Source organism: Vulpes vulpes, chromosome 12 (genome assembly GCF_048418805.1).
Source record: "Vulpes vulpes isolate BD-2025 chromosome 12, VulVul3, whole genome shotgun sequence".
Lineage (NCBI taxonomy): Eukaryota > Metazoa > Chordata > Mammalia > Carnivora > Canidae > Vulpes > Vulpes vulpes.
In genome coordinates this window covers 53,404,922-53,549,100 of record NC_132791.1, presented here as the reverse complement: position 1 = coordinate 53,549,100, position 144,179 = coordinate 53,404,922, and the positions used below count along the sequence as shown (strand labels likewise).

The window sequence follows — 144,179 nt, the reverse complement described above, 5'->3', positions numbered from 1 at the left end:
AAGCTGGTCAAGCAGATGCCAGTGGTCATTCAGTAGTTCATAGTAGGATCCTGTAGCTGCAATTTCAATGGAACTAAAACTTTAAAGTCTTAATGAAAACTGCCTTTAGAATCAGTTCTTTTAGAGTTTTTCCATTTGATTTGAACTCTTCAATTCCTTTATATCCCAACTGCCTTTGGAAAGTACATTGAAGAATTTGCCTAGAGGGTGTTTTCCTGTATAAGGCCATATACTCAAAACAGAGGCAGTTTAATTTCTAGGCTCCAAGCCAAAGTTTTATAAAAGTCTCATGAGATTTTGATGAAAAAATAAGCAAAGGGGCTCTTGTCTTTTTGGTGTTCCCGAACCACATTGTTCTCTCTCCAGCAGCACAGGTATGCACCTACCTGTGCACGTACAGCTTAGTGTCTGCCTTCCCCCTTAGCTTCCCCACCTCTGCTCACTTACTAAGCCTCCAAAGATATGGAGATTTATGGGAGGTTTCTTGACTCTCACAGTCCAGAGATGCTTGCGTGTTTCTCTTTAATTTCCAAGTACAATCAGAACCCAGGAGGGCTCTTGGCAAGTTCACTAAATACATGTCCTTCCAAAGTCCTCGCCAATGGTCCATCAAGGCCCACAGGGTAAAGGGGAAGCTTGTGCAGGCTAGGATCCTGGGTCAGGATCCTACTTCAGTCTGGGTCTAGATCTTCCTGGAAAAACCCTAAAATATAAAATGCACTTCTAGAATTTTGCCTAAAGATATAAGAGATGAACACAAAGATTTACACAGATGACTCACTGCCACTTTATTTTACAGAAGCAAAAAACTGCAATGATAGAATACTAACCAATTGTGGCTCAAATATGTCTTGGGCTCCCATGTAGCTCTCAATACCATGTTTTGTTTTGTTTTGTTAAGATTTTATTTATTTATTCACGAGAGACACAGGGAGAGAGAGGCAGAGACACAGGCAGAGGGAGAAGCAGGCTCCCTACGGGGAGCCCAATGTGGGATTCGATCCTGGGACTCCAGGATCACGCCCTGGGCCAAAGGCAGATGCTCAACCACTGAGCCACCCAGGCATCCCATCCCATGTTCTTATATACTACTGAATGACTTAATGCTTGAACTATCTATTGTGTGAAAAGCCTACAGAACGGTATCAACAGTTGGTCCTCGTTTTTAAAAAAATATTTTTAAAAATGGGAAGATATTTATCAAAGTATCAATAGTTATCTCTGGCTGGTGGGATAATGAGTGAATTCATTTTTGATGACTATATATTACCTTTACAGTAAACATATATTTCCTTAATAATCAGAAAAAAAATGCAGTTAACCCCGCCTCACCCCCCACCCCCCACCCCCAGGGTACTTCTCATATAAATCCCCAGGTGATCTTGTTCATGTACATTGTGATTCAGGCGGCTAGGGGGCAGGCTGGAGGTTCTGCATTTCTAATGAGCTCCCAGGTGATGACCATGCTGCTGCTTCCTGGCCCACACTTTGCGGAGCAAGAAACTAAAGTATGTCCTTGTAGAGGCTAGAGATAGCTTTATAGGAGCTGAATCAGGCTCAAGCTAGACCACTCCCCACATTCCGTGTTTTTGTTCTTCAGCGGAAAGCAACAGGACACACCAGGCCTGATTTAGACTAAGTCACAATGCCTCTGCCAGGTTCCCAAAAAAAAGTGTTTTCCCACCTGTACATTCCCTCTTCTAAGGCCCAGACATCTCCAGAAATAGCCATGTGACCAGACATACATCTGGGCTGCCAGTATTTCACAGTGTTTCTGATGCTATACCTCCTAGGCCAAAGGCCTTTTCCAGAGTTGTGCCCATGGCCCAGCTCAACTGCACCCTCTTCCAGAAGCTTCCTCTGATCTCACACCTAGCCCTGATCTTGGCATGCCTCGCCAGCTGTTTGGGCAGATGTCTCACCTCCTCACATAGACCCCAGGCTTTGCAGACACTTGCCACCTCCCATGGAGGGGGGTGGGGGAGCTAACTGGAGAGTGCTGCCCAAAGCACCAATATCCAGGCCAAAGGATGGACAATCATTTATTTGACGACCATGTAGGATTTCTAGGACACTTGGATTTTATTTAATACCTTACAGCAATGAGACAGAGCAATGTGACTACAAGCTCACATAGGCTTGCATGGTAGAGAGAAATAGACATCATGGGCAGACATATGGTTCTACATTCAAATCCCTGCTCTGTCATTTACTTAGCTGAGCACCTTTACTCGGGCAGCCTTTTAGCAAAACCGTCCAAGGGAAACGAGAAGGTTGCTGCATTTGTAGGTAATCAGGAGAGGTCATTTACTGTCATTTCACTCACATGAAAGAATTATCTCAATACCTGATCCACAGTTGAGCAAACTCACATTTCTCCACTTGTCTTCCTGGAAAAAAGCAATCACAAGAAAAACTCTCTCCCATGTTCAAAACAGGGCTAGCACATGGCTAACTGCAATATTTATCTTTCTAGAACACAAGCGATAAGGAAATCTTCTGCAGAGCTGCTACTGTACTGCGGCAGATCTATACACACAACTGCTCCAACAGATATCTCAGAGGACTCTACAGGAACCTCAGCAGCATGGCAAACAAGGTAATCTGAATCATACCTACAGTTTGGCTCCTGACTTTTAAACATTCCTCCTTAAGAGTCATAATACCCTTGGTTAATCAACCCATTCATTCACTCAGCAAATATTTATTGAGGGTCTGTGAGTGCAAGGTGCTATTCTAGGCACTCAGGATACAGTGCCTGGTCTCACAGAATGTTCTAGTGGGAGAGTTAGAAAAGCAAACAAACATGTAATATTATGTCCAGGAGAGATAAATGCTCTGAAGAAAAATACAGGAATGAAGAATATAGGGGTCATGAGGGAGAGGGATGATTTAACAGTTGGTGACATCATCTGAGCAAACATTTGAATTAAGTGAAGGAGCAGGCTAAATGACTAGCTGGGGAAATAACATTCCAGGCAGAGGAAATGGCTGTCCAAAGGCCCTGAGGTAGAAATGAGGTTCACATGTTCAAAGATCAGGAGGAAAGACTGGGTGGCTGGATCAGATTGAGCAAGGGGGATTTTGGCAGATTACACATGGTCTTTGGTTTCCACCCCAAGTTTGGCAGGACGCACCCACAGAGCTGGGAGCTGAAGAGACTACAGTCTGATTTACATGATTTAAAATAATCATTCTGGCTTCTGTGTGGTAAATAAACTGAAAAGAGCTAAGCACAGAAGCAAGATGTTCTACTGGGAGGCCATCACAGTAACCCAGGTTGGAGATAATAGTAGTTTCAACAGACTGGGAGCAAAAGAGGTTGTTATGGGCAGCCCAGATGGCTCAGCGGTTTAGTGCTGCCTTCAGCCCAGGGTGTGATCCTGAAGACCCGAGAATGAGTCCCATGTCGGGCTCTCTGCATGGAGCCTACTTCTTCCTCCGCCTGTGTCTCTGTCTCTGCCTCTCTCTCTGTTTCTCATGAATAGATAAAGTCTTAAAAAAAGAGGTTGTTAGATTTGGGATATAACTAAAAATAGAGCTAAGGGGCACCTGGGTGGCTTGGTCAAGCATCTGCCTTCGGCTCCAGGTCATGATCCTTGGGTCCTGGGATCAAGTTCCACATCAGGCTCCCTGCTTCTCCCTCTCCCTTTGCCTGCTCCTCCACCTACTTGTGTTCTCTATATCAAATAAATAAATAAAATCTTAAAAAAAAAAACAATAAAAATAGAGCCAGAAGACCCATTGTGAGGGATGAGGGAATGAGTAAAAGGGGGCCTCTTGGTTCCTAGCCTGAGCCTTTTGGGAGAGGGCTGGTGCCCAGAAAACTGGACGCAGAGCAGTGCTGGAGGTTGAGCAGAAGATCAGGAGTTCAATTTATCAATACTAAGTTTGAGGTACCTCTTGGATAGTCAAGTGGAGATGCTGAGATTATTGGAAAAGACTGAGGCTTTGGGGAGAGGTCAGAACTTGTTCTATAAAAGAAAGAGTCCTCAGAAGATGTTATTCAAAAGTCCTAGACCTGCATGACATAGAAAAGAGATCTAAGGACTGAGCCCAGAAGCATTCTAACATAAAGAGGTCAGGAAGAGATCCAGCAAAAAAGACTGAGAAGTAGCTGGTGAAGGAAGGGGGAAACTGAAGAGTGTATGGTGCCCCAGACAGAAGGGAAGAAACTCTTAATAAGAAGAGATCCAATGTGCCAAGTGTACCAAAAGGTCAAGTCAGATGAAGATGAGAATGGCCACTGGATCTGGAATAATAGCCTGACTGGAGCAGGTTCCACAGAGAATGCTGGTAAGGAGGAGTGAAAAGAAAGGGGCAGTGAGTTCAGAAAACCCTTCTGAGGTGTTTTGCTATAAGATTGCAGAGAAACAGAACAAGAGCTGAAGGGCAGCAGTAAGGGAAGCTCTTTTGAGGTGGGGCATATGTCCAGCATGTTAATACACCAGTGGGAATGATCCAGCAGAGAGGGGAGAAATGATGGTGTAGGAAAGAGGAACAGCTCAGAGTTGATGTTACCTAGTGCCAAATGGAGGAATTGGGGGCATTCATCCCCTTGCTGGGCCTGTCACCTGATTCTTAAGGCAAAGAAAAGGAAGAGGGAGGTGACACTACACTCATTCTCTCTTTTAATCCATTTAATTATCATTTAAGTAGGCACAATTGTCCCCATTTACTGAGGGAGGAAATTGAAGCTTTTATAAATGAAGTGGTTTGTCCTAAACAATGTAATTAATAGAGCTGAGGTTCAAACTGAAGCAGTGGGGTAGGTACCTGGAATCCTTTCTACCTGAGATGCTGTCAAGCTGGAGTGTTGCTGTTTATGGGCAGGAGGGCAAAGGGAATGAATCTCTGTCTCAGCAGTCCAGGCAGCCATGCAAAAGGCCCTACACCTCATGTTACAGCCCTGAACAGTACCTAGCTGTGACATACCTTTCCAGAGTCTGCGGCACCCCCTAACGGTACATGGTTAGTGACGGTACAGTGACCAATTCTAGGAGCACAGAATTAGAATATTAGAATGTACAGAAGACCAGGAAACCATGCTGGCCTACTGGCAGAGACAGATTCTCATGCAAACTAGACTTGAAGGCCTTGGTTGGAAAGAATTGTTCAGGTGACAAGTGCCAGAGGAGACCTGACTCAGTGATCTAGCAATGCAAGCTAATGAAATGTTTTGGGTTTTTTTTGCAGACCTGTTCTATGAATGAAGTCAAGAAGAGTACACTGAAAGACTTCTTGGAAAGGCTAAAAGTGATCATGCAGAAGAAATACTACAGGCTCTGAAGCTGAATATTTTAATTTATGAGTTTTTAAATAGCTTTATTTTAAAAAATATTTATATATTTATAACATAATAAAATAAAATATATATAGACTCTAACAGCACAGTGTCACTTCAATGGCATTGGCTATATTTACTTGACAACTTTTGAGGAAACCAATTTATTTACTAAGAGACTAAAACTGGTATAGAAGTAAAAGAAGAAAAATCGTTCCCCTCTCAAGGAGTTCCCTTTCCAGAGCAGGACATAATGTACAAAATGATTAAAGACTACAAGGTCATGCAAGATGTACATGATAGGAGAGCTTGCAGAGTGGGTCCATGAGTACTACTACCTACCAACTAATGTTGAATAAAAAAAGGCATTGGAGCACTTTGAGAGGCTCAGTTGGTTAAGCATCTGCCTTCAGCTCAGGTCATGACCCCAGGGTACTGGGATTGATCCCTGCATCAGACTCCCTGGTCAGCACAGAGGCTGCTTCTCCCTCTCCCTCTGCCTGCTGCTCCCTCTGCTCGAGCTGTCAAATAAATAAATAAAATATTTAAAAATTAAATGAATTCAAAATTTAATTTAATATAAAATTTAATATAAAATTTAATATAAAAAGGTGTTAACTGAATGCTGAAAACATTCCTCTCCCACTGGCACACGGTTGTCACACTGAGTCTAAGATGGGAAAATGGAGCTCCAGCACACTACATGGCTCTGCACTGAACAACATTTAAAGTCCAGATAAACAATGAGAGACTCCTAAGTCTGGAAAACGAACAAAGGGTTGCAGAAGGGGAGGCGGGAAGGGAAATGGGGTAACTGGGTGATGGGCACTAAGGAGGGCACTTGATGGATGAGCACTAGGTGTTATACTGTATGTTGGCAAATCGAACGTCAATAAAAACAACAACAAAAAAATAAAGTCCTGATAGTATAAATTCCCTTGATTTTTAAGTCTTAGGACCAACCACCAGACAAAGCACAATTTAACTGTAATTATAGAACAGACTAAATGCTATCAACCTAATGACACAAAAGATACAACTGGAAATGGTTGATAGGTAAAAGCAGAAGGAAAGAAAGGTATCTCACTTGGGGAAGGGATTAGTTGAACAATACTGTCTAAGGATGATGGAATAAGAACAAGAGATTTAAGTATTCAAATTTGCACAGGTAATACAAGATCTGAAAATAAATTTACTATAAAAAATTTGGAAGGGGTAGTATAAATGAAGTGAACCCTCACTTTTCAATACAGAAATTAACACACAATATCCAAGGTTGGAAAATCAAAAACCAGTTGGCAGGGCTGGTCACTAGATGATGACTGTTGCAGCTGGGGATGGGGTACGTTGGAACTAATTATACTACTGTACTTTTATACACGTTTATAAGTTTTCATAACAAACAGTGGGGAAAAAATCCCATAGTGGAACTATGCTAGTAGTAGAGTAGCAAACTATAGCTAGTAGCAAAACCATAAATATTACAAACTAAAGGGAGGGTGGTTTGTTGGGAATGGGTCTTGGAATAAGGATCAGTAAAAGCAAGACAGAAGACTGTTAGCTTTCCATGTTAAGTATCTACCCAAGAAAACTGAAAACTTACGTCCACACAAAAATCTCTCCACCAATGTTCATCACATTATCCATAATAGCTAAAAGGTAGAAACAACCGAAATGTCAATCAACTGATGAAAGAAAGTGTGGTATTCCCATGCAACAAAATACTACTTGGCAATAAAAACAAATGAAGTACCAATACATGCTACAATATGGATGAACCTTAGAAACACTAGGGTAAGTGAAAGAAGCCAGATACAAAAGGCTACATGATTCCATTTATATGAAATATCCAGAAGTGGCAAATCAAAAGCAGATCAACAACAGCCAAACTACAGGAAGAGCCCAAGTGTCTGTTGACTGAAGAGTGGGTAAAGAAGACACACACACTGGAATCCCATTCAGCCATCAAAAAGATGAAATCTTGTCATTTGCAATGATATGGTTGGAGCTACCAAAATAAGTCAGTCTGAGAAAGAAAAATACCAAATGATCTCACTCATATGTGGAATTTAGAAAGCATAACAGATGAACATAAGGGAAGGGGAAAAAAAGAGGGAAGCAAATGCTAAAAGACTCTTAACTGTAGAGAACAAATTGAGGGTTGATGGAGGGAGGGAAGCAGGAGGTAGGCTAGAGGGGTGATAGGTATTGACAGCACTTGTGATAAGTACTGGGTGCTATAAGTGATGAATCACTAAAATTGTACTCCTGGAACCGGTATTATGCTATATATTAACTAGAATTTAAATAAAAATTTGGAGGAAAAAAATTGAGGTAAAAAGTAGAATGCCAGTTGCCAGGGGCTGAGGGGATAGAAGACTAGGGAGTGACTCCTAATGGACACAGGGCTTCTTTTAGGAGAGAGGAAAATGTTCTCATATTAGATAGAGATGACAGCTGTGTAACTCTGTGAATATACTAAAAACCACTGAATTGTATACTTTAGAAAGACAGATTTGATAGTATATTAGTATAGTTTCGATATATATCTTAATAAAGCTATTATTTTAAGTAGAAGAGTAAACAAAAACAGTGGCAAGTTGTTGAAACTTGCCCTTTGAAGCCAAGTTTTCTGCAAGACTATGGATGTAGTAACAGTGAATGAGCACTCGCGTTTCATCCTCGCTTACACATATGTGACAAAAATTAATACTAGTACTAAAATTATACCAAAACATGTAACATCTTTTTAACCCTCTCAAAATAAGGGAACAAATCAAAAGCTTAAAGTCTCACCCTGACCACAGCCAGTTTCACCCTGCCCACATAAAATACCAGCATGCCAAGGGCAGCAAGTAACTAAGAGAGTCATGGAGCCTTCTAAGGCCACGCTGAAAACTTTAGTTTCCTTTCTTCTTTGATTGAGACTCATTTGCATTCAATGGCTAATGTGAGCTGTAGTCTGCCACAGGATATGAGTTGTGGGTTATATTTGTGTACGGGGCCAGGATGGTAAAAGGAAAGATTGTTGGGAAGAAAGGGTTATAAGGGGCCATCGGAAGGACATGCGGGCTCCAGGCAGGTCTGTCATAGGCTTAGTTTCGATGGTTAAGATGCAACTAACAGGTCTATTTACTTCCGGACGGGTGGTTCTGGGCTCTGCATGGAAACACCAAATAATAAGCCCTTGAGTTTACCGAGAGAGAGCGTGACCACATGAACTGAGGACACACATTAAAAGAGTAAGAAATGGGGATTAAGTGAAAGGTGAGACAGCTGCCATTTAAGCACATTCACTTAGGAAACTTAGCCACAGCCCGTGCTTCAGGGGACGCGCCTCTGTGGACCAAGTGACATAATGAAGTCTGAACCACTCCCCCCCTGCCATCAGCTGTCGCCACCTCTTGCCTCCAAATGTATTGTATCTCTGGCATTAGTAGCTAAGAAATACTTATTGAATAAATGAACAAAATATGTTTCACTCAAATCTATGGTTGAATGTCTTTCATGAAAGCACTGGGCCCCAGTTAGGGATGCACCAGGGGTGCTCTTGTTGCTGTAGGTTGGTCCATGCCAGTTATCCTGCCCTGTCTTTTCCCACTCTCTCCCACATATCATCTTGGTGGGCCTCTTGGAGTGCCCAAATCATCTGAGAATGGGGAATTTCAGCACAGAGGGCAGCGCACACCTTCCTCATGTAGCACAGTACATCCTGCCTATCAGCATTCAAGTTAGCCTCTCCGTTCCTACCAGCTTCCACTGAGAGCAAGACATGCACTTTCTCTGCTCCCAGGGCTGATTCCCTGGTCCAAGTTATCAGCTTGTTGGAGTTCCATCCCCAGGTAGAGAATTAAAATCTAATTTACTGCCATGCCCAGCGTTTCCCAAACTGAGTTCGTCCTGAGCACTCAGATATTTTCTCCTCAGCTCTCCACAGTACAGCTCTTCTGATCCATCCTTCCCATAACTCCTTTTAGCTGTACTCCAGGCTCTCAGCCGTCTGCTCTTTATTTCCTATTAGCCAGTGTTTAACCAAACACCATTATGTTCTGATGTTTGGTGCACTGGCCGCACACCTGGGTACCTGATAGGCAACATGAGTAAAGAGAACAAGGGAGCTAGCTAGCTAAGCCAGGGCTCTTGGCTCCTTTGGCTTGGGACCACTTGAGCTTCCAGGATCCAGGTGTGCACACCATCTGCTCTCCCAGCTCCCAACTAGCTACTCCTTCACCTTTCTGTATGTTGTTTCTCTAAAACACAAATGATGTGAGGGACCCACTTTAAATCCCACTGTGGCTTCCCATTCCTTACAGGACACAATTTCACAATAGGGTCCTGGCCTATCGCTTCCCTTTTCAGGCTCATCTGTCCCAATGCCTTCTGCCCTTCGTCCCATATCCTACCAGTGCACACTGCATCCAGATTCATGTTACTCCTGCTACCCAAGACACTTTATCCGACTTGCTGCAACATTTCCAACAGCACTTTCCCTGGGAAGAAGCCTCTTCTGACCTTGTGGTCAGGTAGACAAGTGCTATGTACCATCTTAGCTGCTGGGGAAGAACACCGGGCCTGGCAGCTCACCATTCACACTCCTGAATTACAGCCTTCAACATGCTGCGCTGGCATTCTCATTTCCACGGTCACTTCTCCCTCCTGAGGGAGGCTGTGAGCATCACAAAGACCTTCTACTCAGTAGGGTGTAGGCACACAGTCAATACAGAAGGCACCAGTGAAGGAGTGGCACAATTCATGATGGAGTTAGAAATCAAGTTCAACATAATATTTCTGTAATGACTCTGGTACTTTTAGGTCGAGTTAGGCAATATCCTCTCACTAAGATTACTATCAACTCTGAGAAATATTTTATGCAGTTGTAAAGTCCCAGTTAAATTCCTTTGTACCGCTGGAGAAATAAAGCCTTTGATTAAAAACTAAAATTTCCCCAGCCCTCTGACAAGGGGTGGGGGAGGGGAGCAGGTGTGGAAGAATGTGTGATCTGTCATATTCTTTAGTCAGAGCCATAAACGTGTTTGGGTAAGACAAAGTGATGTTCTGATAATGTTGATAAAAGTAACTTGAAGATTGGGTCACAGGAAGCCCAGATAAATGCTGAGAGGAAACAGGTTCTTTTTGAAGTAGCCTCTTCATAATCATTTTCCCACACATTTGTTCAACTTCCGAAGGAGGACTGAAGACCTGATTTGCTTTGCAAATGAAACAGCCTAAGAATGAGACATTTAGCTACAGTTGTAACAAATGTGTTTAGAGGCTCCTCTAGCTCCCTTGAAGTTTAGGCTGTGGCTTCAGAAATGTATTAACTGCTCCCGCAGGCACCGGCTAGCTGTGGTTCCCTAGGCTGGTCTTTGGCTGTATTTTTTGCTTTGTTTTTGTACTTGATTGTAAGAGAGCCTCTCAAGGGTCTTCATAAGGACAATGTCCTCAGCAGCATCCTGATAACACAGGCTGTAGTGTTTCCTGAGGGCAAGCCTTAGTGCCAGGGCTTGGTGAAAGTGTCAGAGCTCCAAAACTCAACTGGGAGGATGGGGAGAGGATGCGAAGGCGGAACTATTTATTATCTTGCTTAGGCCATGGCAGGCTTTTCATCTTGTTTTCATGTTCTACACAATGTAGGAGTGTGACCTAAGTTAGCAGTGGGGAAAAAGAAGACAGCAAGTCCTGAAAGGGCCAGAGGAGTCTCTTATCCTATGCAGAAAGCACATTTAAGTCCTCTGAGACCTGCTGACAAATCAAAACTTCTCAGTGCTGGCTGCGAGTTTCTTAAGGCCAGGCCCCTCAGCACGGCGCCCAGCACGGTGCCTGCTAATCAATAAATGTTTGTTATAGGAATATATGATTAACAATAATCCAAGCAATGTTTTGTTTTGCAGATACATTAAACTCATTAAAAGTTTTTGAAAGAGATCACAGTACTTTTGCACTAAGAAATGTCTCCTTTCACCTTCTAGTCAGATACATTTCACATACACGGCTCTTTAAGTTTCTGTTCTCAAACACCTAGTAAAAAAAGGATAGTAAAATTTGGATAAAAATATTTTTGGTGAGGGACGCCTGGGTTGCTCAGTGGTTGAGTGTCTTGCCTTTCGCTCAGGGCGTGATCCCAGGGTCCTGGGATCAAGTCTCACATCAGGCTCCCCATAGGGAACCTGCTTCTAAACTCTGCCTGTGTCTCTGCCTGTATTTGTCTCTGCCTGTATTTGTCTCTCACGAATAAATGAGTATAAGCTTAAAAAATTTTTGGTGAAAATAATTTTAAGAGAGAAAGACAGCACATGGGGTGGTGAGGGGTGGGGGCAGAAGGAGAGGGAAAGAGAATCTCAAGCAAGCTCCATGCCCAGCACAGAGCCCAACAAAGGGCTCAATCCCAGGACCCTGAGATCATGACCTGAGCCGAAATCAAGAGCAGAATGCTTAACCAAGTGAGCCACCCAGGGGCCCCGAAAATACATGTTATCAATTAGAAGAAGCACATTTTAAAACCTTTCTCCCAGGTTTGTTTCATAATGATTTGTTTAAAGATGCACTGGGTTCTTTAAACCATACAAAATTACGATGCCAAGCATAAAGATCATGCCCATTAGTATCAAGATGCACATAAACTCAAGATAGTTCAGGAAAGAAGCAGACCACCACTATAGGTATTAGATAAAGATTTTTATTTCTAACTCAACCATGCTGCATGTATACATACGATATCAATATATACATTTGAACAAATATAATTTATACATGAAATACAATGAAGGTGTGGCTTTTGAAATTAATGCAACAAACTCATTGTAAGATTTGCAATTTTGGCCAGTATACAGTCTGTAGTAATCCTACTGAAGTTATTAATGATTTAAATTAATCAAACTGCAGTATTGGTTCAAAGGCACTAGGAAGATCTAGGTTTTCTTCTAGCATTTTAAGAACAAAGAATAAGTGAAAAGAAAAACAAATGTATACATTAAGAAATCGGGCAGACACTGGCGTGCTTAAATGTAAACTCTACCCATTCCTTAATTCACAGCCCTGTAGGAAAGAGAGGGATTTCCCTTAATTTAAGAGTTAAGGGGAAAGATATTTTTAAAAGACTGAAAACAAAAACCACTCAAAATCCATAACCATAATTTTAGAAACATGTTACAGATGAAGTAGCGATGCCCTCTCCCCTAAAGTACCCTTAAATTTCTTGCTGCAAAAAAAGGTCCTGTTTCCCCAGAAAAAAAGAAGACATACTTTGTCAAATGGACTCTACTTGCCAGACAAACACACAGATGCAGGCCACCCCCATACCTTGATTAGGCTTATATTTTACAAGAATCTAAATGAAAATGGGGGGGCTGCTAGTATATTTTAATATCCTAATTATTAGTATAGATAATTGAGGTTTTAAAACAGGGTTTATTAAAGAACCTACCACAAACAATTAACATACTACCAATGCTCCTTTTAATAAATAAACATTACTTTTTTAAATTAAAGAGAAAATATCTACTCAACAACCTATTTATATGTGACACTCATTTTAATTTTGCCTATTTATATTTCAAATAATGAGCAGGTTTCTTCATCTATATTCTTTAATGAAATTAACACTGAAGTCACATAACATTTCATTTCTTGGACAAAGACATAGTACGTGTGAAGAAACCACAGAATTGCTATGATTAAAGCTAAATGAATAGCTCTAAAGTCAGTATCCCACATTTTCATATGGATATTCAAGCCTGGCTCGAATATAGGATTTTGGTATTTCATAAAATGAGTATCTAATGTACATCTGGTATAATCAGTTCTAGTGTAAATCCTTTAAAAAAAAAACTGCTAAAGTGGTCTGTTTTGTAAATTCTTCAATGTTTTGCGTTTTTACAGATTTCTTTTTGTTATTGCAGCGGAAGTGGAATAGAAAAATAAATCTAACATACTGGCTTAAATGTCCTATGTTTTAAAGCTTAATGCAAAAGTTATTCCTTTCCCACAGCAAAGGGAATATAGTCAATAATATCTGTAAGAGCGCTGTTACGGTGACACATGGTAGCCACCCTTGTGGTGAGCACAGCATAACAGAGCAGTTCAATCACTATGTTGTACACCTGAAACTAATGTGACACCATGTCAACTATGCTCAAGTATAAAAATAAAATAAAATAAATAAAAAATAAAGTTATTCCTTTCCTATTAACTGGGTGGTTAGAGGCTAGACATAAGGACTTTTAAAAAGAAATATGCATCTTTTGTTTCCACTGGTAAAATTAAGATTTCTCTAGAGCAATTACTAACAGTTAAATGTGCAACTGCAATTGCCAAGATATTCTGTACACACAAAGCTTTCACAAGACACAAATTCACCTCTAGTCTTCACAGTACCTAAACAATGCCCCATAGAAGTCATAAACCTCTATCTTACACATTAGGAAAAAAAAATGCTGCTAGTTAAATGCAATTCTTATTACCTAGAAAATATTCACTATACACAGGACATTTAGTACACCACCTCCGGAATGTACTTTAAATTTATGGACACATTTTTACCACCAACTTACAAGTATGCCACCTTTGCTCACCCCCATTCTACACACAGCTTTGTAACTACAAACCAATATTTAACCAAACTTATTAAAATACTGTTCACTTAGTAAATACTTATTTATGAAGTCTCAAACTTGCAACCAATGGACTTCAGGGCTGATTATACAATTGTAAAACTCACAGAAGATATATTAAGTGGTTTAGGAGTAGCATAACTTACAAAAAATTTAAAATTTTGTAAGCAGCCAACATAAGAACAATTCTAACTACTACAATTTATTTTACCATATTTTTTTTAGTTTTAGAGGAATATGATCTGAAAGTTGTAAATAAAAGAAATTGAGGGAAGAATTTTTTTATAAAATATGAATAAAAACAAAACAGTGTTTTCTGCTTTGGTTGCATTTTGTGGAAAATGGAGACCTTTCTCATTTGGGAAATACAGAGCAATTTCCAACACAATTTAGAACTCAGACACAGAAAAGTATCCACTAGTTATACTTCAAAGTGAATTTTAGAAAATATATATATATAGGCAAAGATCAGAGACCAGTATTAGCTTCTTAATTTTCTGCAACTGTGACTCCTTTATATCTATGTACAAATTCAATGCTTCAAAAGAACACTAAACCATAACAAAAAAAAGTGCATTTGACTTGAAGTGGCAAAAAAAGGTCATGAGAAGTCTAGAAGAAACATATTTCCAACTTTTGTATTTTAAACATGTATACTTCTAAGGGTTGACGGTTGAATTATAAAATTCTCAAAAGATCAGTAAGATGAGTCATTTTATACTTAAAATGCAATGAATGTTAGTGTAAAAATTAGATTATTTTTAAACAGACCAGGCAGGTGTTAAGATCAAATAATTTCTTATATATGTAGCCCATACATTCATATATGACAGCACAATAACAAGACAAGGAGATCTGCTACTTTCTGTGTGCAAAAGAGGACATACATTGTTTGTTTTCTATTTTGACTACCTAGTTACCTAATCTTACAGTAGCTGAATAAATCACTAGCAGATTTATGTATACATTTAAACTGCAACTCTTTATAGTAAGAGCTGCTCCCCCAACTTCCCTGCACAATTATAAACTGGAGCATAATACAACAATTTGAAGGATTATCAGTTGTACAATTTCAATATGACATTAATATATATATATTGGCTAAGACTTATTAGGCAAGTCATTAGTTCCAGTCTTACTCCATGAATTACAGCTTCCATCATTTGAAATTACAGAATAGTCTTCAGTGTTTTAATTAAAGACTTTGTCCAGACATGAGAATATCACTAATTTTTATTGTGACTTTAAATCTGTAACATTTACTGAAGTAAAGAGTCAATTACAGTTTCAGGCTTTGTAGAACGCTTTCTGTTTGGAGAAGAGAAAAAAGACAACATGAATGCTTTTCTAGAAGACTGAATGCAAACACTTTACATTATGTAGCAGGTAAAACAGGGTGGTCATAGGTCTAGAAACAGGCCAACGTTTGACACGTTTGACTATGTTAGGAGATCAATTAAAGCCCACCTTTTTAGGCCAGGGGAAGTCATCTAAAGTACATGCAAGAGCATGGCACTCCATCCCACCACCAGAATGTAAGGGATTGAGTGGATGAAAACTTTGAAATTGGACTAGACAGGCCACATGGGCTTCAGACCTGAACCCCTTGATTATCTGCTCTGGGGCATACTGAAGGTATAGGTTTGTTCAGTGAAAAAAAAAGAGACACAAATCATCTGAAGCAACAACTTACAATGTGTAGGAACCGATGGAAATGCTACATGAATATACTATGTTCACTGGAACTTTGCTTGGCACACCTAACTATGAATTTTTTTTTTCAGATTTATTTATTTGTGATAGACATAGAGAGAGAGAGAGAGGCAGAGACACAGGAGGAGGGAGAAGCAGGCTCCATGCTGGGAGCCTGACGTGGGACTCGATCCCGGGACTCCAGGATTACACCCTGGGCCAAAGGCAGGCGCTAAACCGCTGAGCCACCCAGGGATACCCTGAACTATGAATTTTTAATGAGGATATCACATTAACCATTATCAGGTAATGTAATGCATTATCAATAAACTTTATATTGTATATATTTAGCTATGTTTATGGCCATCTATTGTTTGGAAGGCTAATGGTAAGAGTTTGGCTCATCTAAAAAAAAAAGCTTGGCTCATCTAATGTAGGCTCAAATGAATTTTTTTTTTAAAGATTTTATTTTTATTTATTCATAGACAGAGAGAGACAGAGAAAGAGAGGCAGAGGGAGAAGCAGGTTCCACGCAGGGAGCCCGACGTGGGACTCGATCCTTGGTCTCTAGGATCATACCCCGGGCTGCAGGCAGCGCCAAACTGCTGCGCCACCGGGGCTGCCCATGAATTTTTTTTTTTTATGTTAAACTAAAAAAGAAGTATTTTTTAAGTGAGCATTCTGAAAACTCTATTCACATACCTTATCAAATTGTTTCTTTTAAGTCCTAATGGTTAAAAAAAAAGAAAGTGACTAAAAACTATGAGATGTCATTTAAATAACCTGGATTTCTGGCTCCTCCTCTGAAATGAGAAGATCCAGAAACAACAGGCCCTTTATTCCCAAAACTAACTAGGAACAGGGTAGTTGCCACTTAATCCAGACAGACCACTCTTCACTTTGTCCCAGTCCCAACCACTGTCTATTTTTCTTAGGCTAAGTCCAACTGCCTTACTACTTATCATCACCTTTCATTGTAGTTTTTCTTATTAACTGCAGAGTTAAAAGGAAAATATCTTTATTAAAAATGGGAAAACGAAAGATCTAACAAGATTTGTATTTCTTTGATTTCTTCATTCACTAAGTATTATACACATGGGTTCTGTTGACATATGAAAAGTTTTTAACAACCGGCACCTAAATGCGATTAAAAAAAAAGGTAAAAACTTGTACACTTTTAAAATGCTACTGATTCCTCCTGAGTTCAACTATACCAAATTTATAAATGTTAGGTTACCATCTATGTTATGTAACACAAAGATAGTAAAACCATACAACTTCATCTTACAAGTAACTGAGAAGTCTACATACTCAAAGTAGGGGGAAAATCAAGCTTATTATTTCCTATCATTTCAGGAGCCCCATGTATTACAATCAGCTTAAATAAGCAGGATAGTAATGTAAGGAAAGAAGAAAAAAATAAGCTTCAGCCCTGATTTCCCTGGGCTTATTATATATGATATATATGGACTACTCAACAGTCAAAACCAGCACTCAAAGGAGAGGGAAAGAATGGTGACTGAGGTCAAGGTTATTGGGGCAATGTTTATGATAGAAAAGGCAGCAAATACAAGACTTTGGGAGTCGAGTAGGCAAATTAATAACCATTTCAATAGAAGAATTACTGTTAAGAATTAAGGAATTAAAATAATAGATGACTTCTAATACATTTGGATAGAACAAAGTAAATTAAACTCTATTAGGGGGGGCTAAAGAAGTTGGAAGACTTAATTCTTTAGTTTTTACTTACTCAAATCATAACTACATAAGGACTCTGATATTTATTTAAATACATCTAAAATGCAGCTTTTTAATAGAACTAAAATATTTATTATGTCAACTAAATTTCCTCTCAATGTGTCTAATTAGAATATCTTACTGCCTTTTATTTCCTAGTGCTAAAAGGCAGTCCTTACCTTCGCCCTGTCTTTGGCCTTGCTTTCCCCTTAGAAGTCCGTGGCCTCTCTAATTTCATCAAGGACTGCCGAAGACTCTCCTCAGTGTAGGCAAGATACACGTGGGAAAGGTCCACTTCAAAGGGCTAAGTAAAGGGAACAAACAAAAGATACTCTTATAGGAAGCATTTAAACCAGATTTGAGGAGAAGATTTTAAATACTGAATAAACTCCTAGAAAACAACTGCAGGACACAAGACCAAATAAATGTCTAAGGATATCTTCTTCTAATGCCATTTATCTCAAATGTATTCACCAAAGGGTGGTAAATAAGAAGCCCTGACATACTATAAATTCCTTTCTAGGAAAGGAACACTGTTGTTTTTTTCCCTACACCTGACTCTGCTCTGCTGACTTATGTCTAGGATTAGCTTTGAGAAGTACAGACCCATTCTGGTCTCTATCAACCCACGGCCTAGAGAGGTGGTGAAGAGTGCTCTGAAGAAGCGCCATGCCCCTCCTGTGGTGCAAAGCCTAAGCCTGCTCTCATGACTTTTTTTTTTTTTTTTTTTTTTTTGCTCTCATGACTGAGTAGAAATGTTCTCTATTACCCCTCCAAAGGCTTCTCTTCTCGGAGATTGGCCTATTTTTCAGCAGAGCTGATTAACTTATATCATAGTGATAACACAACTTAGTGACCCACATTACTATAAAGAACTGTAGTTCAAAAAAAAAAAAAAAAAGCACTCACATCTTTCTCTTTTTTATCAGGAGCTGGAGTCTGCTTCCTCATGTTATTTCCTGTGTAGGCAACACATTTCTCAAAAAAGGAAAATAAAGAAGAGGGAGGAAAAATGTCTTAATTAGCAACTAATATTGTAAACAAGGCAAATTACTATGAGATTTACTGATGTTACACTCATAAAACATTCTGAAAATTTGAATGTTGGAAAAGAAAAGGATCTTTAGGTCATACAGTCCTAAGAAGCCCTAAACTACACCATTTCCAAGGTAATGGAACTATAGTAAGTATAATATAATTAATTAGTATATTAGTAGTAACTAATATAGTAACTACAATATAGTTAATTAGAAAAATATCTTATCCACCCTAGTGGCTTCTCATCTGATTCATTGTCTGGACCATCCTTCTCTCCCCAAAGCCAGCACAGACCCAGTCTATAGGAAACACTCTATAAGTATTTCATGAAAGGATGAAGGTAATACTCACTAGCTGCCATTCTCCTATGTCTTCGTTCCAATGGACATAGTTTTCAATCATTTCCTTTAAAGAGTCAAACATGGTCTAGTGTTAATATTTAGTAACATTTGAAATACTGGAAAATATTCACAAAACTACAATCTTATTAAGTAAAAGAAGTTGCCTCAAAACATCACATATTGCATTATAACTTTTTTATACATTTAAAAAGAATACACTTTAAAAGAATACTTGTAAATGCAAGTAAACTATATTCTTATATAAAAAGCAAGTGAAGAACATGGGATTTGGGATGATGGTTACCTTGGGTTGGAAGAGGCAAAGGGATGGAAGAGGGAAGAGGGAAACCATTTGGTTAGAAGTAGGTTACTGTGGTGATACTAGCTTTTGCTATTCATGACAAGCTCATTACAAAATAACCCAAACAAACCAAAAACTAACCAACTAAATAAAAGCAGGTCATCCAAGGACCAATAAGGAAAATGTACCATAAACCAATAATTAATTCTGAGCACCTGAGGTCCAGAGAAAAAAAATATTAAAGCGATTTTCAAAGAAAAATCTTCAAGCTATATAGACTCAAAAATTTTTGAAAAATCAGTATGTTAAGGGGCGCCTGAGTGGGTCAGTCAGTTAAGTGTCTGTCTTCAGCTCTGGTCATGATCCCAAGGTCCTGGGATTGAGTCCTTCCCTGTTCAGCAGGGAGCCTGCTTTTCCCTCTCTCTCTGCTGTGTCTCCCTGCTTGTGTGTGCTCTTTCTGTCAAAGAAATAAAATCAATTAGTCAATCAACAAATTAAAAAAAAATTTTTTTTAAAGATTTTATTTATTTATTCATGAGAGACACATAGAAAGAGAGAGGCAGAGACACAGGCAGAAGGAGAAGCAAGCTCCATGCTGGGAGCCTGACGTGGGACTCGATCCCGGGACTCCAGGATCACGCCCTGGGCCGAAGGCAGGCGCTAAACCGCTGAGCCACCTAGGGATCCCCAACAAATTAAAATTTTTAAATCAAATAAAATGTACTAGAAAAATGGAAATACTGAGTAAAGAAACAGAAAGGCTGACTTTAAAGTTATACTAGAATTGAAAATCAGCAGCCACCTGGAGATGGATGGCAGTGATGATTGCAAAACACTGTGAATGTACTTAATGTCACTGAACTGTATTCTTTTTCTTCTGCCAAAATTAATTAATTTATTTTGGAGAGGGAAAAAGAAAGGGGGTAGGGAAAGAGGGGGAGAGGGAGAGAGAGAGAGAGCAGGAAAGGGGAGAGGGAGAAAGAGAGTATCAAGCAGACTCCCTGCTGAGCACAGAGCCAGATGCAGGGCTTGACCTCACAACTCTGAGATCATGACCTGAGGTGAAATCAAGGGTCGGACGCTTAACTGACTGAGCCACCTAGGCACCCCTGAACTATATTCTTAAAAACTGTTTAAAAAGGTAAATTTTGGGAGACAAACAATAAGAAACACTCAACTATAGGAAACAAACAGGGCTGCTATAGAGGAGGAGGGTAGGGGATGCGATAACTGGGTGATGGGCATTAAGGAGGGCACATGATATAATGACCACTGTGTGTTATACGCAACTGATGAATCACTGAACTTTACCTCTAAAACTAATAATACACCATATGTTAATTAACTGAATTTAAATAAGATAAAATAAAAAGAAACTTTTAAGCATACATTACAATATTGTTAACTATATGCACTATGGTATATGGATTTCTAAAGCTTATTCACCTTAAGTAAAACTATAAAATCTTTAACCAACATCTCCCTGATTCTTTTTGCCCCCTGCCCTTGGTAACCACCATTCTACCCTTTGCCTCTATGAGTTTCACTGTTTTTTATTTTTAAGACAGTAGCTTATATGTTCTTCTGTGTCTGATTTATTTCCTTCAGCATGTCTTTAAAGTTCATCCATGTAGTAGCAAATAGTAGAATTTCCCTTTTTTAAATAAAATGAGTATATTCTGGGATGCCTGGGTGGCTCAGTAGTTGAGAGTCTGCCCTCGGAATGATCCTGGGGTCCCGGATCAAGTCCTGCATTGGGCTCCCTGCATGAAGCCTGCTTCTCTTTTTGCCTATGTTTCTGCTTCTCTGTCTCTCAGGAATAAATAAAAAAATCTTTAAAAAATTTTTAAAAAACAAAACAGAATATTCTACTACATGTATGCACATTTTCTCTTTCTATTGTCTACATTTAGGTTGTTTCCATGTCTTTGTTATTATAAATAATGTTGCAGTAAGTGGTATCTCCAGAAAAAAAAGGTAAATTACATGTGATGTATATTTTACCATATTTACCACACTACACCACATGAAAGCACACATGCACACGCACGCAACTGGTATCCATAAGCAGGTAGGAAAAATTAGCAAAAGAGTACTGTTTATTCTACTTATAGGATTAATTATACTGAATGAATAAATAAGACCTATACCTTGATTCTGAATGCAATTACATAAATTTGGGTTCCTGCAAAAGGCTGAGAAATTCTTATATAGATACTTATATACTCAAACAGAGAATTTAGTATTAAGAAAAGTTAATAGCTGAAGTGAAATGTGATGGCATTAGTTCAAGAAAGTTTTACAGTCAACAACTTAAATGTAAATATTTACCACGAATTAAATTAGAATTTATAATCCTTATTTCTTCACTCCAGCCACTGATGTACTATCTAGAGCAGAAAACTCCTCTCTTACCTGATAATCTTGAGGTATAAAGTTATCAATGATAAGCATCTGAAGTCGGAGCTCCCGGCTAAGTTGTCGAATATTCTCCAGTAGGCCTTCAATTTCCCTCTGATGCTCCTGTTGGAGATCAGCCATCTACCAGAAAAATCAATAAAAATACTAAGGGAAAATAAGATTTTAAATATAACACAGTCCCATCCGATATAGGCACTGGTTTAAGAAACCCTGTAAGAGCTTACTCAGTTCTTTCATAAACAATGAACAGAATGACACTGCCCTTCACTGTCTATGTCCATGTTATTAAGGTTGGAAATATACAATATAACTTAACAGCTAAAATTTGAAATTGCACACAAAGGAGAAAATGTTCTTTCTTTAAAATTGTAAGCATACACTGTGATCTCTTTAAGATTCATAGTCATACTTACTCAAAATTGTTTTTTTTAATTCAGAGCTATATTTGTAGGTAATTTCTAGGAGACCAACCTCTGATTTTGCAGCCATTAGCATAGTCCAAACTTTCTTTAATTTCTTGGTTTTTCCCTGTGCTTCCTCTTGCAAGCTGGTATATTTTTCTTCAATATCCAAGCGTTCTTGCTGTGACAAAAATTTATAAACTTCAGAATTATTTTCTTCATTAAATCATAAGTTATTTAACAGATGATAAAAATGTTTAGCAACTAATTATCTTTTTTTTTTAAGATTTTATTTATTCATGAGAGACACAGAAAGAGAGGCAGAGACATAATCAGAGGGAGAAGCAAGCTCCATGCAGGGAGCTCAATGTGGGACCTGACCCTAGGACTCCCGGATCATGCCTTGAACCGAGAGCAGATGCTCAACCACTGAGCCACTCATGCGTCTCACAACTATTATCTTTCAAAGCAATTCACAGATCTGCTTTAAAATTTTATTAAGACTATAGATATAAAAAAAAAAAAGACTATAGATATAAGACAAATACCATATGATTTCACTTATATGAACAATCTAAAACACAGAATAATGTACAAAAGTAAACAAAAAGCAGAAACTCATCACTACAGAGAACAGATGGCTGGGTTCAGGGTGAGACAGGCAAAATGGGTGAAGGGGAATGGGAGGTACAGGCCTTCAATTATGGAGTAACTCATGGGTATGAAAGGTACGGCATAGTGAGTGAACACAGTCAATGGTACTGTCATAGGATCATAGGTGACAGATGGCAGCTACATGTATGGTGGGCATAGCATAACAAAGAGAGACATTTAATCATGACATGTTGTACATCTGAAACTAGTGTAACACCGTGTGCCTGCTATACTTAAAGATAGTGGATATAAAGCTTTTCATTAGAGAAGTTAATACCTAATGCAAAGTGTCAACCAAAACCAGAAACTCACCTCTTTTTCCTCAAGTTCTTTGCGAAGTTGCTCTGCTCTTTTCCTCCGTTCTTCCAGTTCCATATTAGATTCTTCAAGAAGTTTCTCTTGTTCCTCAGCTTTTGCCAACAAATCAACACCACCAACAATTACCTTCTTCTCCAGGGCAGATAATTTCTCTAGCAAAGACTGATGTTCTTGTCTGTTGATTAAAAATGAGAATACTTAATATCCATCAATTATCTACTATCTACCAATATTAGTTTCCAAAACTTTACAAGTATTTCAATGCAAAATTTCAAAAGAGGGATATAATCATGTATCATTTCTATCAAATTATATCACAGTGTAGTATTATGCTTTAATCTCTAACATCCAAATTCACTGATAATTTTTCCTCCTAGAGACAAAGTAATAAAAACAAATTTTTAGAAGTAGAACAAATACCACAAAACCTTCTATCCAAAAAAGCTATCCTGAAGACAAAAATCAAGCCAATTACGATTCAATTTTCTTGCTTATACATCTTAAGAAAAATACCAGAAATCTAAATCACAAATCCCTCTCAATTAAGTATTACTCACTGGGCCTTAAGAAGATCTTTCTCCCGTTTCTCTAATTCAGCTCTAGCCTTGTTTCTTTCTTCTTCTTCCATATCAAGCTTTGTTTCAAGTGCTTTTCTCTCCTCATCAATTTTTGCTTGCATTTCAACCATCTTATCTGGGGACACTTTCTTTTTACCTATATGAGTTATTTAGTTCCAATAATCACTTTAGAGCACATTTTTCAGATTTGTAGAAAATATCTTCAATTATAAGAGATACATTCCTCAGTAATACAAAATCAAATATCAACATTATAAGGAAATCAAATGAATATTTTATTTCTATTTATTATGTTCCTGGAATATCTTTTTCACTAATTGCTAAACAAACTTGTGTAATTGTGCGATAACTACAAACAAAAATATGTGAAAGAGAAGCAAAACAGGTATGTAGGGGGAAAAAAAGAGAAAGAAAGATTAATAAAAGAAAGCCAAATTAAAAAAAAAGCCAAGTAAATAAAAAACCAAAGACCTATGGGTCCCCAAATAATACATATGTTCAAAAACACAGTATGATTATTTACTTTTTTCTGATAACTAGGTACAAAATCAAGTGGTTTCCCAAAATACCTTCCTAAAATTTGTTAAAATAAATTAATGAAAAGAAGTCACAAGTAGGCATAAAATGCACAGATGAAAGTGTCAGGCAAAATTTATAACAGGAAGATATATGTTAAAATCATATAACATATATCTTCACACTTTTTCTAAAATTTATGTCTAATAAAATTACTTGGAAGTATTTCATCTCATAGTATACTTTAAAGGATGAAGTTCTACACTAATTATAAAATGGTTATTTTATAACCAGGCATTTTACAGTTGCTGATCTACCATGAACTATCATCATGTCTTAAATGAACAACTAAAATAGCTCGTTATTATGTCAAGTGCAGGATCTTAAACCTAAGTCATTTTAAATATGTCAAATATCAAATATTAAGTAGAAATACTACCAAATAATAGAGCTGGAAATACAGCTTCCAAAGGATTATCTTGGCTATAATGCCTCATAGAGGGCTTCATATACACACAACAGATGTTCTATAAAAGATTATTGGATAAACTTCAAAATCATGAAATTAAAATGAAAAATCAGAAAATCAAAAAACTAGGTTATTAAACTGGTTATGAAATGAATCAAATATATTCATTTCTGGTAATACAACTTCTTTGAAACATACTTTTCTGTAGAAAAACAATCAAACTTTTCGTAGAATTGGTGAGAGGCTCTCCTGAAAGCTTCTGTCATTCTTAACTTCCTTCCCAAAGGACCACAGAAGAACATAAACCAGAAGAGTTTATAAATTGTTAATGTCTCCACCCAAAAGCTAGCCTTTCCTGTTAACAAGGGAAGAGAACTGAAAGATAATGATGGTGCAGATATATATCTGAATATGTACTTTCAGGAACCATGAGATGAAGAATCATTCATAGAGTTTAAATCTTTAGGATACAATTATAAAAAAAAAAAAAAAAACCCAAAACATCAAGGGTGCAAAATACATCTTTCATTTCTCCAGAAATAAAAGTCCAAAGAGAACTTAAGCCACAAAACAAGTAAGTTAAAATAAAAGAGTAAATAAGAGCACTGATCCAAATTCATGCTTTGGTGTGGTGTGATTCATTGCATTCCAAAAGTCAGGATGTAGACCTGAATATATGTTGGCTTCTTCGGCACAGTTGCCTATATTGAATGTTCTGATTTATGCTGTTAAAAAATTAATTTTAAAAAGTAATCTAATTCCTGCTCCCAGTGAACTCCTAGAAAGGATTTCTAATCAGTAGTACTACTTCTTAGAAATCTGAGGGGGGAAAAGAATAAGTTCAGGTATTAAGTGCATGCAGAGGGTGCCTGGCTGGCATAGCTGGTAGAGAATTCAACTCGTGATCTTGGGGTTATGAGATCGAGCCCCACGTTGGGTATAGAGGTTACATAAAAAATAAAATCTTTAAAAATAAGTAAATAAAATGCATGCATTAAAAAATTTTAAGTTACTTTCCACCTCAGAATTATAAATAAAGAAAAATGGCAAGTATGTTATGGCCAAAAAAAAAACCCCTCTATGTGAAGGCATGGATACTAATAATATAGTGGAAATGATCTGATAAACATATGCACATTAATTTTTAGGCTGGTAGGGTTCTAAATGTTTGGTTAACAACAGTTAAAAACATACAGTTTCCAACCCCATTAAGAGGCAGTAAAATAAAAAAATATTATATGTAGAAATACAAAAGCACAACCTGTTGATGAATTACTATTAGGACTGAATTATATTAGTTATTCAAAACCATTCAGGTAGTATTTTCAAACTGATGCTTTAGCAGCAAATATCTAATTGTGCTCTTATTCTTGTAAATGGCTTCATGCATTTACAGCTAGGTTCAGTTTCAAAAGTTTAATATTTAAGTAACATAATTTCTAGCCAGTATTATTCACATAAATCATTGTACTTATCTCCAAATAGTATTTTAGGCTAAATATGAATATGTCCCAACTCTCCTAACCAGGCACTTAAAATCATGACATCACTAAAAGTCACTTTTAAATTGATTTTTTTTAAACATTTTCTAAAAATCTTAACCCAACCAACCAAAACCCCTTCTTCTAATATGGCAGGACAGTATTCAGCAAAAAAAATTTCAGGTAAATAAATCTTAGGAAAATGGTGATGTCATAAAGTATTTAATTAAGACAAACAGGATTAGTAATATTTTTAGTTGCCCTTTGCCATGTGTTCCAACCAAAATTATCAAAATGAACTTTGGCAAGATAAAGGGGAAGAATTTTAGGAAGAGTTAACTGAATTAATTTTATTTTTATTACATGAGCACCCATGGGCATTGGGTATTGAGTATTTGACTCCTTGCTTCTAAAAAAATGCTTGACAGTGAAAATAATTTATATTTGTATTACCAAAATTTGGCTTAAAAGTCTTTAAAAATTTAGGAAAAAGAAACATCTGGTTCTGGTGTAGTATTTATTCTTGTCTATTTTGTTAATTAGGTCTAGAGAATCCAGTGTGGTTGTCACTGTTAATCTGATACTTATGAATTGTTCTTCAAAAAAGATCATTTGGAAATAAGAATGTTCTTAATATCTTCCTGAACAAAAATTGAAATAAAATTTTTAAGAGAAAAAAATTTTTTTTAAAAGCTAATGTTGCTTTTTTAAATACAAAAGACAGATACTTACCTTGTAAAAAAAAATTATTAAATTTTAAAAATGTAATGTAGTTAAATAACAAAGTTCTTTATAGTTTAAATAATTGTACCATGTGGAGTGCAAATCAATCACACCAACCTGCTTGATCTTTCAGTAAGAGTAGTAAGCAAATCGTAGACAGGAAGCATATGCACAGAGATGAAGAGGAAAAAAAGAAAAACATTATTTCCTTTGTAAAACAAAGAAAAATGTATAATAGCATTTATTTATAGTATATAGAAATAAATCAAATCATTATCAAAACTGAAACAGAGCTTTATGTAAAAAGAAAAGCATATTTAACACAGAGATGTAATTTAAGCAAATAAGATTAATTTAGACTAAGATTACAATTCAAATAGATCCAAGAGCTCACAAGGACTCTCAAACTCCTGCAAATATAACAGTTCAGCACCAAGTCGTTATATTAATGGTACACATGGAATTGGGAACCTGCTAAGATCAGGAAGTGATCTAAAAGGACAAAACAGAAAATCATGCCAATTTAAAAAATTAGTAAAAGAGCAAAATTTGCATTGTTGATTTCAAAATTTCCCAATTCAATGTTCTAATATAAAGATTCCATACAGGTGTGGCTCCCCTTTAAGAAAAATCCAACACAAAAACCTGTATCAACTAAAGAGATGAACTGATTATAGTAATTTGCAGTGATAATTTGATTAATAAAAGGATTTAATGAAGAAATATTAAGGACAGCAAGTTCTCCCAATAGATTTGATTTTCCAATTTGATTTATAGGCAATTTTTTCAGGGGAAAAAAAAACATTAACTGCATAAAGTGAAGTACACCTGTATAATAACAAACTTGCATTCAATTTATTCATAGCTTGTTAAGGGTAATTATGATTCCATAGAGGTAAATGATCAACTGATGACTCAAGCAAAGAACACCTTAAAAAAAGCCATTCGTATTTTTAAAAGGGAAGGTACATACGAGTTACACACAGCAACCACATGCTGGGAAAACCATTTTTCCATTTCACCAACACACCCACATCACAACAGAAGAACTTAATGTGCTAGATATACAAACAGTAACTAAAACTACATGAACTGAACCAAGTACAACTCATTTCATAACATACTTTCATGTAACTATTTTTTAAAAAATTAAGGTAAGTTTTAAAATAGAAAATTAAATTATAATGCCTCCACTCAGGTATTTCCTCATATCTGACAGTTTATAATACAAAATAATACCTCTATACGGTTTCTAAAGCAATTTCTTATATTTCAGAAATTGTCCTATGAAATTAATTGTTTTGGTAAAATGTAAGAGTTAAGAGAGAAAACAATTCTAATATTCTTGGAATTCTTCTTCTAGAAAGCTAAATCTGTAAGAATAACTGTTAAAAGTATTAGAAAAATAACTACAAAGATAATGCTTTAAAAGGCAGTAAGCTGCAATCTAGTAGAAGAAAACATCAATTCCCTTTTCTTCTAAAAATATACACAAAATTAATAATATTTTTAAACTGATTTAAGGTTTAAGAAAACGCTTTTAGGACTGAAATACATCTAGACAGATCCTGCATAAACAACTTCTTGTGGATCTGAATTCTCCAATCATACCTTAGAAAGTTTCTTAAAATCAATCAGGTAGTTGAGAAATAGAGAAAAGTGGCCATCTGAAATAAAATACTATCCAATATATTTTTACTTGCTTCAAACTTTGCATTTTTCTTTATTTGGGAGCTTTCAAGCTTAAGCTACACCTAAGAATAGGACACCAAAGCATAAAATCTTATAACTTAAGACATGTTATAATGGGCACTGGTGTATTGCCAAACATTTGTACTTTTAGAAATTCAGGATTTGCTATTGCATATCTCTTATATTGACTAGGATTAGTTTATTCCAAAACATAAAAAGGAACCATAAGAATTATTCTTTTATACAGCTTACTAGCTCTCTTTACATTATCTCAATGGCAAAAGCATGAATCTCTCTTCCATTGTCTCAAAGATAAGCTAAAGCACACATTTTAACAATTATGGTTAACTGGAAGCGATGAAGAAGGGAGGAAATAACCACATGCTTTGTTCTACTGAGAAGTCCAACATGTATTCTTTAAGTAATGACGGGGAGCAGTGCAGCATTTCTCAAATGAAGCCCATGGGTTATGGAAAAGCCAAAGCTCTGTGAGAGAATTTAAGAGCTACCACTCACTAGGCAAGGACTTATCCAGAGGTTTCTCTATGACAGAACATGTGGAGTCTGAACTACTGCTGCTGCTACTGCCTGGAAGACAAAGAAATGAGCCCAACGGGAAACAAAGAAAGAGGAAACAAGTAAATGAACACATACACAGAGGAAAATTCAGTTCCAGCGAGAGAATTTTAAAGAACAATCAAGCTTTGCATTAAAAAATCAAAACTTACTTTCCCTTAATACCAGTCTTGGTAGACTACCCAATATTCTCTAGTTACAAAGCCAGACAGGGCAATTAGAAACTGGATTCCTTTAAGCATCTACTGTGGGAAAATTGCATCACCCACTTAAAACATAGTAATTCAGAGGGTTGGAATGACGTGAATAAAAAACTAAGTCATTTGTTGATATTTAAAATTTAAATTATTTACACTACTTAGTTGGTAAGTTACAGGAAGTGAGTTTTAAAATTTAAAGTCATGCACAATTGAAACTACAGTAATGATGAATTACCCTTCATTATAGATAGCTTGGTTTGTCTCCAATTTTACTCTCTGCCAAAACATCAAGCAAGTGGATATAATTATGTAAGCTCATGGTTTCATAGCAAAACTATGAAAGGCTCAATGAAAATTTAAAAAATTTTAAGCCTAAAAGGATACCTTACTAAAAAATATTTTAACATATTAAGCAACAGCATTTTTTTCTATTTTAAATTTTATTTTTAACAAATCTATTATCTGCTTTAGCTATGAATAGTCTGTGAGAAAATAGGGATGAAGACAAAACGATTTATCTAAACAAGGGGGTCAGCAAGCATTTTCTGTTAAGGGACAGATAATAAGTGCTTGAGGCTTTGTGGGCCATATAGTCTCATGTGAAAGCAGCTGTACACCAAATGTAAACAAATGCTCATGGATCTTTAATAAAATTTTATTTACAAAAACAGGTGGTGGGCAGGATTTGGCCAGTAGACTATAGTTGGTCAGCTCTTTCTCTAAATCATCATCTTCCTGTCCTTTGAAGTTACAGAACCCTTTGTTTTAAAATTTGGGACTCCTGGGTTTATTTCAGAGCAAAATCATTTTAGTAAGACAAGCAAAATATGCACCAGCTTGAAAACAATGATCCACACATTAATGATCCACACTAATGGAAGAGAGTTCTGAAACAAATGAACATTAAGAGCAAAAATGTTTGAAAAGTGGGCCATTATAATATGTCTCTCTCTTTTGCCTGTTAACTATATCTTTATCACAATAAATACAAACTTCACACTTGGCAACAAATGCCCCATAAAAGGGATAAGAATGAAAGTACATTTTATAAAGCAAAGTATTAAATTAAAAAATGGAATCCTCATAGAAATTCACCATTTAAAAATACAGTGACTTCTAAAGCCTAAGCATGCTTGAGAAAAACTCCACATTAACCTGATTTCCTAAAAAACATTTTAGGTTCCCAACACAAATCAAAGGCCCCACATAAAATTTTTTTTTCTTTTTTTTTTCCCACATAAAATTAAAACCCTGAATGAAATCTTTACATGGTATAAGCACCATCACAGATTTTTACAATTCTAAACTGTAAAGGACAGACATATGGTATTATGATTCAACTGTAAGTAGGAGATCAGCATAGGAGGAAAAAATAAGGCAAAGTTAACTATGTATATGGATATTTCCTGTGTGAATTGCTACCATAACTAAAAATGGCAAAAGAAAAGGCATGCACTCAGTTGAATGTTAAACCATATTTAGGGAGCAATCCCAGTTAATTTCTAGAACACTAAAAAGAACTTACCTCTTCTTTTTTTCCTTTTCTCTCCATCTTCTCCGACCTCACCCTCTTCATCATCCTCTTCCTCCGATCCACTGATATCAGAACCTGATATTTCTTCCCCTTGAATAGAAATTTTACAAAACAATTTATATTCTATACCAGGTCATGGCTTATATCAATTTTCTTCATTAGGTTTGTTGCCCTGGGATGCCTGGGTGGGTCAGTGGTTAAGCATCTGCCTTTAGTTCAGGGCATGATCCTGTGGTCCTGGAATTGAATCCATCATTGGGCTCCCTGTTCTACAGGGAGCCTGCTTCTCCTTCTACTTATATCTCTGGCCTTTCTGTCTCTCATGAATAAATAAAATCTAAATCAATCAATCAAGTTTGTTGCCCTAAAAAAAACTGTATTTTAATGTTCCTAAACAGTGTATCACATATGCTAACCTCAGGAAAACATATAATGTACACAGAGGCTTTATTTCAAAGTTCCTAAAAAGTTAAATTCTAATCTACTTAAAATTTCAAATGATAAGTTTAATAAAGTTCTATGTATACATAAAAATTTCACGTTAGAAGTCATTATTTCAGCTTTTTAAAAAAGTAATCACTTTGGAGGAGCATTTTCTTCTCAGTTTTTGCATAAGATTTTATTTTTAGGGGCACGTGGATGGCTCAATGGTTGAGCAATTGCCTTTAGCTCAGGTCATGATCCCGGGATCCTGGGATCAAGTCCCACATCAGGCTCCCTGCAGGGAGCCTGCCTCTCCCTCTGCCTATGTCTCTGCCTCTGTGTCTCTCATGAATAAGTAAATAATCCTAAAAAAATTTTTTTTTTAATTTTTAAGTAATCTTTATACCCAACCTGGGGCTCAAACTCACAACCCAGAGATCAAGAGTCACATGTTCCACCAATTAAGCCAGCCAGGCGCCCCCTCTTTTCAAGATTTTTTTATTTTTTAAATTTTTAAAAAGATTTTATTCATTTATTCATGAGAGACACGAGAGAGAGAGAGAGGCAGGCAGAGACACAGGCAGAGGGAGAAGTAGGCTCCACGCAAGAGGCCCGACGTGGAACTCGATCCTGGGACTCCAGGGTCATGCCCTGGGCCAAAGGCAGGTGCCAAACTTCTAAGCCACCCAGGGATCCCCTCTGTTCAAGATTTTAAAAAAATTCATTCACCCTACATATTTTTTAAGAACAATAAAACTTATCTAACACAGTGATCCCACTTTTAGGACTGTATCATAAGAAAAGAAGGACTATATCATAAGAAGAGCTTATTAGTACAAAAATAGCTTAAAAAAAACAAAAAATCAAATAAAAGGGTGTAATTAAACTAATATCAATAACTTCCATAGTAGTTATTTAAAAATAACACTGTCCATGTATGAAATGTCTAAAAAAACAAACGTAATTGGTGAAAAAAATACATATACACTAATCATAAACGATAATATCTAAACATTAAATAATGGATAGGAAGAGATCAGCATATTGGGAGAAAAATTCATTTAAAATATTTTCATTGGGGATCCCTGGGTGGCTCAGTGGTTTGGCGCCTGCCTTTGGCCCAGGGCACGATCCTGGAGTCCCGGGATTGAGTCCTGTGTCAGGCTCCCGGCATGGAGCTTGCTTGTCCCTCTGCCTGTGTCTCTGCGCCTCTCTCTCTCTCTCTCTGTGTCTATCATAAATAAATTAAAAAAAAATCTTAAAAAAAAATATTTTTATTGGGGCGCCTGGGTGGCTCAGTCAGTTAAATGTCTGCCTTTGGCTCAGGTCATGATCTCAGGTCCTGGAATAGAGCCCCACATCATGCTCTCTGCTCAGAAGGGAGCCTGCTTCTCCCTCTGCCTTTCCCTCTGCTCATGTTCTCTGTCTCTCAAGTAGATAAATAAAATCTTTAAAAATATATATATTTTCTTTAGGCCTAGTACAATGACATCCTGGTAGCAACAAATGCACCTAATGTCCAAGTCTTGGGTTTCTATATACCATTCTCCACTGAAAGGAACCAGGGAGAAATAGATGGATTTAAGGCCAGGATAGGGAACATATAAAATGAATCTAAAACATCTGTGGTATCAGAAATAAAGAAGCACTTAAAACCAAAAATCAAAAAACTGATGGAAGCATGCTGAAAGGATACAACAGCTACCCTGGAGGAGCTCCTATGGTCAAATCTCGGGACAATCTGAGCAACAAGACAAATAATGATATTATTGTATTACAATGTACAGACTAAAATAAATATGCATGAATTGATACTGACATCAATAAATAACTGAATAAACAAGTGGGGGAGAAGGGACTATTCCCCCTTACAATAGAATTCTTAACATTAAACATTAAAAGGAATAATGAGAAGACAAAGTCACCCAATGAACAGATGCCAAAGAATTAGTGTTGCTGGCAAGAACCCCTAAAGGATGCTACAATTAGTGGGGGAAAGTATGATGAGAACAGGACCTTTTCATAGTTTCAAAGTATCTCCCCACAAGACACACCTTAAGTTTAAAGGAAAATGTAAAATTATAGAATTCGTAGTGAAGAGACCTTGCAGAATAGTTATGAGAACTACAGAAGACCAAAATTGAGGAACATTTTTCAAATATATGACTTTTACAGTGCCAAGACCATGAAAGACAAAGAAAGATGAGGAACTGGAGATTGAAGACCAACAGGTCCTGACAACTAAATGCAACATGTGATCTTAGACTGTATCCTGGACTAGAGGGCAAACTCAACACCTGAATAAAATTGATAGGTTAGTTAATAAATTTGTATCAATGTAAATTTCCTGGTTCCAATAACTGTAAGATGTTCACTCTAAGATGTTCCAGTCATATAAGATGCTAACATTAGGACAAGCCGGGTGATGGGTATACAGAAACTCATCATACTTCCAAGTTTTCTAGAAGTCTATAAAAAGTTTTAAAAATTACTCTTTTAAATGTTTCCCACCTACTTTTTTATTGTTTATATGATCAACTGTACTAATCATAACACTGTTAACTGGATCATAAAAACAAATATCATAAACATCTATGAAATTAAGTGTTTAAAAATAAAGTCAGCATTACCACATGATCTATCAAATTCCACTTTTGGATATATATACTCAAAAGAATTGAAAACAAGAACTCAAACATGTATTATCTATATACCCACATTCATAGCCAGATTATTTTTTGTAGTCAAAAGGCAGAAGCAACCTACGTGTCCATCAAAAGATGAATGGATAAATAAAATGTGGTATAGACAAAAAAAGAGATATTATTTAGCCTCAAAAAGGAAGGAAATTAAAAAATTTTTTTTAAATTTAAAAAAAAGGAAGGAAATTCTGATACATGCTATGACATGGATGAACCCTGAGGGCATTATGCTAACTAAAATAAGCCAGACACAAAAGTACACATATTATACGATTCTACTTATATGAGTTGTGTAGAATAGTCAAATTCAGATATAGCATAGTGTTATCACGAGCTGAGGCAGAGAGGAGGATAGGAGGGGATGGAGAGTTAATGTTTACTGGGTACAGAACCTCATTTGGGGATGATTAAAAAGTTTAAGGGATGGATGATAATCATGGTTACAGAACAATTTTAACATACTTAATACCACAGAATAAAAATAGTTGAAACAGTAAATTTTACATCATGTATATTTTTCCCCTATGAAAAAACGTGAAAAAAAAAAAGGGCAGGAAAATAAAGGTGTGAATTCAACATTAACAAATCTAAGAAATCTTAAATCTTTAAGACATATTGACTATAAATACCACCTAGTGGCCATATTTAAAATACCAAATTTCATTATCTGAGAGGGCAGCTCAGCTATTGAGATTATTCCTCAATAATCTTATTCAAGTTTACTAAACCAGTACCCTTTTCAAACATATGTGATGGTGGCATCTCTGCAGTTCATATCTGTTCTATCCAGCTTCCCTGTAAACTGTAAAAAGGCCACTCAAAAGCCCTTTTTTATCTGGTATGAAAAGGAGTCCTATACCTATCAGTTCTTAGCATGAAAGCGTAGCAAGTCACTGACCACTCAATGACAAGCAGTAAACTTCTCACCCTCATGAACAAGGTCTTCAAACCTTCTAACCTTTTAACATCGTTAGAAAAGAATTCTCCAAACAGAATCTCATGTTCAAATTTAAGCATGGGGATCCCTGGGTGGCACAGCGGTTTGGCGCCTGCCTTTGGCCCAGGGAGCGATCCTGGAGACCCAGGATCGAATCCCATGTCGGGCTCCTGGTGCATGGAGCCTGCTTCTCCCTCTGCCTGTGTCTCTGCCTCTCTCTCTCTCTCTGTGACTATCATAAATAAAAAATAAAAATAAAAAAATAAAAAAATTTAAGCATGAAAGCATATTTTCAAAGGCAATGAATTTTTACTTATTGTAAATTTGGTTTACTCATGACTCTAATAAGTTTCTTTACTTTGAATAACAGTGACTGGTATCTTTCACAAAGAACTCTGGGTCATTTTCACCCAAATACATATATGGTAAAATTTGTTCTTCGACACACACAAAAAAATTCATTATTTAGTAAATGGTCAAATGAAATCTATAAAAGGTCATGGAGACTGAGATGATTGAGATGGAGGTTTAAGTTAAAACAATTTTTTAAAATGACATAAATAAATATTAAATAATTAAACTTAATATGAAAATGCTGAAGTGTGTATCAAGCACCTTGCAGAAATATTCCTTTAAATATCAAAGTTAGGGCAGCCCAGGTGGCTCAGCAGTTTAGCACCACCTTCAGCCCAGGGCCTGATCCTGGAGACCCGGGATCAAGTCCCACGTCAGGCTCCCTGCATGGAGCCTGCTTCTCTCTCTTCTTGTATCTCTGCCTCTTTCTCTGTGTGTCTCTCATGAATAAATAAATAAAATCTTTAAAAATAAATAAATAAATATCAAAGTTAGATAGAACCAGAAAAGATCCCAAATAGCCAGAGGAATGTTGAAAAAGAAAACCAAAGCTGGGGACATCACAAAGCCTGACTTCAAGCTGTATTACAAAGCTGCGATCATCAAGACAGCATGGTATCGGCACAAAAACAAACAAACAGATCAATGGACCCTCAACTCTATGGTCAACTCATCTTCAACAAAGCAGGAAAGAATATCCACTGGAGAAAAGACTGTCTCTTCAATAAATGGTGTTGGGAAAATTGGACATCCACATGCAGAAGAATGAAACTAGACCATTCTCTCACACCATACACAGAGATAAACTCAAAATGGTTGAAAGATCTAAATATGAGACAAGAATCCACCAAAATCTTAAGGGAGAACACAGGCAACAACCTTTTTGAACATGGCCACAGCAACTTCTTGCAAGATACATCGATGAAGGCAAGAGAAACAAAAGCAATAATGAACTAACTCTTGGGACTTCATCAAGATAAAAAGCTTCTGCACAGCAAAGGAAACAGTCAACAAAACTAAAAGACAACCTACAGAATGGGAGAGGATATTTGCAAATGACATATCAGATAAAGGGCTAGTATCCAAGGTCTAGAGAGAACTTACCAAACTCAACACCCAAGAAACAAACAATCCAATCAAAAAATGGGCAGAAGACATTAACAGGCATTTCTCCAAAGAAGATCTACCCATGGCCAACAAGCACATGAAGAAACCTCTACATCATTTGCCATGAGGGAAATACAAATAGATACCACTTTATACTGGTGAGAACAAAAATTAACAAGACAGGAAACAGCAAATGTTGGCGAAGACGTGGAGAAAGCAGAACCCTCTTGCACTGTTGGTGGGAATGCAAGCTGGTACAGCCACTCTGGAAAACAGTGTGGAGGTTCCTTAAGAAGTTAAAAATAGGGATCCCTGGGTGGCGCAGCTGTTTGGCGCCTGCCTTTGGCCCAGGGCGCGATCCTGGAGACCCGGGATCGAATCCCACATCGGGCTCCCGGTGCATGGAGCCTGCTTCTCCCTCTGCCTGTGTCTCTGCCTGTCTCTCTCTCTCTGTGTGTGACTATCATAAATCAATCAATCAATCAATCAAACAAAAAAAGAAGTTAAAAATAGAGCTACCCTATGACCTAGTAATTGCACTATTGCACTACCAGGTATTTACCCCAAAGATACAGATGTAGTGAAACGATGGGACACCTGCACCCCAATGTTCATAGCAGCAATGTCCACAACAGCCACACTGTGGAAGGAGCTATAATGTCCTTTGACAGATGAATGGATAAAGGAGATGGGGTATATAAACACGATGAAATATTATGCAGCCATCAGAAAGGATGAATAGCTACCATTTATATAGACGTGGATGGAACTGGAGGATATTATGCTGAGTGAAAAAAGTCAATCAGAGAAAGACAATTATCATATGGTCTCACTCATATGTGGAATATAAGAAATAGTAAAAGGGACTATAAGGGAAGGGGGGGGAAACTGAGTGGGGAAAAATTAAAGAGGAAGACAAACCATGAGAGTCTCCTAACTCTGGGAAACAAACAAAGGATTGCAGAAAGGGAGGTAGGTGGAGGGACAGGGTAACTGGGTAACAGGCAATAAGAAGGCCACATGATGAGATGAGCACTGGGGGTTATATGTTGGCAAACTGAATTTAAATAAATTTTTTAAAAAAATCAAAGTTAGGTGCTCAGAGAATTTTAGTAAGTGGTTTTTAGTAGAACACTTAGTGGTTAAGCAACATATTTTTAGCCAACAATATTCTGAGAAAAAGTTACCTTCTTCAAGCTTCTTTTTCAGTTCTTCTATTTCTTTCTGAAACTGGCGAAGCAAAGCATCTTTTGGATCTTCATTAATTCTAGCTTTATTTTTAATATTCTTAGCACGGTTAGCATACCGCAATGTACTGATAGTTTCATCATAATTGTAATCTGCTGGCCCAATATTTGCACACTGTTGAATTAGGAATACAAAATATTTTACACTTGACACAGTTAAAATTAAAACTACCATAATAAATTTATCAAAAAGAATTTGTGAAACCTGGTTCTCCTCTAAGCTTTCTTGAACAAGAAAGCAACAACTACATGGATTTCCAAACACCATTACATGGGTTAGCACACACAATGTACTTATTAAAAAGAATAACCACAAATCACTACAAGTGAAATAATCAAGTTTTTAAAATGCTATGCATATCAATTATTGGCATAAACAGGAATCTGACATTTTCCTGATGATAACTATTCTACAATGAAGTCTTACCATCATGGTTTTTGAATTTCCTCCTAAGGAATCCTGAAGAAGACGAGTCAGTTTTGAGTTGCGATATGGAACATGAGTGCTTTTTCCATCAACCAAGGCAGAAATTACATTACCAAGGGTGGAAAGCGAAAGATTGATTTTTGTGGCTTCTTTTAGGCGCTGTCCAGTTGCTCCAGTTTTTGCTTGTCTTTCTGAACCCTAGCAATAAACAAAGACAGAAATAATGCTAAAATTAAAAATACAGAATATTCCTCTGAAAGTTTAAAACAAAATTTGACACTAAAAATCTGATATTTATCTGGAATTTGCTTCAAATAATATAGGAAGGGAAAAAAGGGAAAATGTGGCTGATGGCAGAGATGGAACAGGACTGGCCATGAAGTGATAACTGCTGAAGCAGAGTCATGGGTATATGGAGAGACAGTACTACTCTCATTATTTTTATAAATAAGTATTCCATAATACAAAAGAAGTTAAACACATACACAAGTCAACAACTTAAAAACTGTATGTAAGTCACATTTTCACTGGAATTTTTATTCACTTATAATATGTAAAATATCACAAGAGTTATTCCTTAAGGAGTATCCTGTTACTTACAGCAAGATCTACAAGATGGAGCTTCCCCATTCTGACATGCATATTACCATCAACGCCTTTTTCACTGCATTCTATAGTAATTGTAAAGATGGCATGGGAACGGGAACTATGTTCATTCATATTAGTTGCACCAACAGAACCTTGAAGGAAGGAAGGAAATTCTTGAAAAGCATAACAAGAGGCAGCATTTTTTAAAATAATCAAATATCCAGACTGGTTTAAAATACTTAATTTCATCACAGTGAAGAGCTAGAAAAGCACAGGTTTACTTAACATTAGAAATGTCTCTGACAATTTATATGTTGATAACAAAAGAATTTGTAATGTTTCTCATATTACAGAGGTAATTTTAGGACAAAAAGCTTAATTTCAATCCCAAGTATTACTGGCTTAAAAAAAAAAAAAACTAATTTAGGTAAAAAAAAAAAAAAGTTAAATACTTTTGAATTTTTTGCCATTTCAGCTGTCTCTAAAAAGTACTATGCTCTGAGAATCTAAATCACAGAAATACTTGCATATATGCATTAGATGATACAGGATAACACTCTTTGCAATATTAAGAGATCAGAAACAACCAAAAGGAAAGTGGTTAATCTATTGCAGAATAGTGATGGGGCGCCTGGGTGGCTTTGTAGGTTAAATGTCTGACTCTTGATTTTGGCTCAGGTCATGAGATCCAGCCCCATGTCAGGCTCAGAGCTGAGCACGAAGTCAGCTTGAGATTCTCCCTCTCCTCCTCCCCCTCCCCCTGCTTGCATGCTCTAAATAAATAAATAAAATCTTAAAAAAAAAATAGTCCTACTATGGACTACTCAAGAGCCCTTTAAAAACACAAAACAGATCTGTATGTATAACATGGGAAGATACCCATAACATATGAAAAAAAAAGATATATAGTACAATCTTCTTTCTTCTATTAAACAAAAGCATCCAGTCAAAATATACTAAGTATTTGTGCAACTATAAATATTTTACATATTGTGTAAAGAAAAGGGTTTTTTGGGCAGCCCAGGTGGCACAGTGGTTTAGCACCGCCTGCAGCCCGGAGTGTGATCCTGGAGGCCCAGGATCGAGTCCCACGTCAGGCTCCCTGCATGGAGCCTGCTTCTCCCTCTGCCTGTGTCTCTGCCTCTCTCTCTCTTTCTCTCTGAATAAACAAATAAATAATAATATTTTTTAAGTGTTTTTCAATAGGCATATATTAGTTTTTTTCTTAAATTGCCAGGTATTTGGAAAGCATTTTGCTAATTTTAGCCAACATCAAAATTATTCTACTATATATTTATGCAGAACTTCTCCATGCAAGCTTTGATTTTAGAATTTGAAAATTAGGGCAGCCTGGGTGGCTCAGCGGTTTGGCACTGCCTTCGGCCCAGGGTGTAATCCTGAAGACCCAGGATCTAGTCCCACATCGAGATCCCTGCATGGAGCCAGCTTCTCCCTCTGCCTGTGTCTCTGTGCCTCTCTCTCTCTCTGTAATGAATAAATTAAATCTTTTTTTTAAAAAAAAGAATAGCAGCTTTTACTGTCACATTTCCTTCTTCTATTTTCCCTGAATAGTTATTTTACTCAATTGCAATTGCAGTATGATAAAATTACTATTTTTATGTTAGAACTTTTCGACATGGATGTTTGTACTAAATATCTAATTCTTAGACTCAATCTATTAATTAGGAGTATTTTCCTCTGCTATCTTAGGTCCTCAAAATCTTTGGTCTTCATTTCATTTTACTCCTCTTATTAGAATTGTTTAGTTTTCCCTGAATGAAGCTCACATACCAAATTAAATTAATTCTCAGTTGTTAATGGGAGGTTTTTTGTGGAGGCTTTTTGTTGTTCTATTTTCAATGAAAGGTTTTGATCACTACTGTGAAAGGAATCGAGTCAAAATTCTTTCTTACTGAGTAAGCAATACATGAACATATTCCTGGTATAAAAAAATATGAAAATACAGACATTCAAAAACATGAAGTAAAAGCTCCACATACCCCTTTTCTCCTACCTTACTTCCCCTTACCGAAAGGTAATCACTATCAAATGTCCTTTCATTACATATTTAACACACACACACACACACACACACACACACAGCCCAAATACATAGTTTAACAATTTGGACTTTTTCCACATCTCTAAACGGGGTGATGCAGTACATACTATTCTGTAATTTGTTTTCCTTTCACTTAACAATGTATCTTGAAAATCTTTCAGGTATCTATATGTATATTTAACTTTTTTTTTTATAGTTTCATTACAGTCCAAAGTACTTCTGTACCACAATTCATAAAACCAATGTTTTACTGACACTTATTTAGACTGCATCAAACCTTTTGCTATCATCAATAATGTTCCAATAAGGCATCTTTTTATGTCTAAAGATATTTTTCTAGATATTTCTCAATATAGATACATCCATACATATCTAGAAATATATATATGTGTATATATATATATATATATATATATATATATATAAATTATATATATATAGAAATTAGAAACACTGGGTGAAAAGAAATGCATTTAAAAAATTTCAACAGATACTGTTACAATGCCCCTGAACAAGGCTGGAGCACTTTCCACTCCCATCACCAGTGCCCATTTCTTCAGAGCTGCACAAACCTGGATATCCCTCCATCCTAAATAATGGGTAAAATATCTCCTACTATTGTTTTAATACTCATTTCCCCAATTACTTGTCAAGGTGAACATGCTCTGTATTCCTGCTGCTATGTATTCATGTATATCTTTTGCTCATTTTTCTGTTAGAATTTAGTCTTTCTCTACTTGATTTATAAAAATGCAACTGATTTTTTAAATTTTTTAATTTCCTTGACTTTCCTAGATTTACAGGCTAATCAAAAAAGCTTTTTAAAAAATGTTTACTTTCTACATTCTTATTTTTTTACCTCTGACCTCTAATTGCTGCTAGCGACATCATTAGTACTAAGTCTGGGGCATCTTGGGTATTAAATAGTGCTGCAACTTTCTATTCTTTAGACAAAACTTCAAACTATTATTAAAGAGAATGTCACTTAATTTTGGTTTGCTTTTCTTGTCAACAAAAGGGAGGCAGTAAAGCACTCAGTTAATGATGTCTAATGGCTTAGGCTCAAACACTCACTCTACCACCTACTAAGTAGTAAGTACATAACCTTGCACAAGTTATTTAGACTAAGTCTTGGTTTCCTCAATCAAAACAGGAATTTAGTACATTCACAGTTCAGTTTGAGGATTTAAAAAAGATCATTCTTATAAAGAAAGGACTTAGCATAAGCACTTACCACACAGTTAGTGTTTGACAAACTTATTATTATAGCTAAAAAGAGACAGCTAGGGCAGCCCGGGTGGCTCAGCGGTTTGGCACTGCCTTCGGCCCGGGGTGTGATCCTGGGGACCCGGGATCGAGTCCTGCATCGAGTTCCCTGCATGGAGCCTGCGTCTCCCTCTGCCTGTGTCTCTGCCTCTCTTTGTCTCTCATGAATAAATAAAATCTTTTAAAAAATAAACTAATTAATTAAAAGAGACAGCTAACAATAGAAGAGTTTCATATATATAGCGCCATAACCAAGAAACAAAATTCTGGTCAGCACAGAAGGCAATCTGTGATCTCTTTCATTCATATATGTTCTCTACACAGTAAATAATCAAAGAGAAAGGGCTATCAAGAAACTTAAAAATCCAGTCTCTGTGGGGCCAGTTTTGCTTCTAAAAGCCTACTCGACACATATATGTTCAATCACAATTATTTACTACACTTACGATTTTTGTGGCCTAGTGTCATAATTCTATCCATATCATCAGCATTATTTACCACGTAAGCCGATAAATCTTTGATATAAACTCCCACATCAGGTCTTTCTTTAACCTAAAAAAGAAAAAAGATAAAAACTGACCCAAAGATCTTATACACATACCACAATTCCTCCAGCTACTTATCAAACATCTACTGTGTGTTGAACACCCTGCTAAGAAATGAGGATACAGTGATGGACAAAGTAGACATAGTCTCTACACTTGCACAGGTGACAATCTATGGCGAGAACATAGAAATGAATACAAGTTATTTCAATTGGGATAATGTCATGAAGAAAAAAACTACAGGACAGTATGAGAACACAGTATAGAGGAACTAAGCTAGTAAAGCAGGAACATACAGTTTCCCCAAGATGATGTTTAAGCTAAGACCTCTTGCTGAAATAAGAGGTAGCCAAACTGGATTGGGGTAGCAGGAAAAGAGCAGGTGTGAGGATCCTGAAATGGGCCAACACTAGGCACTTAGAAAAAGTAAAAAAAAAAAACAAAAAAAAAAAAAAAACAAAAGCCAGGTTGGCTGGAAACAGTGGGAAGTATGAAGTATGGGAGAAACAGGTGGGATATCTGGCTACAGAGGCAGTCAGAGATAAGACTAAGCATAGTTATTGGTCTTTATCTTAACAGCAACTTGAAGACACTGGAGGATTTCAAACAAATGAGTGAAATAATCAGATCTATATAACATCTATGTAAAACCGTTACCTTTCTGTGAGTAAAACTTATTTACCAAATATGAAGGATATATTTAGGATAGGTTTACCTAAAATACAGTGTTAGAAATGTTAAAATCACTTTGTAAGACCCTAGAAATCACCTCCAAAATCAACAAAATACAGGTATACTCAGAGCTACTGCAGGTTGAGTTGTAGATCACCATAATAAGGCAAATACTCAAATACACCAAGTCAAATAAATTTCTTGGTTTCCCAATGTATATAAAATTATTTACATTATACTATAATCTTTTAAGTGTGTAATAGCATTGTCTAAAAAACAATAACATATACCTTAATCAAGAAATATTTTATTGCTAAAATGCTAACCATCATCTGAGCTTTCAGCCAGTCGATATCTTTTTGCTGGTAGAGGGTCCTGTCTCAAAGCTGATGGCTGCTGACTGGTCAGGGTTGGGGGATGCTGAAGGCTGGGGTGGCTGTGGCAGTTTCCTAAAATAAGACAACAAAGTTTGCTGCAGTGATTGACTCTTCCTTTCAAGAATGATTTCTCCGTAGAACAGCGATGCTGTTTGATAGTATTTTGCCCACAGCTGAACTCTTTTTCAAAATTGGAGCCAATCCTCTCAAAACCCTGCCACTGCTCTATCAACAAAGTTTATGAGCTATTCTAAATCCTTTGTTGCCATTTCAACAGTCTTCACAGCATCTTCACTAGGTGTAGATTCTGTCTCAAAAATATATTTTGTGCATCCACAAGGAATAACTCCTCATCCATTGGTTTTTGGTTTTTGTTTTTTTTTTTTTTTTTAGTTTTGTTTGTTTTTATCCATTGGGTTTTATCATGAGATTGTAGCAGTTCAGCCACATCCTTAAGATCCACCTTCTAATACTAGTTCTCTTGCTGTTTCCACCACATCTGCAGCGGCTTCCTCCACTCAAGTCTTGAGCCCCTCCAAGTCATTCATGAGGGTTGGAATTAACTTCTTCCAAGCTGTTGTTAATGCTGATATTTTGATCTCTTCTCATGAACCATGAATGTTCTTAATGGCATCTAGAAGCATGAATCCTTTCCAGAAGATTTTCAATTGACTTTGCCCAGATCCTTTAGAGGAATAACTCTCTATGGCAGCTTAGGAAATATAATTCTTCAATAACAAGACCTGATCCAGGGACTGCAGAATGGCTGTTGTGTTAGCAGGCATGAAAAAAACACTCACCTCATTGTACAACTTCATCAGTGCTTTGAGGTGACCAGAGGCACTGTCAACAAGCAGTATTGTTTTGAAAGAATTTTTTTTTCCTGAGGAGGTCTCAAGAGTAGACTTAAAATATTCAGTGAACCATGCTGTGCACAGATGTGCTGTCACCCAGGCCTTGCTGGGCATTTATAGATGAAAGACGAAATATATTTAGCATAATTCTTAAGGACCTAGGAGTTTTAAGAGTACTAAATGAGCACTGGTTTCAACTTAGAGTCACCAGCTGCATTATTCCGTACCAAGAGAGTCAGTGTGTCCTTTGAAGCTTTGAAGCCAATGACTTCACTTCTCTAGCTATGAAAGTTCTAGACAGCATCTTCCTCCAACAGAAAGCTGTGTCATCAACATTGAAAATCTGTTTAAAGTAGCCTCCTTCATGAATTATCTTAGCTAGATCTCCTGGATAACTTGCTACAGCTCCTACATAAGCACATGCTACTTCATATTGTACTTTCATGTTATAGAGATGGGTTCCTTAAACTTCATGAATCAACCTCTGCTAGCTTCAGACTTTTCTTCCACAGACTCCTCATTTCTCTTGGCCTTCAGTGAATTGAAGAGGGTTAGGGCCTCACCCTGGATTAGGCTTTAGCTTAAAAGAAAGTTGTGGCTACTATGATCTTTTGTCCAAACCACTAAAACTTTCTCTACATCAGCAATAAGTCTGTTTGCTTCCTTATCATTTGTATGTTCACTAGAATAGCACTTTTTATCTCCTTTAGGAACTTTTCTTTTACAGTCAAAAGTTGCTATTTGGTGCAGGAGACCTAACTTTCAGCCTATCTTCGCTTTCAACATGCCTTCCTCAATAAAGCTTAATCATTTCTAGAAGCTTAATCATTTTTGATTTAAAGAGACATGCAACTCTACCTTTCACTTGAACACTTAAAAGCCACACTATAGGGTTACGTGGCCTAATTTCAGTATTGCTGTCTGTCAAGGAATAGAGTCCCAAAAAGAGGAAGAGAAATGGGGAAAGGCCAATCGGTGGAGCAGTCAGAACACACGTAACATTTATTAAGTTTGCTGTTTTATCTGAGGATGGTTTGTGGCACACCAAAAACAATTAAAATGGTAACATCAAAGATCACTGATCAGAGATCACCATAACCAATATTTTTTTTTAAATTTTTATTTATTTACGATAGGCACACAGTGAGAGAGAGAGAGAGGCAGAGACACAGGCAGAGGGAGAAGCAGGCTCCATGCACCGGGAGCCTGACGTGGGATTCGATCCCGGGTCTCCAGGATCACGCCCCGGGCCAAAGGCAGGCGCTAAACCGCTGCACCACCCAGGGATCCCCACCATAACCAATATTAATAGTAGTGAAAAAGTCTGAAATATTCCAATAATTACCAAAATACAACACAGAGACATGAAATGAGCAACTGCTGTTTGAAAAATGGTGCCAAGTTGTTTGACACAGGGTAAAAAACACAGTTACTGGAAAGCATTATAAAGGGATGGCCCCATTAAGCAAGGTATGCTTGTAAAGTGAAGCTGAGGCCAAGGTCTGTAGCAGCCAGTGGGGAGAACCATTCCACAAATAGTAGGACCTCATAGAGAAAGACGACAAACACTAGTTTATTTTTTTTTTTTAATTTTTATTTATTTATTTATGATAGTCACAGAGAGAGAGAAACAGGCAGAGACACAGGCAGAGGGAGAAGCAGGCTCCATGCACCGGGAGCCTGATGTGGGATTCGATCCCGGGTCTCCAGGATCACGCCCTGGGCCAAAGGCAGGCGCCAAACCGCTGCGCCACCCAGGGATCCCAACACTAGTTTAAAAAACAATCCCAGACACAAACATCACAAGAGCAGACACTCCAAGTTTCATGTGCCGACATCTAGTTGGAGGTTTGGGAATTTTTTGGTCGCTTTTTTATAACAATCTTTAAGGTATATTTATACATAAGGAAAAACTTCTCTTCTTCTGTCATGGGATATAAATATGCCCTAATTTATTAGTAGTAAAGGAGTATGCTGGTCTCTATAAACCAGGGGGTGTCAAAATGTGCTCTGAGAGCCCCAGAGAGTTCATGGGGGCCTGGAGGGGGCTACTGTAGAGTTGGGGTTCCTAGGGCCCAGACAAATTCTGAAGAGAGCTTTACTTTTGTGTGTTTTGCACACTGTGCTCCCATGTAAGGTCTGGTTTGATGAATATATTTAAATGCTTTAAACATTTTAAATGTGTGAAAATTACTGGTGTATATCAATGTCTCTCATTAAACGTATAGTAAAAAAACAATGTGTGTATTTCTAATCTGCCAAACCCATATTTCTGAAAAATATAAAAATCATGCACCTGATGTTATAGCAATGTCAAATTGCTATAAGTTTTTAAACATTTACTCTCACTTTCTGCACTCAAGTCACTGCAGACCAGAAACATACTTCCAACTGACATTAGTTTGCAAAATCTAAGGTCATTTCCAATCAAATATGACATTAATTCAAAATTCAATTAGTAAGTATAAATAAACTGTTTAGATATGAAAGGTGAAGAAATTGGGATGCCTGGGTGGCTCAGCAGTTGAGCGTCTGCCTACAACTCAGGGCATGATCCCAGAGTCCGGGATCAAGTCCAACATCAGGCTCCCCACAGGCAGCCTTCTTCTCCCTCTGCCTATGTCTCTGCCTCTCTGTGTGTGTCTCTCATGAATGAATGAATGAATGAAAGAAAGAAAGAAAGAAAGAAAGAAAGAAAGAAAGAAAAGAATCAAATGTGATTCTAAATTTATGAAAGTTTTTTTAATTGGGTAATGCTATAGAATAATTATCATAAAAGCATAGAAATTTAACTTCTATAACAAATACAGTTTGTAACAGAATAACAGATCTCAAAGGAGCAGTTACTCCCAACCTAGGATGTTTCAGAAATTTGTAGGGGGAGTTTCTGGTTCATTTGAGGACACCATTAGCATTCATAGGCAGGAGCAATGGATACTAAACATCCTGAAATAGATAGGATGGTCTATCAATGAAGAATTGTCTCACACAATGTCGAATGTCCTAGCATATATGCATATGGGTGAAAAAAATCATTTATGATTACCTGAGTCTAAACTCTGATTTTATTTTATATATAAAGACATGGGCAGCCCCAGTGTCTCAGTGGTTAGCGCTGCCTTCAGTCCAGGGCAGGATCCTGGAGACCCAGGATCAAGTCCCACATCGGGCTCCCTGCATGGAGCCTGCTTTTCCCTCTGCCTGTGGTCTCTGCCTCTCTCTCTCTCTCTCTCTATCTCTCATGAATGAATAAATAAATATCTTAAAAAAAAAAAAAAGACAAAGTGCTTTTCCACGCTAATATAGGAATAGGAATACAGAAAACTAGGAAAGAACTACTACTTAATTTTGTTGAGAACTCTATCAAGAGCTTGTCACTATTTTAAAAGACCATTTAATTGACAAGAACACCACTCAAGGGATCCCTGGGTGGCGCAGCGGTTTAGCGCCTGCCTTTGGCCCAGGGCGTGATCCTGGAGACCCGGGATCGAATCCCACGTCGGGCTCCCAGTGCATGGAGCCTGCTTCTCCCTCTGCCTATGTCTCTGCCTCTCTCTCTCTGTGTGTGACTATCATAAATAAATAAAAATTAAAAAAAAAAGAACACCATTCAAGAGATTTAGATCACCAATATAACAGATCTATAACCGTCTGCATATATAGCTGTTGCATTCATAATGATTACTTATGCCTCTGACTACTTGGTTATGTCACTGAGTGTGGTTACATCCAAGCACTTATATAATGAAATAATAGCATTTTATTTTTTCACTACTTTATTCTTGTTTATAGTTCAACTGGTCAGTATACTGATAACCTAAAAATTATTTGTGTAGGTAGATTTTATTTTCTATGAATTTTGTTTCAGGATAGTCAAAGGGACATTACAAAATATGTTATAAAAAAGGGGGACTGGGTTTAATAGAGTTGAGAATCACTGACAAAAATGTTCCTGAGAATAAATCTAATCTGTAATTACTGGTACAAGGGAAAATGTTCTTTCTAAATGATTTTTATTCTAATAATTTCTGTAATGAGAAACTTAAAAGGTATCCATCAAAAATGACGTCAAAGATGACAACTAGCAAAAAAGAAACATGATATTTCCTATGTATGCATCATCATTACAGAATAAACCTTAAGGTCCAACAAACAATACTTAAGCCTATAATACTATGTTCCAAAAGCCCAGTTTATATAGTAAACTTAAAAAGAAAAAGGCTAGGGGCACCTGGATACCTCAGTCAGTTAAGCATTCGACTCTTGATTTTGGCTCAGGTCATGATCTCAGGGTCTTGAGATTGAGCCCTGTGTTGGGCTCTGCCCTGGGCATGGAGCATGCTTGAGATTCTCTTTCCCTCTCTCACCCTCTCCCCTTTTTTTCTTTCCTCTGGGGGGGGCTCGGGAGGGAAGGCTAACATTTATTTAATACTTTTTTATGTATCAAGCCTTGATTTAAACACTTTGTATTAATTTGTTAATGTTGGCAAATAATCCTACGAAGTAGATACTGTTATCAGTTCCATTTGCATGTGGCAAAACTAAGGCTCATATAGGTTAGGTAACTTGCTCAATATATCACAGCCAGAATGGTAAGACTCCAAAACCACCCTTGTAATTCTAGGTGAATCTGTTATATGACTGTGAGCAAATCAGAAACCTCTCTGTGCTTTGGTTTTCACATCAACAAAACTGAACTGCTAGGAAGAGTAAATGAAATTAACTATGTACTACTATCACAATTTACTGTACTGAATGCCTACTCCTGCATTGTAAGAGCTTAATAATAGTAATCACTGTTATTCTACATGTATTCTACACCACTCTATGATGATGGTTACTGCTATTCTATATTCTATTCAACTACCATATGCACATTATTCTTTAATTATTTTACTTACAATGGAATTCTAAACAAAATTCCAGTATTAATATTTTAAATGCTCTTTTTGTCTGTCTCATATCCTAAAATATTTGGCAATAATTACCAATTCTTTATCACCTGACCCAGCAATCTAGCTTCAGGAACTTAAACTCAGATATGCCTGCACATGTATGAAATCACACACGTACAACACTACTTACTACAGAATTGTCTGTAAAAACGAAAGATCAGAAACACCCCAAGTGTTCATCAAGAGAGAACTGGCCAAATACATTTTAATTACATCCATACAATGGATAGTATATGGATATCATTTTCAAAAGGAAAACAGAGGGGCACCTGGGTGACTCAGTCCGTTAAGCATCTGCCATGGGCTCAGGTCATGATCTCAGGGTTCTGGGGTCAAGCCCCACATGAGGCCCCCGGCTTGGCAGGGAGTCTGCTTCTTTCTCTGTCCCTCTCCCCCACTCATGCTTGCTGTCATGCATGCACCTGCACGCTTGCTCTCTGAAATAAATAGAACCTTTTAAAAAGAATAAATAAAAGGACAATAGAAAAAACAAGAATGAGGAGGCTTTCTCTCTGTACTGATATGCAAAGATTGCCACAATCCACATTCAGTCAAAAAAGCAACACGAATTGGGGGGAAAAAAAAACAGTCTTTTCAAAATGGTGCTGTGACAACTGAATATCCACATGAGCAATAATGAAATTGGTCCTCTACCTCAACCACATTAAGAAAAAAAAGAAAAAAGAAAAACTCAGAATGGATCAAAGATCTAAATGTAAAAGCTACAAGTATAAAACTCTTAGAATAAAACAAAAGCATAAATCCTCATGACCTTGGATGAAACAATGGTTTCTTAGATACAACACCAAGCGCACAAGCAACAAAACTAAATACAGATAAATCGGACATGATCAAAATTTAAACATTTTGTGTTTCAAAGAAAACAATCAAAAAAGTGAAAAAGACAATCCGTAAATGCAGAAAAAAGTGTGTAAATCATATACTTGCTAAGAGACTTCCATCTAGAATATATAAAGAAGTATTAACAACTCAGTAACAAAAAGACAACCCAATTAAAAACAGGCAATGGATCTGAACAGATATTTCTCTAAAGAAGGTATTCAAATGGCTAACAAGCATGGGAAAAGATGTTCAACATCATTAGCCACCACAGAAATGGAAATCAAACTCACAAATACCACTTGACACCCACTAAAATGGCTAACTAGAAGAGGAAGAATAACAAGCACTGACAAGTATGTGGAGAAACTGGAAACCTCATTCACTAGTGACAAGAATGTAAAATGGTATAACTGCTATGGAAAACAGTCTGGCAGTTCCTCAGATGCTTAAGTATACAGTTACCAAAGGATCCAGCAATTACATTCAGTAGGGTGTACTCACTAGAACCGAAAACATATTCACACAAAAACTTGTAAAAGTCTAAGTCCATAACAGTCTTATTCATAACAGATAAAAGGATGAAACTATCCAAATGGTCAACTGATGGAATCAATAAAATGCATTATATCCACACAATGGACTGCTATTCAGCAATAACAAAAAAATTAAGTACTAACACATGCTACAACATGGATGAGCCATGAAAAATTATTCTAAATGAAAGAAGCTAGTCATCAAAGACCACATATTATTCCTTTATATTATGTATCCAAAATAGGCAAATCTATAGAGACAAAAAGCTAGTAGTTCCCTGGGACTGGGTTGGGAGCGATATCCAAGGAGCACCGTGTTTTTTTCTAGGGTAAGAAAAATGTTCCAAAATTGATTGTGGTGATAGATGTACAATTCTGTGAATATATCAAAAACCACTGAATAGTACATTTTAAGTGAGTAAATTGTATGGAATGTGAATTATATTTCAATAAAACTGTTTTTATTTTTTTTTAAGATTTATTTATTCATGAGACAGAGAGAGAGAGAGAGAGAGAGAGGCACAGGCAGAGGGGAGAAGCAGGCTCCCTGCAGGAGCCCAATGTCGGACTTGATCCCAGAACTCCAGGAACATGCCCTGAGCCAAATGCAGGCACTCAACCTCTGAGTCACCCAGGTGTCCCAATAAAGTTATTTCTTAAATAAAGAAATGAAGTCCATCAATGAATCTTGAGAACATTGTAGTAAATGGAACAAGACACAGAAGATCACATTTTATATGATTCCATTTATGTGAAATATCTAGAATAGCCAAATCCATCGGGACAGAAATTAAGTTCTGATTACCAGGAGGTGGGGAGAAGCAGGAATGGGGAGTGACTCCTAATGGACATAGGACCTCTTCTGGGGGTAAGGACAATGTTCCAGAATTAGATAATGATGGCTGTATCATTTTGTGAATATATTAAGAGCTGCTAAATTGTATACTGTAAAAGGGTGAATATTATTAGCCTCTGTGGATTACATTTCTATTTTAAAAAACAATATAAATCAGCTAAGTTTGTAAGTAAACATAATGTGTTTTGTAATTTTGTAATTCTCTAATATTTATTACGCATGTAATTTCACATTTCCCTTTTCTGAAATGCAGGATAAAAGTAGTCTTTCCTGCCAATCTATTACCCCAAAGTGTACAAACTAAAATTTCTCAATCAGAAATTTTAGTTTTTCCTTTAGGTAAAAGAAAGATTGAAAACTGCTAGTGTTTTTTTACTACATTCATGATTGGTCTTAGTATCTTTAACACCTTAAAAATTTCTGACTTAAAATAAATTCTGGAGTACTCTTGGCCTTCAAACCAGGAAATGAAAACATGCATTCACATAAAAAAATCTGTGTGCAAATGTTCATAGATGCTTTATTCATAATAGCCAAAAACTATAAACTGCCTAGATGTCCTTCAACAGGTGAACGGTTAAACTTTACACGTATACACCATGCAATGCCACTCAGCAATAAAAAGTAATGAACTCTCAATACATGCAACAACTTGGATAAATCTCAGGAGGGTTATGCCAAATGAAAAAGGCCAATCCCGAAGGTTACATACTGTATAGTTCTAGTTACATAACATTTTTGAGAACAAATAAAACAAAAATTAAGAATTGGAAAGCAAATTAGAGGTTGTCAGGAGTTAGGGATGGCTACAGAGGAATGTAGTCAGGAGAGAGGTGGATATGGTCATAAAAGGGCAATAGGAGGCATCTCTGTGATTCAACTGTTTAGTACCTTGATGTAGTAGCGGATATATCAACCTAAACACAACGAGTACAAGAAAAACCAGGGCACTGTGAGTAAAATCTGTAGATTGTATCAACAACAGTATCATGATCGTGATACTCTACTACAGCTCTGTGAAGTGTTAACCACTGGGCAAAGCTGCGTAAAAGGTACATCTATGTAAAGGGTAATCTCTCCATATTCTTTCATACAGTCACATGTGACTCTACACTTACCTGGATAAGAATTTTAATTAAAAAAAAAAAGTGCAGATCATTGTACATGTATACCTACTTATGGAGTAGAAGTAAAATTATATTTGTTAATATATACATAGAGGAACAGTGAGGGATACTGAAAATGGTTATCTTAGGGTGGGGAGAAATGGGGCACAGGATTAGGAACAACTTTTCAATGCATTAATTTTCATACTATTTTATATTTTGAATCATGATCATATACTACACAAGGTCAAAAGATAAGTAAAATATTAAAAATAACTTTTGTAGAAAAAGAATCTTAATATAGTAACAGTCTACTACTTTGGAAAATACTTCAATTTCAGTTATCCTTACCTCTAACCTCTGTGTCTGATCCTTGCCCAAAAGGTCACGGACTTCCTCATTATATATTTCCAAATATGACACTCGAACCAAAAATCTATAAATAAAACATCATTTTAAAAAGCAGAGAAATATTTATGAGAGCTATTTTCAAATGTGTTTAAAAGTTTTATACATATATGCCTTCCTTGTGCTTGTACTTCTCAATCTATTAGAAAATAATTCTTTTTTACCTTGTATCACCCTCTGCTTTAGCAATGTGACCAAATATGTGAGCAAATGAATTTGGAATAATTCCTCTAAGTTCAGGAACTGCTCGAACACCTTCCATGGTAAAAGTTTTGCCTGTTCCAGTTTGTCCATATGCAAAAATAGTCCCTGAAAATTAAGAGAATCAGTTACTTTTTAGAGTCTAATGCTACAGAACAATAGCTCTTAAAAGTTATTCCTTTGAGACACTGTGATGTGATTTCTTCCCTGGATTTAAAATTTATTCAAGTACAAATTTCACTTTTATTATCGACAATGACAATACATACTCTTTGCCAAATGAGCCAAGCACTGTTATAGTTCTAGAGTCAATGAGATATTGACCATTAATTAAAAGCATCCCGCAAGCCCTAAATGCAAAATTTTACACTATGGCTAATTTGATAAGAAATTGACTGTAATGCATATGTTAATTACTGAATGTGGACATTAAATTAGAGAAGGTAGTATAATTGCAGCAAGGAAAAAAAAATTGCAGCAAGGAAATAATACAGGTTCTAGAACGGAAAGACCTCAGTGTGAATCCACACATCTGCTACTTTTCAGTCACCTGAGCTTAGACAAGAATCGACCCAGAGATTGTCTCCTCAGTGGTAAAATGAGGACAAGAATAACTCCCTGACATAAACAGTAAGAACAAATAAAACAATTTACCCCACTTGATCAGCATGATGCCTAGTCATGTACAAGTAAACGGCAGGGTTTTTTCTTCTTAATCCTGAAATAAGTTCCTTTTAAAAATATGTATTTTTTTAAAGATTTTATTTATTTATTCATGAGAGACACAGAGAGAGAGAGGCAGAGACATAGGCAGAGGGAGAAGTGGGCTCCATGCAGGGAGCCCACAGTGGGACTCGATCCCGGCACTCAGAGCTCCAAAGGTAGACACTCAACCACTGAGCCACCCAGGCATCCCTAAAAATATGTATTTTTTAAGTAAAAGTTGTAAGAAATGGAGGAGTTTGAAAATGTGACAATTATTACTGGTAATTGTAGATACAACTTAAACTTTCCAAATACCTAAATTCATTCAACAACTATGTAGCACACACCTGAGTATGGCATTATGCTAGGCACTGGGGACAGAGTGACAAATAAGACCAACATAATCCTTAATCTTCTGGTATGCATAACCTTGAAGAGGAGATACTCATCAAATACTTTTTTTTTTTTAAGATTTTATTTATTTATTCATGAGAGACACACAGAGAGAGGGAGAGACATAGGCAGGCTCCGCACAGGGAGCCTGATGTGGGACTCAATCCTGGGACCCTGGGATCATGGCCTGAGCCGAAGGCAGACACTCAACCACTGAGCCACCCAGGCGCCCCGATACTGATCAAATACTTAAACAAGATGAATGTTGGAAATGAGAAATGGAGTTCTAGCTGAGAGTAAAGGGATGTAGTCCAGGCAGAAGAAATAATATAAGAGGGAAGTGGAGGGAGGTCAGGAAAGGTAAGGTTTAAGATAAAATCTGAAATATGAGTAAGAGTTACACAGCAACAGAGGGGACAGCAAGAAGCAAGAAAGAGAAGAGAGGTTTTGAGGACTTGAAATGAGATCAGAATGGAAGAAACAGATGGAAAATGAAGGTGGATGGAAACAGAGAATAAAGATATCAGCAGGGGCCTCAATGCACACCTCCATGAAGGCCATACTAAGATTTTAAGAACTTATCCTAAAAGCAAAGTGAAACCACAGAATATTTTTGCAGGTAGAAGTGACACCAGGATCACTAAGGCTACCCTGTATACAAGGAACCAGAAGAAAAGCAAGGGGAGATGTGAAGAGCTGGAGTAGTTAGCCACGTGAGAGCTAATGCTGACAACAGAAGGCAATATGAAAGGTGGAAGGATTTCAGAGACATGCAACCGTTAGAAGCAACAGCATCTGGGAAATAACTAACCAGGAGACCAGGGAAAAGGAGGAATCCAGGATGACTTTCAAATTTCTGTCCTGAACAAGGAGATGTATGGCTATGCCGTATACTGAGATGGTGACCACCACCAGAAGAAATGATGGTTTGAAAGGAAAGATAGTGAATTCAGCTGAGGGCCTACTGAGCTTTAAGTGTCCATGACACATTCAAATGCATGCGTTAAGCAGGCAGGTGAAGGAATGAGATGTATTTGGCCAGTAAAGCCCTGGGAGCAGGCACAATTTCTGCAGGAGACAGCACAGTGTGAGAATACAACACAAACAACATTTTTTAACTACTTCCACTCCATGCAGGTAACCTCTTACATCACCATCACTTTCAGGACTTTCTGTGACAACCATCACAACACTTAATCACAACAGAAGCCATTTTTTTACACATGGAATAAAAAAAGTCTTATTTTTTCCTAATTCACTAAGTGTTTCAAACTGTGTCATTAAGAATGTAATGTACTAATCTTCAAAAGAGCTGAAAATATTATGAGTGCACAGACCACATGTGAGAGCTGACACATGGCTGTCATTTCCTGATCATATGTTATGAGGTAGGCCATGTATTTTACACACATCCTCACTGAATTTTCTCCCCAATCCTAAGAGTGAGGCACTATTTATACTCCCATGCTTTAGCTAAGGAAACAAAGGCTTACCTTGTTCAATGTCTTAGTAAGTGGTACAAACAACCTGTGAATACAGTCCATTTGGCTCTAGAGCCCTTATTTTTTAGAAGTATGTAATGGCCAAATTTTTTTAATTAATTCCTAATGTAATTTCTATGAATTCATTAAATATATGAAGATTACTGACTTTAAAAGAATAGTAATCTATAATTCTAGAGCCAAGAATCCCCTAGAATAAAAGAATCTCATCTCATTTTCAGAGATGAGATTCTATATTTCTAGTTTTTGTAATGTCCAACTTAACAAATCTAATGCTAATATTTCCTTCAATATGGACATCTCTTAAAACTTTACTTTTTATTTTTTTATTTTTTTTAAACTTTACTTTTTAAAAACTAGAGATGACCTGAAATTTTATCCAACCTCCCCATTTTTTACTATATTTTAAAAATGGTAGAAGGTCTACCAAAAATCTGCATATAGATGTTTACAGCAGCGCATATTCTTAACTACCAAAACTTGGAAGCAACCAAGATATCCTTCAGGAGGTAAGTGAATTGATAAACTATGGTACATCCAGACAACAGAATATAATCAGCACAAAAAAAGATACAAGCTATCGGGATCCCTGGGTGGCGCAGTGGTTTGGCGCTTGCCTTTGGCCCAGGGCGCGATCCTGGAGACCCGGGATCGAATCCCACATCAGGCTCCCGGTGCATGGAGCCTGCTTCTCCCTCTGCCTGTGTCTCTGCCTCTCTCTCTCTCTCTCTGTGACTATCATAAATAAATTAAAAAATTAAAAAAAAAAAGTAAAAAAAAAAAAAAAAAGATACAAGCTATCAAGCCATGAAAATACATGGAGAACACTTCAGTGCATATTACTAAGTGAAAGAAGCTAAACTGAAAGGTGATATATATATATATATATATACACACATGATTCTAACTATATGACATTCTAGAAAAGGTGAAACTATGTAAATGAGTGTTGGAAATGATGAACATTTATATACATTTATATACAGCTGATGAATCATTAAATTCTACCTCTGAAATTAACAGGAAAAAAAAAGAACTGAAAGAATCAAACCATTTTCAAGTAACTGCAACTCGGGAAAAAGCTCAAGAATATTTATAGGAATAAAAAAATAAAAAAAAACAAGAGCCAAGGTAAAATTCACAGTATATGGCAACTAACCAAAATTTGCCAAGCTTGCAAAAAAGCATAAAGATACAATTCATAATGAAGAACTCCATCAATCATACCAATTTAGAACTGATACAAATGTTAGAATTATCACACAAGGACATTAAATGAGTTATTAAAATACAGTTATTAAAACTGTATTCTACATGTTAAAAAGTTAAGTGGAAACTTTGGACGGAAGTCAGGAAGAACTTGGATGGAAGATACAACAAAGACCCAAATCAAACTTCTAGGGACGAAAACTACAATGTTTGAGATGAGAAATATAATAGATAAGATTAATGGTAGATTAGACACTGCAGAATAAAAGATCATTAAACGAACATATATCAACAGAAACATAAAAAAGGTAATACAGAGAAAAGAAACAAACAGCATCAATGAGCTGTAGAACAATTTCAAGCAGCCTAACATACACGTCATTGCAGTCCCCCAAGAAGGGAGCAGGGAAAGGAAAAACATTTGAAGAAAAAATGGCTGAAATTTTTTCAAATTTGATGAAAACTACAAACTCACGGATCCAAAAAAGCTTAAATGAACCGTAAGCACAGAAACAAAGAAAAATACACCAAGGCATATCATAATCAGAATGCTCAAAACCAGGGATGTAGAAGAAAATCTTAAAAACACCTGGAGAAAGACACTTATGTAAAGAAGAACCAAGATAAAGAAAAGAGAATTCCAGTAGGAGAAAAAGCAAATGAGAAGACAGTAGAGGAATATCCTTCAAGTAGTAAAAGAAGAAACTATCAACCTAAAATCCTATATCCAGTGAAAATTCTTTCAAAAGCAATAGCAAAATAAATACCTTTTAGACTACAAAAGCTGAAAGAATTCATCACCAGTCATTCTAAGAAACATTTAAGGAAGTTTTCCAATGCAGAAAGAATGATACTAGATGGAAATATGGATCTACATGAAGGAATAAAGAATACCAAAAATGGTTAACTGTATAAGAAAATATATGTTTTTACCTATTATTCAAATCTCTTTAAAAGATAACTAATGCATTAAACAAAAATAACAATGATGTGGTTTGGAGTTTATAACGTGTTGAAGTAAATGTAGGACAACAAGAGCACAAAACTTGGAAGGAGACAAGTAGTTAAACCTTTTTTTAGGAATGCCTGGGTGGCTCAGCAGTTGAGCATCTGCCTTCAACTCAGGGCATGATCCTGGGATCCAGGATCGAGTCCTCCAATGGGCTCCTTGCAGGGAGCCTGCTTCTCCCTCTGCCTGTGTCTCTGCCTCTGTCTCTCTCTCTTTAAAAAAAAAAAAAAAGCAGAGACAGCAAGACTAGGTAAAACAAAACAAAACCACTACCAACTGTACAATGCTATGCTGTGCAGAAGGGAGCTAACAACAGATCTGGGGCTGCTATTCTTTGAGAGGCCTGCTTTCAAGTTTGGCCTTTGACTACCATCTGGGAATTTGGATTTGGGGAGGGTTCTTACCAATCCCTAACAGGTAAGAGTAGCTCATCATGCCAAAACTGTTTCTATAAACAAGGTGGTTTATGCTAAACCCCTGCTTTCCTTCTAAGAGTCTGGGATCTTGGCAAGTGGTAGGTTGAGGGTGCCCACATGAGCAGGTTCCAACAAAAACCTGGGACACTGTGCTGCCTACAGAGCTTCTCTGACAGATATGATTTCCCAAGTACTGTCACATTAAATGGTAGAAGAATTAAGCACAACCTGTGTGCCCACTAGGAGAGGACTCTTAGGAGTCTGAACTTGGTTTCCTCCACACTTTACCTCATGCACCTCTTCCATTTTCCCCGTGCTGTTTTTTGTTTTCTTCATTTTTTTTGTATCTTTTTTATTGTAATAAACCAAAGCTGTAAGTACAATTATATCCTGAGTCCCCTGACTTCTACCAACCTCTGAACTTGGGGTAATCTTAGTGATCTCCAGTATAACTAGGTACTAGAAATGCACTTGCATTACAAAAATACAAATATATTAAAAGTAAAAAGATGAACAATGATATACCACGTTAACATTAAATCAAAAGAAAGTTAGAATATCTATCTAAATTCATATTGAAGTAGGTTTCAGAGTAAAGAACATTACTAAAGACAAAGAGTAATTTCACAAGGAAAATGAGGTTAATGCATGAAGAAGACTTGAAACTCTTAAGCATTTATGCACCTACTCACAGGGTTTCAAAATACATCAAATAAAAAGTGATAGAACTGAAAGGAAAAGGCAAATAGAAAAACATAGTAAGATAACTGAATATCCCTCTCTCAGGAACCAATAGATCAAGCAGAAAATAATTAAGTAGAGAGAAAATTTGAATGACACTACCAAGTAAATTGATGTAAAGAATATTTATAGAATGCTCCATCCAACACAGTCTTTTCATGAATATACATACATTTAACAAAAAACTTCATTCTGGGTCATATAACAAGTCTCTAAATTCAAAAGATTCGAGTTTTACATACTATGTTCTCTGACTAAAATGGGATTAAACTAGACATCAGTAACAACAGAAAGATCTCTGGAAAATCTCAAATTATCTGGAAACTAACACATTTCTAAACAACCCAAGGATCAAAGAAAAAATCAAGAGGGAAGGGAGAAAGTACCCTGCACTGCATGAAAATGAAAACACAGTATGTCAAAATATGTACAATGCCACTGAAGCAGTACTTAGGGAGTAATTCATAGCATTCAATCTCTACATTAGAAAGTTAGGGCAGACTGGGTGGCTCAGCGGTTTAGTGCCGCCTTCAGCTCAAGGTGTGATCCTGGAGACCCAGAATCAAGTCCCACATCAGGCTCCCTGCAGGGAGCCTGCTTCTCCCTCTGCCTGTGTCTCTGCCTCTCTCTCTCTGTGTTTCTCATGAATAAATAAATAAAATATTAAAAAAAGAAAGAAAGTTAGAAATGTCTCAAAATAATGACCTCAGCTTCCACCATAAGTAGAAAAAGAGGAATAAAGTAGGAGGAAAAAAATAAAGATCAAAGAAGAATATAAAGTGTAAAAAAAAATAATAAAGGAAAATTAATAAAACCAAGTCAATTCTTTGACAAGATCAACAAAATTGATAAACCTCCTACCATACTAATCACAAGAAAAACAGATGACACAAACTCCATCTATCATATACCATAAATCAATATCCAATTACATCACCACATTCTAACACAAGAATAATAGAGGATTGATATAAACAACTATCTGCCAATGAGTTCAACAACTTGGATGAAAGAGACAAATTCTATGAAAGATAAACTTTCAGAGCTCACTAAAAGAAAAATAAGTAACTCAAAAAGCTCTGGGTTATTGAAGACAGTGAATCTTAAGTTAAAAACCCACCCTTCTCACAAAAAAAAAAAAAAAAAAATGCTCCAGGCCTATCTGGCTTCACTGGTAAATTCTACCAAACATTTAGGGAAGCTGTAACACTAATTCTAGACAAATTTTTCCACATGACTTAAAAAGAGGGAATACTTTCCAACTCATTCTTTTTTTTTTTTTTTTTAATTTATTTATGATAGTCACACAGAGAGAGAGAGAGAGGCAGAGACACAGACAGAGGGAGAAGCAGGCTCCATGCACCGGGAGCCCGACGTGGGATTCGATCCCGGGTCTCCAGGATCGCGCCCTGGGCCAAAGGCAGGCGCCAAACCGCTGCGCCACCCAGGGATCCCTTTCCAACTCATTCTATGAAATTGGCATTATTATCCTGATACCAAAACCAGATAAAGACATTACAAGAAAACTCCTATATCCCTCCTGAACACAGACACACACACACAAATTAAAATTTTAGCGTATCAAATCTAACAACATACAAAATGATAATATGCCATGACCAAGTGGCATGGCCGGTTTCAATTTAAAAATCAGTGTAACTAAACATAATAACAAACAAAAAGATGATTTCAATAGGTGCAGGAAAAAAATGCATTTGATAAGATCCAAAATCCATTCCTTAAAAAAAAAAAAAAAAAAAGAATAAGAGGGGAACTTTTTTTTAAGGGGAACTTAGGTAAAAATCTACAGATAACATCATACTTACTGGTAAAACAGTGAATGCTAAAATCAGGAACAAAACAAAAATGTTCACTCTCATCACTTGTATTCAACACTGTACTAGAGATTCTAGCCAAGGCAATTCGGGTAACAAAAAGATGGGAAACAAAGAAACTGTACTATCTTTATTTGCAGATAAAATACTTGCATATAGAAAACACTCTTGCATATAGAAAATCCTAGGGAGCTTACCAATAAATGAGTAAAAGCCTACCAGAAATAATAAGCGAGGGTACAAGGTCAATATATAAAAATCAATTGCAAAATACAATGCGCTATCATTTCATATCCACTATGGTGGCTGTAACCAAAAAGACAACAAGTTTTGGCAAAGATGTGAAGAAATTGGAAACCTCATACATTGCTGGTGGGAATGTAAAAATGGTGCAGCCAGCCACTATGGAAAACAATCTGGCAGTTACCCTTTTGACCCAGCAATTGCACTCGTAGATATTTACCTAAGCAAAGGGAATACATACATTTATACAAAAACATGTACAAGAATATTCATAGCAACACTTCTTAATAGTCAAAAAATGGCAACAACCCAAATGTTTATCAACGGATGAATGGATAAATAAAACAGAGCATATCCATAAGATGGACTATTAACTGATCATTAAAAAAATGCAGTCCTAATACATACTATAAGGTAGAAGAACAATTAAAACATGTACCAAGTAAAAGAAGAGATACACAAAAGACTATATGATTCTATTTATATGAAATGTCCAGAACAGGAAAACTTATACACATTAGAAAGTAAATACATAGGTGCAAGTATAAGAGGAAGCAAAACTGGGAGTAACTGCTAATAGATACAGAGTTTCTTCTGGGGGTGATGGAAATGTTCTGGAAACAGGTAACAGTGATATTACACAACACTATGAATATACTGGGCAGCCCAGGTGGCTCAGTGGTTTAGCGCCGCCTTCAGCCCAGGGTGTGATCCTGGAGACAGGGGATCAAGTCCCACGTCGGGCTCCCTGCATGGGCCCTGCTTCTCCCTCTGCCTATGTCTCTGCCTCTCTCTGTGTGTGTCTCTCTCATGAATAAATTAATAAAATTTAAAAAAAAGTACTATGAATATACTAAAGCCCCTGACTTGTATATAGTAAAATGGTTTAAAAAGTGAACTCTATGTTACCTGAATTTTATCTTGATTTAAAAAAAAAAACCCTAAAATAATCAATTGCATTTCTAGTATCAAAATGTACAATTCTAAGAATGAAATTATAAAAACAATTCTATATACAAAAGCATCAAAAATAGTAATACACTGTATGTTAACTAGAATTTAAATTTAAAAAAGAAACAGGTAGGGCACTGGGGGGGCTCAGTCAGTTAACTGTGTCTGCCTTTGGCTCAGGTCATGATCCTGTGGTCCTGGAATCAAGCCCGGCATCAAGCCCACATCAGTCTCCACTGCTCAGCAGAGACATCTGCTTCTTCCTCTCTTTCTGCCTCCCCCATTATGCATGCATACACATCCTCTCTCTCTCTCTCTCTCACTCATTCTATCTCTGTCAAATAAATAAATAAAAATCTTAAAAGAAAAAAAGGAAACAGGTAAAAAAAACCCACTTAGGAATAAATTTATGAAAAGCAGCACAAGATCTGTACATCAAAAACTACAACAAAATACAGAGAGAAATTAAACAATAAATAAATAAATGGAGAGAAATACCATGTTCTGGATTAGAAGACTCAGTATGGTCAGAATACAATTCAACACAATCTCTACCAAAATCCCAGTAGGTTTTCTTTTTTGTGGAAATTTACAAGGTAATTCTAAAATTTATATGAAAATACAAAGAATCCAGAAAAGCCAAACAATTTTAAAAGGGAAAGTAAAGCTAGAGAACATATACTACCTAATTTCAAAACATAAACCCAGTAATAAAAACAGGACAGACCTGGAACAGAATAATCAATCCAGAAATAAACCCACACACTGTAATCTGTTGATTTTTGACAAAAGCACCACGTTAATTCAATAGGCTAAAGATAGTCTTATTTTTTTTTAAATTTTTATTTATTTATGATAGTCACAGAGAGAGAGAGAGAGGCAGAGGGAGAAGCAGGCTCCATGCACCAGGAGCCCGATGTGGGATCCGATCCCGGGTCTCCTGGATCGCGCCCTGGGCCAAAGGCAGGCGCCAAACCGCTGCGCCACCCAGGGATCCCGCTAAGGATAGTCTTAAATAATGGTGCTGCAACAACTGGGTATTCGTAAGTAAGAAGGGGGGCGGGGAAGGAAAAGAACTTACACCCTTACCTCACTCCATATGTAAAAATTAACTCAAAATGAATCATAGACCTAAATGTAAGACCTACAATGTTTACAACTTCCAGATAAAAACATAAGGGAAAATTTTTTTGGTTTTGGGTTCAGCAAATACTTATTAGCTGTATCAATGAAAACATGATAAAAGAAAAAAATGATAAACTGGACTTAATCAAAACTCAAAATCTTTTCTCTTCAAAAGACCATTAAAAAATGAAAATACAAGCCACATACTGGAAGAAAATATTTCCGAATATTTTCACTTACCCAATCAAAAGATTTGAATACAGAACATATAATGAGCATGACTCAATAGTAACATAGCCAATGAAACTGAAAAATGTGTAAGATATTTTTTAAAAATACAAAAATATAGAAGTATGGGATTAAAAAAAATAAGTACGGGATTAGATGTTCGACATTGTTTGTAATAGAGAAATACAAGTTAAAACAATGAGATACCACTACAGATCCTCTAGAACAGCTGTAGTTAAAAAGACTGACAATCTAAATGTTGGTGAAAAATGTAAAGAAACTAAAGGAACTCTCATAGCACACTGGTGGGGGGGGGGGAATTAACAGTCACCACTTTGGAAAATAGTCTGACAATTTCTTCAAAAGATAAACATACATTAACCATATAACTCACCAACTCTACTTCTAGATATCTAGCCAAGAAAAACTTTAAAACTTATCTGCACAAAGAACATTCTATAAAACAATGTTCATAGCAGAACTATATACAATCACCAAAAAAGTGGGACAATCCAGATTTCCTTCGAAGATATAAAAGGTGGTATAGTATATTCAAACAATGCAATACAATTCAGCATTAAAAAGCAACAAAGTAAAAAAAAAAGCAACAAAGTACTGATACATACAACAACATGGATGACCCTCAACAACATTATGCAACTGAAAGAAAATAGGTAAGAAAGATGAGATAGGGTGTAATTTGATTTATATGAAATTTCAAACAAAGATAGAACTATAGACAAAAGCAGGTCAATGGATGCCTGGAGGTGGGACTGCAAAAGGACATTAAAAAAAAAAAAAACTGGAAGGTCATCAAACTGGGTTGTGGTGGTTTCACAAGTGTATGTATTTACTACAACTCACCAAACTATGCAACTACAATAGATGAATTTATAGGGTATTAATACCTTGGTAAAGTAGTTTTAAAGAGTGAACAATATACTCACCATTGTAGCCTTCAAGAACAGAATCAATAATAGGTCTTGCAGTTAAGTTATAAACATCAAGTTGTTTACTCTCTGGTCCAAAAACAGTATCAAAAGTAAATGTCTTTGGAGGTTCATTGGAAGAATCAGTCTTATGTACAGTAATAGTTCCCCTCATCTCATCGACACTGACAGCCTGTTTATAGCACATTGATTTCTCTCTCTCGTTGAGGGGCCGGCACCTAACAACGACCTTCACATTATCACAGCTCTCAGGCTTCTCAGATTTATTGATCTGGTGGAGAAAATATTCACAAATAATAAAAAAGCACATTTACTTTTACCTTCAGCAAATTAAATTTCAAATCTGAAAAAGGCTACTGTGCCATCCCAGTGCCTTGTATATATTAAGCACTCCACAAGTTTCTGTTAAATGCAATTAAAGATCTTACGGATATATAAAAAAGGTTAAAGATATGAAAAGGTAAATAGGTTTTTTTTTTTTACAGCACAAATGATGGGAAATAAAACCTAATTTACATTTATAGTAAATAAATGCTGTTCAAGCAGAAAATTAATCAGTATATTACAGACTGTCCTCCTGCATAAAAATCCCTGAGTTTCCTACCTGACGGAAAACACATTTGAACATGGTTAACAACTTCAATCAAGGCTAAAGTAGTAGGTCTTGTGTTCCCCTGAGACTTTTTATTTTTCTACAAGGCATCAGTAAAATGTTGTTTTTTTTACCATGTAACTATATATAGTCTATCTTCTCCATAGAAGATAACATGAAACACAGAAAACAAAGTCCAACCGCAGAGAGAAATGTTTTAGTATCTCTCTAACCTTATGAACATTTGTATACGTAAAGTTTCAACTTCTGGAATTTTGTGATTAAGAATCTATGCTAAAATATAACCCCAAACAAGGACACATGCACTACGATTTCACTTACATGTGGAATCTAAAAAACAAGAGATAAACAAAACAAAATTCTGCCTAGAACAGACTGGTGGTTGCCTGAGGGCAGTGAGGTACAGAGGTGGACAAAATGGGTGAAAGGGATCAAAATGTACAAATTCCCAGTTATAAAATAAATCATGTATAAACAATAAATAGCACTTTAATTAAAGTCAACAGTACACCACTGCATATTTGAAAGTCACTAAAATAGTGTATACTGAAATTGCTCATCGTAAGAAAAAAAATTTTGTGACTATATGGTGATGGATGGGGATTATTAGACTATGGGGATTATTTCACAAGATACACAAATATCAAATCATGTTGCACAGGTGAAATTATTGTGTTTATGTCAATCACACTTCAATTAAAAAAATACAATCCTGTTACTGAAGTTCAATAGTTTAGCTGAACAGTATCGATACAACACACTTCTCCCCATCTTTACTTTCACCACCTAAGTCTAGGTCACCATTATCCCACCGTAAACTATAAACCTGCATCTAGTTAGGTTCTCCTATAGTCTCTTCTCTACAGGGCAGTTAGCTTCAACACAAATTTAATCATATTGCTCCCTTACTTAAAACTTCTCCATGGTTTTCCACAGGTCTCAGGATAAAAATCAGTCCTTAAGTTGGTTTGTAAGACCTGGCTCTGGCCCATGTCTACTTGTCCAGTTTTATTTCACAAGTTACCCTGCTTGGCTTTCTTAGCCACAGCCACACCGGCTTTTTAAAAGCCTTTACTTGTAAACATGCTCTTTCTTACCACAGGCCTTTTCATGTGCTGTTCTTCTGCCTAGAACATTCCTCACTCTCACCTTCACTTATTCTCAGATCTCAGCAAAACAGCCACTTCACTCAGGAAGACCCTGACTAGTTCAAATCCTGGTACAGGCCCTGAGAGCACCCTTCTCCCTCTGCCTTCTACAACTGTTTTTTTTTTTTTTTTTTTTAAGATTTTTAAAAATTTATTTATTCATTCATGAAAGACAGAGAGAGAGACAGGGACACAGGCAGAGGGAGCAGGCTCCATGCTGGGAGCCCGATGTGGGACTCGATCCCCAGGCTCCAGGATCATGCCCTGGGCCAAAAGCAGGTGCTAAACTGCTGAGCCACCCGGGGATCCCCTACAACTGGTTTCAAATCAACTTTTGTTTGCTTCTTATTGTATTAATGTCTGTCCTTTCTATCTTCACCAGAGGTTGCAAACTGGTAGTCAAGAAGCTGAATTCAGCTTCACATATATCTTCTGTTTAGCTCATTGCATTTAACAACATTTTTGAATTAGTTGCTAGAATTTAAAAATGGAGAAATTCCACAAAATGTCAGTTTCCAGATTCCCTTGGAGGGCGGAGGGGAAAGATGATCTGACATCTGCAAGCCAGCATTCCTATATGGGAACACTTTACCCTTCACCAGAATCCACTTTGTTTTATACCACCCATTCCCTTCCTTAATGGTAAGCATCTTGTCTCTATCAACATGCGTTCCACTTCTGCCCATTGAAGGCAAGTTTCTGTCTTCCCAAGTTCAAGAATCTGGCTGGCTTTGCTCAAAATTTTACCTCCAGGGCCCAACATGTGGTTGATGCCAAGCATCTGCTGAATGAACTGAAAAATAACTTGAAAGCAACGACACGGAACAAATACTGGGCATTTCACGCTAAATGTCAAGCACCGTCCTTCAACGCCGCGGTGCGTTACTTTATCTCATCCTGGTAAAATCCCATGAGGAACAGTTTAATTATGTGGGAACCAAAGACCCAGAAAGACGAAATAAGCGTCCCAGGCCTCACAACCAGGAGGAAACCGACCCAAGCTCAGGTGTTCTCCGTGGCCCGACGGTGGACTTAGGACGCCCCCTATTAAGGTACGGTAACACCCTGCGAAATCCTACAAGACAAACATACTACCCACCCCCTCACACACAAAGACACCTCCGGGTTACATTCCGCACCGTAAGCTCGGGCACCACCGCCGGGACGACAGTGGAGCAGAAGCAAGCAGCCCCCGGCTCCGCGGGTACCGACCCAGCAGGTGCCGCGCGCGGGCCCACCGGGCGCGGCCGCTCCCAGTCGCCCGACTCCGCTAGCAGGGCTGGGAGCGAGAGCGCATCCCCTGGCGCCGCGCCTTTATGTCAGGCAGCGCAGGCCCTGCGGGATGCAGCACCGCGAAGGCGCCGGGGCCCGCCCGGGGCCGCTCCCAGGACCCGCGGGAACCGTGCGGGCCCCGAGCCCACCCGCCAGGTTCCCCAACCGCTCCCGCCCGCCGAGCCCGACCCTCCCCGCCCCGCCCCGCCCCGGCCGCCGGCCCGATCCGCGCCTCCATGGCAACGGCCGCGCCCCCGAGCCAGGCCGCCGGGATGAGGAACCCCAGCGGTTGAGCCACTCTCCTCACCGGCATGGTGGCTCCCTCCGGTGCCCGGCGGAGGTCCCCGCCCTGGGAGTGCCCGACGGCGCCGGGTTCGCGGGAGACGTTTGTCAGAGATCGCCGAAACACCGCCCGGGCGCTCTCGAGACTGCGGCTCCTCGGGCGAGAGCAGGCAGTGCGCAAGCGCACTCCGCGCTCGCCCCGCCCCATCCCCGGGCCTCTCGCTTCCTCGGCCTCCGGAGTTGCGCCTGCGCGGAGGCTTTCCGAGTCCGTCTCCTAGGACGCCAGGCTGAGGCCGCGCCTGCGCAGTGCTGCCGGTCGGCCGCTTTATCAATCTGGCCCGCAGTGGGGCGGAGACACCTGGCTACCTACCACCGGTGGACGGAGGGAGGCGCACCTGGATCGCTCGGCCAATCTTCTGTCTCTTGCAATACTCCAGATATTGAAAACAACCATAGCAAAAAATTAAAAATTAAGAAAAAGCAGTCGTACATTGTGTCCATCTGGAGAGCTAGAGACTTCGCACACATGAATGCGCTTGGTTGCTGATTTGTTTATAAAATCCTTGACTCTATTACAGATGAAGTCAGGAGGAGCTTTGTCTGTATTCTCACAAATATCTCCAGAGCCTAGAATAGGACCTAGCGCAGGACGGGTTTTCAATGAATATTTGTGAAAGAACGAATGATCTATCCTCTTTCCTGTCTGAACCTCTGCTCTGAACATCAGCTACTGCGCCTGGATGTGCAATAGACATTTCAAGATGATCAAGTCCAAAACTGAAAGGTTGATTCTCGCCCCCCCGCCCATACACACACTCTTACCTGCCCCATTCCCATCCCAACCCCCTCCAAACATAAAAACAAACAACAGAAAACGCCCTCTCATACTTCCCTCCGCATCATAAATCTAATCTGAATTCTGACAATTGCTCAGATCAAAATCGTCTTTCTCTCATACCCAATACCTAATCTTTCAGCAGGGCTTGTTTCTATCTTCAAAGCCGAACCAAAATTTGACCACTTATCACCACCACCACCACTTCTCATCTGTGTTACCACAATAGCTCAAAACCGGTTTCCTTGAGTGCATCCTTGTCTTTCAGTATGTTTTCAACACAGGAGCCAGAGTGATGATGTAAAAACATGAGTCAGGGCAGCCCGAGTGGCTCAGCGGTTTAGCGCCGCCTCCAGCCCCAGGTGTGATCCTGGAGACCCGGGATAGAGTCCCACCTCGAGCTCGCTGCATGGAGCCTGCTTCTCCCTCTGCCTGTCTCTCTCTCTCTCTCTCTCTCTCTCTCTCACACACACACACACACACACACACATAAATAAATAAAATCTTTAAAAAAAATGAGTCAGATAGTGTCTTTTCTCTATTCAAAGCCTACCAATGATTACCTATGTCACAGACTAAAACTCACAGGCCCCATTTTCTATCATCTTCCCTCTTGTTCTTTATTCTGCACCAGCTACACTTGGCCTCCTTGAGTCAATGGACATTCTGGGTATGATTCCATCTTAGAATGCAAGAGCTTTTGCACTTGCAGTAGGCACTAATAAAAACAACTATAGGGATCCCTGGGTGGCGCAGCGGTTTAGCGCCTGCCTTTGGCCCGGGGCGCGATCCTGGAGACCCGGGATTGAATCCCACGTTGGGCTCCCGGTGCATGGAGCCTGCTTCTCCCTCTGCCTGTGTCTCTGCCTCTCTCTCTCTCTCTCTCTCTCTCTCTGTGACTATCATAAATAAATAAAATTTTTTAAAAATGTTTAAAAAAAAACAACTATAAAGCATTTGACTTAGTGCCCAGTGTACTATTCTAAGTGCTTTACTTTCTTTTTTTATTATAATTTAATCTATATAATAACCATTTGAAATAGGTACTGTCATTTTGCTAGAAAATAGGAACAACTATTTTACAGATTAAAGAAACTCTGGCACAGAGCTATTAGTTGTCCAAGGTCAGATATATGGGCAGTGACAAAACCCAGATGATCCAAACCGAGGCCTTGGAAAGCTCTCCCCCTAGATATCCACCTGACTCCCGCACTGCTTTGTTTACAAATCATCTTCTCAATGAGCCCTATCATAATCTCTCTACTTAAAATTTCAACTTTTAGCCCCAGTCTTATCTCTTCTCCATTTTTCTATATTTCTCCAGAGTATTCATCTCCATCTGATATACTGTATATATGATACATATTATGTATATACATATACACAACCTTAATGGTTTTTATTATTGGGACTCCTGGATGGCTCAATGGTTGAGCATCTGCCTTTGGCTCAGAGCATGATCCTGGGGTCCTGAGATTGAGTCCTGCATCAGGCTCCCTGCATGGAGTCTGCTTCTCCTCCCTCTGCCTATGTCTCTGCCTCTCTCTGTGTGTGTCTCTTGTGAATAAATAAATGAAATCATTTAAAAAATGGTTTTAATTATATACGCAGACCATAACCACAATCAACTTTAAACATTTTCATCACCCCAAGAAGGAATTCTAAATTCATAGCAGTCACTTCCACTCATCCTCTACGCTCCCCTCGCCAACATCCCAGCCCTAGGCAATCACCAATCAACTGTCTCTCTCGCATCTTTGGAATATTTCATATAAATTGAATTATGTAATATGTGGCCTTCTGTGAATGACTTCTATCACTTAGAGTAATGTTTTTAAGCTTCAGCTCTATTGTGGCATATACCAGTAATTCTTTATTTTTATTCCATTGTGTGGATATACATTTTTATACCCTTGTCAGTTGACAGATATGTGATTTGTTTCTACTTTTTGACCATTATGAATATTGCTGCTACAAGCTTTTCAGTGAGCATGTTTCATTTCTTTTGGGTCTAATATGATTACAAGTGGAATTGCCAGGTCATTCAGTAACTCTAATGCTTAACATTTTGAGAAACTGCTGAGCTGTTTTCTATAGCAGCAATACCACCAGCAATTTGATATTTTCATCAGCAGTGTATGAGGTCTATGGTTCTTCCATATCCTCACTGACTCTTGCAGTTTTCTGGTCTTTTGATAACAGCCATCCTACTGGTAGTAAATAGCATGTCTTCTTTATGGTTTTGATTTAAACTTCCTTGATAACTAATGATGCACCTCTTCCCATGTGCTTATTACACATTTGAACATCTTCTTTGGAGAAATGCCTACTCAAATCCTTTGCCCATTTTACTTGCCTTTTCATTATTAAGTTGTGAGACTTCTTTCTATATCCTAAATACAAGTCTCTTTTCATATATACAATGCACAAATTTTTCTCCCATTCTGTAGGTCGTCTTTTTAATTTCTGGAGTGTGTTCTTTGAAGCTCAAAAGTTTTTAATTTATTTTTTTTAAGTTTTTAGTTTAGATCAAATACAGCTTATGTATTTTTTCTTTTTTGCTTCTTTCATTGTACTTCTGATACATAACTAACAAACCATTTCCTACTTCAAGGTCATGAAGATTTATGCTTGTAAGATTTTTGTAGTTTTAACTCTTACATTTACATCTATGATATATTTTGAATTATTTATGTATATGGTATGATACAGGGATCCAGCTTCATTTTTCTGCTTATAAATATCCTACTGTCTCATCACCATTTGCTGAAAATCCTATTCTTCCTTCCTCTGAACTACTGTGGCACCCTTGTCAATGATCAATTGATCATGAATGTGACTGCTGATTTCTAGATTCTCAATTCAGTTCCATTGATCTAAATGGCTAACCTAATGCCAGTACTATACTATCTTGATTGCTATAGGTTTGTAGTAAGATTTGAAGTCATATAGTTTGAGGCCTCCATCTTCGGTCTCTGTTTTCAAGATTGTTTTGGCTATTCTGACTCCCTTGCATTTCTATAGAAATTTTAGAAACATCTTGTGAATTTCCACAAAAAGGCAGCAGGAAACATAATAGGGATTATGTTGAACCTACAGATCAATTTGGGAAGTATTGCCATTTTAACAATGTAAGCCTTTTAATCTATGAACATAGAATCTCCATTTATTTAAGTCTTCTTTAATTTCTTTTTCTGAAAAGATTTTATTTATTTTTTCCTGGGAAACATAGAGAGAGAGGCAGAGACACAGGCAGATGGAGAAGCAAGATCCCTGTAGGGATTCCAGCGTGGGACTTGATCCCCAGATGCTCAACCTCTGAACCACCTAGGCATCCCTTCTTTAATTTCCTTCAGTAATGTTTTGTAGTTTTCAATGCATAAATGCTGCACTTTTTTTGGTTATGTTCTTAAATATTTTGTTCTTTTCTATGCTATCAAAATGGAATTATTTTCTTAATTTTATAGTCAGACTGTTCATTGGGATTGTATAGAAATAAAATTGTTTTCTAGTACATTAACCTGGTACTCTGAACTTTCATGAACTTTTTTACTTCTAGTAGTTTTTTACTGGATTCCTCGGGATCTTCTACTTATAAGATCCTTACTTCATCAATTTTGAAAGATAATTTTATTACATACAGAATTCGAGGTTGATAGCTTTTTTCTCTCAACACTTTAGACATTTCAGTCCATTTTTTTCCTGTTTGCAGATCTCTGAAGAGAAGTACAATGTAATTCTTAACCTTTGCTTTTTGTTGTTGTTGTTAAGATTTTATTTATTTGTTTATTTATTCATTTATTTATTTATTTGACAGAAAGAGAGTACAAGCAGGGGAAGTAGCAGGCAGAGGGTGGGAAGAACTGAGCAGGGAGCCAGATGTGGAGCTTGATCCCAGGACCGTGGGATCAACGCCTGAGCCAAAGACAGACACCCAACCTACTAAGCCAACCAGGTGCCCCTTCTCTTCTCTTTATCTTTGATTTTCTGTAGTTTGAATATGATATGCTGAGGTATTTGGGCATTTATCCTGCTTGGTGTTCTCTGAGGTTCCTGGTTCCGTGGTTTGGTGTCTGATATTACCCGGGGAAATTCTGTCATTACCACTCCAAATTCCTTTTCCTCTTTCTTCTTCTTCTGACATACCCATATATTTATATAAGGGTAAACTTTTATGTTGGTTTAATGTAATGTAAAATTTTAATGAAATATATCTTATACAAAGAAAAGCGCACAAATGATAAGTGCACAGCTTGATCAATTTTCACAAAGTGAACACATCTTTGTAATCAGCATCTAAATCAAGAAGCAGAGCATTACCAGGCCCCAGAAACTCCTTGCGTTCCTCCCCAGTTACTATTCACTGCCCCCTAACGGTAACCACTACGTTAACTCTTAACATTATACTATTTTTTTTCTTGTTCTTATACTTTATAATAGAATCATCCGGTATGACGTCTTTTGTATCTGTCCCTGTACATTCATTATTATGTTTGTGAGATCCCTTCTTGTTGGGTATAGCATTAGTCCATTCTTTTTCAATGTGGTGTAGTATTCCATGTGTGAACAAAGAACAATTTATCCCATTCAATTGTTGATGGACATTTGGGACTATTACAAATACCACTGTTCTGAACATTATGTAGGTGTCTTTTTGGTGTACGTATATGAATTTCTGCGGAGCATACACTTAGAAGTGAAATCACTGGGACTCTACTCATGTTCGTTATCTGTCTTTCCTGGCTACAATGTAAATTCCATGTCTATTTTATTTACTGTCGTGTCCTAACACATTTGTAGGCCTTCGTGGAATAACTGCTGATCGGAAAAAATGTACCCGTGAAGGAACTATTTTGTAAGGAAGATACTGTGGCTTTTTAAGAGACGAAGTAACCGAGACAGTCACCTATAGGCGATCACACAGTCAGAATTCTGTATCTCAAGCTTGTCTGAGGGAGGAGCGCTCTAGACACCTCTCCAGCCGGTCTCGCGTGCCCCAAAGACGTGCTGTGGGTGAGAGGCAGGGTGTCCTTCTTCAGGGCCGCCGTGGTCACCAGCCGCCCCAGCCCGGGTTCGGCACCCTGGTCCGGGGCGCGGGTTGTGGGCGGGGATGCCTCACCCACCTGCGCGCTCCAGGTGCAGCGTCCCGGGAGCCAGGGCGGAACCCCGCGGGCGGGGCTCGCCGGGAGCAGCTGCGGGGGGCGGGGGCTGGGCCGAGACCCTGGGTGCCGGCTTATAAAAGGCCGGCTATGGCGGGTCTCAGACCTGGGACCCGGTGCTCGCAATGGCCTCGGGAGGGCGGCTCTCCCCGCGGTCCCCCAGAGGACCCAGGGCTGCTCCTCCCGCCCTCGGCGCCGCCCCGGGGCCGCAGTCCCCGCGGCAGCCCTTCGGGCCCGCACCCCGGCGGGTGCAATGCGACCGGGGAGGCCCCCTGGACAAGCGCCGGCTGGTCGCCCACCTGCAGCTGGCCCTGGGTCGCGAGGCGCGCCTGTGGCGGGGCGGCCACCCCCAGGTAGCGGGCCCCGCGGCGGGGGCCTCCCGGGAGCACGTTCACCCCCCTCCCCGCGCACGCGACGGGGTCGGGCTCCACCTGTGCCTGCGCGCAGGTGAGACGCACTCCGGGTGCCGGGACCTTCCCCAGGTGCCGGGCTGAGCACGAGGCCCGAGGCGGGAATCGTGGGCCCCTCTCGCAGAAGAGGAGTAAGTACCGTCTCAATCCGTGAGCCGCTGGGCATCAGAGAAGCACCGAGGGGCCCCACCCCCCACCCCCACCCCCCGCGATCCAAGATGCAGGGACTCCGCACAGCCCCTCCGGTCACCTTCAGCGGACCTGTGCCGCAGGCCAACCGGGACTGGCCACCGACGACTCCCCCACCCCACCCCGCTCTTCCCGGGCAGGTCGAGATCCGCCACAGGGTCCGGGAACTCGTGTTGTGGCTCCTGGAGGTTAAGAACATTTTTCACTTCTCCCAGACCACGTTTAATCTGGCTCTCGCTACCTTCAGCCGCCTCCTGGTTTCGCTAGAGGTAGGTGCCTGTGAGGATGTTAGCGGGGGTGGGAGAGGAAACTGACCTCCGTCATCCCAGATGCTCAGAGGCTCATCAGCTAGGGACCAGAGCTGCCAGAGCTGCAACTGGAATCTCTTTACATCCCACTCCTCTGCCTGCCTGGCTCAGGGTTGTGTGGCCTTCCGAGTGGACCTGGTTGGGAAAGGACTCCCTGGGTGAAGAGGTAGAGCGTGCTTGTCTGGACTAGACCAGTGCATCCTTGAGATGGTGCTGTATTTCCTACTGACATTCATTCCCCTAACAGAGGACTCCTGACTAGCCATTTGCTGTTCGGAAATCAGGAGCATATTCACTGGTCAATTCAATGGCACTAACTTGTGGAGGGATACAATCAATCTCTTTTTGAAAAAAAATGAAAAAACTTCATTTCCTAAGGAAGCCCACCAATGCTTTACTATTTGTTTCTGGCATTCGTATTCTGCTCAAATGTGTTCATTTTGTACTGCAGATGAGAGAGAAAATACTCCAATGTGTCATGATTACTTCCTTGAGACTCGCTGCCAAAGTTAATGAAGAAGAGGAGGTAGGCATCTGTGGGAGTCTGCTCTGGGCTGCTTTTGGGGTACAGGAGGGTAATGCTGCAGCACTCAGACTTCCTGAAAGGTCTGTGTCCTTAGGAATGTTGGGCATGTTGGAAAATTCATTGACTTCCCAGGATCTCTGCTGTCCCTTCTTCAGCTTCACTGGACCCCAGAACCCACAAATGAGCACTTAGAACAGCTGAATTCTCCTGGTCTGGCAAACCCAGAGGCTTGACCTCCTGGTATCTTGCCTCATTGGTTGCTGAGGCCACCTCCCACTAAACAGAAACATCTGCTGTTAAACTAGGAAAAAGGCCTCCCAAATAATGTGGCCTAATGGCCACCCCTAGGAACTACATCTGAGAAGTTTGTTTGAGACTTAAGGACTTGTCTGTGTCAACGAAGCTGGTCCTCAGGGACTCTGAGACCCTTCTCTAAGAGGCGATGCCCCTACAAGTGCTTTGGGCTTGCTTGGATTTAGCGGTTTCACTGTGGTTTCTGTTCAGATTCTCTCCCAATACCCTTCCCAGAACCCCCTCCTTCCCTCCCCACAACCTGTCCCCCTTTGGTAATAGTGAAGCCTCTGCCATTTCCACAGCGTTCCCCTTGGCTGAGCTCATGGTCTGAAGAGTCAGAAAAAAATTGATTGTCCAGTTCCAAGCCTTCAATAAAAATGCTTTTAACCTATTCATTAAAATATAATTGGTGCTCCCCCAGAGTTGCTTCTGTCTGTCCAACTAAAAATCATGTAAATGGCCCTTAAAAGAAGCATTTATGGAAGCTACAGGAATACTTTGTTTACCTAAAAAAGTAGAATGGTCTTCCAAGCACGTGTACTTGAATGTGTACTCATAGACAAGCCTTACTAGTCATTCTGGCGGGGAAAGCCATTATTTTTTCCAGAGATGAACCGCCTTAAATCAAGGTTGAAGGAAGTGTGGTTGCAGCAACGGTGTTGCCAAAACCTTGGGAGGTTTTGTGAGTAAGCCTGTCTGGTGTAGACCAGGAAGCTCAAAGGCATACTCTTTCTCTGGAGGACAAGCAATTACAGTAGGTGTCAAGAACAAGAATGATAGGAATGAAAACCGTGGGTGAGTTCGTGCAGCTGAATAGGGGAGACAGCAGAGCCCCGCCCTCGAAAACACCTTTGGGTATGAGCTGGAGTGCATTTAGGGATCAAGACCCTTTGGCATTAAATCACTGTACTGTACACCTGAAATTAATATAGCGCCGAATGTTAACTCCACTGGAATTAAAAGCCTGTTTGCAGAGGATGACCATGTGACACCCACTACACATTGTCATCATCCACCTGGGGACTTGCCACACTGCCAATATCTGATTTGGTTTTTCTTTCAGAAGCATTTTCTGTGACAGGTCACCAGAAGACAACTCTATTCGGGTCATGGATAAGAAAAACAGGTTCCCATGGATAAGAAAACAAGTTACGATGACATGATACAGGGCTTTGGCCTCTTTATTTTCTTTTTACAGTTAATTCCACGCGTAAAAGACTTCTTAAAGCACTATGGCTCTGGCTATAGCCCGAATGAGCTGCTGAGGATGGAGCTGGCTATTTTGGACAAACTGCACTGGGACCTCTATATTGGGACGCCGCTGGACTTCTTGACCATAGTATGTACGAGGGGTTGGCAGAGTCCACTCTAGACTCATTGGTACCTTTGGAACAGCTGTTCACAACATAGGACGGCCAAGCACAGGTGTGCACATGGCCTTGCACATGCACCACAGGAAGGTGACCCACAAGGCTCACGACATATGCAAGAGTGAAAATGTATCGCAAATCCAACACAGTTCCACCAGACTCCCACTTCTCAAAGACATTAAATTAACTTTATAAAGATTTTTAGACGGCACTATTGTGGTGAGTTTTTCTTTTAAATACACACTGCAAAAATATTTAGCTTTCCATTCTATGAATACTGTACATAAAAAGCTGTCTGCTTGTGCTACACTTTACACACATTCACTTAGCTGTCTTTATTCACCTACACACAATCCTTATTGAAGCTTTAGACCATATTGATCTGGCACTTAAAAAATGTCGTATTAGTTTTTTTGTTTTGTTTTTAGTTAGGGAATGATGGTCATCCTTAAGGATATGATTCTGTTAGTAAGGCAAAATTATGCAATGTGGAAATGTCACGGGGTTTGGTCTGTTATGAAGCATGAAGATCAAATCACTAAGGGCTATTTCATTATGAGACCTGGTCACTGTTGCCAAGTTGCAGTTTCTTCTCACATCAAACAGATACAAGTAACTTTTCTGCTGCCTTAATCTTGAATAGTATGCTTCTGTTTTTCATAATGGAAACATTGTCATCTAGGTACTTAAAGCTCCTAATGACCATGTCACTGAAGCAGATTGTCTTTTCTCTCCAAGGTTGAAGCTCAGCTTGGCCACAGAAGGAGTATTAAGTCTCAAGTCCCTTGGGGGAGGGGGGGGGGATGGATGGGAATGAAAGGGTGGGGCAACATTTGATGTTCCCTGATGGAAATTGAAATTGTTTGCATTTTTGGTCATTTATCTATGAAAGGTAGGGGGGTTTTGTGTTCTAACATTAAAAACCACGGTCTCTAGTTCCACGCCCTGCTGGTCCTGGGCTGGCCCCACGTGGTGGAGCTGCTGCCTCAGAGGAATCCTTCCCTCCACGTCGCGTCCCTGACCAGGCAGCTGCAGCACTGTATGGCGGGCCACCAGCTGCTGCAGTTCAAGGGCTCCACACTGGCCTTGGTCATCATCACCTTAGAGCTGGAGAGGCTCATGCCCGACTGGTGTACTCCTATATCTGATCTGCTAAAGAAAGCACAGGTAGACATCAACTTTGCTCCAGACCAGGCTCTCCACTTTGCCCCTTTAGCTGATGCACTCTGCCCCCCAAATGGTACACATCGCCCTTCTCAGCCCTTGTGGGCTCCAGAAGATGCTCTGGCCACAGCGACTCTGGGAAGAGTCTTCCTAAGGGTTAGGCTTTGCACATGTGGCATGCCCTCTAGACAAGTACAGAATATATGTTTCCTTTACTGGACCAAGTGGTGGGTTTCTCTGACCATAAGAAGAGCTTTATCTCAGTGGAAGCCCTTGTAGTCAAGAGGATGGGGTGAGGTCAGGGGGACGTGCCCAGCTCAGGAGGAGGCACCCCTGAGCTTAATATGAGAGAGGTTAAATTTCAGACCCTTCACCCTTTATATAACTATGTGGTATCAGGTCCCAGGGTACCAGGAGGCAGGCATGGAAGGGTCAGAATCCTTGAGGATGGACGGGGTAAGATGGAATGCATAGTTAGACTAATGACAGCTTTGCTGAGGTTGGAGGTGGAGGCCCCTGAAATGGTGGGTTAATACTCTTAAGTCGAGTGGTTAGACCTTCCTGAAACTGCTCTATGCTAACATTTTAGCACTCAAAATCTTACTTAGAATGTAAAATGGTCCTGCTTTAAGGATGACCACTCTGTTTTAATTACAGGTCAGTGCTGAGCAGTTGAGCCACTGCAAGGAGCTTGTAGAGCAGCATCTGAGAAGTTTGTAGTCCTCCTCCTGCTCAGAGACCTTTCTGTTTCACCTCCCACCCTCTGTGCTCCTACCCTCAGTATCCTTTGGAGCATAATGGCAACCCATCCTTGCTGGGATTGCTCTGAATTCTAGGCTTTCCGGCTCCTGTAACAAGAGGGGGAAAGGCACTGGAAAGCAATTGAGAATAAGTTCCTGTGTTTTTAGGAGGTAATAAGGAGGAAAAGGTAGGTCAGGGTCACTGGTGGGAAGGGTAGTCTGACAGATCAAGACCCTTCTCTCTTTTCTCCCATGGGTCTGAGACCAGTGTGAAGGGGCGAATAGTCACACTGCAGCTTGGTTTTCCTTCTCCAGCAAGGGCTGGTATGAGCCCCTTAGAGAGTTGGAGTCAAGCCAGCAGTGGGACCAAAGGGCCGGGCTGGGTCTGGCAGGCAGATCAGTTCTCATCACTCCTCTCGCCAGAGCTGCTCAGGCTCTTGTATCCAGCTCCCCAGGCTTACACCAAGCACACATGTAGCCCTTCAAGTCCCAGTGACCCTACCTGTCATTGCAGAAATGGGACCATCTTTCCAGGTGCATTTCTCCTGCCCTGGTCATGACTTAATGTCTTCTCTTACAAGAACTGGATCACCAAGTATGCTTTGTTTAATGTACAGTAATTTGATCAAGCTTAAAACAGGTTTTTCCTATGTTACTCTGAAAGTTGTCTATTAGCTTAATTAGAGAAATTTCATGCTAATGAATGATCTTAGCAGCTGACCCCCGGTAGGGAAACACAGCTCTGAGAGTTTTGGATTGAGATGAGCAGATTCTGAGGCTGAGCCTGCTGCAGCCACGGTGCTGCTAGAAGGAGCTTACCAGCGTGGCTGTGAGAGTGAAGCCAGCGGTCTCTGACACCGTGACACCATAGAGCCCTTCACTAGGCAGCCACCTCCGCCAGCTAAAGCTGTGTCAGTAGTGTTGCAGACAGGAATGACTGAGCTACATATATACCACTGATTTGTGAAGTCTTTCCACCGTGAGTTTTTTTTTTTTTTTTTTTGGAACTGTGCTAAGCCACAGGGACTGCTAGTAGGTACAGAATGGTCAGAGACCAGATAAGCGATACTAGTGTCTGTACAAATCTCTACCTTTTCTCCACACAAATGTGCTTGTTGGAGCTTCTGAAAAAATAAACCTGAATTCCTTTCAACCTTTTCAATGTATCAGATACCACGGCTTTAGACTTGATAGTCTAGTGTACTGGGAATATCATCTCCTAGAGCCCAACAACTATCTCCAGTCCAGCACAGATGGAGAGGTGGCATGCTGCTCACAGCCATTCCCACTGGGGGCCATCACTGCCCTCTGCCTCCTTCTTTGCCCTGGGAGTGGGCACTGTAGCGGGTGGGGTATGCGCTCACGCTGAGGGCCCACTTCAGCTCAAACTGTCTCTGACTCTGGAGAACTGCAGTGTCTCTTAACCAGGTAGCTCTGGGTGTAAACTGGGTCCTCAGAGCTAATCTCTCAATCAGAGAAAACCAGAGAAAGGAGAAGGTAGACCTGTGAGCCCTGTATTGGGATAAGGGATAGCCCTGTTGCTCCATCTTTCAGTAAACCATATTCCTCTTTGGGATAGCAAACTTCTGCATTGCCAAAGTGTACCACTTGGGCGTTTAAGTTTTATGATGTTCAAGCTTACCTTGGGTTTCCAGGTTCCATCCTACTTTTTTTTTTTTTTTTAAAGGAACTCCTATCCCACTTCAGATCAGAGATTGGGGATCGATGTGGTGAGAGAAATATGGACACAACTTGTTTTGCTCTTGTCCCCATCTACAGAGGGGCAGACACTGGTGAAGGACTATGGCTGCAGAACGTGGAAATGTGTGGAGACAGGCAGATGGGCTGAGAGCAGGGGAGATGAACAGGAGGGGCCTTTTTTAACACTTGTCCAAATACTACTTTCCCCACATGGGTGAATGGAGTTGTACAGTACTGTTCCCTCCACCAGTGAGGCCTTTCTCTCCCCCCGGTTTCCTGGAGAGTCTCTGTCTTTCCTTTACTTCCCTGCTGCCTACCTTCCTGCAGGTAGAGCAGAGGTGTATTTTCATTAGGGATGTCTGCATGTCTCCCTGCTGGGCTCTCAGTTCCCTGACCTCAGTCCCCCTCTCCTCTTTTTGGACTTCCCAGAGATTAACCTAGTGCCCAAAAGAGAAAGTTCAACAGGTGGGTCTACGAGCATGTCGTGGCTTCCTTCAACCACCAGTCTGCCCTTCCTCAGCCAAATGTTCACCCAACAGGGCATCCCACCTCTATAGAACTGTCTCAGGTCCACCAACTCACACTGTCAAACTGCACACTTGGATTTTGGCTACGTTTTCACTGTTCTTCCATCATCCCATTGGGTTGCGAAGGGGGAGCTATAGCTCTGGAATTGAGGGTACAGAGCACCAATATTCAAATCCCAATTCTCGTTACTAGACTGTGTGACCTTGGTAGTTACTTTACCTCCCTGTGCCTTACCTATGAAATGGGGAAAACAGTACCTAATCATAGGATCATGATGAAGATTAGATGAATTAATGTGCATAATGCAACTTAGAGGAATGCCTGACAAACTGTAAGAACCCAAATGTTAGTTGTCCTGTGTCAAGTCTACTCTACCACAATGTAAACTCTTAAAAGGCAGTGTTTGCCTTCTCCATGTCTGGCACCCAGCCACGCACCAAAAATTCATGGACCAGAGGCTATGTCTCCTCTTCCCTTTCCTAACTTTTTCCTCCATTCCACACCCATTCCAGAGCCTTTCTCAGTTGCCTAGAGCAGGAGTCACAATTAAAACATAACTCCTGTAGAAGCTGATCAACCCCACAAAGTTCACAGAAAAGACAAGCTGTATTTTACCATAATTGTAGCAGATTAATAGGCTAAGAAATGTGTTAAATCAGAAAAGCTATTGCCCAAAAAAGACACCACAAAAACTCAAAATAAATGCAAAATTTAATGGGGAAAAAAAAAAGAGTACAAAGTGAATGGAAAGGAACAAAAACAGCCAATGTATGAAGGAATAAATGAATTAACAAGTGAAGCAGTTTTAGAAAAGCTTGTTAACAGACGAGCAAGCCACACTTCCCTTGGGCCTCTTATCCAGTAATATGAGCCCCACTTAACAAGCACCCACATATAGACACACAGAAACATATATGCAGTCTGCACAATTACAAACCACCTAGACTCGGGTTACCCATAACCAGGGTGACCATACATCCCAGTTTGCCTGAGACAATTCCAGCTTACACCTGTTGATCTGACATAATTATTAACAGAACCTCTTTTCATTCTGTTAAAGTCTCAGTTCGGACAATAAATTATATGATTCTACCCAAGACCAACTTGGCTTATGAAAGACATGATAGTAAATGCCAATGTAACCCCACTGACAGCTCTAATAATGCCAAAAGAGGATTCTGAAAAGGAGCGGCAAATCATATCCCATCGTGGGATGGAGCGTTTATTAAATAATGGCATGTTTTAAGCTCACCTTGTTCACCAAGGATTAATTTGGTCTCAGCTAAAGATGATAAACTTTTAAACACAAGCAGTGCAGGGAGAGAAGTGCAGTGAGGCTCACTAAAGCCGATGGGACCTGTGGAGGCAGCTCAGACCCCAGAAAATTTAACAGTGACAGGTCTCCCCAGAGATGCTGGGAAGCCCTGCACCCGCAGGCAGGTAACCAGCCACAATTCTGGCATTCCAGTAAGCCTGCAGTACAGCCCACAGGCCGTGGTGGATGAGTGGCAGGGTCTGTCCACTCCAGAGTCCCCAGACTGGCCTGTGAGCCAGGAGTCTCCATTTATTATATGACCAATTAATCCACTGGGTCACTGAGCTTCATCTTCAGAAATATGTTAGCTAATGGAGGCTACCTTAACGGCTCTACACTTCAATCCAACTGAACACACAGAATCCCCCTAAAGCCAAGCCATTCTTAGCCCACATGTGCCTTAGGTATACACTGATTTGCCTTTTGAATGCCCACAGGGAAGCCCCTCAAAATCTTGATCCACCCCTGGTCTTAGCAGGACACTTGGAATAGTTTCACTCTGGGCATCCATAAAACCTCTGCTCCTGGTGAGGAGGAAAAGGCTGTCTTTTTCCTGACATGCCTCTCTGGACACACACAGCTCAGCCCTTGTCCCCACTCTCAAAGGAGCCCTGTCTCAGAAGCCAGGATGAAGCCAGGACTTGGTCCTGGAAATCACTAAAGCAGGCCAAGGCAGAAAGAGGGAAAACATTAATGAAAAGGAGGATGGAAGACAAGGAAAAACAAACAACCAATCCAACGATAAGTTAGCGCAGCTTCCCAAGGCTTCTGTCTAGGGAGTGCTCTAGACTGTGAATTCCTTGAGGGAAGGGCTGCGCATTATTCTGGGTAGCCTGTGCCCAGCACAGTGCTCCATCAACATTAAATGAAATCCTTCTTTTGAGCTACTTGTTTTTCATCTATTTTATCACGCCATATTCTCAGCCCTGACACTCCCACTGGCTCGCAAACCAACAGGAACACAGAAGAATCAATGCTGCTAGTGCTTTCTTAAAATGATCCCCTGAAGAATGCAGTGGAGAGGGGACAGCTCCTTTGCTGGTAGTGTTTTCTGAAATTGTCCACATTCATCTCTTTTCCTTGTGACTCAGCCAGGAAAACAGAAAACAAGGACCTTGAGATAAAAAACCTTTCCCCAACTGAGTACTCTGCATTTGGAATATGCAGGATTGGTTTGGGGGTCTTACTTGGAGTCAAACACTTAACACACACCTGGAGTTGGTCTCTGTTTACAAGTAGCACCTCTGAAACACACAGACAACGGTTTTGGGCTGCTGTTCCATTTACATTCACATTAAAAACACTGGACGTGGTCTTGTTCATGATCCACTTTCATCCGTAAAGAAATTCCAAACACTGTCATTACAGGATGTTTATTGCCCACTTCTCCCTAAATATTATAGGGATGCTTTATACATATGAAAGGTTTAGAGATACTTTTAGTTTTTAAAAATCAGGGAAACTGGGTTACTTATGAAAATAATGGGAGAGGATATTATCTGTCTTTATGCTTGTGCCAAAATAAAAATTTAGAAGTTTCTTAAAAGTTATTATTGAAATTAAGCTCTAGGTTAGAAAAATTAAAATGAAGGGGAATCGGGTGAATTTTGCAGCATGTATACCAGACCACGCGACCACACCTAGGGCACCGCGTGAGTTGCCATCTTGACGCTGAACAATTAGGTCAAGCATCGCCGGCTGGGGCCTTCGCTAGAGTGGCACATAACTGCTCCGTCAAGGAATAGTGACACTGTAAATGGAAGACCAGCCACTGGCTCTGAAAAAAATAAACTTTGTCAGTTTTGGATTCCAGCATTCATGGCTTTGATGTGTTTGCATAGAGAGGGGTAGCCCCCCAGGCCCAGGGCAGCCTGGGGTGGGGGCAGGGGATCAAGCAAGGCTGTAAACACTGGAGTCTGTACCGGCTCCCAGTCCGTCCTCACACCATGTTATGGGAGAAGAAGGGTCACAAGGTGTAACTCAAGGAACTTAACACATGAAAGTCTAAAGTCCGCTCTTTGTAAGTCTGTGCGTGCGTTAACTGAAAAATAAAAATAAAACAAACAAAACAAAAAACAGACACATTAAAAGGTACGCAGACGACCAAATCAAACAGAAACAAAAGACAAGTTGGACGCTGGGAAAGGGCAGTCAGTTTGGCATTTGTGATGAGCAAAGCAGAGAATTCGCTTCAGTTTGTGGCATCCCAGGCTGAGAGTCAAGATCTGATTGGGAAGTAATTTTGCAAAAATGGATTAAAATTTGAAGACCAAGTATAACCAATCAAAGCAATGCAACTAAATGGTCATGAAAAACAACCCCCACCACCACCACCACCACCACCTCCAATGCATTCCTCACTTAGCCCATTCCCCTGACAAGGGCTGGAGAAAGCAGTACTCCTAGCCACCTGACCTAGCCCACTCCTGGCCTCTGCAAAGCCAGCATGGGAGAATAGGGTCTCTCCCGAAGGCCAAACTGACTGAAGCTTTCTGGCATGTCCAGCAAGCAGAAGAGACCTGTCTCCCAGACCCAGGCCACATGGAAAAGCAGGGAGACCTGACACTGGGGGCCGTGCCAGTGCTCCTTGCAGTCAACCTGTGCTCCACCTCCTGGCCCCTACCCAGCCACAGGTCCTTGCCTTCAGTTTCTGAGTGGTTTTTCCATAACTTATTTCCTAGGAGACTCTGCCTTTTCTGAAACAACGTGGCCTGGGCCAAGTAGGTGGGGAGCAGGGCAAAGTCTCTTTAGGTGCCAACACCTGAGACATATACCCACATAACCACCCCTTTCCAGGAAAAACCAGATTTCTGAGCCACTAGCTTAAAACCCAAATGGATTCCAATTCACGGAGTCCCCGGGCTCACCAAGCCCAAAGCTGGAGACGGGGCCCGGGCTGGAAACAAATGCAAAGCAGAGAGCAAATTCATAGGGCTGAGGAGGAATGTGGGCACAGGCAGGGGATCATCTCTGCCAGCAGAGCCAGCAGATGGGGTGGGGGCACCAGTAAGCAGGATAAGGGAGATTAGAGAACAGAGGAGAGGGTCCCCCAAAGCAGAGGGAGGCCTCAGGCATAAGAACTAGCATTCAATTCCTAAACACCTGGCTTTGTACCCCTGGCCACCCCCAGGGAGCAGCTCATGAAGTTTCTTTTCCTTAGATGTCTCTCTGCCTCCGTGCTTGTGTATCTTGGGGGCGGTGTGTGTTGGGAGATGTGTGCCTGAGTCTGTGGATACAATGGGGCTAGAGTGACAGTAACACAGTGTACGAGTAGGTGTGGGTGCATGGGTGTGTCCATGTTAGGGAATGCAATACTGGGGGTGGGGAGCGTGCCAATGCCACGAGCAGCATCCCAGACCCAACAGCTTCCTATGTGCTTCATTGCATTAACCACAAGGCAAGGAAAGAAGGGCTGGATACACATATTCCCAAATGTTCCAAGAAGGATTGGGAATCCAAAGAGCCCAAAGATGAGGGCAACAATGGAATCACCTGCTTAGTTCCTCAGCTGACAAGAGAAAGAAGGTACCTAATAGAGGCCAGGGGCAGAGAGAAGCAGGGACAGACAAGGTCCCACAGTGTGATGTGGTATGGGGCACTGAATGAAGTGAGGTGAAGGAGGGAGATCCCTAGAAGCCAGGAGAGTGTGGAAAGAGGTTATGAAAAAAAGCAGGGAGAAATGACTCAGAGTTGCCCCCACCTGGCCAAGAAGATAACTGCACTCCTGGAGGCTGGAAAAAGCCTCCTTGCCCTCCCCAGTCCTTCTCTCTCTTCCAACTCTTAACTTGAAGGGCAGCCCCTCTATGGAGCAGGACCCCCAGAGCCCCTATGGGGAGCTGCTGTCCTTCCTTCCACCAGGCAGTGAGCATACTGCCCAAGGGGTCAGCGCTGCCTGGGCTCACGTGTCCCCTGCCCTCAGTCACCATCCGCCAGCCAACGTGGGTCCCACATCCACCGTCTCCAAGCCTGAGGGGCAGGCGCCACAGCTGCGCAAGCAGAAACCACAAGAGCTTCTGGAATCTGGAAATGCTGACATTCCCAGGCCCTGCCCCTCTCCCAGCCTGAAAGACCTTCCCTGGGACCTCTACACCCTTTCAGGGGCCACACCCTGCCTATTTGGCCCAGGCTTCACTACCCCAGCTCTGAAGGGGCTGCAGGAGAGGGTGGGGAGAGAAGGAGAGAAAGAACAAGAACAGAGAAGAGAGGAGAGAGAGAGAGAAGGAGAAGGGGGGGGGGGGGAGTACCAAGGAGCAAGGGATCACTTGTGCAAGATAGAGAGTGCACAAATACCTGGGATCCTGAGATATCACACCCACCAGTAAAAGGAAGAGAAAGGTGGGCAAAAAGGAGGTGGGAAAGCAGGTAAGAATGAGAGCACAATGGTGAACAGGTGAGCATAGACGAGAACCAAGCCCAAGTGAAGGAGCCAAGAGGAGGACAGAGTGAGTGCCCAGAGGGAACAACAGCCAGCGTGGACAGGGTGCCCACCACCTACTTCTTCTTGTCCTTGTCCTTCCTCAGAGGCTGCTGGGAGGTGGCATGCAAAGCCTGGGACTGCAGGGCCTCCACAGCGGCCTTCCTGCGGTTGAAGGCGTTCGTCTCCTCCTCCAGCTCCCGCCGCTTCTCCTCCACCTTGCGCTTCTCCTCCTGGTGGATCCGCTTAAGGTGCTCAAACTTCTCATGGAGCTGGGAGCACAGAGGGAGGAGCGCAGATGTCGTGGGTGCCCAGCCAGGCCCCCCACTCCCTCACGCGGCCTCTCCACAACCCAGAGCTCGCACACACCTCCCTCTCTTTCTCCTTCAGCTCCAGCTCTGTCTCCTTCACTTTGTTGACAAACATCTGCCTCATCTCCTCCTCCTTCCTCTGCAGCTCACTCAGGAACTCCTTGCGCTTGGCCTCGTAGGTCTCCTGCAGGCTGTGAGGACCCAGAGAGAATAGGCCAAGGGTGGGGTTGTGGTGGGAGGGGGTGGGGCAGAGCCAAAGAAAGGGACGGTTTGTTGGGGGTGGGGGGGAGCGTGGAGATGACGGCGCTACTGCGGTCCCCACAGCCTCTCTCACTGGTTCACAAAACCCCCAGGCACAGACACCAGTCTGGCCAGTCCGGCCACGGCTGTGGAGACAGGCTCACTCCCTGCACAGGCCGTCACCTGAAGGGCTGGCTGTCGCCATCGCTGTCCTGGAAGCCCATCTGCTCCAGCTTGCAGCGCCGGTAGAGCTCGTAGTGCCGACTGTGGGTCTGCTCTCGGAGGTCCTCCATGTTCACCCGGATCAGCATCTCCCGCAGCTTCACAAAGTCGCAGTGATTCTCGTTCTCCACTGAAAGCATGCACATGGGGCATCAGGCAGGCACACAGATGGGCCCCAGGGGGAAAGGACACAGAATGGCAGTCACAGTGCTACAAGCGCACTCCAGAGGCAGGACAGGCAATGGACGGCCACAGGAAGGACATGGGACAGAGACCGTGGGCAGCAAGGGGGCCAGGACACTAAATGTGGGCCCTCACCTGGGGATGGGCTCTCCCAGCACACTTACCCTGCACCACTCCCCAAGGGTACTGCCGTGCTCGAACCAGCTTGTTCCCCACCTTCACCTCCTCGGTGCTGCCCACCACAGCGAAGGGCAAGTGTGCCTGGAAAGGAGCCCAAGTATCGCTAAGTACCAGATGACACATGCTCATGAACAGACCCTGGCCTGGGCCCAGGGGAGGGGCTGCCAGACCTGAACGAGGCCTGGCCAGATGCTCACTTCCTGGCTTTTGAAGAAGCACCCTACAGCCTCCAAACAGGGGGGAGGCTGAACCCACGCCCCCCTCTTCCTCATGTTTAAGGAGTTCTTTCAGCCTTGGGGCTCCACAGGGACCATTAGAGGGTCCTTCATAGGACCTGCAAGCCTGGCTTTCTCCCAAGTTCCCAAGCCCTGGCACCTTGCCTGCTCACTCCTACAGGTTTCAGCTCCTGCCCAGAATCCTTATCTTGTGAAACTTAAACTCAGGGAAGGCCCAGCACCAACCCAATACCCAATTCCTCCCATCTCCTGGCCATAGGACATGGGGCCAGCTGGCTCCCAGATGCCCACCCTTCTTTCCTGGAGAAGCTAAGGCTAGAATCCTAGAAAACCAGAGTCTCTGGGGCTTTGTGTCACAGATCTGTGCTGGCACCGAGCCCTCTGGCCCTGAGGCTAGTGCCCAATGCTCACATTCATGACTGCGTTAATCTCAGCAACAGCCTCGTCATCAGTGGGAAACTGGTAGATCTGAACCCCATTGCTGACCAGCTCGCCCATGATCTTGATCTTGAACTTGTGGAGCTCACTCTTGGAGATGGTGTCAGCCTTGGCAATGATGGGAATAATGTTCACCTGCCAGGATCAGGGGAGAGGAGCAGCAGGTTAGGTCCCCCTGAGTCCCCCTGATTGTGAACAGCCCCACCTAGGCCACATCCCCCGGCAGAAGGGCAGGAGGCCAGAGAGATGGAGCTGCTCCCATGGGTAGTCCCAGCCTGAACCCAGCCACTGGGACCTTTCTAATGGGTGGTAACAATCATCTGTGGTGCTTCTTATAGCCCTGGTTCCCCCAAACCACCATTCAGCCCCATAATGAGTCCTTTGGGCAAACCCAGCTTTAACCTGAGAATAAGAATCAATGTAGCTAAAAGGCAGGGGGTCAGGACCAGACCCAGGAGACAGAGCTCTAGAGGAAGAGCCCAGAGTGATGGGAGCCCACTGGCATAGTAGGGACTAAAGCAAGAAAAGATAGAGGACCAACCCAGGGCCTATCTGCAGGCCCCTAAGGACCACAATGGGCAGTTGCACCACAGCCCCCAACTCAGTGGAGGAAGCCCATGGAACAAGTCTGGTGCAGGAGGTACATGCCTTGCTGTCTAGTTTCTTCATGGTCACCAGATCCAGGGACTTGAGGGAATGCCCTGTGGGTGTGATAAAGTAGAGGCAGACGTGGATCCTTGTGTCATGGTAGTCAAAGAGTGAGCGGCGGATCTTCAGCTCCTCCTGTAGGTAGTTTTCAAACTGCGCATCGATGTAGTCGACGATAGGCCTGTAACTAGAGACAGCTCCATCACCCAGGAGGCAGGCACTATGGTGCTATCCACCAGCCTTCCCTCTGTGCAGATAAGTGGCTTCTGCCTGGGATGTCCCTGTCTGGGTACAGGTGGCCAGCCCTGTCTCCTAACCTCCCAAGGGGTCCTCAAGACCTCAGCTATTCCGCAGGAGGCCTGCCTCTGGCCCCCATGGGGTGTGATTTGTATGGGGGCAGCTTGGAATGAAGAGAGCTGGGACTGAGTGTTAGAACCAAGGCTGCCATGGAGGAAGGGAAAGAGGAAGGGCCGCCCCTTGCCGTTTTTTTTTTTTTTTTTAATTTTATTTATTTATTCATGAGAGACAGAGAGAGAGAGAGAGAGAGAGAGAGAGAGAGGCAGAGACACAGGCAGAGGGAGAAGCAGGCTCCGTGCAGGGAGCCCGATGCAGGACTCGATCCCAGGTCTCCAGGATCATGCCCTGGACCAAAGGCAGGAACTAAACCGCTGAGCCACCCAGGGATCCCCCGCCTCTTGCCTCTCATCCTTATTGATCTGATCCCCGAAGCCCACAGCGTCCACAATGGTCAGCTTGAGGTGCACATTGCTCTCTTGGAGGTCATAGGTCTGGGGCCGTAGGCGCACACACTCCTCATGGTGACTGGCTTCTTCTGTCTCGAAGGTTGTGTTGAAGAGTGTGTTCATCAGTGTGGACTTGCCAATGCCAGTCTCCCCTGGGAAGCAAGGAGTGGATGACACAGGATGTCAAAGACTGCTGGAACTGGGGCTGCCCCTGGCTGCCAGCTAGGATGGGTGGGTGGGACTCAAGCATCCTCAGCCTCCACACAGGAGGGAGGGGCAGGCCTCTAACTGCATTACTCAGTGTTCCCAATCCCAGGAACCATCCCTTCTCTGTGGCCTCAAACATAATGTGTGGAAGCAAGGGCCAGAGGGCTGACTTGGACAAAGCCATGGCTATGTGGGTAACTGTGAGCACTGGCCAGTAGTCTCTGCTGGCCTCAATGGGACCCAGTCACCTAGTCTGCACACCATCCTTCCTAGGCCCGGGCTGGTCATGGTTCCAGGAGGGCCAGGGTGTGAAGCCATCAGTGGCCTCCTGATCCATTCAGCTTTATCTGGCTCAGGATAGGCTGCTTCTGGAGGAGCCCTCGTAGCCTGGTAGAGGCCAGGGCGCAGGCACCTGTAGGGGGTCTGGCAGAGAGCTCTTTGTGCCCTCTGGGAGCCCTGGGCCTTTAGGCGCGTGAAACCTCCCAGAGCCTCCCTGTGTGGAGCTGTATTTGTTCAGATGCGTGCTGGAGCTTTTACTGCATGCCATCATAGGAGAGTCTTGTTTACCACAAGTGTCCTTGACACACAATACAAATGACAGTCAATGTTTTTAAAACAAACACATAAATCTGAACCTCTGTGATAAACTCTCAGTTTACAAAGCACTTTCACATGTTTAATTTTGTTCAATATTCAAGGCAACTGGAGTCAGGCCCCCCAGCAATGTCCCTGACCCTGGCAAAAACACCAATTAAAGCCTCGCTCTGACTCCCAAAGAGTGTCTCTGCCTGGGAGGTCCCTTATAACTCAACAGGTGGACAGGGCAGCAGCACCCCATCTCCTAGAAGGCTCCTGTTCACCTCCCGAGGCCACCCCACAAGGACCATGACACATACCCACACAGAGGATGTTAAAGCTGAAGCCCTGTGTGACTGACTTGCTGACAAGCTGATCCGGGAGGCTGTCGAAGCCCACATGACCACCAAGGGAGAGGTTCCGAGGCTCTGGCTCTGCATTCTGCCAAGAAAGAAATGGAGCAAGGCAGTGAGCTCACTGGGGAAGAGGGGCCACGTGGGGAGAGGCCCAACCCCAGTGATGTCTGCCCCCCAACTTGTCTGAATTCTCAGCAAATCTCAGGACACAGTGTGAGCGCACCAAAGTTCCAACTCCAGGAAGAGGTTCCACAGAGGAAGCCCAATGTACCCCAGGGCCTGTTTCCAGCCCAGAAAAGGGCCTTCACCCATGCCTCTTTTCTACCTGGGCTGGCAAGCAATGCCTGGGCCTGGGACATCTCCAGGCACAGATGGCCCAGGGAACCATCTACCCTACTTGCTACCTTGGAGGGTACACCTGTTCTCCTGCCCAAGAAGAGGCCCCAGATGGTCCCTGGATCTTAAATTAAGATTTCAAGAGGCCAAGACTGGATAGTGTGTATGTTTTGGCAGCTCTCTCCCAGACCTCACAGACACTCCTACTGAAGCAAGATTCAAACAGAGGCAGGTCTGGCCTGACCCCTTCACACCTATTCTCCATCAGAGGGCCCTCCCCCATTGGGCCAGGCTCACAGTTCCCCACATGCACCCCTTGCTCCCAAGGCACCCAACCATGGAGTACACAAATGGGCCCTGATAACAGGGCCAGTGCTCCCTCACACCTACCAACTGGGTCTCAGGGCTAGTCTCTGAGGCACTGTGATTGAGGCCTCACTCTCCTGCCTTGGTGGTGTTCTATAGGGACTCCCAGGCTCTGGCTCATGCCACCCTCCCACACCCACCCCAACCCTGGTTGTTTGGACAGAGGATTCTAGATGAAAAAATGGAGGCCTGGCCTCAGGAGAGAGGCAGGCAGCAGGTCCCGAGTGAGCTGGGGCTAGTGGAGCTGGCCCACAGCGCTATAAAAAGAAACCACCAAGACCCGAAGGAGAGGGTCAAAGTCAGACTCCAATTTGTGCAGATAATTTCTCTGCTTCCCTGGGAATGGGGATAAAATGCTGTCCTCCAAGGGAAGGTTCCCAGGCTCAGCCTTTCCAGCTTTGGCTGTCGTGAGGGCAGGCTTCTAACAACTCCATGTTGGGCAGAAACACATCCCCTCTATTCTTGAGGCCCTCTGCCTTAACTGCCCACTAGAAAGGACAAGGCCAGGGAAGGGCCAAGGGTGTGAGTCCCATCCTTCTGTCCTCCCCTCAGCTCCAGAGGGGAGGACAAAGGCCTAGATGAAGGCAGCCCTAGGAGCTACAGAGCAGGACAGCGTCAGCCCTCACACCAATGTGGATACCAGACAGTAGGCCCTGGCTGCCTGCCCTCCTACAGAGGCATCTGCTCAGCACCTGAGCCCTCTCTGACTTCTTAGTAGCCACAGGCTGTTGCCTCAGCCAGAACCCCTCCAACCATTCTTTCCTCTCAACCAGAGCCCCCAGACACACATACTTGACCTTAACCTCCTTGACCAATAATGCCTGTCTCTCTCCCCTCACCCCACACCCTGGCTCAGCCACTGCAGCATTTCATTGATGATGACGGCCAGGTTCATGTGCTGGCAGCCAAGACTCCACGTGGACCCCCTGGGCAGTTGTGCTACCCCCTCAAACAAGTCAGTATTACCCCAAAACCTGCTCTCTGATAACCCTCTCTCTACGGAGCCTCTGTTCCTACAGTTGACCCTTTCCCCATATCCCCTAGCCCCATGGGATCCTGTTACAACCTCCCCACTCAAGCCTAGGCTCCCCCCTGGGCTGCAAACATAGCCAGACAAAGAGGCCCCAAAGGCAGCTTCCTCTCACTGGGACCTACATCAAAAACAGTAAAGAAAGCATAGGATGTGCTGGGTCAAGTCCAAACCCACAGTGTGGCATTCTAGGCCCTTCATAGTCTGAGGCCTTCCTTACAGAGTCAGCCAGTTTACCTCTGAATTCATTCTTCCGACTGGTCCCTCTGTCTGGGCTCCACAGCTCATTCTCCCTTTTCCCTGGCACCTGCTCTGACCCGGCTCTACTATTATATTCCACACCCCTCCCTTGGCTGTGTCCCCATTTCCCTGCACTATTCGTTGTCCTTATTTTATGCATCCTGGTTTTCCAACTCTTCTAGAAGTTCCTTGAGGCTGACTGCAGGCTGGGGGAGGTCAGGCTTTCCGCTCTTCCCACCCTCCCACCAGTATGCCCAACGTGCCACACAACGCTGCCATTTATAAACCACTGAACGCTGTCTTCAACCGCTATGGCACCCAGGGGCATCTGCCCACCTCACACAGAGCTGCATTATGTAGTCTCGGCTCCACCTGCTCATCGCAGCTTAAGGATCAAATGGAGGACAGAACAGTTAGTCTAGAGCATGTTTCTTCTCAGGCGAGACTGCAAATCTCCAAAATATAAGGCGTGCTGTGCTTGCAGAGAAGGCTATGTGTTTATTCATCCTCTTCTTCCAAGGGTGACACAATCAGGATGCAATCCAACATCCTGTAGCCTGCCGCCAAAACCCACCCAGTCAGCTGCGTCTGGAAACCACACACGCGCGCGCACACTCAGCTGCAGAGTACTTGCACAGAAATAGAGGCCATCCTGTTTCTGAGTTTCCCCACTTTCTCACAGTTCCAGGCTCCAAAGGCTAAGCGCAGCAATGAGGTGCAGGTAGTGGCGGGGGGGTTCTCACAAAAGTCCACCTGTCCTGGCTCAGCTAGCCCTGGCTGCCTTCACCCACACAACTCAGCTCTCTCTCTCTGGAAAAGGGTGTGGAGTATAGGGAGGAGCTTGTTCCCAGACTCTTGCCCAGGCTGCACTCTGTCACTCCAGGGACCATAGACCTGGAGCAATCAATGCCTGCTCAGGAGCCTCAGGGACCATGGGAATGTCGATCTCTGGGGTGTGCATACACATACATGCACACACACAGAAGAATGGCTACTGGTCCTGATGAGGCCAGACTGTTGTTCCCTGGTCTTGGGAGACTGATCTGACTTCCTGGTCTACTGTGGTGTGACTGTCACTAAGGCCAACCTCTCTGATCCTATGTTTGGCATCAACAACATGTGATCCTGGGTATACTGCTCACTCCAAGGTCCCTGAACCGGTGTCTCTGCTGACCCAGCCTAGGAGGAGCTAGCAGTCCCCAAAGTATCACTGGCATGTCTCATTAACACAACTCAGAAAGAAACTTTAGATCTCCCAATGGCTACCTGGTGACTCTGAAAATGCCCTGCAATTTGCAGGTAAGACCTCAACTCCAACTCTAAGGGTAGGTCCTGAGAGCCCTGGGCCAATCAGCATGATCCCATGACTATCTCAGGTATAGGCAAGTGACCCAGGCTCAACCCATATGACCATATGACCATTGTACAACCAAGGAGCTAGCACAACATTGAAGCCCACTCAAGGACGGCAGTGCCAAGAAAATCACAGAAGAGAGAAAGCCAGTTTCTGCTCTATTTCTGGGCTTTTCCCTTTACCCCTGGCCATATTCCCCTCCTTTACTGCTTCAGCTAGTTGAGTGGGCCTATCCAGTACTTGCAACTGAGAACATCCTGACTGCTAGGGTTTGCAAAGTAAAAATCTAAACACAGAGGAACAGGGAGAAAGCAAAGAAAGTAAGGACAGGGAAGGAGAAAGTGTGCCAAGGAAACTGGCTCAGTATTTACAACCTTTGGAAGGAATAATGTCAAATGATGCCCCAACACCTCACTGAGGACCACTTGGTATGAACTAAGCCAAGTGGTTTACAGGCTCCAACAGAGTCCTTCCCCACCCTGTGTGGCAGACACCATTATCCCCATTTTATAGGCCAGTAAACTGAGGTGCACAGACGCTACATAACAAATTGGGGCAGAGCCAGGGTTTGAGAGTAACCAAGCGCTTGCCCCAAACCACTGTGCTATACCGTCTGCCCTGTCTGTACTTACAAGGCTCCCGACTCCTTCATTCAGTCACCCAGCACCCATGCACCGGGCCCATCTGCTGCATGAGCCAGGCACTGGGAGGGCTGCCAAGAAAAAAAATGAGGACACCAGATCCTAGACCTTGGGGGCTCCATCTAACGCAGCTTAAATTCAAAGGGCTAGAGAAGCCAAGCAGGTAATGTCAATGGGCAAAGAAGAAAAAGTAGAGAAATGACAAGGATAACCATACATAACGGTTACCAAGAGCTCACCACATGCGGCTCTGAGTGTCATTTTGTCCGTGCATCAGCCCTGTGAGGTAGTCTCACCACCTCCATCAAACAGATGAGACAACTGAGGCTCCGAAAGATTAAGTAATTTGCCCATGACCACACCGCTCAGGAGGGTAAAGCCAGGATCTGAATGGAGACAAGATGCCTGCAAAAGCCATGCTTCCAAGCACATCACTCCACGGCCCGCTGGCTGAGACCTGCTGACTTGGCTGAGTGCAGGGTCCCGCAGGGAGAGGTGGGAATGGCTGAGCCTGTGCTCGGGCTGCAGCGGCCGTGGTACTGCAACTCCAGCCAACTGTGGGAATAGAGGCCTAGGACGTCCAAATCTTACAATTTTTCACGAGAATCCACAGATCCTGATTTTTACATGCAACTTCTCATTTTTAAAGGTTGGCAACCAGTACAAATCGAGAAGACCATGGGGCCCAACACAAGCTATTGTAGGGGTTGTACCTGGTACATGGCCTGACAGTCTGCAACATGGCACCTGGGAGGAGAGTGAGCTGGAAGGACAACACACACAAGTCTTCACTCTTGGGGCATGGAGACTCGCAAGCAAGAGCTCCCCACTAAGAGTCTTCAGCTACATAACTCAGCTCAGACCCTGGGGAGGAGCGGGCCCACTTCTTGCCCCATGTGTACCCCCAGGTCCTGGGTGCTGGCTCAGGAGGGTCTAACTGTGTTCTCAAAGCTCCAGAACAGAGTTGGAAGCTTTGAGTTCTACAGGGGAAACTCCACAGGGCCATTATCCCCTCTCTAATCACTAACAAGCTTTTGGCTCCTGAGCCAGGCCCCAGGCTTCTGTGTCATCATTTCTTTGGCACATCAAAGACAACAACCAAAATAACAACTGCTCAGGCCCACCGAGTTCCTCCATGCCTGGCTATCCAGAACAAAGTAGAGAATGGCATTTTGTTTTGCAGCCCAGTGGATAACTAGGACGTCATTTTTCCTGACCAGGAAATGCTCTGTCTGAGCTCTCTGGAGCAGCCCTAACTGTCAGCCAAAAGGAGCTGCTCCTTTCACCAGGAAGAGAGGTGGGTTTTGGGAAGGAACCATGTCTGATGGCACGCCTACACAAGAATAGGATTTTATCCTGAAGAAATTAGAAATCTGCTGAATGTCTGAACCAACAGAGCCAAAGAAGGTATGGGTAAATAAAGAACCCTGAGGTCAAACTCCCAAAGCAGGTTGGTCGTTGGGATGGAAGCAGAAACGGTACCCTACTGTACAGGTACTTGGCTCCCGAATCCCGGACAAAGAGTAAATCCCCACCCTTAGGCCTTCCAAAGAGTTCTCTGGGGCTTCAGTCTTCAGATACCCTTTTTCCCCAGGCTCCCAGGCCTAGAATCCACTGGCCTGAGCACCAGGCAAAGAGGAAGCCCACTCCCCAAGAGAGACCCAGCCCTATTATTCCCAGCCCTAGGGAAGCCCTATTAATGTTGAGCATGAACTCAGGAGTCTTCGCTCTACTGGGGGCCTTCTCCACCCATGTTCCTGGCACAAACTACCCTACCCCCAGCTCTAGCTACTCTAAGCAGCCTGGGCCTTAAATAGCCAGAGCAGAGGCCGCTGGCCAGAACCCGTGGTCATAGCACAACTGTCCTTGAGTCTGAGAGGAATCCTAGGAATTTTCCCAGGAAAGGCTTAGGCTCACATCCCAGGATTCCACAGCAAGCCTCTAAGCCCAGGTCAAAGGTTACGGGAAATAACCAAGGGGATGTGGGGGGGCGGGGGATGTTGCTCTCCTAGGCCAGGAGGAAAGGACAGAGGCAGGATTCACCTATCCACGGTCAAGATGACACCTGTGAACAAAAGTGTTTCTCTCCTAATGCAGCAACAAAAACAACAACAACAACAACAACAAAACAAAACAAAAACCTGGGGAGAAGACAGGAACAACCTACATAGTGGCAACAATGGAAACATGGTAGCTAGGCCCCAGGAGGAGGCCACCATCACTCTTAAAAGGCCAGTCATCGCCTCCTCCTTCCTGGAAAATAAAGGGACTTTAGGAGCAAAACTACCCCCAGAAGCCTAAGGCCACCCCATGCCCTGACCCCTATACTCCATTCTCTCTGAGTCCCTGGCTCACTAGCGGGCACTTTCCTCCCATTCTGTGCACATAGAAAGCCAGGGCTGCCACTTAGCAATATAGGATAGCTTGTTTCACACTTCTCACATCAAAATAAAGGTTTCTAAGAAGCTAAATACACTTATTGGCTTCTGGGCCAAATCAGCTTGCCCCAAGTCTAGAACGCAACACCTTCTTGGGTTTTGTTGTGCTGAGAAGGAGTGGTCCATTCCACCATGGAGCACATGGGAAAGGCACTCTGGACCTCAGAAGGTACTGGAAACCCATGTATTCACACCTTCCCACTTGGCTCAGGACTCCAGTGACAGCCCCCACTGCTTTGTAGCAGGAAAAGCCATAAGTGGTCTGGACATCACTGATGGGAAGCAGACTGTGTTCCACAGTGAATGAGATCCTATCCTTGGAAGGGAGAATGTGGGCAATGAAGGTGACCGTCCCCTTCTCCAATCCCAGGATAATGCTGGTGCTGGGAAGGGGCGGAGAAATATAAGGATACCAACATGGGCCAGTGGAAGCTCAGGGCTGCAGTATGATCATTCTGCTGCCTGCCTCATTCACCCCAGTGCCATGCAATGTATCAGATTCAAACCCTGGAATTCACACCAAACCAGGTCTGGAAAGTGGATTTAGGTTCATGCCCAAAGCCTCTCTGGTACCCTGGGCTGCAGGTGGCCCAAGCCCAAGAGCCCCCACCTCCCCCCAAAGAGTAGCTGGCACCTACAATCTAAAATGGGTCCTTATTCCCTCCTCCCCTGGCACTATCCCTCTAACATGGCTTCCAGGATAGGGACCAAGAACTGCCTGGAAGCCATGTGTTCTGAGAAGAATACCTAATTTGCCTCAAGACCACCCAAGACAATTAAAGATACAACCAAGATGCTCCTTGCCCTGTCTTCCATCACCTCTTCCCAGTTATGGTTCCTCATGTAAGTCCTGAAGATACAGAAGGCTCCAGGAAAGAACACTCCGACTCTATCATGATGGCATGCTGCCCTTGGAAAACATCCCTTCCCCAGTCATATGTGTATCCCTCTTGCCTGTACAGCTCCATGTCTGGTTGTCTAGCAAAGCTTGTACCTTTGGGGCCATGCCTGGGGACCCCAAGACCCATGCTGGCAACACAGGCGCAGAAAGGTTAGAGAAGCTGCAGGGGACACAGAGGCCAGCCAGCCCTCAGGGCCTCTGCTCTGTCATCCTGCAGCTGCTTTCTTCTGGCAGCTGGACCCAAGCCACAGAGCCATTCACGGTAGTTAATGCCCCAAATACATACTTCCACCTAGCCCATCTTGGAGCCCAAAATTCAGAGGGCTTCACCATCTTTGTCATCTCAAGGGTTACTCAGGTGCTGGGGTTGGGTCTCAGACCTAAACTAACCAATGACCAGCACCTGCAGCGTCACCGGAGTGCAGGTTGCTGCCATCCACAACCCAGTGGCACAAAACATCCAGAGCCCTCCCTGCCACCCAAAGCTTTTGACAAAAGTCAGGCCTAGGTTCCCAGCCCTCATCCATTCTCCCATCTTGTTGACACTGTAATTGGGCTCCTTCTTGCCACCTTCTCTCTCCCTACCCTGGTCAGTCCCTTATTGTGTGTTCCCTTGGATCACTGGTCCCTTCCCACCAGCCTCCCTACTCTGACCCATTTCAAACAAGATCACAGGCAGACTTTCCTGAAGTTGGCTCCCAGAGCAAGGCATGATGCCCATGAGGGAGGTGGGGCAGAGCTACAGCCTTGCAGGTGGTGCTCACTTATGACCTCTCACCACCACCAGGCACTGAGAGCTTCACAGATGTCACTTGCTGAGCTCTCGTATCTCTCTCAGAATGGCTCAGCAAGGAGGTTCCTGGCCATTTTTCCAGGACAGGGAGATACCACTCCATGACAGAGCCCTGTTGCACGAGAGAGTTGCCTCCCACACCCCTTCCCACCAGTTTTTGCTTTAGGGACAGAATAGGCACTCCTTGGATAGCCTGCTTCTTGGGGAAGTGTCAAGATTACAGGGGTGACAACGGAAGTGACAGATGGTGCTGGGGATAAAGCGGAGATGGTGGTGGTGGGGGGGGTGACTGGCTGGGAGGAATGCCAGGCATGAGGCTGCCATGCTGCACGTTTCTTCCCTCTCCCCCTCACAGCTCCACTTCTCCTGACTCTATAGCCTCCCTTGCCTTGGAGTTTGAACCCTGCCCCATCAGATTCTGACTGAAGAAACACAGGAGATGGCCCTAGGGGCCGGAAACCCTGGGACCCAGCAAGAAGGAGGAGCATGGCAAAAGCACACAGGAGTCTGGCTGCTCAAGGAAGACAAGAGGCAACAGAAACTCCCCGGAGGGCTTCCCAGACACGCACAGCCAGGAGACATCAACCCTAAACACCCCTCAGCTGACCTAGGGTTGAGTAGAGCCTAGCCACAAGATGTAAAGGCTACTGAGCCTGTATATAGCATGCGGGGAATAGGAACCCAGCACATACTGACCTCGAAGTACAACTCCATATGCTCATCTAAGCTCCAGGACGGGACAGTTCCCAGGCCAGCTGGTGCCGGGTTGACCACTAAGCCAGCCTGAGGTGAGGGGTGGGGGGCGGGGCTCAATCAAATCATAGCCTCCTGGCCAGCACTTAATACCAAAGTCAACCCTGAGGCAGGAGAGACACCAAAGCGTATCTCTAAACATGTCCTTGACTGTAATTAACCTTCCACAAACTCTTTGAAGAATATTAGTATGGTTGGGCCCATTTTATAGCAAGATAGAAAAAGAAATTATTTTCCCAGGATGACAAGCCGGGAGAGGAGAATGGAGCCTAGACTCCTAAATTCGAGCCAAACCCCACCCCTGGTCTCCACCCAAATCAACCCTGTGCAAGTCCTCCCAGGAGGCTGACGGCTCAGAGTGCAGAGGGTGTGGAAGGCGTCCATTCAGCCAGCTTAACCTGGCAGTAACCAAGGCCCCTGAGCTCAGGCTGTACAGCCATACCTGAGTCAATCCCCTCTCTGTGCCTTGACCTACCAAGGACATAATACCTGAAATCCTCACAGAAACGCCAACACGGGGAATCTGAGGGAATCTTTCCACCCCACCTCCCAGGCAGTGCTATCAGGCTTCTCAGCTCAGGGACTGAGGACAATCTCTGGGCATACAGTGAACGGAGCCCGAGGGAGGGGACCGTGGCATGGAGCAAACCCATTTTCTGCTGCCTTCTTACAAAGAGGGTCAGTTTCCACATCCACTCAGGCACTAGGTATCATGTGTCATTTATGGAATCCTTACCATGTGCCAGACAGTGCTCTAAGTACCTCACCAGGATTCTCTTACCGAATCCACCCCATAACCCTAGGAGGAAGGTAATATTTTCATGCCATTATATAGATAAGAACACTGAGGGGTTAACTAATGTGCTCAAGGTCACATGGCCAATGAGTAGTAGCCTAGGATTCATATCAGGCAATCTGATTCCGGTTACCCTACATACTGCTCCCACCAGCAAGACCAACTGTTAGAGCAACCTCTGGCCACAGACAAGACTCAGACATAACTTTCTGGTCAGCTGGGCACAAAAAATGTACACAGACATGCATGCACAGATGCGCAAACATTCACAGATCTCTTGGCCTTCAGCTAATCAGCATGTCTCTTAGGATTCAGGGACTGCCCTCCTTGGGTACATAAATTCCAATTTATAGTGCCCGGGTGAGGTAAGCCTCTGATTCACCCAACCTCTGATTCCGCTCCTCCCCATATTTAAACTTACTTGACTGACACAGAGCCCCCTCCTCAATGGGAATAAAACACCTCAGTCTAGAAATTATGAAACCAACAGCTTCTGCTTCATTTATGCATATTTGCAAAGTAGACCAACAAATGTATTTTCAGATTAAAGGGGAAACGTACGTGCATAAATTCAGATGACAGTATTTATAGCATTAATTACATAAGTCCTACCTCCCGTATTTAGACTCAGAACCAATTCCTTATCAGTCACATATTCAACATTTCACCGTCCCCCCCCCCCCATCAACGGCCCGGGCCCTCCCTCCCTCCCCTCCCCCTTCTCGCAGACCAGGGCCTCACATGCTGGCAAGAGGACACGGCTTCCTTCACTGTCACAGCCCAGCCTCCCAGACACACCCAGATCCAGCCTTAGACACCCGGGGACGGGCGGACACGATCCCCCAAAGGCCCCCCCCCATCCCCAGGTGAATTATAAACATCTTCAGGAAGTTGCCTGTTGGTGGGGCTCAGCCCCGCCGAGACCCCTGCGGGGCCCACCCCAGCCGGCAGCCCCGCAGAAGGCACATCCAGACCGGGGCCCAGACGAACGTCCACTTGGCTGAATGCAGAATCGCTCCCCGTTCCTGGGGGAACGGCTGCCTCAGACGGGACCACCGAAGCCCGGGATCCGGGCGCTTAGGTGGGGGGTGGGGAGGGGAGACAAGTGGAGGGGGAAGGCAAAGCAGGCCCAAGGTCTCCAGGATCCAAGTCTGCAACTACCCCGGGCTGCTGCGAGGGGCCCCGCGGAGCCTCTGGCTCCATCCTTGCAGGCGGTGCCCATCCAACAGCACCTGCGCGCTGGCTGCCGGGGCCGCGGGGGTCCGGAGGATCCCGGACTGGCCCCGTCCCGCTCCTGGGGCCCCCGCCCGCCCTCGCACCTGGCTGGAACCAGGTAGGTGTTCGCTGGCTCCTTGCCGCCAAGGGGTCCGCGTCCCGCGCGCCCAGGGGGGCGCCCCCCGACGCCGCGGCGCCGCGCAGAGCCCGGGCCGCTCTGGGGGCCCCAGGCCGGCCCCGCGTCGAGGCCCGGCGGCGCGGAGCTGACAGCCCGCCTGGCGCCCCGGGAGCTGCAGGGCGGCCCCCTCCCCGCGCCGCCCTCCCCGCGCCGCGGCCCAGCAGGGCCCTCACCGGGAAGCGTTCCAGGTCAGTGGCCGCCATGGCGAGCTCCGCGCCGCGCGGGCGGGCCGGGGCGAGCACCCGGGCCGCGACGGGGACCAGCCGGCTGCGGGACGCGCTCCGCCCGGGCGGCTGCGGCTGAATGGATCCAATATGGCCACTTCCTGGAAACTCCCCTCGGCGGCGGCGGCGGCGGCGGCGGCGGCGGCGGCGGCGGGAGAAGTCGCGGAGCCGCCCCCGCCCCCGCCCGCGGGACCGGCCTCCCCGCCCGGCCCCGCCACGAGCGCAGCCGGACCGCGCGGGACGGCGGGGGTCTCCGCGGCGAGGCGGGAGGCGCGGGCTGCGGGGGCTGCTGGGACTTGTAGTCCGCGCGCTGGGGGTCGGGCGCGCAGGGGCTGGGGGCCGCGCGCGGGTACGGGGGCCTCTGCGGGGCTGCAGCCGAGCGCGGGGCGCTGGGAAGCAGGCTCGTGGCGAGGACCGTGGGGTGCCGCGAGCGCCCAGGGGTGTCCGCGCACCGAGCTGCCTGCACCCCGTCGGAGCCGGCCAGTGCCCTGGGACCACCGGCGCACTCGCCGCCGCTCGGGGCCGGGCCCGGGGCCCCACCTGATGCTCGGATCCGAGCCTGGGCGGGACCCCGGGCGGGACCTGCGAGTCCGGCCGGGCGGCCTTCCCGGGAAGAGACCAGCCTTCCATTCCTGCGGGTTGAGTCCTTGCGCAACGAACGCGCAGGATGCTCATTTCACCTCGACCGTCGAGGCGCTAGATTGCAAGTTTCATCACCCTGCTTGCCCCAGGGACTGGAGGCGACGTCGCAGTGGAATCTGGGCCCTGTGCAAAGAGAACCACACGTCTCAGGGCACGCACATTCTCTCTGCTAACCTTGCTACTCAAAATGTTCATAAATCTCAGAGAAACAACACTTCAAAGCAAGCCGATGGCTTCAGTGAGCTCTGGTCCTTTTCACTGACTAAACTAGCCTTACAAAATCTAGCTCCAAATCCTCTAAAACGCTTTTTTTTTCTTTCCCTTCTTTCTGCCTTTCCGCTCTCTCTTTGGGAATATGGCAAGATTTGCCTCCTGCTCCTCCATTGGCCTCCTCTCCGGTCATTCCACCTTCCATACTTCCCCCACATCACCCCCAATATCTTCTGAGAAACAACGTGGCCCGTTCTTCCTACTCAGAAACTTGTGCTGGGAGGAGGTGTCCAAAGACCATATCTGGATTTGGCACACCTGGATTTAAGATGAGCCCCCTTCCTGACCCTTCCACTGGCTTGCAGGCAGGTGGGTAAATTTCTTACCCTAAAATGGCTTTCTCTTCCTCTCCCACCCAATTTGTAGCTTGTCACTAAACTAAACTGATTCCAGTAGTCCTTTCCTACTCAATGTGTTCCCTTTGTTCCCCTCTACTGTGGTGGTTTTCACATGCTACATAGTAGTTATCCACAAGCAATAGAGCAGTGGGGAAATGAGTTGTACCAATGGCAAATCTCCTGGATTGGAATCCTGCTTCTAATCCCTTGCTAAGTTTTTAACCTTACACAATTAACTGTTCGTCTTCTTCCTCATCCTAAAAACAAGAATTAGAGTACCTATGTCATAGGATTAAATGAGACAAAATAAGTAAGGAGCTTTAAACTATATTTGAAATAAAATGCTTAATAAAATCTCTCTCTAGGCCATAAAGGCTTTGGGGCACATGGCTGGATCAGTTTGTGGAGCACACAGCAGACTCCTGATCTCCAGATTGTGTGTCCGAGCCTCACATTGCAGGTAGAGATGACTTGGAAATAAAATCTTAAAAAAAAAAAAAAAAAGACTATAAAGGCCTTAATGTCAGAGTAGAGAGAGACAGACAGACACACAGACACACACAAACAGACTACACATGCACACACAGAGATCAATGTTGAATTGACCATCCTAGACCATATCTACTCTTTCCTTTTTTTCCCTCCATAATTAGTAAGAAATCTGTCACAAATGCCATTTTCTGCATCACAACTCTCTGAAACCTGCCCTAAATTATTTTTTTTAAAGATTATTTATTTATTTATTTATTTGAGAGAGAGAGAATGAGCAGTGGAGAGAGGGGGGGAGGGAGAGAGAGAGAGAGAGAAAAAAAAAAAGAAGACTCCCTGCTGAGCAGGAACCCTCCCATGAGGGGCTGGACCCCAGGACCCTGGGATCATGACCTGAGCTGAAGGCAGCTGCTTAACCAATTGAGCCACCTAGGCACCCCCTAAATTATCTTTAAAATGATCCTTTTTTTCCTAGTTGGGCATGTTTCAAAATGTCTACTTGTAGTAATCCCAGCTGATGGCTATGAGAAGGAACAACCCAAATTACAGCTGACTTCCTTCTCTTGAGATATGTTCACTTCACTAGAGGAATTTACACCTACTCCCCAAACCCCAAATTTCTTTTTCTTTCTTCTTCCTCTTCCCCTTTCCCTTCTTCATCTTCTTCCTTTTCTCTCTTCTTCTCCTCCTCCACCTCTGTCTCCACCCTCTCCACTTCCTTCATCTCCCCTCCAATGCCACTACTGGCCAAAACTATGGGAGGAGTAAGAGTTACCTGTGGGCACACAAAGGTGAATGCCACAATCATTTCTCACATGAAGCAGAGGGTTACTTCTTATGGCAGCATTCCCATGTGTTCCTTTTTTCTAATATTTATTTTTATTTATTTATGATAGACATAGAGAGAGAGAGAGAGAGGCAGAGAGAGAAGTAGGCTCCATGCCGGGAGCCGGATGCGGGACTCGATCCCGGGACCCCAGGATCACGCCCTGGGCCAAAGGCAGGCGCGAAACCGCTGAGCCACCCAGGGATCCCCCTCCCATGTGTTCCTTAAACACCCAGGAGAAGTTCATAGATGTTACACACACACACACACACACACACACACACACAATGGTCCCACAGTTAGAAATAAAATAACTGTATGTATGAATGCTGAAAGAAGAAGAAAAAAAAAGATTTCTGTAGAAGTTATGAGATATTTTGATAAGCTAATATGCATTGCCACTATCTGAGAGGTAAAAAGGAATGGATATGCAGCTCTCTGCTTAGTTGACCACTCCTCTGCCCCCACCCCATATACACATCTGGCACCACAATGAACTTGAACATGACAGACTTCACTGTTGCTTGTCGTTTACATTTGTTATAGTTCCTTTTGTCATACTAAAGAGTAAAATGTTGGTGTTGTATAGTTTACCTATTGTTTCCTTTCTGATATTTACGATAAAACATCTTTTTAGAAAGTCCTTCCCTCTCTCACATTCATAAAGATATTCCCTTTGCATTTTCTTACAAAGCGTTTTTAAAATTGTTGTCACGTTTAGGTCCAAGGACGATTTGTGCATGTGCCAAGCCAGGTGTTTAGTCTTTCCCCACTGATTTACAATGCAAATAGTTATCAGAGTCTAAATTTCTCTATGCATACGTGTAGGTCTGTGGGTCAGTTAGGCTTCGGTTCCAATGCTCCCACAAGACAGAAGTTTCTTTCTTCCTCATGTTATCCACAAAGGCAGTCTAGGTGATGTGACATGCTATACACACCTTCTGTGTCCCTTTGCTTTGAAAGGTCTTGATCTCTTGGTCTCATATAGTGATATCTGCATTCCAGACAGCAGGAAGCAATGAAGGTGATAAAGAGAAAATGATCAAGTACTCAACAATGACCCACAAGCTGCCATATGGTACCTCTGCCTACATCCTATCGGCCGGAACCCCAGCTAGGAAATGGGGTCTGCATCCTGGCCATCATGTATATGCTAAAAATTCCATAAAATGTTTAGAGCAGACGCTGGGAAATAGCAGCCCTCTCTGCTGAGTCTGTTTTTGGACTATTCTGTTGCAGTGAGGTGTCTGAGAAAATTTTGTTTCTAATACTTAAAATTGTTTATTCGTAGATGTATCGGAAGATTAAAATATTACAAAGTAACATGCAAGAAAATAACCAGCTGTATACGACCTTTCAGAATCGACCACAGAAATGACCATTACATCACACATTCCAGAAAGCTTTTTGTGCATAGTTAAAGAAAGGAAGAGAGATCACAGAGGTACTTTACAAGAATTGGACCAAAATGCAGATGCTATTTTAATTTGAAGTATGACATTTAATTTTACTTGAAACTGAAGGAAGAGTTGACCTTCAAGTCATGTTTCTTGACCACAATTACCACCTTACTTGTTGAAAGGTACCTCTGAGAGTAAACAAAAATGGTGAAAAGCATTAAGATATTCAGTCATTTTTTAAAAATGATACATTTGAATTGTGTGTGTACCCACACGTGTATGATCCTTTCCACTTGCCAATCTCCCTTGCCCTGCCTCCTGACTTTTGTTACTTATATTAATATTGTTACATTGTCCAGGATTATGAGAAACATATTCTGTTCTGTAGAAATATAATTGCAGTTACTTGGTATACATTCTAGATTTAAATGCATTCCAAGACTTTTATCAAGGCTTCTCCATTGCAAGCTCTTCATTTCAATTCATCTCTTCATGGACTGAGTTTCATCATTAAGCTGTTTTATCAAGAAGAGTTTTGGATGTTTAAGAATGTCTGCCTGTTGCCTATACACTGGAACCAGATCTTGGCCAGGTATCATATTCTTGGGTCTCACCTTCTTTCCCATAGAGTATGGTAGATGTTGCACTTTCTTCTCTGGAAAAGATCTGAAACAAGTCTGAATTTTCCCCCTTTAGGTGACCTCTTTGTCCTACTTGTATGCCTAAAGAAGTCACTTTCCATCAGGTTTTGTAGTTCATTGATTTTAACCAAGACATGTCTTAGTATTAAACATTCTGAATCCAGCCTTTCTGAAACATAATGGGTCTTTCAATCTGCAGTTTACATTTTTTCTGCATTAGGCATTCTCTTTTGGCTCTATTTTTTATTTTCCTTCTTCAGGGATACCAGTTAATCCTTATGTTGGATCATCTTTGTATGTATTCCATTTCTAGTAATTCTAATTTCTTTTTGTTTGTTTGTTTTAAGATTTTATTTATTTATTCCTGAGAGAGGCAGAGACATAGGCAGAGGGAGAAGCAGGCTCCCTGAGGGGAGCTTGATGTGGGACTCGATCCCAGGACTCTGGGATCATAACCTGAGCCAAGGCAGATGCTCAACCACGGAACCACCCAGGTGCTCTGTAATTCTACTTTCTTAAATCTCCTTACTTTGTTTAGCTGCCCCAGTTCAGGAATGTGAGTTTCTGTGTGGTTAGTTGTCTTTCTTGTTAGTTCTAAGTTATTTCTTAGTTCTATCATAATGCTGTTTTTGTCCTCATTTTGTTTCCTTGCTATCAAGTCTCGTTTTATCATCCTATCTTTGAGCCTTCGATTATTGAACTCGTGTTCTTATTAAGTTGTTTTCAATGTGAAACAATTGAAAGCAATTTCCTTTGGCAGGAGATAGGAGTAGGGGTGAGAGGGGGAGGAGGCTTTGTTTTTTGCCAACTATTTTCCCCTGTTTATCATTAATTATGTGCTGCCATGTGTTGGCATCCGTTTCTTTTCATCTTGATTTGGTAGCTCTGTCCAGACCTACTTTATGCTTCTGTAACATGATGGCAGGAGAGAGGAGCTCATTGACTATCTCCCCACTATTTGAGATCAGTCTATTTTTCCCTCTGACCTAAGTGAGAGGCAGGGTATTTGGATTTTGTACACCTTTTGGAAGTTGGAGGGGAGGAAGGGAGAGAGGAGAGCTCAACTGAAGCACAGTGCAGTCTTCATTGGAATTCCTGCACGTGCTCCTGTCCTGAGGTTCTGATTAATGTCCTGCGCAAGGCTCAGGTCACCTGATTGGGGATGGAGAGGATACTAGATACCTTTTGCAAGGAAAGGGGAGAACCCAGGCTTTGCATCAATTTCCCAATTGGAGTGTTGTTCTAAGGGTTTTCTTTCCATCAACTGAGTCAGCTCCATGGGTCATACTCCCTGCTTCCCCTATTTCTCCCCAGCACCCTTTTAAATATGGTTCATTCAGAAGAGGAAGAATATAAGGGCATGACTCACATCTGTTTCCTTTCAGATTCAGGAGCACTTGGGAGAATGTTCAGGATTTTGCCCATTTCTGGGCATTCGGGACAGGAGAGAAAGCAGAGATGTGCTGCGCCACTCCATAGCATCCCAAAACCTTCTGTATCTTTCTTTGGATGCCAAATTTGAAGTTGATTGTATTGGTTGCTGACAGGAAATTTCCCTTGTAGTTTTATTTACTTTCTTTTGTTAGAAATTAAGAAAGAGAAATGCCTTGGGGAAGCTTTAATCCACTATCTATATCTAGAAGTGTCCCTACATGTTTTTAAAATAGTGTTTGCTGGGGCACCTGGATGGCTCAGTTGGTTAAGCATCTGACTTGATTTCAACTTAGGCCCTGATCTCACGGTTGTGACATTGAGCCCCACATTGGGCTCCATGCTCAGTGGGGAATGTGCTTGGGATTCTCTCTCTCCCTCCCCCTCTGCCCCCATCCCTTGCAAGCTTGCTCACTTGCTCGCTCACTCTCATAAATAAATAAATCTTTAAAATAAAACAAAAAAAATATTGTTAGCTATCACTGGCTTTCACATCTGACTTGTATCAATGGCTATGAAACAATGCAAAGCAAAGTGCAGATCCAAAAAAACCTACTGGGTCCTAGGCACTGAACTCACAAGTCCTGAGATGTCCCAGGCAGGCAAACTCTCCCATTATGTAATACGTGACTCTTAAAAGCTAGATTTAGGAATTGTAGTCAAGCACCAGTACTGCAAGGTTGAAGCCTAAACCAGGAGTCCCAGCCTGATAGAAAAGCCATTCTGGAGAGAAGGGACCACACTGAACCTTTTTTTCCAGAAAGTTTGCACTAAAGCTGGGTGTAGGAGCTGTGTGGCACAAGGAGAATAACCAGCAGAAAGTAGCCCTTCCCTACCTTCATGGGTTTCCAGTTGTCCTCTGCCTTAGGGTTCTACAGTGGGACTGGCATGCTGTGGACAGGACAAGAAGCACTTCAAAACTTAGGCATCCCGGGATCCCTGGGTGGCGCAGCGGCTTGGCGCCTGCCTTTGGCCCAGGACGCGATCCTGGAGACCCGGGATCGAGTCCCACGTCGGGCTCCCGGTGCATGGAGCCTGCTTCTCCCTCTGCCTGTGTCTCTGCCTCTCTCTGTGTGTGTGACTATCATAAATAAATAAAAATTAAAAAAAAAAAATTTAGGCATCCCTGCCTTCCATCAGAACATGGACATCCTGTACACAAAGTACTACAGATGTCTTGGAAAGCCTTGGAGATAAGAATCTTTGCCTCCCCTAGAAACCCCCCTAGAGCATGGGTCCCTGAGTCCACTGGGAGAGCCCCAAGACCATGGTTTGCAGGGACACATCCAGGTTTTAGAGGGCCTGAAGCCTATAGAGTTTGGAAGGCTTTCTTCGAGAAAGGATACACAATTATAAGTACAAGATTAGGTATGGAAATAATTATGTAGAATGAGAATAGAAAAAAAGAACAGAGCTTGGAAAAGACCCACATAATGTGTTCCAAGATGTCCAGGAAGCCCTCAGTAAGTGGGCCACAGAGACACCCACAAGTCCCCAGTCCCAGTTTGTCGGGACTCCCTGCCATCCAGAGCTGCCCACTGGGGAGGATAGCCCACTCCAAACCTGGCTTGAAGGGTCGGAGGACAAGGGTTGACGCCAACATTACAAGGGGCTCCATGTGGCTTGCCAGAAGATCCTGCGCACAGCTTGGCCTCCACACCCCTTTCCTCACAGGCTCATGGAACCCCTGCCTCCCTGAGTTGGAAGCATCTCTGCTCTTCCAAGGTGCTTGTGACCAAAGAAGATTCTCTGGGGAAAAAAATATGTCAATTGTTCAGTAACCAGAGAGCTATGGCCTAAGTGAAGGACTTCAAATGCTCACATGGTGGAGAGGCCAGGTCATGTGCAGCTGGCCAGCCAGCCTTTTCCAGCATGGCCTCCAGCCCTGAAGGCTGAACGGATGGGACACAAGCAGATGAGTGGAAGCCCCACCTGGGGACACACTAGAGAGATGAGAAGTTAAAGTGTGCTTGTTGGGGAAAATGTGACCTTCAAAGAGAATGAGGGAAATTCGAGAGAGGACACGTGCTTCATGCCTGCCAAGGCATTTAAGGAAGTAAGCCATCAGGACAGGAGACAGCTAACTAGGGAGAAGCAAATCCACATGCAGAGTGATGGTTTTATTTCTTTTTCTAAAGAGATTTTATTTATTCATGAGAGACACACAGAGAGAGGTAGAGACACAGGCAGAGGGAGAAACGGGCTCGCCAGAACCTAATATGGAACTCGATCCCAGGACCTCAGGATCATACCCTGAGCCAAAGTCAGATGCTCAACCACTGAGCCACCCAAGAGTCCCCAGAGTGATGGTTTTCAACTCGGGCCCAGAAGAGCCATGAAGAAGGGTGGAGAGGAGAATGGGTCCAGTTGGAGGGGCTGTACCCCCTCCCCACAGACAGCTCCATTCCATCTCCCATATATGATGGGCTTTCACTTCAGGGAAGGGTTCCTCTGCAACTAAAAATAAGCCTGGAAACCACACCTCTGGTGAGAATCCATTCAGAGGGACAAACTGGATCTGGAAGGGCTGCTGCTGAAAGGAATCCAGAGGAATCAGTGAGTCTGAGTCAAGATAGCTAAGAGGTAAGGTTTTACCTGCAACCAAGGGGTTGGCCAGGGAAAATAGAGGCATGAGTTCAAGGAAACTGAGAGAAATTACTCTAAGTTGAATTCAGAATAGAAATAAAAACAAATTAGCAATAAAGAACAGACACACACGAGAACGAGGCCATCTGACTGAAGAATGAAAATAGAACTAAGGATCTGGTTAATGTACAAAACCTAATCTAGGGACACCTGGGTGGCTCAGTGGTTGAACATCTGCCTTTGGTTCAGGTCATGATCCCAGGGTCTTTGGATGAGTCTCGCATCGGGCTCCCCACAGGGAGCCTGCTTCTCCCTCTGTCTCTGCCTCTGCCTCTCTGTCTCTCATGAATAAATAAATAAAATCTTAAAAAAAAAAAAAACAATCTAGATGAACTGATGGACAAGAGGCCAAAGCCCCATAACTCAGCCGTTTGGTTCATATTACTGCTCTACTGAGTATTCCTTCATGCTCGCACAAGATAGAAGCTCTTAGGAAAGCAGACAAAGCTTTGAGGGGACACTCCTCCATTCCTTGGTGTGTGACAGAGCTTCTGCTACAGGATGGGGGGCCCATTGGTCCAGGACCTGCATGGGCAGGATGGTGGAGTAATCAGAATAATGACCTCCCCAAAGATATCCCTCTCCTAATCCTAGAACCTGTAAATATATTCCCCTACAAGCCAAACGGGATTTTGCAAATGTGATTAAGTTAAGGATCTTGAGACAGAGAAATTATCTTGGATTATCCAGATGGGCCCAATGTAATCATGAGTCTTGCTAGAGGGAGTCAGGAATGTCAAAAAGAGATGTCACAATGGAAGCAGAGATCAGAATTAATGCAGCCACATACACAAAAAAAAAAATGCAGCCACAAGGCAAGGAATTCAGACAGCTTCTAGAACAGGCAGGGAGATGTGCTCAACCCTACACCCTGCAAAAGGACCACACTCAGCCCTGCCAACAGAAATTTTAACCCAGAAAGACTGCGTTGGGCTCTAGAACCGTATAACAGCAAATTTGCGTTGTGTAAAGCCACACTGTTGTAATTTTACAGCGGTAGGCCCACCACTTGTCAGGTGAGTAACCTCAGGTAATTTACCTTACATTCTGTGATTCTGTGTCTTCATGTGCAAAACAAAGATAATAATAATTTCCACCTTATGTGGTTAGTGTGAGGATTAAGTGTGAAATGCTTAGAACCATTTCTGACCTGGTAAACTTTCAATAAATGTAAGCTGCAGTTAATTTATTATTATTATTATTAAATGATCATCATCAGATTTGTTTTCACTATCCTGCTTCCATCTTCCCAACCCTAGATTTAGGAATGAAGCTTATCAGAAGACAAAGCATGATTTCAGAGTCACAGGTATTAAAGTTGGGCACTGGTGCCTTTTATTCACCCATTCAATGGTTTGTTGAGTGTATATTATGTGCCACTCATTATTTCATTGCCAAAGACACATGGAGATCAGAAAGAGGACAAAGGATTTCTTCTGTACACTGCTTTTGCCTTTTGTCAGGGAAGAAAATCTTTCCCAGATGCCCCCTAAAAATTCCCCCTAGGGACTCACTGACCAGAGATTTGCCACATGACCACTCAGAAGTTCTAGGATTGCCAAAGGTGTATATTACACTATGTACAATAATGTGTATTGGCTGTACTACTGAGAATATTTAAATCTGCTGTAGAAGACAAAAAAAATAAAAGACAGCAAAATTCATAAAATGTGTTAAGTATAGACAGTAGTTGGTAACTTGCAAGACGTGCTAGACATAGAATAAATGAAACATATGGATGTTGAACATAGATTAAAAAGATACAAGAACACAAGAGTGTTACTTGTACACAGAAAGGGATGGAAAAACCAAGTTGTAAGGTTAGGACCATGCTAATTCCAGATTGACAGCTGTCATCCCCAGCTGGGAATGACCCCCACCCCCACCCCCATGGTGGCCCTCATTATGATCCCATCCTGACCTCATGAGTGCTCTTCTCTAGCTTTCCATAGGGTCATCCGCATGCTATGGTTGTAGCCAAGGATACTTGCTCCCGTGTTTCTTTGATAGAGCATGTGTTGGCTCCTGGAAACTTCTGTTTGCCAAGCCCCTCGACTCTGGTTCTCATGACCATGCTCAGTGAGGAAGGATGATGGGAGGGAGGGAGGGATGGGTGGAGAATGTGAAGGCCAGGGAACACAGGATTCAGGCAGTGGGCTCCTTCCACCGTGCCTACACCTTACCCTAAGTGGGTTCCCCTGCTCCGTCTTTCCCTTGTTTTTCACTGCAAGCATTAATTTGAGTCCTTAAACTGGGTGATTCAACGATCTTAAATTGGTCTCTAAGTCCTTCTGCTCACGACCTCTGAACAGCCTGCCTGATGGAGTACTTAGACACTGCATCACATTGAGATAATTCTCCACATGACAAACAATAATGATTTGTCCCTTAGGGCTTAGAAGCATTGCTATCTGAACAGAATTTGAGTCCTGACAGAAAGAAGGGGAGAATGGCTAATGGGGAGGTGCCTGAAGTCATGAGAGTTCAGAAAATGATGGTTGCCAGAAGGGCGGGGGGATAGGGGGATGGATGAAACATGGGTGAAGGGTAGTAGGAGCCTGTACAGGTACAGGCTCCTACTACCCAGTTATGAAATGAAGTCACAAGGATGAAAGGTACAGCACAGGGAATATAGCCTGAAGTCTATTGAAATACCATCATATGGTGCCAGATGGTAGCTACACTTGTGGTGAGCACAGCATAACGCACAGAGTTGTCAGTTCACTATGTTATACACCTGAAACTAATGGCTTATTGTGTGTCAACTATACTTCACTTAAAAAATAAAATAAGTTTGTTCTTCTGACTCCAGGACAGACAAAGTCATTTGAGGTAAGAGTCCATTTTTCTGACAACTTGCAGATACAGGATGATTAGAATTTGTTCTCATCTGTGAAGTCCCTCCTGGAGTGGAGAGGAAGGACTGGCTGGCTTCTTGTTGGGATCATGCTGGCCCATGCTAGTATGATTGTAGAAGGTTTGGGACTGAATGAGGTCACTTACTCTTTCGCAAAACAAAGATTTACTGAGCACGGCCTGTGTGCCGGGGGCATGAGGATAAGGCATGGCTACTGCCTGCCAGAGTTCAGAGTTCAACAGGATGGCCAACATAAACATTATTAATTATAACAATATATGGCTGAACTTGGCCACCCCTTTAAGAATCTGCCTGCAGCAAAGCAAAATGTGTAGGAAGCCTAATAAAAAGGCACAAGAAGCAGCATTATTAAGCCCAAACCTGAGCCACCTCATGCCAGCAGCCTGCTGTGGTCTGTCTGCCAACTTCCACCTTGTCCCCTGATACCCATCTCCCTTTCCTAGCCTGTGTGCGTTCAGTTGGGCCTCCAGAATCTTGGGGTTCTAGGTCTCAGCTAATGTCCTGTTCCTTCTCTGTGTGGCTCAGCAATCCTGAGGAAAGCCTGCTGGTGAATCCCTGATGTCCCACCCTGGGTCTCACCCTCCCAGTGAGTGCTCCACCCTGGCTGACACTGCCCCCGACCCCCCACCCCAGCCCAGGCTTCCTAGGGTGGCTCATGGGACCCTTGCTGGGGACCCAGAGGAAGATAAGAGAAGGAGAGAGAAGGAGAAGGCTTCCCTGGGGGTGACATTTGGGCTGAGGCTTACACACTAATTTGCTCTGGTCACAGCAGCTACAAACACAAAGAATGAGCCCACCCAAGGCAGAAACCCTCTCTAGGAAGGAAGCCAGGGCCTCGGGAGTGACATTAACTCTTCTAGGCCTCCACTGAGAGGATGACAGCAGGTCAACTCACTTACAAAAAACCCATCTGCTTTCTCGGCATGCTCCTGCACTGCCCAGAGTTGCATGAGAGAGAAAAAAATGTATCACAGCCATGCTGCTTGACAGCACTACCTCCTGATGTTTCCATGCTCAGCAGACCTCCCAGAGTCGCTTAGAAATTCGAAGCTTGCTCCCGGCCACTGCCCTGGCCCATTCCCCAGCCACAGCTCCAAACATTAGTCACTCTCCCCCCGCCTCCAGCCCTCCCACTTGACCTCTTTTTAACAAGAATAATCCACTCCTTCGATCAACAGACATTAACTGAGGGCCTACTGTGTGCTGGAGCCACAGGGATACAGCAGGAGTACTTCTTGCCCTCACAGCAGAGTCAGAGAAATCCAGACAGGTGAGAGGCAGACAGACTGTTACAACTGAAGCTGCTAGGTATGGGCCAGCTTCCAGAGCCCTGAGCCCTACCCACGCTCTCCACCCAGCCCAAAACCCATATCTAGCGGTGCTGCCTGGACCACCAACCCTCGGGGCTCCAGGATGCCGCCTGGAAGAGCTCCTGGCTCTTCCTCGGGGTGTTCCCTGTTAGCAGGTCAGTTGTTCCTTCCTCTTCCCAGATCTTAAATCTCTCATTCCCCTCCTCCTTCCACCTTCTCATGGAGGCTCCTTGAAGACACCAAGTCTTGTCTTCCCTCCCTGTCCCCGCCCCATGGACCTTTCTGGTTTCTCTCCTTCCCTTTCCTATTCAACCTCTTGAAAGAGCAGTCTACTCGTCAACTCACGCATGTGTCTGTGTCTTTTGGCAGCCTATCCCTTGTCTCCACAAATCCAAGAAACTAACTGGTCTTGTTGAGGCCACCAATGACCTCTTATTGGCCAAACCCAGTGGCTTCTACTCTCCCACACTGCACCAGAATTCTGTTGCTTTCTGTGTTATGGTGTACATACTCATTGAGCCAAAGATCCAAATACACCCAAAGTTTAGAAAAGGGAAAGACTGGGAGACCCCTGCCTCAGCCTCCCACTCTACTCCCATGCGTGTCTTTCTAGATATTTGTCTGCTCATAAATAAAAGTAGAATTCATATACATTTAGAGTTTGGATGTAAAAGAAAGAAAACATGAAAAACTATACATCTCATTGCACAATCTCCACCCCAGCACCTGATTTTCGGCAATGGGTCTTGTGGGGAATGCATTTAGCCACTGGCACTTCTGGATATCTCCATTGCATCTTGATTGTGAGTCTATCGGGGGGGCTGTGCTTGAGTCCCTGGATTGATGATATATTTCTGGTCCACAGAAATGTTTATCTTGTTTGAGTACACCTCCAACTTTTGAACTTTCTCCTTCTATACTCTGCATATCATTGCCTTGGGGCTTCAAAGCATGAACTTTCAATCCCAGTCTCTTGCTAGTGAGCGATTCTGTTGAAGCACAACTTAGATTCTGTCACTACCATGCTCCTAAATCTGCAATGGCTCCCACCTCCCTCACAGTAAAGCCCTGGTCTCTATCATGGCTGGCAAGGTGGTACATGATATAAGCCCCCATTACTTCTCTGACCCCTTCTCTTGTTCTTTCCACTCTAGCCACACAACTCCGAGCTGTCCCTGGAGCACTCCCAATATAGTCCTTTCTCTACCCAGTATGTTCTTCCCAAGATATTCACACAGCTCACTCCCTCACTCTCTGAGTTCTTTCTCAAAAGTCACCATCCCTGGCCACCCTATGCGACTTCACAACACTCCCTACGTTTCCCATTTCTCTTCCCTGCTTTATTTTTGCCCCTTAGCACTTGACAATTATGCTTGCTATGCTAGCCTTTGCTTCTCACATACTGTGTATTTCAGTTTTCTTATTTGTCCTCTGTCTCCTCCACTATATTGTGAGCCCCACAAGGACAGGGATTTTTAGCTGTTTTGCTCACTCATGAATCCCCAGGACCTGGACATTCAGTAGGCCCTCAATAAATATGGTTGAATGAAATCACCGGGTTCATTTAGTAAAAATCATATTTGCACTTAATTCCTCATCACTATCTACGGCTCTTCTTTCTTCATCTTCCAAGGAGATGGTCATGCCACAATTCAGTCATTTCTCTCTGTCCTTATCTCTTGAAACTCTTTCCTCCTTTGGCTTTCGGGACTCTCCTCATAGCTCTCTGTCCATTCTTTCCTCTTCCCCTCCACAAACTGTTCCTTCACTCACTCCTATAGGACTGACATTCCCCAAGAGCCTACCTGCTTCTTCCTAGAAGGCCTCGCCCACACCCTCAAGTCATCCACCATCTAGGAGCTCATGACTCTTGTAGCTCCAGCCCAGATGTCTTTCTTGAGCTCCAGGTCCTCATTTGCAGCTACTTCCCAGGTGACCTACAAACACCCTTTAACATAAAAATTCAATTTGTCCAAACTCAACTTGCACCTTTTCCTTCTTTAATCTTTCCCATCTCAGGAAACAGCAACACCATTTTCTTCTTCTTGCAAGACAGAAACTGTGGAGTCATCTTTGAATGTTCACGTTTCCTCACCTCTGTAGGATGTGTCGCCAAATCCTGCATCCTCAGAAACTTCTGCACAGCTGGGCTCTCTTTTCCCTCCATCCTGCCTCTGCCCTAGTCCAGGGCTTTTCCAGCTCCCAATCTGTCTCCTCGACATGACTCTCTCGAGCTCATCACCCACACTACTACCTGATGGCTTCCTCAAAACCACGCTGGCCACATATTGGCTGCTGGCTGCCCAGAGAGAACGACTTTGAAGAGTATAATGATGTGCAAGGCAGATGAGATCCTGCCTTCAAGGGGCTCAGAGTCTGGAGACAGGCAGTGAGCAGGTAATGGGAGTGAATGGAGATGTGTGACACTGGGGAAAGCAAAGAATGTGAGGGGAGCACAAGTTGGGGGGGAAGATCTAGTGAAGGAGCAAGGGGATCACCTTGATGAAGGGCCATAGACTGGAAGATGATCAGGAGTCACCAGCCACAGAGTCTGTGTGGGGTGGAGATGGGGAAGGGGAAATATTTTGGGGTGAAGGAACAGAATTCAGAGAAAGCAAGTCCCCTTGCAAAAACTGAGAAGAGCCAGTGGTCAGGGAAGAGAGCTAGGGGAGGGCCAAGGCTCCCAGTTCATGTCCATCTCCACTCTTTCCAAGAGTCCATGATGAGACGATAAGTAAAAATTGCAAAGTATATTCTTTTCTTCCTCAATACAGAAGAGGATTTATCTGCAAGATTTCAGATAAAGGATTTTAACACATTTCTATAAAGCAGCAGCTGGAAGGATGAGTGCTTACGTATGAAGCAGAGTGCATGAAGACCAGAACCCTCACAGAGGGGACTACATCCACCTATTCACACACCCTCCCCGCCTCTGGACTCAGAGACCACCGATGCCACATAGAGCAAGCATCAGAAGAGGAGCTAAAAGCCAGAGGTTAACTAGCCACCTACATATTGAATACTTCTCCCTATCCATCTTTCCAAGCAAATGTGGATCAGGGTTAATTTTAAAAGATCCACACCTGGACATTTCATAGTGATATGTCAGAGCTATAAGGATAAAGAAAATATACTAAAAGCTCCCTTAAATGAAAAGAAAAAAGTCTCCATACAAGAAAATGTCAGAATGGCATTAGACTTCTCAATAGTAACATTGGTTGCTTGGAAGAAAATGGAGCATGTCTTCAAAGTTCTCATGGAAAACTATTTCAACCCAGAATTCTATACCAAGTTAACCTGTCAGTTCAGCATAAGGGAGAATAAAGAAATGTTCAGACATTTCAAAAGGTAAAAGGCTTACTTCATATTGGGTGTGGGGCAAAAAAAGATAAAAGATCCATGAAATTAAGTAAAAATCCTTAGTCTTGAATTTGATTCAGAAGTTTCAGTGTGAAGTCATTATGTATTCTCTCTTTCTAAAAATGCATTTCTAGGGTCACTTGAGTGGCTCAGACAGTTAAGTGACTGCCTTTGGCTCAGGTAATGATCCCAGGAGCCTGGGATGGAGCCTGGTCAGGCTTCCTGCTCAGTGGGAAGTCTGCTCATCTCTCTCCCTCTGCCACTGCCCCCACTGCCACTCATGCTTTCTCTCTCTCTCTCTCTCTCTCACTCACTCATTCAAATAAACAAAATATTTTTAAAAAATAATAAAAATGCATTTCTAGCTCTATCTACTAAAAAGACCTAGAAATACAAGACCAACCTAGTAACAATAAGAAATAGTTCATTCCATGTCTAGGACAGGAAATACATAAGATAAAACTGAAATATCTATCATTTCAGATACCAACAAAGAAAATAGGAAAGAGTCTCAGGAGCCAACTGAACAAAGCTTGCAGTAGCAAAAGAAGGGATGATGTGAGCATCAGTAATGACAATATCCATAATGAGTTGAAATACATCAAACACGCTTAAGTCCATGACTAAAATTTTAAAAGTTCACAGGTTGCCTTTGGAAGATGCTAGGGACTCATTATTTTGAAAAATGGTAAATAAAGGGAATATATCCAACCTTTCCCATAGGAGCCTCAGGGTAACTAAATAGTAAATGAGGGGAAGTTTCTCTCTAATATAGAAATCTTTTAGCCATTAATTGAAGGAGTGACAGGATATCACCATGTTGCAACCTACAATAAAATAATGCACCTACACAAGGATCACCCGTGGCCACTCACATCATGAAATGAGCCAAGTAGACAGGATGTGCATCCTTTTGGGAATGCACAATACCACCTATGAAAGTGCCCCCAAAATAATCAAACTTGAATCTGATCAACAACCTCGATTTAATTACTAATTCCAAGGAATTACGAGAGATAAAAGACCATGTCAAAAGTCAGGACGGGAATGCAATCAGCAAAATCCAGATTGTGGGAAATTTTACAAGAAAAACAAAACTAAAAAACAATTCTTTTTTCAACAAACAAACTGGAAGAGAAAAAAAGAGATGGTGGAACCATGGTGGACACTCAAGAGACACATCAAACAACTGCAATTGGATCCAATTCAAACAAGCAAACATTTATATATATCAAGGAAATCTGAATGCTGACTAGTAATGCTGACTAGTTATTTGATGATACTAAGAAATTATAGCTATTTTTTAGGTGTGTTAATAGTACAGTGATTATATTTTTTAAAAAGAGCCTGTACCAGAGCACCTGGGTGGCACCTGTCTTTTAAGCATCTGACTCTTGATTTCAGCTCAGGTCATGATCTCAGAGTAGTGAGATTGAGCCCCACGTCAGGCTCCATGCTGGGCATGGAGTCTGCTTAAGAGTCTCTCTCTTCTCTTTCTACCCTGCCTGCCCTACCCTCTCTCTCTCTCTCTCTCCCTCTCTAAAAAAACCCTAAAACAAAACAAACAAAAAAACCTGTACCTTTTCAAAATAAATTCTAAAATATTTACTGGTAATTGCTATCTGGGATTTGATTTGCTTGAAAATAATCTAGGGGTGGTGAGAAGCAGCTAGGAGTACACATGATACAGGATTGGCCATGGGTTGATAACTACTAGAGGTAGTTGATAGGGTATATAGGGTTCATTGTATTATTTTCTCTCCTTTTACATGTGTTTGAAGTTTCCCATAACAAAAATGTAAAAAAAAAAAAAAATCCCCTGAACATTCTTTCTAAGGGAGTTACTCACTAGCACTCAATCGCGTGCTCTAGCAGTTACCAAGAGAAAAATCCAACATTCAGAAACAGTACATCTAATGGAGGGAGCAGTGAAAGGAAGTCCCACGATGGGAGCCCAGAGCTGTGCGCAAGCAGGGACAGCCTGGGCTGGCTTGACCAGAGATGTGGGGGGTTGGGGAGGGACTGACTAGAATAGGGAGTATGATCGATGGCTCGGGAAATTCACAGAGCAGAAAGAAAAAAAAGACAATGACATTTCCAGAAAAACAAAAAGCAGACAAGAACGGCAGAGTCAAATATGAAGCAAACTGAGACATAGCATAGACATGAGCTGCACTGAACAGTTTTTTGTGGTTATTCTAAACAAACAACATTTTTTTTTTGTTTTTGTTTTCTTGCTTTTTTAGAATCAACTTGGAAAAAATTTATGGGAGATTTCACTATGATTAAATGGAAAATAAACATCATAAAAATGCATAAGGTACAGAATGGTTGGGGCAGAGAAGGTGGATGATAGGCTAGGAGCTCTAATGTTCCCATCTTACAAAGGGATAGGTTAATGGTAAACTTGTTCAAGATTGATAGGCAAGAAGTTAAGATTTAAGTATACTTTTTGAAGTTTCAAAACAAGCCTGAGGAGGAACTGCACATAGTCTGGTGATGGAGAAGAGAGACAAAGGTAATAGAAGTCAATGAAACCTTATATATGCCCTACTATACTAGGATATTCAAGATTGATAAATCAAGAAGCTTCAGTATAAGCATACTATTTGGGGATATAGAGACAACCACCGGAAGTACAAGACTCAGAACTGCTGAAAATGTCTGTAGGAAGGAAGCCCAGGATGGGGAAGACTATGTTGGAGCACTACTGCTTTCCATGATAAGCTTCTCTGGGTATGTATTGCTTTGATCAGTAGCTACATTAGAGGGGGTCTTGTGAGCCATTTAAAATAGTTTAGAGTTTTACACAGACAACCAGGTTATACGATTAGATCTGTGTTCTAATTGGACCCCTCTGGCTGCAGGCAGAGAATGGAATGGAGGCAAGCCAGAAGGTGGAGGTGTGAGGGGGTAGGGGCAGGGCAGGGCAGGAGGACAGCTGCAGATGTCCAGACTGATGATGGCCTGGCGTAGGAACAGAGAGAGCTGGATGGATGGATTCAAGAGGTACTAAAGAGGGTTTGGAAGAATCATGCCAGCTGCATGAGTGATGGTCCCTTTTATGAGCTGGAGAACCCTGGGGGTGGGGCAAGAGGGTTTGAGAAGAAGATAACCAGTTTAGTTTGGACACGTTCAGTTTGAGTCATCAAGGATGTGTGAGGCCTTTCATAGTCTGGCACCAACCACCCTCTCCAACCTGTTTCTGCACTCAGCAACCCTCTGCCATCCCTATCCCTGTTCTCTTATCACCCTGAGTTTCTTGCTGTTCCATAAACATACTATATATATATATATATATATATATATATATATATACTATATATATATATATATATATATATCTTTGCTCATGCCAATGCTTCTGGTGAGAATGCCTTCCTTCTCCCTTCTCAGTCTGCAGTTTCTGATTATTACTCAGCTCACATTTCTTGTCTTCTCAGAAAACCTTCAGATTCTCCCAAGAAGCGCTCCATCCTCTGGGTGCCCCAGCATGCTAACAGATTTTGTCTAGCTCTGACCACATCCTCCCATAGATCTCTTTTTCATATGTCTACTTTCCCTACCAGGCAATTGTTTCATAGGGGATAGGAACTGTCACCTATTATCCTTCAAGTTAGAAATATGAAGATATTTCACCTAGTTTGTCAACTCTCTCAGCTTGGTGATGACTACTTGGAATGCCATGTTGCAGATGATTTTGGACAAATGCAGGTGGTACAAGGTGTGGTGGGGTTCTGGGAAAGTAAAAGTCTGTCATGGGTGGAGAAGGAACAGGGAGGAACCAGGAGTTCATTGAATGAACTATCAAGAAACATCCCTCCCCAGGTGCCCGGGTGGCTCAATCTATAAAGTGTCTGACTCTTGAATTCAGCTCAGGTCATGATGTCAGGGTTGTGGGATAGAGCCCTGCATTGGGCTCTGTACTCAGCAGGGAGTCTGCTTGATACTCTCTCTGCCCCAATGTCCTCCCCCCATGCTCTCTCTCTGAATAAATAAAATCTTAAAAGATTTTGATAAAAAAAAAAAAAGAACACCCCTCCCAAATGAAGTAAAAAGAAACTTCTGGCCTGCCATCTCATCACTTAGAATGCCTCACAAACTGAGGGCCTACCTTGGGGTCTGGATACCTTTATACTATCTGGGAATTTTTTCCTCCCAACATTTGACCTGGACACTAAGACTTTCCAATATGCAGCCATACCATGGGATTTAGTTGAGACATGCCTGGACCAGATCCCTTCACAGCCCTGGGTCATCTGAGCCCTACAGACCTGAAGAAAGCCATTTCAGGACGCAATCTTCCAGTCCTGGAGGATTTGGATAAATCCTCCAGTTTTTTCTAACCTTCTCTATCAGTATCCTATAGCTGACATAACAAATTATCACATACAGCGTGACTTAAAACAACAGAAATTTATTTTCTCACAGTTCTGGAGACCAGAAATCTAAGACCCAGGCATGAGCAGGCTGCACTTCCCCAAATTCAGCAGGAGAGACTCCTGCCTTCCCTCTTTCAGCTTCTACTACCTCCAGGCATTCCTTGGCTTCCTTGCCTGCATCGCTCCCATCTCTGGCTCTGTCTTAACATGACCTTCTCCTTTTCTCTGTCTTCTCTTCTAAGGACACCTGTCATTGGATTTGGCACCCAACAGATAACCTGGGATGCTCTCATCTTGAGACCCTTAGTTTAATTTTATCCGTGATAATCCTTTTTCCAAATAAGGTCACTTTCATGAGTTCTGGGACATAGACATATCTTTTTTGGAGGGCCACCATTCAATCCCCTACACCTTCTGAATGGAAAGTGACCAATAAGACACAGGATTTGATAATTTTGAGACATAAACAATTTCTTTTAATGAGGACATAAACAATGTTCTTTAAAAATGTAGACAGAATAATGAAAAACTATCACAAAGAAGCAGCAGCAAAAAAAAAAAAAAAAAAAAAAAAAACAAGCCTCACTAACATTACCATGATTGTTTTTGCTTCACTGTGACAGCCACACAGAAGGCTCTGTGCAGACTGTGGCCTTATTGTCTCTCCCCTGGAAAGTTTCTAAGGCCCAGTATGTTGAGCTCTGAGGACAGAAGAACATTGTGACATTTTGCCCAAAAGTTCCAGTTAAAAAAGAATGGATTCTTTTGCCCAGGAAATTCTATCATCATTGGTAAAGAAGAGAAAGATCGGGAAAGGATGGAGAGAGGAAGGAACACAGCGCCAAGCTGCAGCTGAGGTTTTCTCTCTTTCTGAGAGAAATCCTCAATTGTCTGTGTTTTTGAGACTGGATGGGGAAGTGGAACCTTTCCTCCTGCTGAGCACCACCAAGCACTTCTGTATTTTTGTCCCTTGCTCTTGCTCCAGCCATTTCATCTGGAACTGAAACCTGCAGGGTTAGTGTAGCTTGTGTTCTAGCTGTGCTATACTCACCTCCATTCAATCCATATCTGAAAAGGTAACCAGAAGTTTATATTCAGAAAAGTCCAAAAAAAGCAGATCTCTTCTGGCCTCACTCCTCACTCTGGCAATAATGGGCCTCTTGAACCAAGGTAACCCACCGTAACATGTCCAAGTGGGTTACCCCCAGGTGGGAGCCAGCTTTATGGACAGTAACTGTCCCATTTTGCAAAGGAACAAAGTGATGAGAGTCACTGTCATGTGACAAGCTGTTACTGTTTCAGCATTATCAGTAGTTATTGAACACATTAAGTAACCACTGATTAGTTATTGAGGACAGCATCCTCTGAGCCCACTCTGAATCAGAAAAATCAAAGCAATGAAAGTCACTATCATGTGACAGATTGTCACCATTCCATCATTAGCAATATTTATGGAACACTTAGCATTATGTCCCAACAGATGACACATAGCATCTCGCTCCCAGGAGCCTGAGCCATCTCAGGAGTAGGAATATTGGAAATAATATAGGAAAAGGACCTGTGTTATCCTTGTTCCCATTTAGCAATCCTTGTGTTTCACTGATGCACAGTCAGATAAGTAAAGCCCATGCTGTTAATGACCTGTTCCCCAGACCACACAGACTCAGAGGCAGGGTTCATCTTCCTGTTTCTTGCCCATTGTTCAATGTCACCAATCATTACTCTGAGGACTGTTAATAAAACTGTTCACCATTTATTTAGCTGATAGTCTTGCAGCAGCAAGCAAGTCTTGAAGCAGCAAGCAAGTCTTGAAGCAAGTGCTCAGCAAGCAAGCTGAGCACCTGGAACTAGCCCTTTGGCTGGCTGTCCATCCCACAACACACTTCTCACTTCCAATCACCACCCAACTGCACACCTCAGTTTGACTCCTCCCCCAACACATCCCCTCTAGAAGGGTCTCAACCAATGCATAACTTTCAAGCTCTGTATAACTTACTTCAAATTAGTTTATTTGGAGCTCTCTATTAATGAGCTCTTAGAATCACTGATTAGGAAGTTGGATGAGTTGGTATCTAAGAATTCTTTCTATCTTTAGCCATGTTGTTACATGGAAGGCAAGTTAAACAATATATTACATAGTATACATAGTAGTATATATAGTACAAGAGTTCAGAGAAGATTTGAACTGTTTCCAACTGTCCATCTTTAAAGCCAGATGTTGGTGGATTTCTCATTTTCATACACTTGGTGCTGTCTTCTCAAAGCCCTCTTGAATGGGGAAGTCCATAGTGGGAGGGCCTCTGGGTTGCTGCTTTATTCACTCTGACCCAAGCAGGGACTCCACTTTATGATTAAGGAAATGGTTAAAATAGCACTTTGCAGGCCTCTCGAACTAAGCTCTCCTAATTTAGACACTGACTCCCTTGAAAATAAAAAGGAGTCCCAAAATGTCCCTCTGGGGGGGTAAACATATTTTTTTAATTTATTTATGATAGTCACAGAGAGAGAGAGAGAGAGAGAGAGAGAGAGAGAGGGAGAGGCAGAGACACAGGCAGAGGGAGAAGCAGGCTCCATGCACCGGGAGCCCAACGTGGGATTCGATCCCGGATCCCCAGGATCGCGCCCTGGGCCAAAGGCAGGCACTAAACCGCTGAGCCACCCAGGGATCCCGGTAAACATATTTTTTAATCAAAACTCATCTATGAGAATAAAATAGGCCAAGAAGGGATGACTAAAGGCAGAAAATGACCACATCTGCTCATGATTTGCCTACCCTGGACAGTTTTCTGAGAGTCCACAGACTAGACCTACTGGTGCTCTAACAACCCACTGAGCACATCTGCAGAATCTGGTAAGCATCCTGAGAAATGGATCTCAGATATAATGAAGGATGTGACACTTGTCACTAAGATTTAGAAATAAAGATGGTCCCTCAACCTTGAAGAAAAGGGAACTATACAAGTCACAGGCATGAGAAAGAGGCCCTTTTTGCTCCCTCTGAGCTGGTAAGCAAGAACAAAACATGATTTATTCCAGAAGTCATGACTGCAAAAGCTTGCTATCTGGGCAAAGTCCCTTTACAGCCGTTCTGGGGAGACCATCTTCCTCATATCCTTGGAGCTCCTGCTGACTGGGGCCACAGACACTCTTCTTTACTGATGATGATGCATTGGTGAGACACCAGGAGGCAGAGGAGCCAGACTGTGGTGGATGAAGCCTAATGTAAGGGGCCTATTCTTGTCCCATGATGGGGGCGAGATAGTCACAAACATGAAACATCCACTCTGGGTCTCTGTGGAACCCAGAGATAGAATTCAAAGGATATTGTATGTTGGAATAGGCAACACGATATAACAAAACAAAACAAAACAAAACAAAACAAAACAATACATTATGGAATACAGAGCATGGGGGATTTAAAATTTTACATTTATTTTTAAATGTGGCTTTAAAAAATACAAAGGGCCATCTATGCTGACTTTCAAATTTAAGATACTGAGATAGAAGCAAACACTTGAAAGATAGGAAAAATGAGATAGATATGAGATTTGAGAGAAATGAGATAGAAAACAAATGTCTGTTGCTTCCTCCAAATTCAAGACACATAAAATTTTACCCTTGCTATACATGTACATTTTATATTTGATTTTCCTAATATTTATGAGCAAACTACTGAGTCACTGGAAGAATTGATTTGATGGCCTCACTGTCAGGAGGGCACCGAACTTTAAAAGTAGCCTGGGGAACTGGATGTCATTGGCATCCTTGCCCTGATGTTTGCCAAATTATAAATGCATCACTTAAAATATTAAAGTGGAGTATGTTCAGATGCACAAGTGTAAAGGTTTAAGCTAGACTTTTATATGAGTTTTCTCCTTATTAAACATTCAGAACATCGCTTTTAAGTAATTGGTGAGCTAATTTTAAATGGTAAATGAGTACAAATTAGTATTGGGCTCAGCCAATAATAAGCTGTGACCTTGGTTACATTGCTTTGTATAGCTCAGAGCCTGAAGCCTGTCAAGCACTGTCAATAAACTTTGCTTGTACCAGCAACTCCTTTTCAATCAGTATTTAATCCGTTGTCTATTCTTGGTGATCACAGTCAGAACGAGTTCAAACCGCATAAGTCAGTAATGATCTTTAACAGAGGGTTCTTCTACCGCCTCCTCTTAGAGAGAGGAGGCAGTAACAAAATTCCAGCTCGATTGAGGCTCCACTTCCTATGAGATCATAGAATAATTTTTCTGAGGCACCAGCAATTTGTCATATGAAAAGTAGCTATGGAAATGAAAATCACAACGAAGGGAACGTGACTAAAAATGCAAACAGGCAGTAGAATGCAAATTCTGCTTCTGAAATAGCTTTGGCATCTATTCCTATCTTTCTGCCCTGCTGCCCTAGCTCATTGTCTCTGTCTCTCCCAAGGACGTGCCATCACCTCCAGCAGTGCCACTCCTCCATCCCTTCACCACACATGCATGAGTTATAGCAGGCAGGCCGCAAAGCAGCATGGGTTATGAAATAATGGGTGCTCTAATGCCACCTGCACAGAACATATACATGGCTGTGTTTATCCCTAGGGAGGTATATAAAAAGCTTCATAGAATAAGCCAACAAATATTAGGAATGCTTCTCAAACATGTGATCTATTTTGTTTATATTTTGGAAATTACTGGAATTTGGGAAAACATAATCATGAATTCTATAATCAAAAAATAATTAGGGGCACCTGGGTGGCTCGGTCAGTTAAGTGTCTGCCTTTAGCTCAGGTCATGATCCCAGAATTCTGGGATCTAGCCCTGCTTAGGGCTCTCTGCTCAGGAGGGAGTCTGCTTCTCCCTCTCCCTCTGCTCTTGCTCTCTCTCTCTCTCTCTCTCTGTCTCGAATACATGCATGCGCCTGCACATGCCCTTGTACTCTAATAAATAAAATCTTAAGAAAAAAAGAAAATTAAAACATATCAAGAACCGGTGGTTACCAGAGGGGAGGTGGGTGGGGGAATAAGTGAAATAGGCGATGGGGATTAAGTAGGGCACTTGTGATGAGTATCAAGTGATGTACAGAACTGTTGAATCACTATATTGTACACCTGAAACTGATACAACACTGTATGTTAACTAATGGAATTAAAATCTTAAAAAAATGAACCCATCATTTTTGGAGAACAAAGAAAACAAAAAAGAATTGAAGCTACTTTTTAAAAAGAAAAAAGAAAGCAAGCATTCCACAGCAATCTACCGCAAACAGGATAAAGGGCAAAGTATAATTTAAGGTCCTCTATCCATGACCCCAGATTACTTCCCTGACATTATCTTCTGTACCTCTAACACATAAGTTAAACAGAAAACACACTAGACTGTTTACCCTGAATTCAGTCTTCACTGTCCAAGTTGCAAACCCCTGCCTATCCTGTGCATACGCAAATTCGGCCTGCCTCCTGAAGACTTCCTCATGTGTCTTTTAGAAGCTGTGCACTGGTAACCCTCAGAGCATTGATTTCATCTGAATGTAACATAATTAACTGTTTTTCTCTCTTCCACTAAGCAGTAAGCTCTCCACAGGCAGGTTGCGCCTTCTCCCCTGAGCACCTGGCTCACTGCTTTGCACCCAAAGATAGTCAATAGATGTTTGCTGAAATAGATCATAGAAGTGAGGAGGATGGGCAGCCTGGGTGGCTCAGCAGTTTAGCGCGGCCTTCAGCCCAGGGTGTGATCCTAGACCCAGGATCGAGTCCCGCTTTGGGCCCCCGCATGGAGCCTGCTTCTCCCTCTGCCTGTGTCTCTGCCATGCTCTCTCTCATTAATAAATAAAATCTTAAAAAAAAGGGGGGGGTGGGGAGGAGGAGGATGCCCCTGGGGCAGCTGCAGAAGACTTTGCAAGGGTGGGATTTGAGTTGGATTTGAAGAAAAGGTAATATTCAGACATAAATGATAGCTGATTACAGTTACCATTGCATGATTAAAAACACAGGGACTTCTTCAAGGACATTGTTATCGTTCTGATGTAGACTGCTTAATATTACAGAGTAAGTTGATCCTAAACGTTCTCCTTTAAATGGGAGATGTATCTTCATATTTTGAACTAGCATTCTTAAGCTACAAGGATACAGTATTTACAATAAAAAAAAAAACTAGTCATCAATAAAATTAAAAGGCAAATGACAAACTGGGAAAATCTGGACAATGCATATAATAAAAGGTTAATAACTACATATCAACAGGAAGATATTAATGGATAAAGGGGGGAAAAGGTAAATCACAAAAGAAAAAATCCAAATAGACAATAAATAAGTGGGGGGAAGTTTAACATCACTAGTAATAAAAAGTAGAGTGAGCTACAACTTTTCACCTTCCAAATTGACAAATTAAAAGATGCTACTCAAAAAATAAATAAATAAATAAATAAATAAAAATAAAAGATGCTACTCAATACCATTGAGGGAAAGACAAGGTACTTTTACAGGACTGTAACTTTTCTGGAAAACAATCTAGCATTAAGTTTCAAGAGTTTTGAAAAGAATTCCCTCTGACCTAGTAATTCTACTGGTAGGATTCTATCCTAAGGAATTAATCAGAAATGTGCACAAAGTTTTATATATGAGCACCACTATTCACAAGAATTAAAAACTGGAAACAATTTAGACTACTAACTATAAGAAAATAAGCATAATACTATATTTATCTGATGCTATAATAAAAATCATATATATTTAAAGAATAGATATTGTCATTGAGGAAAATGCTCACAATATAATAAAAAGTGGGAGAAAAAAGATTAAATCGTATGCATTTAAGGACTGAAGACAGAAATTGCCCTGGGAAATGGGATTGGGAAAAGGATGGCCTTTCACATTTTACTGTTTTCTTTTTTGTTTTGGTCATTAATAGTGGTATAATCCTTCCTATACAATTTGAATGCTTACTTTGGGCCAAGCGTTGCTTTAAGTCTCTTGTGTTTATTTTCTTAATTCTCATTACAATCTGATGAGGTAGGCATTATTATCATCCCCACTTTATAGATAAGAAAACTGAGGCACAGAGAGGTCAATCAAGTAAGCCAAGGCAGAGCTATGATTCGAGTGTGCAATTATGATCCCAGGCTTATTCTCTTAAACTACTAAGAAATGGTACCTCTGATTATATACTTGTAGTATGGTGTTTGTAAGTTAAGAAACTGATCCCATTTTTCGGCCCTGGTGGTTTACTCAGCCAAAAAGCTTCTTCTCCTACCTAGCTGCATAACTACCTGATCTCTTCAAGTCCTTAGTCCTTATATAATTGGGACCTTCAAATGAGTCGTACCCTGAACACAAGGTGCAAAATTGCAATCTGACCCCCCTGTCGTACTGTTTTATTTTTCCATTGTATTTGTCTAGCATATTACAGAATTTTCAGATTCACCGTATTATTTCCATTCCCCCTTCCCTGCCACGTGAGCTCCACGAGATTAGGGGTTTTTATCTCTCTTGCTAACTGATGTATTACAGCCGGAATAGGTACTGGCCCAAATTAGGTGCTCAACAAATATTTGTGTCTTAAATGAAAAAATTTAAATATAGCATGATTACCATTTCGCTTTTTATTCTAAAACAAAAAACATGTATGCACGTGTGTATGGAAGGAAGAAGAAAAATATTTCAAAATGTTAATGGTGATTTCAAGTGATATTTCTCCTTTGTATTTTTCTGTGGTTTTATTTTCAAACTTCCATGTGAAAATGTACTATCTCATCATGAAACAACTGCTTTTTTTAAACATCCCTTCTAAACCTTGGGTAACACGCATGGCCACTGTCTTAGCTGCAAATTGCAAGATGCCCTTTCCCTGTGCGAAACGCGGTCAACGCAGTCGACAATCGGAGAGGTATTGATGAACAGATAATTGCTGTTAAATAACCTCCCGGTATTTTTGTGGTGGTGAACTATGTATTCCTTAAAGAAAGAAAAAGCGTCGCCTCTCCCGGCCGACACAGCATCCCTGGGGAGCACACCCACCTAGCAACCGGGCGCCCGCCGAAGCGTGGCACTGCGCCTTTAATTCCCGGGTGGGGGAGGGGCGGCGGATAATTTCCGCTCCCCCCTCCCGCCGCGGTCCCCGTGGCAGCTGTCACCCGTAAGGGAGCACCGAGCACGGGGGATGGAGCCCGGCGCCCATTGGACGCAATACGAAGGCAGAAACCTACCCCGGGGGCGGTGGGTGCACGATGCGGCCCCCCGCACCTTCCTCCAGGAGGCCCCCGGGCGGCACGGCGCGGGCGTGACCAAGGTCCAGCTTCGGGGACACGCCCGTCGCGCCTCGCTGGAGACGAGCAGGTGAGCCTGGCCGGGGAGGACGTGGCTCCCGGAGCCCCCCGCTCCCCGCGCTCCCGCCCGTCCCAGCGGCCGCGGCGGCGTGCACCTGCCGGCAGCCGGGAGCGCAGCGCGCGGGGGAGCCGGGGAGCCGGCGGCCTGGGCCCCCGTGGGGCGGCGCTGGCCATGGCGCTGGCCGCCGCCGCCGCCGCCGCTGCCGCCGCCGCCGCCGCCGGGGTGAGCCAGGCGGCCGTGCTGGGCTTCCTGCTGGAGCACGGCGGCCAGGTGCGCAGCTGCGACCTGCTGAGCCGCTTCAAGCCGCTGCTGGAGGCGGGCGACCCGCGCGGCCGCGCCGCCCGCAGGGACCGCTTCAAGCAATTTGTCAACGACGTGGCGGTGGTGAAGGAGTTCGACGGCGTCAAGTTCGTGGTGCTGAAGAAGAAACTGCGGCCCCGCGAGGCGGCGCAGCCCCCGCCCCCGGGCGACCCCGGCGACCCCGGCGACCCCGGCGACCCCGGGGCGGCAGCCCTGCCCTGCGAGAGCACCCCCGCCTCACCCCGGGAAGCGCCTGGCGCGGGGGCCCCAGCCCCAGCCCCAGCCCCAGCCCCGGCCGCGCCGCCGCAGCAGCCGGCGGCACCGCGTGAGGACGCGGCCCTGCCCCTGGAGCCGCAGGCCGCCTCTGGGCCCGCTCAGCCCCCCGGGGAGCCCCCGCCAGGTCCCGCGCAGCCATCGCGCGGTGCCCCCGGGCCGCGGGCTCCAGCCGTCGAGCCAGCCCTGGCCCCCGAGGCGCGCTCTGCAGACGCGGCCGCGCCGCCCAGCCCGCTGTCGGGGGAGCCCCCGCTGCCTCGGCCCGCGCCGCCGCCCCCCAAGCCCTGCATGCTGCCCGTGCGCTGCGTGCCGGGCCCCGCCGCGCTCCGGATCCGCGCCGAGGAGCAGGGCCTGCGGCGGCAGCTGTCGGAAGAGCCGAGCCCGCGCAGCTCCCCGCTGCTGCGGCGGCGGCTGTCGGTGGAGGAGGCCGGCCTGGGCCCCGGCCCCGGCCCCGGCCCCGGCCCCGGCCGCTCCCCGCACCTGAGGCGCCTGTCGCGCGCAGGCCCGCGCCTGCTAAGCCCGGACACGGAGGAAGTGCCCGCCGCGCCGCCGCCGCCGCCGCCGCCCGCCGTGCCCCTGGAGCCCACGGAGCACGAGTGGCTGGTGCGGGCGGCGGGGGGCTGCTGGACCCACCAGCTGCACGGGCTGCTGCTGCGCGACAGCGGCCTGGCGGCCAAGCGCGACTTCATGTCGGGCTTCACGGCCCTGCATTGGGCCGCCAAGAGCGGCGACCGCGAGATGGCGCTGCAGCTGGTGGAGGTCGCGCGCCGCGGGGGCGCGCCGGTGGACGTGAACGCGCGCTCGCACGGCGGCTACACGCCGCTGCACCTGGCCGCCCTGCACGGCCACGAGGACGCCGCCGTGCTGCTGGTGGTGCGCCTGGGCGCGCAGGTGCACGTGCGCGACCACAGCGGGCGGCGCGCCTACCAGTACCTGCCGCCCGGCGCCTCGTACGCGCTGCGCCGCCTCCTCGGCGACCCCTGCCTTCCAGGCTCCGCCGACGCCGACGCCACCGGGGCCGGCAGTGGCGCCCATGCGGCCCGGCGCCCGGTGCAAGTGGCCGCCACCATCCTCAGTTCCACCACCAGTGCGTTCCTGGGTGTCCTGGCCGACGACCTGATGCTCCAGGACCTGGCTCGAGGCATGAGGAAGTCGGGCTCCCTTAGCAAGTTCCTGGGTGCCTCGCCCACAGCCCCACGGAAAAAGACGAAGGCCCGCAGCGGCCTGCCGGCTTTTCCAGAAATCTCTCGTCGACCTACTCCCGGGCCCCTGGCTGGGCTAGTGCCCAGTCTGCCCCCCGCCACCTGACGGCCCCTGAGGCCCGGCTGGTGGATGTAACCCGGCCTGCCCCTCACAGCCTAAGCCTGCCCGAAACAGCCGCTCAGCACCGTCTCCAGCTTCGCGCAGTGCAGCCTGTTCTGCCCAGGCGGGCCTCCGCCTCTAGCTGCCGCCGGAAGCTTGACCTGCCTCTGCAGATGGGACCAAGACGTCAGGGAGAGCCTTCTATAAGGAGCTCCAGAAACCGGTCTTGAATATTGGGTCGGAGTGAAGGGCCCCCGAATGAGTTAACTCGATGCCTCTGCAACCACACACTCCCAAGCCAGAACTAGAGCAAGGGTCTCTTTAAATGGGTTCTGTTGGACTGTCAGCTTTTAAGAGATCTAGTGGTTTTGTAATTTGCTGCCTTTATCCTGTTTTTAAATTAAAATGAGGTAAAACAACTTTCCTAATAACCTTTTGAAATTATATTTTTCCATTTTTAGGCAAAATGCTCATTTTCAATCTTTTGCTAAGTATTTTGGAATTCTATTAAAAAACAAACAAACAGGTGATCATGATCTAAAGGAAAGTAGTCCCAACCAACAAAACCCTTAAACGTTTATCTACCTCATTTTAGGCGATTCTAGAGAGACTTGGACACAGAATGTGATCATTGTGAATGTAATTCATTTCAGTTGTACTGTGAATGCTAAATATTAGGAAACAAGTGCATCTGGGGAGTAAGAATCATTTAACAGTGAGAGAAAGGAGACATTTTGGCAAATACTTGTAATTTCTGGTTGTCTTTATGATGAAATATAAACTGTCTTCGGCACTAGTGGGTGATTATTTTGATCTGGCATGAATATTTAATTTTTTAAGTATGATTTACTTGTGAATGCACCATTGTGCCATGTTTCTGAATCTGGTTTTCCAATCTGGATGCACCTTTCAATGCAGTAGGTGAATATTTAAAGAAAAACAACATGTCATAGCATTATACCAGAAAAATAATTGGTTAAATAAAAGTAGATACACTTAAAGAGCAACTATTTTATATGAAAATTCTATAGAAACAAAAAATATATTATATCCACTTTTAAAAGCCATCTGAAAGCAAACCACTTATTCCAAAATAGCAAATACAGAATTCTTTGCTCAGTGACCTTTCAGGGATGGCTTAACTTCTCTGGACCTTTGATCCTATCTGTAATTGAGAAGGTTTGCTATTACCAAGAGGTACCAGGTTCAACCCACTCTTAACTATAAGGTCTCTTTTTTCTGTTTTAAAGATGGGGACTCTGTTTGCTCAACCAGCCTTTTTTAGATATCATATTGTGGTCATGCTCTGCTTTTGCAAATTGTGTTTGCATGTCATTAGTTATATCAAATAGTTTTTGTGGCACAGGGGAGTGTGTCTTCTCCCTTCCATATATATCCTGTGTGACATTATTTAATGCAGTCCTTAATGGAATGTTTTGATTTAAGCACTGAAATAAACAAGTCTCCCATTTTGTTCTTACTTGTGTGGTAATGTCTTTCCCTTAAACATTCTACAGCCCTTACTACTGTATTTTTCTTGTCTTTTTATCTACTTAATTTCTTCAGTTTTTCCTCATCCTCTTCTGCCTCTTCCAGGCATTCTGTTATTGAAAGAGTTTGGAATGATCTGCTAAATAAAGGCAACATCCACACACAGATATAGTATCCAAAAAAATAAAAAAATAACAGATGAATGTAGGCCCTGATCTGACCCTTTCCTTCCCACCTTCCTTGCCTGGAACTCTTGCTAAGCTGCATAAATTATTTAAAAATGCAAATTAAATCTGCCTCTGCAGAAAAATTGTAGGAGGCAATAATTATAGCAGTCTCAGTTGCTGCAGGTCTAGAAGGCAGAATAAAATATTAGAGATTTTCCATGGTAAGAGAAAGGCTTGACTGAGACAGGATAACAAAGGTCACAAACAGAGGTATGACCTGCCTTGAGAAAAACAAAATCTAAACCAGCAGAGTTGGGGATCCCTGGGTGGTGCAGCGGTTTAGTGCCTGCCTTTGGCCCAGGGCGTGATCCTGCAGACCCGGGATCGAATCCCACGTCGGGCTCCCGGTGCATGGAGCCTGCTTCTCCCTCTGCCTGTGTCTCTGCCTCTCTTTCTCTCTCTGTGTGTGACTATCATAAATAAATAAAAATTAAAAAAAAATAAACCAGCGGAGTAGTAATAACAATAACTAATGTTTACTGCACACTTAAATCAGAGGAGGGTTACTTAAACTGCCAGAATCTTTGTGTTTCAGAAGGGCATGCTGCAAGCCTTCCACGTGAAGTAAAATGTTTGGCAAGAGTTTAGGATCAATAAGCCTAAAACTTAGGTATTAGAAACCATCGTTTTGTCCTTGCAGGTCAAGATGTTCCAGAACTATAAGTCAGTCAGAAGTTATACTTTGATATGTATATGGAAAGTTTTCAAGAACTACATATTGCCTAGCAGGAGGTACACCTGTGAGGGGTATTTTCAACAAATGACAAAGAAAAGAAAAGGAAAAAAAAAGAAAAATTGTTTCTAATTTAAGACAATTTAGCTGGCTAGAATTGTCATGGAGAAGAGAATCACTCCTTTTAATGGGGGAGAAGTTAATTGTTATATAGATGTGTATGAGTCATCTAGAACAAACTTTTAAATAAAGGTTTATACTTCCTTTAAAGGAGGTTGGAGGTTATTCTAGAACATGTCACACCTAATGGAGACCAGGATACGGATGATGCACATATGACCTGTGTTTATTAAGTGCCAAGTACAGTTTTAACCACTGTGCAGGTATTAACCTCAACCTTACAAGGTATGTCCTGTTAGTATCTGGAATTTAAAGTGAGGGAATGGAAGCCTCAAGAAACTATGAGTGACTTGTCCAGGATTCACAGCTATAACTGTCACAGATGGGATGGCCTCCTGATTCTCTTTTCCCTGACAGTGTCCTGCTGCAGAAAAGCAAGGTGGTCTCATCTCAGCCCTTACTCATCTAGTGACCTTAGGCAAGTCATCCAGTTCTCCAGACTCTATCTCCCTCCTCCGTGGGTGGTAAGACTGCAGCATCTATCCTACAGGCTGTGAGGACCGTAGAGCATAGGGAGGGAGTACCTAGAGCTCCTTGAGAACTGCAACACCATCTTGAAATACTACCACGGTGCCCAATTGGTCCCACTGGGGTTTGTGGCCTCAGTACCAAAACCAAATAGCTCTCATCTGTAGCTTGGCTTTACATGATCACCATTCTTATAATCACTAACCATGTTAGTATTTGTATACATAAATAACAATGGACTGGGGAGGGGATGTAGTCCCATCAAAGGGAGATTATTTCATGCTCTGTATATCACTTCAGTTAAAAATAGACATCACCATGTCTTTCTTAACATTCCCCTAGCATCCGTACCCCTGTCTTCTGAGCCTAAACAGGTCATCCAGCCAGCTGAGCTGAAAGCACTCCTCAACACAGTTATAAAGCTGGGCCCTCTCTGGACCCATATTTGACCCCCCCTTTTTGGGCCATTTCCTGGAAGAAATTATTTGGCCTTTCATAATAGTTTGATAAATAGACTTTTTATTGCTCTCCACATAGCTTTTTGCCTTGAACCTCTGTCCTGGCCTTACCCTTCCAGAACTGCCACACCTCTGGACTTGAACCTGTGAAGCCCAGGTGGTCTCAGTCGTTTCTGTAGGGAAGAGATAAAAAGGAGAAGGTCCCGATGTCTCCTCCAGAGGCGGGGGGGGTGGGGGGGGGGCCACCGTAGGTGATGCTGATTTAAGTTTCAACGACAACCGCTAAGCACCTGCCCTGCCTGTAGCCAGGATGTGACGGTAACACTGCGGGGTCCCTGAGAGCATTTGCTTTAGAGCAGTCGCTGGCCCCCACCTCTTGCTCCTCCTGCCCCCACGCTCCCCCTTCACCTCGTCTCTCGGCGGCGCTCGAGCACAGGTGACCCACATTGCCACCCAGGCTCCCGATTCACACGTGAACGAACAGCAGCGCGTTTCGCTCCCGCGAGGATCCCTGAGGTTTACAGCAGCCGCTCCCGCAGGTGCGTGGTGCGCGGGACGCGCTGTTCCAGACCGAGCGGGCGCCGCCGAACGCTGCTTCCCTGTTCGGTTTCCGATTGACAGTCTGAAGGTAAAAAGTACTCTAATTAAATCCATATTAGGAGGAGCAGCGGGGGCGGGGCGCGGCGAGCGCGGGAGGTGGCCACGCGGCCGCCCGTTGCCTAGCAACAGCGCCAGCCAAAGCCTCCCCTCGGCAAAAACCCGCAGGGCCGCGCGGCGGGCAGCGGGGATGGGGGCGGAATCAACAGGCGGGGGCACCTGTGGCTTTGAGGAGGCGGAGGCAGAAACCCCAACAGAGACCCATGAAACCCTCTTTTCCACCCTGGGAGACAAAGTAAGGCTCTTTTTGATACTGATACTCCAGATCAACGCCCCCGGCTTCCCTCCTCCCCCACTTCTCATTAACCAACAACTTTCCAACGAAGGCCTGGTGGCAAAGGAAGGCAAGCCAGCCTCGCCGTGGCTGGCTGGACGGAATTTGTTTCCAACAGAAGCAAAAAGGCTCACATCGAGTCTTCAGGCCTAACTAGCACTGCAGGGAAGGCAAAGCCCCTGGGGTTAGCCCAGAGGGCCTACTGGGCTGGTGAGGAGGCTACGGTGAAGGGTAGGAGCCTTCATCACAAGGAGAACAGTGCCCTCTGCTGGCAGCGTCCTGGAGGGTGGAATTCACCGGGCTTCTGGCACCTGCCCACACAGCACCACCAAGTCTGAGTCTGGAGCCGCCTGGGTGGTTCAGTGGGTTAAGGTCGCCTTCAGGTCAGGTCATGATCTCAGGGTCCTGAAATAGAGCCCCTTACGGGGCTACCCGCTCAGTGGGGAGTCTGCTTCTCCCTCTTCCTCTGCCCCTTCCCACGCGCTCTGTGCTCTAATAATCTTTAAAAAAAAAAAAAAATCTTAGTCTATGGCATCAATACTGAACACCTGTGGTGCTCATTCTTGCACTCTGACGTTATAATGGTGTGGAAAGGACATTAAATGGGGCAGGAAGAACACAGAGGCAAGATGAAAGGGTGGGTGCAGGAGGTGTGGCCCTACTCTCTCCATCTGATAAGGACAAGCACAGGAACCTCATAATTCCCCCATGGAAAAACCCAGCACAGAACCAAAGTGCAGTTTAGCAGGACCACAGCAGACAGTGCTCCTCAAGCCCATCCAAGGCTGGAAGTGCTTTGTCTGAACAGCACACAATTTCTATTGGCCTAACTGATGACTGTTGTTTTTCCAAGAATATCACACTGGGAGAATGAGTGTGGCGGGGGAGGCTGTACAGGGCAAAAGGCAGAAATAAGTTTATTCCATCCGGACTATCTCAAAGAGAACTGCCCTGCTAGGCTGAGGACTTTGGAGTGGAGGCCCCGCCCACAGCATTCAAAGGAGAAAAGCAAAAGCATAATGTTAGAACCCGCAACTGCCTCAGCAGGAGTCCCATATGTTTTTTATAAAAAGGCACAATGTTAGCATTGTTCTGTGCTCAATAGTTCGACTGTTGGAACTAATGCTTTTGGTATGAATACAACCATTTAAAATTCCCAACCAGTTGCACTTAGTGACAATACGCATCAGAAAACAAGCCCAGAAGCAGAGATTTCTCACTTTGGGGTCAGTTGGCTTTAAATACACATACACATGCCTTTTAATGTGCCCAACTTCCAAAAATACACTGAACATTTGCATGAACAATGTTCTTGGCCCTGGCCTTTGCAGCTGCAAATACTAAAGCACATTTTCCCATGTATATTTGAGAACTTCACATTGACTCTGTGTACACAGGCCTGATGCACAAACAGAAGGGAGTGTGTGGCCTCTGTTTCATTCCACACCAGCACCTAACTCTCCGCTCCCAACCCCAGCTCACCCCCAGCTTAGCCTGTTCGGCCCACAAACAGAGCGGTCTCTCCACACCTCAGCCCCCACATTCTAGATCTCCAGGTCTCTCACGGCTCACCTTCAGCTCCCATGCCCAACAGCCCTCCTCAAGCCTGGTGGATCCAGTGGGGTTTCCAAAGAGAGCTGGATAAACTCACTTTTGATAAGATAATTGGAAGACAAAGTTCCTTCTGAGTCTTGGAATAAATGTCCCTGAATTCGTCAAGGTTTTTAGGCAGCGAAGCTACTGAATCTATTTTGTGTATGGGGATATTCCCTATCCCTTAAGTCTTGAAGGAAAGCAGTTACCCTCACTTCTGCTATTGAGCTTGGAGGCTTGGGTAAAAACCAGCAAAGGAGCAGGAGTCGGCCAATCAGGCCTAGGCTTTTGTGGTAGTGATGTGATCACCAGAAGTGCTAGGGATTCCTGGTGGCAGTGGAGCTGGAAGGCCTGGCATCCTCTTGGTCCCTCCTGGTTTCAAGCCTGTATCCCAGTCTTCCTAAGGATTCTCAGACCTGACTGATGTCCTCCAGCAAATCCCTCTTCTGCTCTAGTCAGGCAAGGTTGGTGTCCATTGTCTGTAAACAAGATTCCTTCCCTAAGCTAGGCTCCAGGTGACACACATACTTCCCACATCTATTATTAGTAAGATAGAAAAGAAAAAACTGTTTTGCATAGTAAGTTCAGATGCTCCTCTAATTTGTCTCCTCCTCTCTCCGATCAACCCAGACAGAGCCTCTCTCCTCACAAAAAGGGGGAATACTGTAGTTTTAAAATTCATAAATTAATCACCAAATAATCCACAAGAAATGGGTAAAACCACATGAAAACACTTAGAAGTGTCCTAGGAAGCCCTGGCCTGGGTCTTCCACACTGGCCCTGCCCCATCCCCATTCCTCTGCCCCGCAAAGGGAAAGCACCAGTGTCACCCCCAGTTAGGTGGGTGAGGGGCAGGGGCACTGCTCCCCACTCCCACTGCCTGTCATTAGATGAGGGGTGGCAGGAAGGGCGGTTTATCAGGAAGACAGGCCTCCGGGGGCCAGGCCAGCCTGGGAGGCAGGGGATGAGGGCCAAGGTCGCTCCTGACTGCGTCGAGCTGGTCCTGAAGGAGCCGGACCCGCTCATCCAGGCTGCGCTGCTGGGCCAGTACGGCCGCCTTGCCGACCAGCAGGGAGTGATAGGCGCTCAGCTCCTCGGGGGGCAAGGCCTGCACCAGCACCTCACGCAGGGCCCGTTCGCGCCGCGCCACGTGCTCCTTCAGCTCCTTGGCATCTTCCTGCTGCCGCTGCAGGAGCCCCAGGCGCTGCAGCAGAGAGGCCTGCAGCCGAAGGGAGAGCGTGCGGTGAGCAGAGCGGTGAGCCGCCGTTCCAGGGATGGTCCCAGACTGAATAGGCCCCTCCCCGCCCCATTCCAGCCCCTGTCACCTGCTCGTCTGGGTCGCTGTCCGCACCCGCCCGGGCCAGGGCGCGCCGCACCCGGGCCAGGCGACTGCCCAGCAGCAGCAGCAGGCCAAGCACACGCTCTATGTCGGCCATGAACCTGCTGAACCGCTCTAGGTCACGGGGAGCGCAGGCCTGCCCCACCGCGGCCTCCAGAGCAGCCCCGCGCCTGGCCCAAGCCTGGGCCGCCTGGTGCAGCTGCTCCTGTTCGGCCCGAAGGTTCCGCAGCATCGTTTGAAGGAGGTCGGCTAGCTCCATCTGCAGGGAAGGCGTGGGTACTTAAGGGTGAGGCCAGACCACCCTTCTCAGCCCCTACTCTTGCCCACCCCATCTCCACTAGTCCCTCCACACTCACCTTCTTGGCTTGGATGCTGCTATTTGGATCAGGGAGATGCTCGCCACAGGCCTGGTCAGGCACAGAGCGGGTGGTCTGGTTTTCAAACCTTGTCTCCTCCTGAGAAGTTGGCAGGAGCTGGCTGCAGCTAAAGAGACAGAACTTGAGGACAAAGCCACAGCTTCCTGGGCTGTCTTGCCCCAAATTGCAGGGACTTCGAATCCCCTGAATCCCTGGTGCCCCCAACTCACCCTGGCTCAGGACTACCAGCAGCCTCTTTCCCAGCCTCCTTACAGGCTGGCCTCATTGCAGCCCAGACCTCAGCTAAAGGAATCAGCCCATCTAGCAGGTCCAGGGGTGGCTCTGGGCTGGGACAGGAAGTGAGAGTGTCACTCATAGAGGGATCCAGTCTGGCCAGCTCCTGAACCAGCTCCTCAAGGCGAGGACTGGGCCATGTTGGCCTAGAACCGGGCTGGCCAGCGGCCAAAGCCTCGGCAGTACAGCCAGGAGCTCCTGGGGTATTGTTGCTTGGAGGTCCCAGGACATCAACTGGGAGAGGTTTGAGCGGGTCACTCTCTGTAGCTGCAAGTGAGTCAATGGTCAGCAGTCCATTGGTGTGAAAGGTTGCTATGTCACCATTTGCAGTCCCAGGGGGCCTATAGTATATGGTCCCAGAGACACCCGCAGAACCATGTATCCTCTGGTGGCAGTCATCTGCCCTTGCAGTCTCTGGGTGTTCATGGAGGGGATGCTCTGGGGGGACTGTAGCCTGGTCAGCCCTCTGGCCTGAGCCAGTTCCATACCGCTGGTCAGAGACATGGATACTGGAAGTGGAAGAGACACTGAGTCAGAAAAAGCTCTGTCCAAAAGCAAGCAGTAGCCTCCAAGGGCCACCTGTCCCCATCCCCACCAGCCAGGCTCCCAGGGTCCAGCTAGGAGAGGGTTCCCTGCCCCTCTAGCATTTGGTTGATATGTGTAGGGAGGAAATGTCTCACTCAGCTTGGAAGCAAGAGGCAACTCACCTGGTTGGGCTTTCTGGGCAGGTATGGGTGTCTAGAGGTGATCTCATTTTGGCCAGGGGGACTTCTTCCAGGAAAACCTCATCATCTGGAAGGGATGGGAGCCGGGTACACCCAATGCATGTCTCTGAGGCCCTCTGTTCACAGTCAGCAGGACTACTTTGGGGATACACTGCAGAACACACCACTGCAGCTTCCTTCTGAGTCAGGAACCTATAGGAAGGGACACCTCAGTGACCAGGAAGGGAGCTCTTGGTGCTGCACCAGAGACACAGTGGTGTGGCACCAGGGTGGGGGTGGAGGGCAAGAGGGGATATAGTTGGCAAAAGACAGAATTAGAAGGCTCAAACTGAGAATAGGTGAGAGGCCCTCTCTGTCTTGGGCAAGAACTATGAAAACTGCCTTTGTCGACCACTCCCTGGTGGTCCATGTCTCTCACCTGGCAAGTTGGGCCTGAAGCAATGGTCTGGGGGTTTCTGCTCCTTGGGGAACAGCCTGGAAAGGCAAATCATTGCTTGAAATGTAGCTCAAGTTTTCATTCTCCCAGATGTCTCCCACCCCAAGCCCGCAGCCCCTAACTTCCACACCTGGACAATGGGCATGACCCCTCCTGGACCTCCCCAGGGAGCCAAGACTTCCCCTGACGCGCTCTGGCTCCGACCGGAGGGCCTATAGGCGTCACCAAGCTTCGCGGACCCGGGTTCTGGGTCCTCCGTGCCTCGGGGCGGCGACTCAGGCAGCCATCTGGTCTGGTGGCCTTGGAATTCCGCCAGCACCCTCCGCTCCCGCTCCTGGGTCCCGGGCCTGGCGATGCCAGAACTGCAGGCGGCCTCACCGGAGCGTTCCCCTGCCGACCCACCGCCCCGCCCCACGCGATCTAGCTCCCCGGGCTCGGAGAAGCACCACTTCCGCTGCTGGGTGGCGAGGCGCCCCCGGCCCACGTTTGCCCTGGCGGCGGTGGCCCCGGGGCGCGCGGGCTCCACCTCCCCGCCCCCGCCGGCCGGGTGGCTGAGCGAGGAGGAGCGCGGGTGCGCCGCGGGGGGCCGCGCGGGGGCGGCGGGCCGCAGGCGGGCGGGCAGGCTCATGCGGAGCTCCTTGCGCTGGAAGGACGTCTCCCGGAGCACTCGCCGCTGGGCGCCCTGCAGCCGCTGGCGGTACGCGGCCCGCGAGGCCGGTGGGCTGGGCGGCTCCTCCAGCCGCGCCGCCGCCGCCGCCTCCGCCTCGGCCGCCAGCGCAAAGAGCAGCGGGGTGGCCTGCCGGCTGAGCGGCCCCGGCGGCCCCTGGACCTCGGGCGGCCGCGGCCCACTGCGCGCGGCGGCAGCGGGCCGGGGCTGCGCCGAGGTGCGAAGGCTGCCGGCGGGGCCCGGGCCACCCCACACCACGCGCACGTAGTCCCAGTCTAGGTAAGGGAGGAGGTCGGTCCCGGGCGACGGCGTGCGCGGCTCGGGGGCAACGGAGGCCGCGGAGAAGGAGCTGTAGGCCGAGTCGGCGCGCGCGGACAGCCGCCGCAGGTCCAGGCTGCGGGTGGACGAGGCTGGGGAGGCGCGGTCGCCCCCAGGCCCTGGGGCCTCCATGGCTGCGCAGGTGAGTGCGGGGCCTGGAGGAACACAGATGGCGAGGTGCGAGGTGCGAGGTGCGGGAGGAGCCCCGGGTAAGGCTGGCCCCTCCGACAGGGACAGCCAGGGGCTTACACATCCCCTCCCTGGTCACACGATCTTTAGCGCTGCCCCTCTCCTGGGTCAGGGACGACACAGGTAGGGCTAGCCCCTAGCCTCTGGAGTTTGAGAGTCTTAGCTATTCCCCGTTGCTTGCAGGGGAGGGGGGGGACGGGGTGCACTAGGTGGTGGCTAGCCCATTACCTCCAGAGGCTCTCCAGGAGGCCAGCCCTGGCCTCTACCCTGGCACCTCCTGGAGCGCTGAGAATGTACCCATATTCCTTCCCTCCCCAACCCAGTCCCACCCAGGCAGCTTCCTGGCAGCTTTGTTAGTTTCTCCCTGTGATCTTCCCCTAATAAACAATGGTCAAGAACGTTCTGAGATCACAGGGGAGCCAAGAAAGGAAGGAGCAAGACCCAGGTCAGGTGACAGAGGCAGCTTCACAGCCTTCCCCCAACTCTGTGTCAGTTATGTTCCAGGTACATTATATAAATATTTATCTTGATCCTCACAACTACTATCTGCATTTTACAGATGAGGACACTGGAGTTTTAAGGGGGAAATGATTTGCCCAAGGGCACACAGCCTGTAAGAAGCAGAACCCTATCTGGAATTTGGGCCTGCCTCCAAGCTTACTGCAGCCAGAATCAATTTCCTAGAAGCAAACACTGCTGAAAGTTAGTTTACCTCCGTCCCTCAACTGCCAGAAGCCTTCAACAAAACCTGAACTCCACTGTGGGAAATTTATCCCCACCTGCTCTCAAAATACTAGCAGATTCCAAAATAATATGGTCTCTGCTTTGCAGCC

The 144,179-nt window shown here is 43.3% G+C and overlaps 5 protein-coding genes and 1 long non-coding RNA gene across 33 annotated transcripts in view; 2 read left to right on the top strand and 4 right to left on the bottom strand.

Moving 5' to 3' along the window:
* Positions 1-5,289, top strand: part of IL4 (interleukin 4) — an 8,487-nt gene extending 3,198 nt beyond the window's left edge. Inside the window, exons 3-4 of the mRNA XM_025994869.1 lie at positions 2,477-2,599; positions 5,197-5,289. Coding sequence (XP_025850654.1) covers positions 2,477-2,599; positions 5,197-5,289 — 216 coding nt within the window. The remainder of the gene's footprint in view (positions 1-2,476; positions 2,600-5,196) is intronic.
* A 6,655-nt stretch (positions 5,290-11,944) lies between these two features.
* On the bottom strand, positions 11,945-68,412 carry KIF3A (kinesin family member 3A). Of its 4 annotated transcripts, XM_025994934.2 has the most exons (19): positions 67,676-68,412; positions 64,333-64,606; positions 52,992-53,136; positions 52,771-52,855; positions 42,125-42,230; positions 38,363-38,502; positions 37,763-37,960; positions 37,276-37,450; positions 30,557-30,655; positions 28,772-28,843; positions 26,681-26,689; positions 23,354-23,510; positions 22,791-22,971; positions 21,895-22,005; positions 21,418-21,543; positions 18,712-18,765; positions 18,232-18,300; positions 17,502-17,626; positions 11,945-15,201 (listed from the first exon to the last, which is right to left on the bottom strand). In XM_025994934.2, exons 1-19 carry the CDS (start codon positions 67,856-67,858, stop codon positions 15,153-15,155), a joined length of 2,358 nt encoding a protein of 785 aa, XP_025850719.1. In that variant the 5' UTR covers positions 67,859-68,412; the 3' UTR covers positions 11,945-15,152. The 4 variants fall into 4 exon arrangements, with proteins under 4 accessions (XP_025850719.1, XP_072587877.1, XP_025850720.1 ...); XM_072731776.1 differs by lacking the exon at positions 26,681-26,689; XM_025994935.2 differs by lacking the exon at positions 28,772-28,843.
* Positions 68,413-76,534: 8,122 nt separating this feature from the next.
* On the bottom strand, positions 76,535-131,299 carry SEPTIN8 (septin 8). 25 transcript variants are annotated; one of them, XM_072728616.1, is made up of 10 exons: positions 131,006-131,299; positions 90,908-91,028; positions 89,761-89,956; positions 89,062-89,248; positions 88,387-88,548; positions 87,724-87,820; positions 87,338-87,506; positions 86,973-87,105; positions 86,685-86,875; positions 76,535-77,893 (listed from the first exon to the last, which is right to left on the bottom strand). In XM_072728616.1, the coding sequence occupies exons 1-10, from the start codon at positions 131,297-131,299 to the stop codon at positions 77,728-77,730; spliced, it is 1,716 nt and encodes a 571-aa protein (XP_072584717.1). In that variant the 3' UTR covers positions 76,535-77,727. The 25 variants fall into 25 exon arrangements, with proteins under 25 accessions (XP_072584717.1, XP_072584718.1, XP_072584719.1 ...); XM_072728617.1 differs by having other exon boundaries at positions 76,535-77,890; XM_072728618.1 differs by having other exon boundaries at positions 89,062-89,242.
* SOWAHA (sosondowah ankyrin repeat domain family member A) lies at positions 131,298-134,481 on the top strand. The gene has a single exon (XM_072728642.1). The coding sequence runs from the start codon at positions 131,298-131,300 to the stop codon at positions 133,005-133,007; it is 1,710 nt and encodes a 569-aa protein (XP_072584743.1). The 3' UTR covers positions 133,008-134,481.
* A 2,055-nt stretch (positions 134,482-136,536) lies between these two features.
* LOC140594584 (uncharacterized) lies at positions 136,537-137,020 on the bottom strand. The gene is made up of 2 exons (XR_011995583.1): positions 136,907-137,020; positions 136,537-136,671 (listed from the first exon to the last, which is right to left on the bottom strand). It is a non-coding gene; the product is annotated as an uncharacterized lncRNA (long non-coding RNA).
* A 1,636-nt stretch (positions 137,021-138,656) lies between these two features.
* On the bottom strand, positions 138,657-143,289 carry SHROOM1 (shroom family member 1). Its single transcript, XM_072728615.1, has 7 exons — positions 142,303-143,289; positions 142,155-142,210; positions 141,719-141,928; positions 140,948-141,520; positions 140,718-140,844; positions 140,348-140,620; positions 138,657-140,241 (listed from the first exon to the last, which is right to left on the bottom strand). Exons 1-7 carry the CDS (start codon positions 143,287-143,289, stop codon positions 139,909-139,911), a joined length of 2,559 nt encoding a protein of 852 aa, XP_072584716.1. The 3' UTR covers positions 138,657-139,908.
* Between the last annotated feature and the right edge of the window lie 890 nt (positions 143,290-144,179).

Coding starts and splice junctions, on each gene's coding strand:
- KIF3A (XM_025994934.2), bottom strand. CDS start 67,858: ATGGGGCGGGGCGAGCGCGGAGTGCGCTTGCGCACTGCCTGCTCTCGC. Junction 22,006..22,790: donor AAGAACTTGAGGAAAAAGAG/GTGAGTTTCTGG, acceptor TTTTTGTCACAG/CAAGAACGCTTGGATATTGA. Junction 21,544..21,894: donor TAATGGCTGCAAAATCAGAG/GTTGGTCTCCTA, acceptor TTTTTCTGGTAG/ATGGCTGATCTCCAACAGGA.
- SOWAHA (XM_072728642.1), top strand. CDS start 131,298: ATGGCGCTGGCCGCCGCCGCCGCCGCCGCTGCCGCCGCCGCCGCCGCC.
- SEPTIN8 (XM_072728616.1), bottom strand. CDS start 131,299: ATGGCCAGCGCCGCCCCACGGGGGCCCAGGCCGCCGGCTCCCCGGCTC. Junction 91,029..131,005: donor GTGCACCCACCGCCCCCGGG/GTAGGTTTCTGC, acceptor CTTTCTTGGCAG/AATGCAGAGCCAGAGCCTCG. Junction 87,821..88,386: donor AGATTAACGCAGTCATGAAT/GTGAGCATTGGG, acceptor GCTCCTTTCCAG/GCACACTTGCCCTTCGCTGT.
- SHROOM1 (XM_072728615.1), bottom strand. CDS start 143,289: ATGGAGGCCCCAGGGCCTGGGGGCGACCGCGCCTCCCCAGCCTCGTCC. Junction 142,211..142,302: donor GGGTCATGCCCATTGTCCAG/GTGTGGAAGTTA, acceptor TTGCCTTTCCAG/GCTGTTCCCCAAGGAGCAGA. Junction 141,929..142,154: donor CTTCAGGCCCAACTTGCCAG/GTGAGAGACATG, acceptor CCCTTCCTATAG/GTTCCTGACTCAGAAGGAAG.